This window comes from Mchenga conophoros, linkage group LG9 (assembly GCF_057382185.1).
Source record: "Mchenga conophoros isolate Kocher_MC1m ecotype Shallow Benthic linkage group LG9, M_conophoros_male_GT1.1, whole genome shotgun sequence".
NCBI lineage: Eukaryota > Metazoa > Chordata > Actinopteri > Cichliformes > Cichlidae > Mchenga > Mchenga conophoros.
In genome coordinates, this window is record NC_140534.1 from 14,728,859 (window position 1) to 14,851,393 (window position 122,535).

At 41.4% G+C, this 122,535-nt stretch overlaps 6 protein-coding genes and 1 long non-coding RNA gene across 8 annotated transcripts in view; 3 read left to right on the top strand and 4 right to left on the bottom strand.

Moving 5' to 3' along the window:
* Positions 1 to 5,899, top strand: part of LOC146567041 (uncharacterized) — an 8,172-nt gene extending 2,273 nt beyond the window's left edge. Inside the window, exons 2-4 of the mRNA XM_085285924.1 lie at positions 2,085 to 2,190; positions 3,810 to 4,406; positions 4,728 to 5,899. Coding sequence (XP_085142050.1) covers positions 2,173 to 2,190; positions 3,810 to 4,406; positions 4,728 to 5,300 — 1,188 coding nt within the window. The 5' untranslated portion in view covers positions 2,085 to 2,172 and the 3' untranslated portion in view covers positions 5,301 to 5,899. The remainder of the gene's footprint in view (positions 1 to 2,084; positions 2,191 to 3,809; positions 4,407 to 4,727) is intronic.
* Positions 5,900 to 24,698: 18,799 nt separating this feature from the next.
* Positions 24,699 to 39,455, bottom strand: LOC146567042 (uncharacterized). 2 transcript variants are annotated; one of them, XM_085286583.1, is made up of 4 exons: positions 39,361 to 39,455; positions 36,486 to 36,591; positions 26,153 to 26,917; positions 24,699 to 25,824 (listed from the first exon to the last, which is right to left on the bottom strand). In XM_085286583.1, the coding sequence occupies exons 2-4, from the start codon at positions 36,501 to 36,503 to the stop codon at positions 25,135 to 25,137; spliced, it is 1,473 nt and encodes a 490-aa protein (XP_085142709.1). In that variant the 5' UTR covers positions 36,504 to 36,591; positions 39,361 to 39,455; the 3' UTR covers positions 24,699 to 25,134. The 2 variants fall into 2 exon arrangements, with proteins under 2 accessions (XP_085142709.1, XP_085142708.1); XM_085286582.1 differs by having other exon boundaries at positions 24,699 to 25,827.
* Positions 39,456 to 45,835: 6,380 nt separating this feature from the next.
* On the bottom strand, positions 45,836 to 58,472 carry LOC146567043 (uncharacterized). The gene is made up of 4 exons (XM_085286596.1): positions 58,355 to 58,472; positions 49,911 to 50,016; positions 47,296 to 48,060; positions 45,836 to 46,970 (listed from the first exon to the last, which is right to left on the bottom strand). Exons 2-4 carry the CDS (start codon positions 49,926 to 49,928, stop codon positions 46,278 to 46,280), a joined length of 1,476 nt encoding a protein of 491 aa, XP_085142722.1. The 5' UTR covers positions 49,929 to 50,016; positions 58,355 to 58,472; the 3' UTR covers positions 45,836 to 46,277.
* Positions 55,350 to 57,196, top strand: LOC146567044 (E3 SUMO-protein ligase ZBED1-like). The gene is made up of 5 exons (XM_085285836.1): positions 55,350 to 55,421; positions 55,508 to 55,637; positions 55,763 to 55,893; positions 56,040 to 56,510; positions 57,137 to 57,196. The coding sequence occupies exons 1-5, from the start codon at positions 55,350 to 55,352 to the stop codon at positions 57,194 to 57,196; spliced, it is 864 nt and encodes a 287-aa protein (XP_085141962.1).
* A 19,515-nt stretch (positions 58,473 to 77,987) lies between the features above and the next one.
* Positions 77,988 to 112,053, bottom strand: LOC146567045 (uncharacterized). The gene is made up of 5 exons (XM_085286664.1): positions 111,977 to 112,053; positions 101,074 to 101,176; positions 96,565 to 97,161; positions 79,444 to 80,040; positions 77,988 to 79,118 (listed from the first exon to the last, which is right to left on the bottom strand). The coding sequence occupies exons 2-5, from the start codon at positions 101,089 to 101,091 to the stop codon at positions 78,546 to 78,548; spliced, it is 1,785 nt and encodes a 594-aa protein (XP_085142790.1). The 5' UTR covers positions 101,092 to 101,176; positions 111,977 to 112,053; the 3' UTR covers positions 77,988 to 78,545.
* A 3,100-nt stretch (positions 112,054 to 115,153) lies between these two features.
* LOC146567046 (uncharacterized) lies at positions 115,154 to 117,877 on the top strand. The gene is made up of 3 exons (XR_014893866.1): positions 115,154 to 117,119; positions 117,235 to 117,351; positions 117,575 to 117,877. It is a non-coding gene; the product is annotated as an uncharacterized LOC146567046 (long non-coding RNA).
* A 108-nt stretch (positions 117,878 to 117,985) lies between these two features.
* LOC146567047 (uncharacterized) lies at positions 117,986 to 121,286 on the bottom strand. Its single transcript, XM_085285837.1, has 2 exons — positions 121,265 to 121,286; positions 117,986 to 121,036 (listed from the first exon to the last, which is right to left on the bottom strand). Exons 1-2 carry the CDS (start codon positions 121,284 to 121,286, stop codon positions 118,989 to 118,991), a joined length of 2,070 nt encoding a protein of 689 aa, XP_085141963.1. The 3' UTR covers positions 117,986 to 118,988.
* Positions 121,287 to 122,535: the final 1,249 nt, after the last annotated feature.

Sequence of the window (122,535 nt, forward strand, 5' to 3'; positions counted from 1 at the left end):
AAGTTCTACAAGTTGTGCCCCCATCGCTTGTGTCCAGATCACACGCTGTGCTGCGCCGTCTTTTTCGCTGACATTTGTGTTTGCGCGTGCGCAGTGTGACAAACTGCGGTGACACCCTGGTCAGTTCTTCTTTCATTGACTGAAGGGTACCAACAATTTTGTCCACGTCTACAGCGCTACTCCCTCGGACCGAGAAACTCCTCTCTCTTGGGCCTGGGTGACGGTATTGCTCTTGAGCTCATGTAGAGCACACTGTCCTTGCTAGAGACAGATGAAGGCGGATTCCTCTTCACTCAAGTCTTCCTCCGACAGCTGGCTTTACCAATTCACTGTTGCTGGCTGCAAAGGGTTACTACTCACTTGCAGGAGCGGCCGCAACCACCGGCAATAAGGAAATGCTGCTCTTTAGAGAGGACTCATGCTCAGGGAGACGTTTTCTGGTCCACCCTCTCTCCCAGAAGAGCCCCGGGAACGCTTGTGTCATCTTTGCATACCTCCACAATTACATATTGTTTAGTCTTTAAAAAAAAATTGAGGTTTTCCATGTACCACCAGAGAGAGACTAAGTACTACTAGTGGTATGTGTACCACAGTTTGAGAACCACTGTTCTAAACCATGCTGTGAAACTCCTGGGGACCACCCCTTAAGGGTGAGATTAAAAGTATATGTGTATGACTGAGGGGCTGCCCCTCAGATCTGCTCTGGGAGAAACATAAGAATGTAGAAGAGGTGAAGGGATTGTGTTTTTAAAAAAACAAAACAAACAAATACGTTCGATAAAGTGCTTTCGGTTTGGTATGCATATGTATCGAACAATACAAAATCTTTTATTTGTTTTATCAACTTTTCTTTTAACGATGCTGTCTGTGTTGAGCGCTCAGTAGATCTGTGTTCGACTACCCCGCCTAGGCTGCACTGTCGAGTGCAGATCCACTGAGCGCAGCGCAAGCTAGCAAGACAGAAGCCAAGCTCGTTGCAATATGGCAACTGCCTCAACGCTACCCGAAATTGAACCTCCCCCACCTTCATTCAGATCTGGCGTTTGAAACTATCGTGATGTTCATGTGAAGCATGACCCTGATGGTAAGCGCGTCATGGACAAAAGTGAAACAGTATGTCCGATGTGCCACGCAATGCTCAATTGGTGGGAACTAGTGCGTTATCGCAGTTAGCTCGTTAACGTGTTGATGCCGTCCAGCCCCACACACGGGGCGATCCATGGTAACTCGTTAAGGGAGATTTGCAGCGTTATGGCGTTAACGTCATTTTAACGAGTTTAACGCTGACAGCGCTAGTGGGAACACAACGAATATGACTCCACATTTATGCCGACATCATCCTAGTGCAAAGACAAGTGGAAGCAGACAAAAACAACAAGCACACATGCCACAAACGTTACCAGAGTCATTTAGGCAGCCGTTAGCACATGATTCTCCTTATGGGGACCTGATATGTTTAATATGCTGCTGAGAGTATAGCCCAGAAGAAGCGTATAGAATAGCTTTTATTTTGGAAAGAGCCATTTCTCTGTAATAAACTCTCTTTTCCAAAGATGAGTGATTCCTCGATCAGATTTATTTATTTATTTTTGTTGTTTCATCAACATTAAATTTAAAAACTGTACTTTTGAGTTAAAATATATATTTATAATGTTAATAAATGACTAATTAAAAAGGCATGAACTTTTTTTTTTTTTTTTGTATCAAAAAAATATCGAACCATGACACCAAAGTATCGAACAGAACTGAACTGTGAATTTTGTGTATCGTTGCACCCCTAGTTGGAGGTAAAAGTGCTATAATGAAAAACATTTCAAGAAAATGTAAAATAAATGTATTCCAGGATAAAACACAGCTGTCTTTGTCTTGTGCAAATCGGTGTGTCGGCCCACTGGGCATTTGATTCTAATAACAGGCCTCAGTCTCTCCTGCTACTGGTCTGCATACTGCTAAATTTGGTATCCGTGCTCAAACCTTTTGTGTCTGTTTGCACACCTCGGGAAGCAAAAATTTGTTGAACATATGAGACACTTTGACTCTTCAGTGCAGTGTGGAGCCTAACAAAGATCTGTTTTGTGTCCCAGCTGATCAGCAGGAGGAGAAGAGTCTGACGGAGCAGCAGAGGAACATTTTCAGCTACTTGGACTCAGCTCAGCCACTACAGAGGAAACAATGAGCTCAACACAGAAGGTGACAGACAGAGCAGGGCGATATGACCAAAAATATTTATCACGTTATACATTTGAAAATTTGCGATAACAATATAGCTGACGATAAAATTGACACTAGACAAAATACTTTACAACTCCACGACTTTATCAGTGCAAAAAAACCCCATCAATGTATTTTCACTTAAACAAGCAGCTGTTTTTTATGTGCATTAAAGTTTATATAAAAATTTAACAGTGCAAATACAAATGCCTTGGAGCAAATGTCAGCCAATTTCCTCTGGAAAATCCTTTTGGTTAAACTCTCAGCAAGCAATTTGCATTTGCACTGTTAAATTTTTATATAACTTAAATGCACATAAAAAAACAGATGCTTGTTTAAGTGAAAATATATTGATGGGTGTTTTGCACTAATAAAGTTGTGGAGTTGTAAAGTATTTTGTCTCGCGTCAATTACATCGTCAGTTATATTGTTATCACAAATTTTCAAATGTATATCGTGATAAATATTTTTGGTCATATCGCCCTGCTCTACTTTCATGTGTTACTGTTTAGGCTTAAATTGGTTTGATGTTTGGTGCGTTTTCCTTAATGTAAAAACAACCCCTTAGGTTACAATCAGACATTTTTCTTGCATTTGATTTGATAAATGATGATCTTTTGATTGATAAACTAAAATGTTATGGATTTTCACCAGCTGCTTTGTGCTGGATGAATAGTTATTTGGACAGAAGATAGCAGAAGGTTTATTGTAATGGTTATTTCTCAGTTATGAACTGCGGTTTACCCCAAGGCAGCTGCCTCGCTCCACTTCTCTATTCAGTTTTCACTGACGAGCTGCAACATGTCTTGGGTTAATCTTGGGTATGCCAATGATTCTACCTTGTTTTATTCAGCCAGTGACAATTCTGAATTGATCAGCGTGTCACAACAAAATTTGCTGAATGTGTTGGACTGGATAAGTAAAAACAACATGATTTTAAATGTATTTAAATCCAAATCTATGTTAATTAGAAGCAGATTAGTCAACAGCCCACAACTGAGTCTTTCCATAGCCAGAACACGTCACCCAGATGAAACTACTCGGCGTTACCATAAATCACCACCTTTCATGGTCTCAGCACATCGATTGTTTTTAAGAAAATGGGACAAGGCATAGCTATGGCTATGAAATGCTCTTTCTGTATCACTTCTTCAATTATGAAAGATGTCATTAATGCACTAGTAATGTCTCATCTGAAGTATTGTTCAATCATTTTGTCAGCAGCTAATAAGACAAATATAGGATTTATTATCGCTGAATGGTTATGTATAAATCTAGAAAAAGTGTGTGTGTGTGTGTGTGTGTGTGTGTGTGTGTGTGTGTGTGTGTGTGTGTGTGTGTGTGTGTGCGCGTGCGCGTACAATCAGGCGGGATGGGCATGATTTTAGTGTTTGAACAGTCATGAATTATTTTTAACAGCAGGTTGGATGTAATGTGTTAGAACTACCGGCAGGTGGGGATAAGAGACCTTTAAGGTGTTTGGTGCCACACTCCACCTTCAGGTTTAAAACTAGTGTTAATGGAGGGAGTTTGAAGGTTGAGTTTGTTCCACGACTGCATTTCACTCACTGCCTCTGTTTGTATCTCTGTCACTGCAGGACCAACATGGAGCGAGAAGTCAGCGCTCTCAGGAGGCCGACAAACCTCAACCGAGAAAGAGAGAGAAAAAACACACCTGTGACGAGTGTGGGAAGGAGTTTACTTTAAAGGGTCATCTAAAACAGCATCAGGTCATCCACACTGGAGAGAGACCGTTCAACTGTGACTTGTGTGGAAAGTCTTTTTCCTGGAAGGTTGCTCTAAAAAACCACCAACTCATCCACAGTGGAGTTAAAGCGTACAGCTGTGATCAGTGTGGCAGAGCTTTTACTCAAAGTATCAGCTTACAGAGGCATCTAGTTACCCACTCTGGAATTAAGGCATACAGCTGTGACATCTGTGGAAAAACTTTCAGCCGGAGAGGGAACCGAAATATACACCTACGCATTCACACCAGACATGATGTGTACTGCTGTGAACAGTGTGGCAAAGAGTTTACAACAGACGCACAGTTAAAACAACACATGTTTACCCACACTGAGGGACGACCTTATAAATGTGACCTGTGTGAGAAGACTTTTAAAGCTCCACGTTACCTGAGAGAACACCAACAGATCCACACCAGAAAGAGACTCTACAAGTGCAGTTACTGTGAGGTATGTATTTATATTGTTATCTTGTCATTTTAGCCTGACTGTTTGGAACAACTCTGCTCATTAAACTGTGTTAGCATGTTAGCAATTCTACTGCATGGAAAAGCAGCTCTGATTATTCAGATTTTCATGTCAGTTATGATTTTAGTATTACTGTAGTATTATGGTGGTAGTATTGTAGTTATTGCAGCCCAGTAAACTGAGTGTGTTAACTGATACAGTAAAATGTAATTGGACGTCTGCAGAGATGCTCTTTATTTCAGGCGACGTTCAGGATAAAAATGTTGAAGGACTGACTTACACTGTCTTTGTGTCTTTGTTTAGAAGCAGAGCGACACAGATGGATCCAGTTCTCAACCCTGTCATCACTGTGGTGGTGGGAAAGACTTTCGTTGTGACCTTTGTGGAAAAACTTTCATTCAGCAACAGAACCTAAAAATACATCAACGTAGACACACTGGAGACAAACTGAAATACTGCAAAGAATGTGGGAGAAGCTTCACCACATCACATCACTTAAAACAACACGAACTGATTCACAGTGGGGTTAAAAAGCACCTCTGTGATCAGTGTGGGTCATCCTTCACCACTGCAGGTGAGCTTAATAGACACAAACGAGTCCACACAGGAGAGAAACCATACAAGTGCAGACACTGTGACAAAAGCTTCTCAGATTCATGTAGTCGTAACAATCATGAACGTACACACATGGAAGGAAACTACAGCTGTGACCAGTGTGACAAGAGCTTCAGGAATCTCAGTTCATACTCCGAACACAAACGATCCCACGTTACTAATAAACTGTTTCACTGTTACCAATGTGCCCAAACATTCACCTCATTGTCTGCTCTGTGCAAACATCAGCGCGATCACTCAGGGCTGAAATCACTCCCATAACTGGATCACAGTGAATCTGAAGAGACAGAAAGATCCTCTGGTTTCAGTGTCAGACTCAAAAAGCTTGAGATCAGGCTCCACAGAGTTCAGATAGAATCATTTAAACTTGTGTTGAACTGAACTGGTTGCTGGGCTGAACTTCTACATAATACAGATTTACATGGGATCTTATTTTCTGTCGTTTTACTGAGTCAGTTTTGTCCTTTTTTCTCTGTCCTGCTTTTGCTCGTCTGTAAATAATTGAAACTCAGTCAAATAGTTCATTGTTCTCCAGCAAAACGTTTTGGAAACTCATGTTTAACCTTTAAAACTCTGACATGTTTTAGCACACAAGGCTTCATCGGGGAGTTCACTCATGATTGGACCATGAGAATAAAGGTTTTCAGTTCTTTCAAAGAGAGTCTTGGAGGTGTTTGATGTTTCTGTTTTTTCTGAAACCACCTGAAAGAAAAGCTATTTTTCTTGCTTTGTGTAGTGTGGAAGTTTTTAATGTTTCTTCATCTGTGATGTTCTTCAATGTGTTGAGATGAAGATGGTACAAATAAACTGTCCTTTTAGCTTCAGCTCCTAATTTATTCATTATTTGTGGATGATCGGCTTTTCTCTCTTGTTTATTTATCGCGCTAAACAACAGCAGCACGTTTTAGCTTGATCAGCTGTTGTTAGAATTCATTTGATTTTAATTTCTAGTATCAGCTGATTTTTGCTGGAGCCACAGCTTTAAAAACGGCTGGTCCAAACCAGGAGATGTCCTTACTGAATCATCAGAGCTGAACTGGTGATCAAGAAACAGGTTTACCTTTTAGGTGACATGAATGAGTGGAAGGGAAGTTATGAACTGTTTCTGAGAGACGAATAACACCAAGCTCCTTTTCTGTGTAGCTGACAGCTGGTAACTGTGCAGGTGCGGATCTAGCAAAGCTTTTGCCAGGGGGCCAGGTGGGGCATTAACAGGGAAAGGGGGGCACAAAGATATACTTTTCTTTCTTACTCTCATATAAAATATTTAGCTTTTATTAAATAGTTATCTGAATCTTACAACCAAAGTTTTTATAATAATACACAAGATTGGCTGTAGACCATTATTAATCATTCAGAACACTGTGTAAAAATAAAAAGTGAATGCAAAAGTGCATAAATATTTATTTTACATGTTTGATGTGTGTGGCGGGGCGTGGTCTGCAGTGCTGCTGCAGGGGATGTGGACCTACGGGCGTAAAGTCTGTGCTCTCTCGGCTGTTTTTTGGGTGTGTGTTGGGCTGTTAGTTGAAAAGCTACAGCTGGCTGTGTGGGTACACCAACCATGTGTGAAAAGTGGTCCATAACTTAATGCTTCAAAGCGTGTTCATGCAAACATTGTCGGGTCTGCTGTGGTACAATGGGACTTCTGCTCATGAACCTCTGCGCACAGCGTCTGCAAATCAGGGCTGTACGAAGTCACCTCATCTTTACACAAAACTGTAAGCTGTTATCTGTGAGGCGTGAGCGGTGTTTGTTTTTATCATAGTTCATGGTGGAGAATGGCTGCTCTGCTGAGTTTTGCTCTCTGTAGCCGTATGAATGGCAAACTACACTGATTAATCCGTAAGGCCAGCAATGTTGTGGGGATGGAGCTGGACTCCCTCAAGGTGGTGTCGGAGAGGCGGATGCTGTCCAAGATAAAGACAATGTTGGATAACACCTCCCACCCACTCCATGACATGCTGGTCAGTCACAGGAGCTCGTTCAGTGAGAGACTGAGATTACCGAAAAGCACCACTGAACGACACAGGAAATCTTTCCTGCCTGTGGCCATCTCCCTGTACAACGCATCCACTTAACACACTGTTTGCTGCTACAACTACACGTGTTTCTTTTCCAACTATTTATTTATAAGTGACTTATGTATGTATGTATGTATATATATGTATATATTGTACTATTCTTATTTAGCGTATTGTCTGTCTTGTCTTGTCTTAATGTTGGTTTAAAATGGAGCACTGTAACAAAAATAATTTCCCCCAGGGATCAATAAAGTATTCTGATTCTGATTCTGATTAGCAGCGGCATAGGCACACTTAAAATTTCTTCTGAAATTTTCGCTTTCTAGTTTTTAGTTGTTCTGCTGCCTAAATACCACAGGGTGTAATTATGAAGTTATTGAGCTGCACATACTTTACGACCTGCTTAAGTTCGAGGTCACAGCGTCTGTAAGAATTGAACAGAAACATCTGTCATAAAAATCGCCCAAAGACAAACTCAAAGGATGCAACCTGTAACTTTCTCTTCCTTCATGTCAGCACCATCATCGATTATTTATATTAAATGCATATAGCAACAGTAACACTTTAGTTTGGATTTCATGATTTCTGTAACTGGAAAATATTTTGTTTAAAGACAGAAGTGACCGCATAGTTGCAAAATTAAAGTGAAATATTTAATAGTCTAATAACAGATTAAATGCTATGTTGAGGCTGTCGTTTCAGGAGGAGAGAAGCTGCAGAGAGGCGTGTAAGACTGCAAGTCTGCTTCCTGGTCCCAGCTCTGGATAGTCATATTTTAGGGGGTTTAATAAATGTGTCCATATTTCTAGAAATGAGAGCTGCTCCATCCAAAGTGGGATGGATGCCATCTCTCCTAACAAGACCAGGTTTCCTCCAGAAGATTTGCCAATCATCTATGAAGCCCACATCGTTTCTTGGACACCACTCAGACAGCCAGCAACTTAAGGAGAAGAGACAATACAGCGTGTTTCTCTGCTCCCGTTAAGCATGTCTGTTGTAGCCTGCGCTTTATAATTGTCTCTTTGATTATTCAAACGGTGTTTAAAATGTGACTCGTTTGTTATCCAAAAACATTTTATCTATGTTACTGATTTAAAATTATATGTATATATTTCAAGTTTCTTAGCTCAAACAGACTCTTGAGCATATTCATATAGCAAATCCACATAACCAGTCTGCACCAGTAAACACAGAAGTACATCAAATCTTGACTAAAATTCTTGTTTATCTAACTTCATGCACATTGCACGCACAAGAATCCAAATCTCTGTATCACAATGATTTCGTTAAAGACTTATTATTTTATGGGGGCAATATCACAATTTACCGTAGATCATTAATAGGGAACAAAAAAGAAGGATCACATCGGTAATGTTGCTGGGAGACAGAAGTCTTGACACGTGCTTATAATTTAAAACACAAAAAACTCAGTTACAGCTGGTAAGATTTATGATATATACCAGACTTTCACAGTCTGCATCTTTACAGGGTTTTCTGCTTTTGTTCACTCCTAGTGTGATTAAAAAACAACAAACACAGAGCCCACTAACTATTAGCCGCTTTCCCCCCCTAAACAGTTAGTTGACTGAGAGACATGCAAGCCATTATTGTGAACGCTGAAGGAGATGTGCTCCATAGTCAAACTTATATTTCCGTAAATTACATCCAATGTTCTGTTTAATTCCGGCATCCCTTTATGGTTTGATGGAAAATTGGTTAAACCATTGCTCAACTTATGTGTGAATGACAGCAGATAATTTTGATGAAACTGACCCCGTAAGTACATTGCAGCTGAGTCGAGGGCTCGTGGAAATAAGGTCAGGAGATGTCCGGTGTGACTGCGCGTGTGGTCTGTCCATTTGGGACGTCTGACAGACACATTAGTGCAACTCAGAGTGTGAGCAGCAACTCCTGTATACTAAACATAAGAAAAGTAATTTGTAGTGCTTCTTTTTTTAAACCGAGATTCCAGGTGTTATGGTACGGACTAATTCAATGGTTCATGCAGCACCCTCTGGTGGTTGTGTCGTGTGTGTTTGTTGTTGCAGCTTGGCAATAAACGAAGTCGCCATGTTAAGACAGAGCTGTCTCAGTCTCGTTAATGTTGCTGCTATCATAAACCGGGGATCTCCCAAAAGATGGTGTCAGAAGTATTCAGGAGAGAAGAAAAACGTCACGATAACGAAAGCTTTCTCACCGGAGAGAACCTGCCCTGCAAGTTTGCATTAACAGCCACAGTAAGAGCTAAGCTAACAAATTAGCAAACGCTAAATAGCATCTCGCGACTAGCAGCATGGCAGCTGCGCCGGCAGCCTTCCAAGTATCACCGCCACCGAAGTTCGACTTTTCAAACCAGAAGAGTGGCCGAAATGGATCTGACGCTTTGAGAGGTTCAGTATAGCATCCGGACTTGAGCTACAATTGGACGAAAACCAGGTTATCACTCTGATATATACAATGGGCGATGAAGCTGAAGACGTGATCACTTCGTTGAACCTGACCGAAGAGGAGGCGAGTACCACACTCTCAAAGACAAACTTGAGGCACACTTTGTAGTCAGAAGAAATGTTATCTTTGAACGTGCAAAGTTCAACCAAAGACAGCAAGAAGCAGGAGAGACTGCAGACGGGTTTATTACATCGCTATATGCCTTGGCTGAGCATTGTGGCTACGGGGCGCTGCACAGTGAAATGATAAGAGACAGACTCGTTGTTGGAATAAGAGACAAGAGGCTCTCGAAGCAACTGCAAATGGACGCGGAGCTCACGTTAGAAAAAGCAGTGATACGGATTCGCCAAAGTGAGCTTGTTAAGAAGCAGCAGGATCTTCTTAAAAACAACTTCAAGCAGGAAAATCCTTGTAATGTGGACGTCATTAAAGAAAAAGTAAAACACTACAAACCAAGAAAGACTGTGCCACAAAACGCAGAGAGGAATGTGAAAAGCCAATGCAGTCGATGTGGAAAGACACCCTTTCACAGCAAGAACCTGTGCCCAGCCAAAGAGGTACTCTGCAATCAGTGTAAAAAGAAAGGTCACTATGCAAGAGTGTGCAGGTCTGGGGCAGTGGGAGAAATACGTGCAGCAGGTGGTGACAGTGAAGAAAGGGAGGTAGCATTTTTGGGAACAGTAGCTTCAGAGAGAAATGAGGATGCGTGGTTGACTAAAATAAAAGTTAACAATGTGGACTGCTGGCTCAAAATTGACACAGGAGCGGACGTAACCGTCTTGCCTGAAAAGCACAAAAACCACAGCTGCAACCCACAGATCTGAAACTGTATGGGGCGGGAATGTCTCCACTAGCAGTTAGAGGGAAATTTACTGTTAACCTGAGCACTCCAAGAAAAACTACAGTACAGCCTGTGTATGAAGTAGCAGACCTGACGCAAGGGTTACTGTAATAGAGTGGATTGTTGCCCCCCAGTGGTAAAATACAGAAGTGCCTGTTACAGGGCTAGTTCTTGGTTGACCAATATATAACAACAAAAAAGGGTAGTTTCTGCACCGCTAAGAAACAACAAGTTAGTGTGTGATGTCCTGCTGTTCAATAAAGGCATCTATCCACGTCCTCCTGTCCTGATCCTTTTAAGAGCCTAATCCAGAATATCACAACTGGCGACGAGGATTCTAAAGATTTCCACAGCGTGACAGAGGCTGTAGAAGGGCTGTGTTCACATGTAAAGGAAAAGACAAACCAAGGCGTTTTCTTCACGGCTGCAGCGAAACAGCTTTTGGTGAGCTAACATGGCGATGCATGTGGGTCGTGTTGAAGAGTATAATGAATCGAAGGAAGATTTTGAGTCATATTTGGAGCGGTTGGAGCAATGGATGTTGGCAAATGATGTTTCCGATGAGAAGAAAGTGTGCACGTTTCTCTCTGTGATCGGAGCAGATACATACAGGCTGCTAAAGAATCTGGTGTCTCCGAGGGTACCGAGTACCATGGGATATGCAGCGCTGACTGGGGCGTTAAGTGCGCATTATAAGCCGACTCCAGTGGTGATAGCTGAGCGTTTTCGTTTTCAGAAACGTAACCAGAAAGAAGGGGAGGCAGTTTCTGACTATGTTGTCGCCCTGAGGCAGTTGTCAGCCACATGTGATTTTGGACAATATTTGGATGAGGCCCTGAGGGATCGTTTTGTTAGTGGGCTGCGTTCTGATGCTGTGCAGCGCAAGCTACTATCGGAAAAGGATCTTACATTTCCACGTGCATGTGAGATTGCCGTATCCATGGAACTCGCTTCGAAAAATACGATGGAGTTCTCAGGACGCCAGGACCCTCACCACGTAAATGCCTTGACAAATGCTCCACATTTTTTCAACAAAGGATGGAAAGGACAGAACAGGCAAGAGGGCAATAACAAGCCAAAGAACTGGAAGGGACCTAAAAAAGACACAGGAATGAAGCAACCATGTTATCGTTGTGGTGGAAAGCATTCAGCACGTGAGTGCAAATTTAAGAGTGAAAAGTGTCATGTTTGTGCAAAAATAGGACACATTGCACGTGCTTGCAGGAATAAAAAATTCAGTCAGCAAACTCAGTATTTGGAAACTGAGGATGAATGCTCAAGTAGGAATGATGAAGCTGAACTTTTTGGAGTTTATTCAATGTACTCCATCACCTCCAGTGAGAAGGGATACACAGTGGATGTTGCGCTTGGGAGCAAGAACACCACCATGCTGCTGGATACAGGATCAGCAGTGTCGGTAGTATCAGACAAGTATTATCAGATGCATCTCACTCATTTCCGTATAAAACCAGCCAGTGGGCTAAAGCTCAAGTCCTACTCAGGCCAACACATTGCTGTGCGTGGATATATTATGTTACCAGTACAGTATGGGACTCAAAACATCACCCTACCACTGATCGTTGTTCAGGGAGACAGACCAGCTCTGATTGGACGAAACTGGTTAAAGAAACTACAGCTGAACTGGAAACAGATTTTCACAGTACACAAGGTACTGGTGCAGAAAGAAGCAAAGCCAGGAGTACTAGAAGTGATTCAGCGCCATCAGGCAGTGTTTTCGGATGACCAAGGCTGCATAAAGGGATTTAAAGCTAGAATCCACACTAAACCAAACACCACACCAATTTTCTGTAAAGCTCGCCCAGTTCCTTATGCACTAAAAGAAGCTGTGGAAAAGGAGCTGGACAGATTGGAAAAGGTGAAGGTTATTTCAAAGGTTGAGAAAAGTGAGTGGGCATCCCCTATTGTTACTGTGCCAAAGGCAGACAAAACAATTAGGATATGTGGTGACTACAAAGTCAGTGTCAACCAGTGTGTTGAAGAGGAAAGATATCCACTTCCAAATACTGAAGATTTGTTTGCCACTTTAGCTGGAGGAACATCCTTCAGTAAACTTGACCTTTCTCATGCCTATCAGCAGCTACAGTTAGATGAAGAATCAGAGAAGTATCTGGTCATCAACACACACAAAGGTCTCTATAAGTACAATCGCCTCAGCTATGGTGTTTCCAGTGCTCCGGCTCTTTTCCAGTCTGTGATGGATCAAATCCTTCAGGGGATGGAGCATGTGACCTGCTTTTTGGATGACATCCTCATCACTGCTTCATCTGAAAGGGATCATTTGAAGAGGTTGGAGGAAGTACTCACACGTCTGGAGAAGCATGGTGTCAGAGTGAAGCTTTCCAAGTGCCACTTTCTTCAGAGCAGTGTGGAGTACCTGGGACATCGTATTGACAGGGATGGTCTGCATCCTTTAGAGGAAAAGGTAGCAGCCATAGCAAATGCACCAGAACCAACAAACGTCACTGAACTGAAGTCTTTTCTTGGTCTTCTAAATTACTACAGTCGATTTTTGGAAAATCCATCCACCATTCTTCAGCCTTTGCATAACCTGTTGAGAAAAGATGCTAAATGGATTTGGACCATGGAATGTGCAAAAGCATTCAGGGATGCAAAAAGTCTACTGCTGCAGAACAAAGTGTTGGTGCACTACAGCACAAATCTGCCATTGAAGTTAGCCTGTGATGCATCACCTTATGGATTGGGCGCAGTCATCTCTCATGTCATGGAAAATGGAGAGGAAAGGCCTGTGGCTTTCGCATCAAGAACATTAACTGAAGCTGAGCGAAAGTATGCCCAGATAGAAAAAGAGGCCCTTGCCATAATTTTTGGAGTAAAGAAATTCCATAAATATCTGTATGGAAGGAAATTCACCCTCATAACAGATCATAAGCCACTGCTGGCTATACTAGGGCCAAAGTCAGCTGTCCCAACACTCGCTGCACTAAGAATGCAACGCTGGGCTCTTATTCTAATGGCATACAACTATGACATTGAATATAGAAGATCAGCTGAACATGCTAATGCAGATGCATTGTCACGTCTACCTCGGAATACGCCAGAAAACATTGCCGAGGAGGGAAGTATCTTCTATTTCTCACATGTGGAAGAGCTACCAATAGTAGCTAAAGACATTGAGAGAGCAACCATGAAGGATCCAATCCTCAGCAAGGTCTGGAGCTACACCATGAATGGGTGGCCGAGTTATATGCAAGACGAATCACTTAAGCCTTACTTTACACGCAGGCACGAGCTGTCAGCAGAACAAGGATGTGTTCTTTGGGGACAACGGGTCATCATTCCACCGGTTTACCAACAGAAAGTGCTGGAAGACCTGCATCATGAACATCCAGGTAGCTGTCGTATGAAAGCACTCGCTCGCAGTTACCTGTGGTGGCCAGGCTGTGATGGTGATATACAAGAACTGGTTCAAAGCTGCTCAGTCTGTCAGGCTGTACAGAAGTCACCACCCGTTGCACCACTCCATCCGTGGAAGTGGCCTGAGAGAGTTTGGCAACGGATTCACATTGATTTCGCTGAAAAAGGCAAGCAGTACTTTTTAGTTGTCATTGACAGTCATTCAAAATGGTTGGAAGTGTTCCCTATGCCATCCATTACCTCACACAACACCATTGAGGTTTTGAGAGGTTTATTTGCTTCATATGGACTTCCAGAAGAGCTTGTTTCAGACAATGGACCTCAACTTGTGTCAAAGGAATTCAATCAGTTTCTGGAGTTAAATGGGATCAGACACACAGCTGTTCCTGCCTATCATCCTGCATCAAACGGGGCAGCAGAGAGGTCAGTACAAATCCTGAAACGATCCCTGATGAAAAATGTGCTGGAAGCAGATGGTAAGGCCACATTGCCACTCAGTCATCGTTTGGCAAACTTCCTTATCATGTATCGCAGTACACCGCACACTGTGACGGGTCGTACACCAGCAGAGTTGTTCCTGAAACGTCAGATCCGGACTCGCTTCAGCCTGCTGAAACCTGAACTAAGCAGACACATTGTCTGTCTGAGCAGAAGCGACACCATGATTACAAAACCCAACCTGTTCGTGTTTTTTCGGAGGGAGACGCTGTGCGTATCCGAAACTTCAGGGGGGGGGGAAACAAAATGGACTCAGGGAACGGTTCTGAAGAAAATGGGAAGTGTTACTTACCTGATACAAGAGGGACAGAGAACACGCACAATACATGTGGATCACCTGTTACCATGGAGACAGACTGTGGAGAAACCCCCAGTTATATTTTCACCGGTTTCAGAGGGACGGCCGGAAGTGAGTATGGACAGTGTTGTTCCAGAGATACCACCAAGTCCACCTGTGATTTTAACATCACACTCCTTACCTCCTGAACCACCTAAACAGACAACCGATGAACCACCAGTATCCAACCCAGAAACCACCCAAAGCCCATCTGTGGAACGCAGATACCCAGAGAGACGCAGAGTTCCCCCAAAGAGACTGAATCTTTGAAAATGTAGAGTTATGTTTTAGTTATTTACTGCCAGTTATTTTAGAAGTGAAGAGTTAATAATGGAAGTAATGGCTACATTTGTTCATTGTTCGTAAGGGCCACAGAATATTTCTTTTTGGTGGGGGCAGTGAAATACATTCTTTAAAGGGTTGCTTATTTCAATTACAAATCTAAAAGGGGAGGAATGTAATAGAGTGGATTGTTGCCCCCCAGTGGTAAAATACAGAAGTGCCTGTTACAGGGCTAGTTCTTGGTTGACCAATATATAACAACAAAAAAGGGTAGTTTCTGCACCGCTAAGAAACAACAAGTTAGTGTGTGATGTCCTGCTGTTCAATAAAGGCATCTATCCACGTCCTCCTGTCCTGATCCTTTTAAGAGCCTAATCCAGAATATCACAGTTACTTAGCCTCCAAGCAAGTGTAGCACTTGCGTTAGTGGCCAGAGTAGAAGCAGTGTCACTCACTTCGGTAGAGGCAGTAAAGCAGCAGTTTCCAAAACTATTCAGCGGGTTAGGCCGAATGGAGGGGGAATACAAAACTGAGCTTAAAGCATATGCTTAGCCATTTGCCCTGTCAACCCCAAGAAGGGTCCAGCTTCCCCTGTTGCCCAAAGTCAAAAGAGAGCTTCCTCGTATGGAAGACTTAGGGGTAATCTCCAGAGTAGAGCAGCCTACTGACTGGTGTGCAGGAATAGTTCCAGTACCTAAACCAAACAAAGATGAAGTGCGTGTGTGCGTGGACTTGACCAAACTGAAATATTCTGTGAAAAGAGAAAGACACATGTTGCCATCAGTTGAGTACACCCTAGGACAGCTAGAAGGCGCAAAGTTGTTCTCAAAACTCGAGGCTAACTCAGGATTTTGGCAAATACCTTTGTCCAAGCATTCAGCTCTCCTCACAACCTTTATCACACCATTCGGAAGGTACTGTTTCATTAGACTCTGTTTCGGCATATCCTCAGCACCTGAGCATTTTCAAAAACGAATGCCTCAGCTTTTGGAGGGGCTGGATGGAGTTGTCTGCCAAATGGATGACATTCTGGTTTATGCTGACACAGGCCCAGCACGACAAGAGACTGGTCGCAGTCCTTGAACAGGTCACAAAAGCTGGGGTGACATTGAAAAGTGAGAAATGTGAGTTTGCAAAGACCTCAATCAAGTTCCTCGGACAGATCATTGACACTACAGGAGTCAAAGCAGACCCAGAAAAAGTGAAAGCGGTCAGCAACATGGACGCACCCACCGATGTGGGTGGAGTGAGATGATTCCTGGGAATGGTTAACCATCTAGAAAAGTACCTTCCCCACTTAGCAGAGAAAACACAGCCATTGAGAGAACTACTCAGTACCAAAAACATGTGGTGTTGGAGTGAGGCTCAACAAACTGCGTTTGACAACATTAAGTCAGAACTGAGTAAACCACCGAACTTGGCACTCTACAACCCCAAAGCACAAACAACAGTATCAGCTGATGCATCCTCCTATGGACTAGGAGCGGTGCTACTTTAGGAACAAGAGGATGACACAACCAAGCCAGTGGCCTTCGCTTCAAGAGCATTAACCCCCACAGAACAAAGGTATGCTCAAATAGAGAAGGAAGCACTAGCCATAACCTGGGCATGCGAGCGAGTCTCTGATTTTCTTATAGGCATTGAGTTCCATGTTGAGACAGATCACAAGCCGTTAGTACCACTTTTGGGCTCCAAGAACTTAGACGAACTGCCACCACGAATACAAAGACTGAGAATGAGATTAATGAGGTACTCTTTCACCATCTCACATGTCCCGGGCAAACACATAGCAACTGCAGACGTGCTGTCCAGAGCACCAGAAAGGATGGTTTGTGACGAGACATTAAGAGACGAAATAGACCTGTATGCACATCAGGTGATTTCAGGTCTTCCTGCAACAGAGGAGAGACTACAACAAATAAGAGAGCAGCAAGACAAAGACGAAACACTAAAACAAATCAAACTCTACTGCAAGAACGGCTGGCCGGGCAAACTCAAGATACCAGGTCCATGTTTCCCATACCACCAGCATGCAGGAGACCTGACTGCTGAAAACGAACTTCTCCTAAAAGGTATGCATATAGTTATTCCAAAGATATTAGAAAAAGATATTTTGACATGACTGCACACAGGTCACCAGGGCATTGTAAAGTCCAGGGAACGAGGCAAGTAGTCGGTATGGTGGCCAGGACTGAACTCTCAACTACAACAGCTGGTAGCAGAATGTGAGACATGTGCAAAGGTGAGACCGCAACCCAGGGAAACACTCATGCCAACTGAGTTTCCTACATGGCCGTGGGAGTTAGTTGGTGCTGATCATTTTGAGTGCAGTAACAGCCAGTATTTGGTTGCAGTGGACTATTTCTCACGATACATAGAAATAGCTAAGCTGTCCTCTACCACATCAGCAGCAGTGATTGACCACTTAAAGTCCATATTCACACGCCACGGCATACCAACAGAGTTAAGGTCAGATAATGGCCCACAATTCTCCTCAGAACACTTCCAAAAGTTTGCTTCAGAGTGGGGCTTTGCCCACACCACTTCCAGTCCGAGATTCCCTCAGAGCAATGGTGAGGCTGAAAGAGCAGTGAGAACAGTAAAGAGCCTTCTACAGAAAGAAGGAGACCCATATCTCGCTCTCATGGCATATCGCGCCACACCACTTGCCAATGGACATAGCCCTGCAGAGCTTCTCATGGGGAGAAGTTCCCGTAGTTCCATCCTGCCTCAACCCAGGCTGCACAAACATCACTAAACTGAGAGAGAGAGAAGAAAAGGAGAGAGAAAAACAGTGGAAATGGTTCAACAACAGACACAGAGCACAAGACCTCACTGGACTACACCCAGGAGATCAAGTTTGGATCACGGACATGAAAACAAATGGGACTATATCAAGCAGAGCAGATACACCACGTTCTTACCTTGTGGAGACCCCGAGGGGGCTTCTACGTCGAAACAGGAGCCATCTCATCACACTAAAAGGGACCAAGACTGAACCAACTGAACAACCAGAGAACCAGAGAACAGCAGCAGCCCTGTTTCGAACCAGGTTCAGCAGTCTCTTATACCACCAAGTAACCAGACTACTGAAAGAAGATATCCTACAAGAGACAGAAACCCACCGAGGTACCTTAAGGACTTTGATTTAGGTAGAAGGTACTCACGAGCACCTGAGTGACCAGCCCGGGGCAGAATAATCCCCTCACTCAGTTGAAGGACTGGGTTGTCTACCCCACCTTCATAGTTAGAATAAGTTCACACAGTTAAATAAATAATAGTTATAAATAAAAGCAATAAAAGTTTGTTATAGATTTGAGTTAATGTAACAGCCTTGGAGTATCCAGCTATAAGTTAAGTTGCAGTAATTTCAGTATTGACATAAAAGTGGATTATTACAGAAAATATTATAGTTTATAATGTACTCAGAAGGGGGGATGTTATGGTAAGGACTAATTCAATGGTTCATGCAGCACCCTCTGGTGGTTGTGTCGTGTGTGTTTGTTGTTGCAGTTTGGCAATAAACAAAGTCGCCACGTTAAGACAGAGCTGTCTCAGTCTCGTTAATGTTGCTGCTATCATAAACCAGGGATCTACCAAAACACCAGGGATCATGCTTATATGGTTTTGTTTTATTCAAAAACAGGTTAGTTTAGCGATCGTGTAACTGTGTCCTTGACCTTTTTACCGGCTTGAGGAGTTGGTTCCCTGGTGCCGATATTTGGGATGGTTCAAACGCAGAGTCTCCAAAGGCAAACAAAAGGTTATTTTACACGTTATTTCTTAAATAGTATAAATGGGATGGGATGATGTTCGATAAAAGTAATAAACAATAAATGTAAATCTGTTTTTTTAACTTTTCAGACTCATTTACCCACTCCAGTGACATCGATAAAAAAAGATCATGGCTTTAAAGAGATTATGAACAAAATGCATTACATTTTGTTTTTTGCTACATTAACAACTTTTCCAACTCTGATTCTCTGCAGGACCAACACGGACACCAGTTTAGACTGAAATCCAGTTCCGACGGCACACGCAACATGTTCAAGCTTGCACGGAGGCATCTTTCTTTCAGCTTAACGAGTGAACCGTCAGCTCGTTCAAACACACGTTAAAGTCCGTTTGGCTCGACACCACCGAACAGAGACAGCAATATAACATAGCTAACATTAACAGTGCAGTGAATCCTGCTTGTGCCGTGATATTCAGGACTGCAAACCGAGCAGCATCACTGACTTTCAGCTTGTTGTGTTTGTGGATATATGACTGACTTTAATTATCCATAAAATCATCACATTCTGTGTAAGATTAAGGTCGACTATTGAACAGTGAATATTTTAAAGGCTTTAAAACCAAGTCAGTACAAACATCACTAATGTCACATAACTCTGCCGACATGTGGCCAACAGTAATGCTTTAATGTTCTTCATTATTAAACATTTGCAAATAAATAAGTGACATAATATTCAGTAAGGCAAGTTTATTTATATAGCACAATTCAACAATAAGGTCATTCAAAGTGCTTTACAGAGACATTAAAAAACAACAATAAAAAGCACGATTTAAAATTGATTAAAAAGAATTTAAGCTTAAAAGTGTGGATTTGGTGCTTTATTTAAATGCAGCTGAGAACAGGTGAGTCTTCAACCTGGATTTAAATAAACTGAGTGTTTCAGCTGATCTGAGGTTTCTGGGAGTTTGTTCCAGATATATGGAGCATAAAAGCTGAATGCAGCTTCTCCGTGTCTGGTTCTGACTCTGGGAACTGATAAAAAAAAAACGGATTCAGGTGACCTGAGGGATCTGGAAGGTTCATACTGGGTCAGGAGGTCACTGATGTATCTTGGTCCTAAACCATTCAGAGCTTTATAGACCAGCATCAGAACTTCAAAGTCTATTCTCTGACGGACAGGCAGCCAGAGTAAAGACCTCAGAGCTGGACTGGTGTGGTCCACTTGTTTGGTCTTAGTGAGGACTCGAGCAGCAGAGTTCTGAATGAGCTGCAGTTGTCTGACTGATTTTTTAGGTAGACCTGTAAAGATGCTGTTACAGTAATCAAGCCTACTAAAGATGAATGCATGGACTAGTTTTTCCAGGTCCTGTTGAGACATCATAACAGTACTTACTTTTAAACGTTTACTCTTTGGCCGCTCCGCTTCCAACGTTTTTTTCGGCAAAATTATCCACACCCACCGCCGCGCTATGCAATCTGGGATGTGTTGGGCCACGAAGTCTACACGACACATCTTTAGAATTCAGGGAAATGAAGGACACATTTGAGGGCCGCATTTCGAGCAGGCTTCGAATTGGAACAGCCTTTGTCACGTTGCTGTGACGTAATCGGCCTTAAAACGCGGCCTTTAAGGCTGCAGACCCTGAATTGGGATACAGCCCAGGAGTGACATGTTTAGCCACATGTTCTCCTTAAGTTGCTGGCTGTCTGAGTGGTGTCCAAGAAACGATGTGGGCTTCATAGATGATTGGCAAATCTTCTGGAGGAAACCTGGTCTTGTTAGGAGAGACGGCATCCATCCCACTTTGGATGGAGCAGCTCTCATTTCTAGAAATATGGACACATTTATTAAACCCCCTAAAATATGACTATCCAGAGCTGGGACCAGGAAGCAGAGTTGCAGTCTTACACGCCTCTCTGCAGCTTCTCTCCTCCTGAAACGACAGCTTCAACACATAATCTGTTATTAGACTATTAAATATTTCACTTTAATGTTGCAACTACACAGTCACTTCTGTCTTTAAACAAAATAATATTTTCCAATTACAGAAATCATGAAATCCAAACTAAAGTGTTACTGTTGCTATATGCATTTACTATAAATAATCGATGATGGTGCTGACATGAAGGAAGAGAAAGTTACAGGTTGCATCCTTTGAGTTTGTCTCCGTGCCTTTGGGCGATTTTTATGACAGATGTTTCTGTTCAATTCTGAAATCCATTTTTCAAACACAAACACTATTTTAAAGCTTTTAAAGATATTAATGATAATTATAATAACAGTAATAAAAACAAAAGCTCTCAGATCCATCAAACCAAGCAGCAGAGAGAACAACAAGTGAAGATAAAACTTTAACCTTGTAGACTTCATTATGTTCCAGCTGCTCTACAGACGCTGTAACCTCGAACTTAAGCAGGTCGTAAAGTATGTGCAGCTCAATAACTTCATAATTACACCCTGTGGTATTTAGGTAGCAGAACAACTAAGAATAACAACTACAAATAATGTTTTTAGGTTTCTGTTGTACTGCAAGGTTCTGTACAGGAGAAACAAACCAAGAGCAAATATTACATCTTATTTACACCCGAGCACGAAGAGCCTTCAAAATTTCCATCCATCCATTCGCTTATCCTTTTCAGGGTCGCGGGGGGCGCTGGAGCCTATCCCAGCTGTCATAGGGCGAAAGGCGGGGTACACCCTGGACAGGTCGCCAGTCTGTCGCAGGGCTAACACACAGGGACAGACAACCATTCACACTCACTCCTAGTGACAATTTGGATTAATCAATTAACCTATCCCCACAAGCTGCATGTCTTTGGACGGTGGGAGGAAGCCGGAGTACCCGGAGAGAACCCACGCAAACACAGGGAGAACATGCAAACTCCACACAGAAAGACCCCAGCCTGATGGTGGAATTGAACTCAGGACCTTTTTGCTGTGCGGCAACAGTGCTAACCACCGTGCCACCGTGCTGCCCGGCCTTCAAAATTTATCAAATTGAATCATCTTTGTTTAGATGCAAGAAGAATCATATAGAAATGAAAAAGTATAAATATAAATCCAGAGCAAAGATATCTTCTAAATCAGCGTTGCACATGTGCAGCTGCTGGGATTCACTTAAGCATTCGGCTCGTCGCTGTTGCAGATTTTTCTCTCGCTGTTCTGGCTCACAGCGCTGCAAGCACAAAAATAAATATCCCCAAAGGTGTGAAAGAGAGCTAATTAGTAAGAGTATTGTTACTCTCCCCAGGAGTAGTCCAGCAGTAGAAATCAGTCCAATAACAAGGTGTGTAACATCTAGCAGGGTGACAGAAAAACCCAGGGTAACTTCCAAGGACCTCAACGTCTCTCTCACATTGCGTTTTTTAAACATGTTTCCATTTGTCACTTCAGTCTTTACTCTGAAATACAGGAAGAGAAATCATGGCTGAAACAACTTCTCATGAAACCAGGGGTGTGGTCCAACAGTCAGTTTTGGTGAGGAAGGTTCCTAACTGAGAGAAGTGACCCAGAAGTATCTGTGTAGCAGCCACAATGAATCAAGATCATGAGCTTTATTAACTGATCAAAGTCTATTCTTTCATCTTCTGTATTATTCAGTTTGCATTGGTAATGCCCATTATTGTAATGCTTTGTTAAGATGAGCAAAACTTTATTTTACTTTGGGTTAGCTGGGATAAGTGATGGATGGAGGGAATTCTACTTCAGTCACAGAAATCCTAAACAGGAAGGAGGAGCAGAGTTACAGTGGATCACTATCCAGCAGGGAAACAAGATTTATTTCAATTTCTTGGCCATGAGTGAGATTTACTAAGTGGGCAAATTAGAGAGATGATACCGTTCCAGAGTGATCTATTAATAGTGCACCAATTTACATTCAGAGATGCATGCAGCCAGTTCATTTCAGTATTAAACGGCTTTCTACCAACAGCAGCACAAAAACAGCAGATTTGATCATGGAGACACTGAATCTGCTAAACTAATTAAAACATTGTAAGTTCAGGGCCCTATTTCAGGAAGCCGGTTTAGAGCAAACTCTGAGTAAGTATACCCTGAGTTAACAAAAACTCTGGGTTTTCGGTTTCACAAAGCGAGTTTAGATTAATCCTGAGTGAGTTACTATGACGACACACTTCGTGAAGCTAACCTGCCCCCTAGCAGGTTTACTTCAACTAACCCTGACCTTCTCCGCCTCTTTGTCGGAAACCTGACTGTAGGAAGTGTCAGACATGGCGTGCTCCTTCCTTGAAGAGCCAGTAGATGTTGAAGCCCAAATTCTCCGCAGAGCTCTCCGCTGGGAGAGAGTGATTAGAGCGCGTTTGGACATTTTATCATTTCCTGATGATTTTCTGTGTGAACGTTACCGTTTTTCAGCACAATCTATAATTTATTTGAATAACATCCTCAGGCCTAATATTGCTCATGTGACACATCGCGGACATCCTCTCAGTTCTGTAATATTATTTGTATTGCACTTTGGTTTTTTGCAAACGGGAGCTTTCTGTATAATATTGGTGATGCTGAGCACGTTTCCAAGGCTACCGTCTGTCGCGCAGTCAGGAATGTTACAGTTGCACTGAAACGTCTCCTGCACTCGTTTGTGGTGTTCCCCGGTCATAGACCCACAAGATTTATCAAAGAGGGATTCCACAAAATTGCAGGTATCAGGATGAACAAAACTTAATTCATGATGTGGTGATATTTGAACTACTACTTAAATTTTACATTTATTTTCACGGTTCCCAGGCGTGATTGGCTGTACAGATGGCACTCACATTCCAATCATTGCTCCTTCAGTAAATGAAGGGGACTATGTGAACAGGAAGTCTTTCCACAGCATTAATGTACAGGTACATAGTTCCCTGTAGCATTTCAAACTAACAAATTATTTCATTATAGTAATGGATGCTAATTTGTGTTCTCTGCACTGTGAAGATCATATGTGATGCTGCCAACATTATCACAAATGTGGAAGCCAAGTGGCCAGGCTCTGTGAGTGGTGGTGGTGGAGGACCCCCACCTGTTTTTCGGGCCTCCGCTTTTTTTCTAGTGGCCATAACGGGTCACATTTGAGCATACAGAGTAAGCAAATATGTACTTGTAATGTGCTCAGATAATTTCAATAAGTGCTTACAGAAAGAAAATTAATGTAGCCTCTAACTGCAATTGATTTACATCGGACAAACAGACCAAGCACTATGGTCACCTGTTCGGACTATATTTTTATATTTCATTTTTACTTGCTGCCAGGAACGTTTGGGGCCTGTTGGGTTGCACCTGCGCTCACATCACGTCACAAAATAAAATGTATAAAATAAAAAATGACATATAATAAAATAACGTGTTAAATGGGTGGAAATCCCTAGATCAATGTTTAAATTAACACTCACGCATTGACTCTGTCGGCTATGTTTTGCCATGCATGCTCCCTTTCTTTTGCAGCTGAGGCTGTGTTACTTTTTTTCTGCAAAATTTGCATGTTATCGGCATATGCTGCCATCAGAATTTCGGCCTCAAGCGCTGTAAAATACATTGACCGCGCCTTCTTTCCCTCCGTCTCCATGGTGACTCGCTTAATCTGTGCTCCAATAATCAGGGCTTTATGTATCCTCGTGCGCGCGCTTAACTTGGGGTTAAAGGAACTCCGCGTTGATTGAACTACTTGTTATCAGCCTTTCTGAAACCGAATATTCCGAGTTGGACAGTTCGGGGTTACTCAACCCTGAGTATCGTTTTTCACTCTGAGTTTTCTAAACCGGCTTCCTGAAATAGGGCCCAGGTCTTCAGTTTACATTTCTTTGTGAAAACAGCACAGCAAAGGAGACTCAGTGAAGTTTTGATATAAGGGATAAATCTTCTGACCAAACCTGCTGGGACTGTGTGAGGTCCTGAGGCTAAGAGTAAGGATTTATCCACAGGAGAGCTGCGTTCTTACAAACCATCCCACTGTGTAAACCTGACATCTGTGGAACAGCTGAGCTGTATGATGTGTACAAGGACACAAAACATTATTTACCATCAGATCCCGAGCCCTCCATGTGTTAATCAAGACACTGCTGCTGTGCTACATCCATAAATAATGAATAAATTAGGAGCTGAAGCTAAAAGGACAGTTTATTTGTACCATCTTCATGTCAACACATTCAAGAACATCACAGATGAAAGAAACATTAAAAACTTCCACACTACATAAAGGAAGAAACTATTTTTCTTGCTTTATGTAGAAAAACAGAAACATCAAACACCTCCAAGACTCTTTGAAAGAACTAAAAACCTTTATTCTCATGGTCCAATCATGAGTGAACTCCCCGATGAAGCCTTGTGTGCTAAAACATGTCAGAGTTTTAAAGGTTAAACATGAGTTTCCAAAACGTTTTGCTGGAGAACAATGAACTATTTGACCGAGTTTCAATTATTTACAGACGAGCAAAACCAGGACAGAGAAAAAAGGACAAAACTGACTCAGTAAAACGACAGAAAATAAGATCCCATGTAAATCTGTATTATGTAGAAGTTCAGCCCAGCAACCAGTTCAGTTCAACACAAGTTTAAATGATTCTATCTGAACTCTGTGGAGCCTGATCTCAAGCTTTTTGAGTCTGACACTGAAACCAGAGGATCTTTCTGTCTCTTCAGGTTCACTGTGATCCAGTGATGAGAGTGATTTCAGCCCTGAGTGATCACGCTGATGTTTGCACAGAGCAGACAATGAGGTGAATGTTTGGGCACATTGGTAACAGTGAAACAGTTTATTAGTAACGTGGGATCGTTTGTGTTCGGAGTATGAACTGAGATTCCTGAAGCTCTTGTCACACTGGTCACAGCTGTAGTTTCCTTCCATGTGTGTACGTTCATGCTTGTTACGACTATTTGAATGTGAGAAGCTTTTGTCACAGTGTCTGCACTTGTATGGTTTCTCTCCTGTGTGGACTCGTTTGTGTGATTTAAGCTCACATGCAGTGGTGAAGGATGACCCACACTGATCACAGAGGTGCTTTTTAACCCCACTGTGAATCAGTTCATGTTGTTTTAAGTGATGCGATGTGGGGAAGCCTCTCCCACATTCTTTGCAGTATTTCAGTTTGTCTCCAGTGTGTCTACGTTGATGTCTTTTTAGGGTCTTTTGCTGACTGAAAGTTTTTCCACAAAGGTCACAACGAAAGTCTTTCCCACCACCACGGTGATGACAGGGTTGAGAACTGGATCCATCTGTGTCGCTCTGCTTCTAAACAAAGACACAAAGACAGTGTAAGTCAGTCCTTCAACATTTTTATCCTGAACGTCGTCTGAAATAAAGAGCATCTCTGCAGACGTCCAATTACATTTGACTGTTTCAGTTAACACACTCAGTTTACTGGGCTGCAATAACTACAATACTACCACCATAATACTACAGTAATACTAAAATCATAACTGACATGAAAATCTGAATAATCACTCAGAGCTGCTTTTCCATGCAGTAGAATTGCTAACATGCTAACACAGTTTAATGAGCAGAGTTGTTCCAAACAGTCAGGCTAAAATGACAAGATAACAATATAAATACATACCTCACAGCAACTGCGCTTGTTGAGTCTCTTTCTGGTGTGGATCTGTTGGTGTTCTCTCAGGTGACGTGGAGCTTTAAAAGTCTTCTCACACAGGTCACATTTATAAGGTCTCTCCTCAGTGTGGGTAAACATGTGTTGTTTTAACTGTGTGTCTGTTATAAATTCTTTGCCACACTGTTCACAGCAGTACACAACATGTCTCGTGTGAATGCGTAGGTGTATATTTCGGTGCCCTCTCTGGCTGAAAGTTTTTCCACAGATGTCACAGCTGTATGCCTTAATTCCAGAGTGGGTAACTAGATGCCTCTGTAAGTTGCTACTGTGAGTAAAAGCTCTGCCACACTGATCACAGATGTACGCTTTAACTCCACTGTGGATGAGTTGGTGTTGTTTTAGGGAATCCTTCCAGGAAAAAGACTTTCCACACAAGTCACAGCTGAACGGTCTCTCTCCAGTGTGGATGACCTGATGATGTTTTAGGTCATCCTTCCCAGTAAAATCCTTCCCACACTCGTCACAGCTGTATGCCTTAATTCCAGAGTGGGTAAGTAGATGCCTCTGTAAGCTGCTACTGCGAGTAAAAGCTCTGCCACACTGATCACAGCTGTATGCTTTAACTCCACTGTGGATGACCAGATGACGTTTTAGTTCATTCTTCCTAGCAAAATCCTTCCCACACTCGTCACAGGTGTATGTTTTCTCTCTCTTTCTTCTGTGAGGTTTGTTGGCCTCCTGAGAGCGCTGACTTCTCGCTCCATGTTGGTCCTGCAGTGACAGAGATACAATACAAATACAATCACATAAAATATTATACAATTAAGTGGATTCAAAATATCCACATAATTGCAGGTTTTTAAACATATTACACACAAAGTCAACTACAACCCCTGAAATTGCCTTATTACTCGATGCTGAGAAGGCATTTGACCGGGTGGAGTGGGATTATCTGTTTTGTACTCTACATAAATTTGGATTTGGCCCTAATTTCATTTCATGGATTCAGTTACTTTACTCCTCACCTATGGCACGTGTTAGAACAAATTCGTTATTCTCTTCTTATTTCCCACTTCTCCGTGGTACAAGACAAGGTTGTCCCTTATCCCCTCTTCTTTTTGCATTATCAATTGAACCACTGGCGATTAAACTGCGAGCTGACAGTTGCATTAAGGGCATCTTCAGAGGTGACCAGGAGCACAAAATATCCTTATATGCTGACGACCTACTGCTGTATATGTCAGAGTCTTTATGCTCTCTTCCCCGTGCTCTTGCCATTTTTGAATGTTTTGGTAATATTTCAGGTTACAAGTTGAACCTGCATAAAAGTGAACTTCTCTTTGTCAACTCTATAGCCAGGAAGATTTCGTTTTCAGATTTTCAATTTAACGTTAAATCAAGGTATGTGACCTATCTGGGGGTTAAGGTTACCCACTCATACAAAGGTCTATATGAAAGAAACTTTGTCCCGCTGCTTAAGAATACTGAGACAGATCTTCAGAGATGGAACAATTTACCACTGTCATTAATTGGTCGCATCAATTCTATCAAAATGAACATACTACCCAAGTTCCTTTATTTATTTCAATGTATCCCATGCTACTTACCCAATAAGTATTTTATAACACTGAATAAGCATATCTCTGCATTTATTTGGAATGGCAAAAGTCCACGAATTCGTAAAGATTTCATGCAGAGGACTAGGCCAATGGGTGCTGCACACATTACTGAAGCACTTGGAACACAGGAACACCTATGCACGGCTCCTCTTTGTAGACTACAGCTCGGCTTTTAATACCATCCGGCCATACAAACTCCGTCCCAAACTCCACCAACTAGGACTTAACTCCTCTCTGTGCAACTGGATTGTGGACTTCCTCACTAACCGTAGACAGAGTGTCAGAGTGGGTAAGAACACCTCTTCCACCCTTGTGGTCAACACCGGTGCCCCTCAGGGGTGTGTTCTGAGCCCTCTGCTATACACTCTCTTCACCCATGACTGTATTTCCTCCTGCGCGTCCAATCTCATTGTTAAGTTTGCAGATGACACTACAGTGCTCGGACTTATATCCAACAATGATGAGACAAACTATAGGACAGAGGTGCAACAACTAGAGTCATGGTGCCACGACAATAACTTGGTCTTAAACACCAAAAAGACCAAGGAGATCATTGTAGATTTCCGGAAGAGGGGCCATAACAACCATCTGCCTCTCTTCATTGGCAGTGAGGCGGTGGAGAGGGTGAGCAGTTTTAAATTCTTGGGGGTAACTGTGACCGAGGACCTGTCCTGGGGCAACCATATCACCTCAGTTGTACGGAAGGCCCAACAGCGCCTCTACTACCTGAGGAGACTGCGGAGCGCACACATTCCCAGATCTCTGATGTTGAACTTCTACAACTGTGCCATCAGCAGCGTTCTGACGTATGGATTTCTAGTGTGGTTCCCCAGCTGCACCAAGGCCGATCAGCAAGCACTCCAGCGGGTGGTGAAAGAAGCTGGCAGAATTATTGGAACAAGTCTGCCAGAGATCAGTAATATCTTCCCCACTCGCTGTCTGAGGAGGGTGCACAGTATCCTGCGGGACCAACATCACCCTGCGCGCCACCTTTTCCATCTGCTGCCGTCAGGGAGAAGGTACAGGTCTATACAGGCCAGAACATCCAGACTGGCCAACAGCCTGTATCCACAGGCTGTGAGGCTCCTGAACTCTCTGCCCCCCTCTCACGGACAATAACCATATCCAACTTCTTAATAGCAATGAACTGGTCTGCATTGGTGCATCATATCTTTATTCTCTTCCCCCTCCTGCCCCCCCCCCCCTCTTTCTTAAATAGATAACTATCATATCTGATATCATATCTCACAGTACAATAATATTGAATGGGTTGCATTGTTGTATTTTGTCATGTTTCTCAGGTCTTTGTCTGAATTTCTACGAACATTATTGCTAAGGATTGTCTTATTGCATTGGAGTCACACTGGGTTAAATATGTACACTTGGGTTTTAAGGGGTATTTATTATTTTCTTCTTTTTTTTGGGTTGTATGGAAGCCCCAAACGCAATTTCATTGTTCTTGACAATGACAATAAATAAATAAATAAATAAAATAAATAAAGATTAGCCTTGCCAAACTTTCAGTCTTATAATTGGGCAGCAAATATTCGTAATATGCTGTACTGGATGAGTAATGTTACTACAGAGACTCCAGCTTGGCTCCAAATTGAGTCATCCAGTTGTGGCAAAATTTGCCTATCAGCTTTGTTGAGTTCAGCTCTCCCATTAGAACTCTACACCTATAAATGTAACCCTTTGTTGTATGACTCGCTCAGAATCTGGGTGCAATGTAGGAAAAGGTTGGGGTTACACTTAATGTCAATTAAAGCACCTATCTGCTCTAATCATATGTTCCCACCCTCCATGATGGATTCTGCCTTTAAAATATGGGAAAGTAATGGCCTTAGAAATATCAAAGACCTTTTTGTAGATGGGATTTTTGCCTCATTCACGCAGCTCCTGAAGCAGTTTAATGTTCCTCGGCAACATTTTTTTCGTTATCTACAAATTCGTCACTTTGTAAAGAGTCGATTTCCTTCATTTCCGGAACTACCTGAGGAAACTTCTTTGGATAAAATTATCAATATAAACGTTCATAAGAGAGGGGCGATTAAAGAAATCTATGCTATATTATCAGATCTTCAATCTCCTTCTCTCTTCATCCTTAAAGCACAGTGGGAGAAAGACCTTGGGATGACTATAACAGATGAACTCTGGCAATCTTTTCTCCGGAGGGTACACTCTTCTTCGATATGTGCCAGGCATGGGCTCCTGCAATTCAAGGTCCTACACCGATTACATATCTCCAAGGAAAAGTTAGCAAAGTTCTATCCAGGAGCTGACCCAAAGTGTAACAGATGTAAAGCAGAAACAGGTTCGCTCCTTCATACCTTTTGGACATGCCCCAATCTTCATAACTATTGGGTGTCTATATTTAACACTCTGTCAGAGATGTATAACGTTAAATATGATCCTTCTGCTCTAACAGCTATCTTTGGGGTGATACCTCAAGACATCACTTTGCCAAAACACTATTCGAATTCTATTGCCTTTGCTTCACTTATCGCAAGGCGCCTTATACTTTTAAAATGGAAGCAGGAAGCTCCTCCCACACATGAACAGTGGCTTGCAGAGCTCATGAGGTTTTTACATTTAGAAAAGATGAGATATACACTGGCAGGTTCAACCACCAAATTTCTTAAGGCATGGCAGCCATTCCTGATGTACATGGAAACATTTAAAATGACCACCCTATCATGACCGGATGCCATATCTCTATACCACTATCATAGTTAACTGTACACTGAATGTCCCTTATACATTTTATTTTTATATTTGTTTGTTGTTGTTTGTTTGTTTTTTGTTGTTTTGTAGGGGGTTCTTTGGTTTGTTTGTTTGTTTGTTTTCCTTCTCTATTTCTGTTATCTTTTGGGGTATTGTAAATACTGAACAGCAAACTACTGTATGTTCAATGTTTTGTTGTTAATATTCTGCTGTGACTGAAAATAAAATTTATTAAAAAAAATAAAAAATATCCACATAATTTGGCTCTTACATCCACAGTGAGGTTTCACAATTGTTAAAATATAAGCAATCAATAATAATAATAATAATAATATCAATAACATTGAGACACATTGCACAAATTTCAAAAACAAATCATCTCTTACAATATTTACAACAACTAAAAGTTCTGTAAATCGGCTTTTACGTGTTCATTGAAGTTTTGAATAGTTGGTAATAATTCTCTAATTTTATAAGGCAATTTATTCCACTTAAAAGTTGCTCTAAATGTAACAGTTTTACAAAAAGTTACTTTTAACTCGAGCATTTACTAAATTGCAGTTTGTTGAAAACTGTGTAATATGATTATGTATTTCATCTGGATACTGCAGCTGAGCAGAAATAAATGTGTGTTTAACAGAATTGCGTTCTTTATAAATACAAGTAAGCCATAGAATATTTTAGCCTGTACAGGAAGCCAAGAAAGTTGATTATGCATTTTATCGATATTAGTATAGCATGAACATCTTAATACTAATTTGGACGCCTTATTCTGGACTAACTGAAGTCTGTTAAGATCTGTCTTATTAGCTGCTGACCAAATGATTGAACAATACTCCAGATGAGACATTACTAGTGCATTAATGACATCTTTCATAACTGAAGAAGTGATACACAAAGAGCATTTCATAGCCATAGCTATGCCTTGTCCCATTTTCTTAATAATAGAGTCGATGTGCTGAGACCATGAAAGGTGGTGATTTATGGTAACTACTTATGAGCGCCTGCAATCGTTCTGGTGCTGTGACATGAAAACAAACGCTGACCCGAGACTCTGGCACACAGTTTTGCCTCTTTTGATCATTTTAATGTGCGATTAGTGTACGATCAGGGTGCCTTTCATGTAGGGCTGGGCTATATCATACCGTTCACAGCAATACCGGTATAAATCAAATCAAATCAAAATCAAATCACTTTTATTGTCACATCACATGTACATTGGTACATTGGTGTGACAATAAAAGTGATTTGATTTTGATTTGATATAATGTTGGGCAACGATGAGAAAATGAAATATTACAATAGAATATGGGTAAAACGCGCATGCGCAGTGCCTTTGTTTTCACACACACATGGAGGAAAAAGCATGGCGGTGACGGAGAATGAGAAGGGTGAAAGCGGATCGTTGAATGAAACAGATGAACCAGAATTGGTTTGTAAAAATGCTTCAACTTCAGTGGTGTGGAACTGGTTTAGCTTTCGTACATCAGATACACAACAAAGCACTATTTGTGGTAGAGCATGCTAGCAGGCCGTCGTTATTACCGTGTTTTTTGGAAAATACGGCACACTTAAAATCAATCCTTTGATTTTTCTGAAAATCGACGGTGCCCCTTATAATCCTGTGTGTCTTATGTAGGAATTGTTGTTTACCAAACTGTTGTTGGAAGAAGTTGCTGTTGGAGGCTGTTTTGGTACCATTCTTTATTCATGGCTGTGTTTTTGGGCAAAATTGTGAGTGAGCCCACTCCCTTGGATGAGAAGCAACCCCACACATGAATGGTCTCAGGATGCTTTGCTGTTGGCCTGACACAGGACTGATGGTAGCGCTCACCTTTTCTTCTCCAGACAAGACTTTTTCCAGATGCCCCAAACAATTGAAAAGAGGCTTCAGTGGAGAATATGACTTTGCCCCAGTCCTCAGCAGTCCATTCACCATACTTTCTGTGGGAGATCAATCTGCCCCTGATGTTTTTTTGGGGAGAGAAGGGGCTTCTTGCTGCCCCTCTTGACACCAGGCCGTCTTCCAAGAGTCTTCGCCTCACTGTGCGTGCAGATGCGCTCACACCTGCCTGCTGCCATTCCTGAGCACGCTCTGCACTCCGATCCTGCAGCTGAGCCCTCTTTAGGAGACGATCCTGGTGGTTGCTGGACTTTCTTGGATGTGCTGAAGCCTTCTTATCAAGAATTGAACCTCTTTCCTTGAAGTTCTTGATGATCCAATAAATTGTTGATTTAGATGCAATCTTAGTAGCCACAATATTCTTGCCTGTGAAGCCATTTTTATGCAACGCAATGATAGCTGCACGCGTTTCTTTACAGGTCACCATGGTTTACAATGGAAGAACAATGATTTCAAGCACCACCCTCCTTTTAACATGTCAGGTCTGCCATTCTAACCCAATCAGCCTGACATAGGCTGTATCCCAATTCAGGGTCTGCAGCCTTAAAGGCCGCATTATAAGGCCGATTACGTCACGGTAACGGCGAGGCTGTCCCAATTCAAAGGCTGCTCAAAATGATTTTTTTCATATCACAATATGTTTTTTTCATTTCAGGCGATAACGATATCTATCACGATATAAGCCAAATAACTATATTTGTAAGATTTAAATGTGCCGTTGCTCACAAGTAAAATGTGAAATAATCAGCAGCTTGTTTTTATTTTATATATTTATTTCCCATAATAAGTTCAACAGGGTAGATGTACTTAAGGAACATGAGACTTTTTCAGATAAATAAAGGCAAATATTGCAAACTACACAAAAGGCAGCCGCTAAAGAGTTTAAGTTTCAAAATAGAACAAACAAAACAGGCTACTAAATTGTCAATTCCACTTAGAAACAAAATATTAATTCTTAAAATAAATCTTAGTTTGTTTTACAGAAGAACAGACAAAACTGACTAACTTTTGTCAATATCAAATAAACTGAGAACTAAAAGGAAATTCTCAATCTCTCCTTGTTGTATAGCTTAGCTTTTCAAACAGTTTTAACAGTTACTTTAGTCTGACAAAAGCCGAATGACAAATTAGCGCTTCCAGTCAGAGACTGAGCATGCACTGGTTTATTGTATTTCCAGACTTGCTTTCAGTACAATTTACAGTGAACGCTACTCTGTTTTTGTCAGACTTGAAATAGCCGAAATACCTTCACACTACGGAACTTCTATGGCTTTTCCGTTCGACAATCTCTCCGGCATTGGAACCATCATCTGTTTTCTCTTCAGTCACGCTCTCGGTTGTTTTTTCTCTAGTCTGCACACTCATTTCCTCCATTACCCGGGCGGTACGGTGGCTGGCTGCTTCCCAAACAAATACACATGTGCGGCTTGGCACTTGTGCTGTACGTAACAAGTCACGTGACGTGACGCTGCGGCTGTGATTGGTTCGGCTCTGCACTACTTAATTTGGATTGGCTGTTCTTTTTTTTCTTCTTTTTTCCTTTTTTTAAGAGGACAAGAGCAGTGAGGTCTATCGCAATAGTTTAATTTTTCTATCGAGAAAAAGTTATATCGCAGTACATATCGTTATCGTTTTATCGCCCAGCTCTAGTTTAAAATAACTAACTGTCTGTCCTGAATCAGTCTTATTAGGTAATGTTCAAATAATTGTATCATTCCAGTGTTTTCAGTGTGGGAGAAAGTACTCAGGGCCTTCAAGTTACACACTATGAAAGGCAGAAACAAGTTTAATATTCAGAAACCTAAAGTCTGTATCAGCAGCAGAATGCAGCTAAAAATAAATGTTTGTTTCAGTTCTATGAAGCTTTGAGTATTTTGGATTAGTAGCACTGCTGTGTTTGTTGCATCATATTGCTGTAATTGTTTATATGCTTTATATATTCTGTGGTAAGTTGATCTATAGTGTTACATCATATTCTATAAGGATGTTATGTGTTTGTATACTTTCTGCCCAGTTTGACCCATTTAGCAGAAGTCAGCCTGTTTAACCCTTTAAGACCTACCATAGAACCAAGTCCGCCAGAGCTTATATTATATTTTTACATGCTGTGGAGCCATTTTTGGGAGCATTTCAAGTTGCTATACATCAATACAACCATTATAGCCCAGATTTTAATAATATGTATTCATTAAGTGCATAGTAACTACATAAATTGCAAAAAAGTGCAATAAACTACAAAAAAATTGAAAATCGTTTTTGATTTTTTAACATATATTTGTAGTTAGAGAAATTTAAGAGGCTTATCCCTCAAAACTGTAAATACAAAAAAGTTGCACAAAATAGTTTCCCACCACAGGAAATTTATTTTGAGTGTCTTCATAGTTTTATTTTTGAAATACACCAATTTTTATACACTGCAGGAAAAACGAAAATAAATATTATACTGCAAATTTGCAAAAAAGCAGCATATGCATCAAAATAAACTATTTCCAGCAGTGCAATATGAGTCCTAAGCATCCCAGAAACGACACAGAAAGTCATAAAGTCAAAGATAACTTTTAAAAAGAGCAGTATAGGCCCTGAGGCCCTGATCGCAAAAAAGACTACATTTCCGCGAAAATGACGTCACTTCCGGTTTCGGGCAGGTAATGGCGGAAATGCAAAAGTTCGCGCTGACGTCTATTCCAACGTAGGAAGTGTTATGAACAGCTGATCGGATCGGCAAAGCATGTTTCTGGAATATTATGTTTTTGTTCCTGCAAGCGCTTTTTATGCAGTTTTTGCAAAGCTTTATGTGGAAGGAAACCGTGACCGAGGACAAGCTGATGGCATAAGATGTAAGTACAACTCCTCCGGTTTCATATGCAAAAAAAATTTTTGCGCTAGCTTACGTGGTTGCAGTGCTACTGGGATTTAAAAATAGTTACGCATAACAGAGCGTTCCCGCTCCGATCGGCTCTAAAGGGTTATGGCTCTGATATCTATTCTGTATGACTTAAAGCAGTTATGACATGGTCTGATTTTCTCACCCAATAAAGGAATATTTAATATATCAGTCTACTCTTCATTCTATCAGACACAGTTATCACAGCTCGTACATTTGCTTTTTACACAGATATGTAAGCATTGAGCCAAATTTAGTAATGCCAACAAATTAAAGGAACAATATTTGTCTCTTATATATGATACATCTATATATACACTGTCAAAGATACTTGTCTTTGAGTGAAGTGATTAACATAATAACTATATTATTGGCCATATTATAGTTACGTTACCAAAGTGAGATGACTTTAGTCTCATGAACAACATTAGCTAATTGTTATTTACCAGCTAAACTTAAAATGACTGTTCAGTACAGAAATGAAGCCCAACAATCATGTCCAAGAACACCACTTTCCCATCATCTAGATGTTTATACCATATGTCATCTGTAACATGATTTAGAGCTGAGCTGGTAAAATGACCAGCTTGGTTCAGTGAAGAAAAATGTCTGATTGTAACCTGAGGGTTTTTTTTACATTAAGGAAAAGGCACCAAACATCAAACCTATTTAAGCCTAAACAGTAACACATGAAAGTAGAGCAGGGCGATATGACCAAAAATATTTATCACGATATACATTTGAAAATTTGTGATAACAATATAACTGACGATGTAATTGACGCGAGACAAAATACTTTACAACTCCACAACTTTATTAGTGCAAAACACCCATCAATATATTTTCACTTAAACAAGCAGCTGTTTTTTTTATGTGCATTAAAGTTATATAAAAATTTAACAGTGCAAATGCAAATTGCTTGCTGACAGTTTAACCAAAAGGATTTTCCAGAGGAAATTGGCTGACATTTGCTCCAAGGCATTTGTATTTTCACTGTTAAATTTTTATATAACTTTAATGCACATAAAAAAACAGCTGCTTGTTTAAGTGAAAATACATTGATGGGGTTTTTTTGCACTGATAAAGTCGTGGAGTTGTAAAGTATTTTGTCTAGTGTCAATTTTATCGTCAGCTATATTGTTATCGCAAATTTTCAAATGTATATCGTGATAAATATTTTTGGTCATATCGCCCTGCTCTGTCTGTCACCTTCTGTGTTGAGCTCATTGTTTTCTCTGTAGTGGCTGAGCTGAGTCCAAGTAGCTGAAAATGTTCCTCTGCTGCTCCGTCAGACTCTTCTCCTCCTGCTGATCAGCTGGGACACAAAACAGATCTTTGTTAGGCTCCACACTGCACTGAAGAGTCAAAGTGTCTCATATGTTCATCTGACAACAAAAACAACAAATTTTTGCTTCCCGAGGTGGGCAAACAGACACAAAAGGTTTGAGCACCGATACCAAATTTAGCAGTATGCAGACCAGTAGCAGGAGAGACTGAGGCCTGTTATTAGAATCAAATGCCCAGTGGGCCGACACACCGATTTGCAGCGTTAAGACAAAGACAGCTGTGTTTTATCCTGGAATACATTTATTTTACATTTTCTTGAAATGTTTTTCATTATAGCACTTTTACCTCCAACTAGGGGTGAAACGATACACAAAATTCACAGTTCAGTTCTGTTCGATACTTTGGTGTCACGGTTCGATATTTTTTCGATACAAAAAAAAAAATGTTCATGCCTTTTTAATTAGTCATTTATTAACATTATAAATATATATTTTAACTCAAAAGTACAGTTTTTAAATTTAATGTTGATGAAACAACAAAAATAAATAAATAAATCTGATTGAAGAATCACTCATCTTTGGAAAAGAGAGTTTATTACAGAGAAATGGCTCTTTCCAAAATAAAAGCTATTCTATACGCTTCTTCTGGGCTATACTCTCAGCAGCATATTAAACATATCAGGTCCCCATAAGGAGAATCATGTGCTAACGGCTGCCTAAATGACTCTGGTAACGTTTGTGGCATGTGTGCTTGTTGTTTTTGTCTGCTTCCACTTGTCTTTGCACTAGGATGATGTCGGCATAAATGTGTAGTCATATTCATTGTGTTCCCACTAGTGCTGTCAGCGTTAAACTCGTTAAAATGACGTTAACGCCATAACGCTGCAAATCTCCCTTAACGAGTTACCATGGATCGTGTGCGTGGGGCTGGACGGCATCAACATGTTAACGAGCTAACTGCGATAACGCACTAGTTCCCACCAATTGAGCATTGCGTGGCACATCGGACATACTGTTTTACTTCTGTCCATGACGCGCTTACCTTCAGGGTCATGCTTCACATGAACATCACGATAGTTTCAAACGCCAGATCTGAATGAAGGTGGGGGAGGTTCAATTTCGGGTAGCGTTGAGGCAGTTGCCATATTGCAACGAGCTTGGCTTCTGTCTTGCTAGCTTGCGCTGCGCTCAGTGGATCTGCACTCGACAGTGCAGCCTAGGCGGGGTAGTCGAACACAGATCTACTGAGCGCTCAACACAGACAGCATCGTTGGAAGAAAAGTTGATAAAACAAATAAAAGATTTTGTATTGTTCGATACATATGCATACCGAACCGAAAGCACTTTATCGAACGTATTTGTTTGTTTTGTTTTTTTAAAAACACACACTCCCTTCACCTCTTCTACATTCTTATGTTTCTCCCAGAGCAGATCTGAGGGGCAGCCCCTCAGTCATACACATATACTTTTAATCTCACCCTTAAGGGGTGGTCCCCAGGAGTTTCACAGCATGGTTTAGAACAGTGGTTCTCAAACTGTGGTACACATACCACTAGTAGTACTTAGTCTCTCTCTGGTGGTACACGGAAAATCTCAATTTTTTTTTTAAAGACTAAACAATATGTAATTGTGGAGGTATGCAAAGATGACACAAGCGTTCCCGGGGCTCTTCTGGGAGAGAGGGTGGACCAGAAAACGTCTCCCCGAGCATGAGTCCTCTATAAAGAGCAGCTTATTGCCAGTGGTTGCGGCCACTCCTGCAAGTGAGTAGTAACCCTTTGCAGCCAGCAACAGTGAATTGGTGAAGCCAGCTGTCGGAGGAAGACTTGAGTGAAGAGGAATCCGCCTTCATCTGTCTCTAGCAAGGACAGTGTGCTCTACATGAGCTCAAGAGCAATACCGTCACCCAGACCCGAGAGAGAGGGGTTTCTCGGTCCGAGGGAGTAGCGCCGTAGACGTGGACAAAATTGTTGGTACCCTTCAGTCAATGAAAGAAGAACTGACCAGGGTGTCACTGCAGTTTGTCACACTGCGCACGCGCAAACACAAATGTCAGCGAAAAAGACGGCACAGCACATGTGTGTGATCTGGACACAAGCGATGGGAGCACAACTTGTAGAACTTTGGAAAGCTCATTCGAGCCTTTTCGATGTGGCCTCACAAAATTATCACGACCACAACAACCGTGAAAATAGTTGGATCTACACTGCTGCTCAATCACAGCTGCCTGATCAATGTTTTTCATTAGCAATTTAGCAAAGTTGATGGTGGTGGTGTGTCTGTGTGAGTGAAAGACAGAGAGGGAGAGCGAGCGACAGAATTTCCGTTATAACCTTCATTTTATGGACGCACAGTGTGAGCACTCAGGTCGCATCAGAGCATCGGGCCGTATAGTGTGAGACCCTGCACCGTGACCTATGAACTTCTAACCCCTGCGAGTCAACGTACAGTTTGAGTAGGAGCTGAATCGCGCGACTGAAAAAAATCGCAGTGTCTGCCCAGCATTAGCCCACGTATACTACGCGATGCACGACGCACGATGAAGGCCAAAATCGGGCCGATCGCCAAAACGGTCGCACGACTCAAAAATCGGCTCAAAATGGGCCAAAAATCGCACAGTGTAAGCCCAGCATAAGCCCAGCATTACACACACCCAGCTGTGGTTTCCTGTTTTGCTACACTCTGGAGAGCCTCGCCTTTAACGGTCTTCTCTCACAGAGAGCAACAGAAAGCGTCCTTCAGAAAACTTCGATAAACTCAAGATTGACTGAACAGTTCAAAGTTACCTTGACACTTACCTTTAGATGTGAGAGGTAGTGATGTGTCGAAGCTTCGAAGCGTGTCGAGTAATCTCGGGGGAATTTTTGTGAAGCGCGTATCGAGGCTCGCTTTGATTACGTATGCAGTGACGTTCGAGGCCTCGTGGGCAGTCCGTACCACGTGACTGATTCAGGAACTGGCTCTCCGGTTCGCGCCAGATTCGAAATAAAATGGGCAGCAAAACACAGCTGATTCCCTCATCACGCTGTGTTGTGGAATTGGATTACCTACGTGCTACACAGTCACTTGAGCATTTCTTCTTCGATGGAACCAGCAAGGAAGAGATTTTTTTTTCTCTTCTAATAAAGTATGCACACAGTAATAAATATCACAACTGATAAGTACCATAATATAAATAAACAACACTACAGATCCTATAATGTCTTTTAGTTTATTAAAAAGTGGAGCGCCACACAGTTTGTGTCATTATCCAGATGTACATAAGCATGATTACACAGTTACTAGGGGTGGGTTTTGATTATCGATTAAAATCGATTCTAGCTTGGATAACGTGATATTGATTCATTAAAATCCTGAATCGATTTTTAATATAAATTTATTTTGCCCCAAACGCCAGAATCTCAGGTTAAACTTCACTAAATTTCAACAACCACCAAACAGCTAAAACAGTAAATGACAGCAGATACACGTAGGCTATTATGCATAAAGACGTAAACACAAAGCGCGGACCCGCCGACACATCAGAATCAGTGAGATGTGGCCTTTCTCACCCGACGGCACGGACACGGTTAGGGCCGAAATCCGACAGCTCGCTGGTTCTGATCTGTCGGCGGGCCTTGTGTTTTACGCCCTTTTTGCGCTGATTCTGAAGCTGTAGGTTTTACCTCTCCAAACAATATTGACTGAACCAGCAGCAAAAGAAGATCCAAACTACGCTTCACATAAACATAGCCATGAATTCCCTCTGACTTTTGCTATTTTGCTTCCACCACGATAAAATCACACGTCATGCACAGCTCGTGGTCTCTCTCTGTACTCCAAGAACAGTTTCCCGTCTAAAAATCAGTTTTCTGCATTATTCACTTGCTTGTTATGCACAAGTCTACCGTTGTTTACAGCGCTGTCGGTCGCTGTTTTTTTCCCTTTTACTTACTTCCAAAAAGAAAACCTAATTTCTGCTGTTCAGTAGGCTACTGAACAAATTTAAACTTTTTAAAATTATGCAAAATGCAAAACGCTTAGCCGTGTCTCTAAACCTCTGTAACTTTTCTCTGCTTCACTTCAGCAGCATCAGGTAATGTTCATATGTTGATTAATGGTTTTCTTTCGTTTTTGATCTACTGCAGAATATTTTTATAAAATCGTTTTTCTGTTTTAGCCTCAGCTACTTTGATACAAAGGCATCTGCTGTGATGCTTACACCTTTGATAAAGTCTCGCAAATCTCATCTTTCTTTTTATAGATATAAAAATATGGAAATGTACTGATCCGTGATCTGAATTATAACATTTCTGACTGTCTGAGGAAAAATTTACCCAGATCGGATTGAATCGATTCTAGAAATCAGTGACGATACCCAGCTCTAACAGTTACACAATCATACCAAAACTCTGTCCTGATAGGTTCCACTTTCTCTTTTGTATCAGACATACTGAGACAATATTCGGGATAAATAATCATGAAAACAATTTATTTATTCAGTTTAGCGGTTTACACGTCACATCATTATAATCACAGAGCTTGTTTCACTTGAATCGTCCACTTGATGGCGAAGTAGAGCAAATGAATCATCACAATGCTTCGAACCATGAGTCGACCAGTTGGATGAAAGCTTCAGTTCATCACGAGGCTTTATATCACCATCACTAGTATTTTGGTCCTAAACCATTCAGAGCTTTATAGACCAGCATCAGAACTTCAAAGTCTATCCTCTGACGGACAGGCAGCCAGAGTAAAGACCTCAGAGCTGGACTGGTGTGGTCCACTTTTTTGGTCTTAGTGAGGACTCGAGCAGCAGAGTTCTGAATGAGCTGCAGTTGTCTGACTGATTTTTTAGGTAGACCTGTAAAGATGCTGTTACAGTAATCAAGCCTACTAAAGATGAATGCATGGACTAGTTTTTCCAGGTCCTGTTGAGACATCATAACAGTACTTACTTTTAAACGTTTACTCTTTGGCCGCTCAGCTTCCACCGTTTTTTTCGGCAAAATTATCCACATCGACCGCCGCGCTATGCAATCTGGGATATGTTGGGCCACGAAGTCTACACCGACACATCTTTAAAATTCAGGGAAATGAAGGACACATTTGAGGGCCGCATTGAGGGCCGCATTTCGAGCAGCCTTTGAATTGGAACAGCCTTCGTCGCGTTGCTGTGACGTAATCGGCCTTAAAATGCGGCCTTTAAGGCTGCAGACCCTGAATTGGGATACAGACCAGGGGCCCGTTCTTCGTACGTCGCTCACTACATCCAAGATCAAATGACACATCCAAGACCAAACCATCGCGCTAACCGTGAGCTCGCTAATCCGGTTCCCCGAACACACCTGCTGTTGACGATTAGTACAGCTGGACGCAGTAATGTGACATCACTGGGTGTCGTAAAAGGGGCTACGCATCGATAGTGGAAACATTGATCGGCAACCCTCTGATTGGTCGGCGAAAATGTCGACGGAGCGCGCTCGGCTCGGTATTTTTCGGCAGCAGAGCAAGAACTCTTGATTGAGGGATTTCAGGAGTTTCAGAGTTTAATCAGAACGCAAGGGAACACTGCAAAGGCTGCAAAAGCAAGGAGAGAGGGCTGGCAGAAAGTTGCTGACAAATTAAACTCGTAAGTAATTTAATAATAACAATAATAATGGAGTGGATTTATATAGCGCTTTTCAAGGCACCCAAAGCGCTTTACAATGCCACTATTCAGTCACTCTCACATTCACACACTGGTGGAAGCAGCTACAGTTGTAGCCACAGCTGCTCTGGGGCAGACTGACAGAAGCCAGGCTGCCATATCGCGCCATCGGCCCCTCTGGCCAACACCAGTAGGCGGTAGGGTAGATTTATTATATTACACTATATTATCCAATATTATATTACATTATATTATAATATGTTATATTATATCCCCTTTCACATTAGAGCCACAACAGGACCCACTAGAACATGGGAAGAGGTAAAAGTGAAATATAAGAATATTCTACAGAATGGTAATATTTATCACTTATATTGCTTTTCGTTTCTTGGAAAGAGACCCTGGAATAATCTGTTTGTTCATAACAGCAACCAAGAAAAGGGCAGAGCAAAAAAAAGACAGGTGGTGGTCCTGCACCCCCTCGTCAACAAGTTGGTTAAGTAAATAATACCCTCACGGGAATATCGATATCTCTCAATGAGCACACTGTCGCGCTGAGCTGAAGGATCCTGTCTATCCCGCAATATACGCTGAATTCTGAGGACTCTCCTTATCAATCTTGCACCTTCCGCAATGGGTGGCTCGCGTATACGGACAGGACATGGCTGCGACAGGCTTCCCAAATCCACCTTCGCTTTTATAGCCGTGGTCTCTCATCTTGATTACACGAAGTAATTTGCAATTGCTACTCTGAAATATGAATTACATCTGTAATAATCACATACATGTAATAGAATGTTAATAGTACATTTCCCTTTTTTAGGAAATGACCTGTATGTATCTGTGTGAAATCAATAAATGGATCAAGTGCTGCATTGTCTTTAGTTACATTGATGTTATTTATTTATGGTGAAACAGTGGTGGAATATCGCTGTTGCTTTCGTATAAATGAAGCGGACATACCTGCATGGCCGCGATCTAATCCTGTTTACATAAAGTAAGCCTGCTCCCGAGCAGGTTTACGCTTACGGCCCTGCTGCTATGACAGCAAGTCCCGGATGAGCTTCGGGGAACCGAACGATCCAAGATCACGTGAAATCGTCAACAATCAAATCCAGCTAGCCTACTTAGCGAGGTACGAAGAACGGGCCCCAGGAGTGACATGCTTAGCCACATGTTCTCCTTAAGTTGCTGGCTGGCTGAGTGGTGTCCAAGAAACGATGTGGGCTTCATAGATAATTGGCAAACCTTCTGGAGGAAACCTGGTCTTGTTAGGAGAGACGGCATCCATCCCACTTTGGATGGAGCAGCTCTCATTTCTAGAAATATGGACACATTTATTAAACCCCCTAAAATATGACTATCCAGAGCTGGGACCAGGAAGCAGAGTTGCAGTCTTACACGCCTCTCTGCAGCTTCTCTCCTCCTGAAACGACAGCTTCAACACAGCATTTAAGCTGTTGTTAGACTATTAAATATTTCACTCTAATGTTGCAACTACACAGTCACTTCTGTCTTTAAACAAAATATTTTCCAGTTACAGAAATCATGAAATCCAAACTAAAGTGTTACTGTTGCTATATGCATTTACTATAAATAATCGATGATGGTGCTGACATGAAGGAAGAGAAAGTTACAGGTTGCATCCTTTGAGTTTGTCTCTGTGCCTTTGGGCGATTTTTATGACAGATGTTTCTGTTCAATTCTTAAATCAACTTTTCAAAACACAAACACTATTTTAAAGCTTTTAAAGATATTAATGATAATTATAATAACAGTAATAAAAACAAAAGCTCTCAGATCCATCAAACCAAGCAGCAGAGAGAACAACAAGTGAAGATAAAACTTTAACCTTGTAGACTTCATTATGTTCCAGCTGCTCTACAGACGCTGTGACCTCGAACTTAAGCAGGTCGTAAAGTATGTGCAGCTCAATAACTTCATAATTACACCCTGTGTAATTATGAAGTTATGAATTATGAAGAGCAAATATATCCTCTAAATCAGCGTCGCACAGCTGCTGGGATTCACTTAAGCATTCGGCTCGTCGCTGTTGCAGGTTTTTCTCTCGCTGTTCTGGCTCACAGCGCTGCAAGCACAAAAATAAATATCCCCAAAGGTGTGAAAGGGAGCTAATTAGTAAGAGTATTGTTACTCTCCCCAGGAGTAGTCCAGCAGTAGAAATCAGTCCAATAACAAGGTGTGTAACATCTAGCAGGGTGACAGAAAAACCCAGGGTAACTTCCAAGGACCTCAACGTCTCTCTCACATTGCGTTTTTTAAACATGTTTCCATTTGTCACTTCAGTCTTTACTCTGAAATACAGGAAGAGAAATCATGGCTGAAACAACTTCTCATGAAACCAGGGGTGTGGTCCAACAGTCAGTTTTGGTGAGGAAGGCTCCTAACTGAGAGAAGTGACCCAGAAGTATCTGTGTAGCAGCCACAATGAATCAAGATCATGAGCTTTATTAACTGATCAAAGTCTATTCTTTCATCTTCTGTATTATTCAGTTTGCATTGGTAATGCCCATTATTGTAATGCTTTTTTAGTTCAGTTCAGTTCAGTTCATTTTTATTTCAAACATTTGCCTTCACAATCATTACAAAATATCATTCCATTATTTGTTTGAAAAGGAGTAGGCTGAAGTATTTACTTATTTGTCCCTACCCCCTCAAGTTTTACCTCTCATTCATTTAATTTTTTTTGTCTTAAATTAAACAAACAACATATGAAACATATGAAGTAAAACAAAACATAACATACATAAATCAAAACAAGAAATTAGCAAGCCCCACCACAGTATAGTTTCTTTCATATGAAAAATACAAAATGTGTATATTTGCAGATACACAAGTTATGGAAAAACAACAAACCAAAACAAAACAAAATAACAAAAAAGAACCGCAACACCATTACCAGCAACATTACCGTCCTGGGTTAACCCCGTTTTCTTCATTCTTATACTTATTTAAAATTAGGTTTTTATATTTTACTTTAAACTGTTTTATGTTTTGACTGACTTTTATTTCTTCTGTTAGACTGTTCCATAATTTAACTCCTGCAACTGAGATAGACATAGTTCTTAAAGTTGTTCTAGCACTTTGTATTCTTAAATTCCATTTCCCTCTTAAGTTATACCCACCTTCTCTTTCTATGAACAATTTACAGATTTCTTTGGGAAGCAATTTATTTCTTACTTTATACATTATCTGCGCTGTTTTAAGCTTCACCAAGTCTTGGAATTTGATAGCTTGCATTTTGACAAAGAGTGCATTTGTATGGTCCCTGTACCCCACATTATTCATTAATCTAATGGCCCTTTTCTGTATTATAGTTATTGTTTGTATGTTACTTTTTTAAGATGAGCAAAACTTTATTTTACTTTGGGTTAGATGGGATGAGTGATGGATGGAGGGAATTTTACTTCAGTCACAGAAATCCTAAATAGGAAGGAGGAGCAGAGTTACAGTGGATCACTATCCAGCAGGGAAACAAGATTTATTTCAATTTCTTGGGCAAAGAGTGAGATTTACGCAGTGGGCAAATTAGGGAGATGACACCATCAGACCCCGAGCCCTCCATGTGTTAATCAAGAAACTGCTGCTGTGCTACATCCATAAATAATGAATAAATTAGGAGCTGAAGCTAAAAGGACAGTTTATTTGTACCATCTTCATGTCAACACATTCAAGAACATCACAGATGAAAGAAACATTAAAAACTTCCACACTACATAAAGCAAGAAAAATAGTTTTTCTTTCAGGTGATTTCAGAAAAAACAAAACATCAAAAACCTCCAAGACTCTCTTTGAAAGAACTAAAAACCTTTATTCTCATGGTCCAATCATGAGTGAACTCCCCGATGAAGCCTTGTGTGCTAAAACATGTCAGAGTTTAAAGGTTAAACATGAGTTTCCAAAACGTTTTGCTGGAGAACAATGAACTATTTGACTGAGTTTCAATTATTTACAGACGAGCAAAACCAGGACAGAGAAAAAAGGACAAAACTGACTCAGTAAAACAACAGAAAATAAGATCCCATGTAAATCTGTATTATGTAGAAGTTCAGCCCAGCAACCAGTTCAGTTCAACACAAGTTTAAATGATTCTATCTGAACTCTGTGGAGCCTGATCTCAAGCTTTTTGAGTCTGACACTGAAACCAGAGGATCTTTCTGTCTCTTCAGATTCACTGTGATCCAGTGATGGGAGTGATTTCAGCCCTGAGTGATCACGCTGATGTTTGCACAGAGCAGATAATTTAGTGAATGTTTGGGCACATTGGTAACAGTGAAACAGTTTATTAGTAACGTGGGATCGTTTGTGTTCGGAGTATGAACTGAGATTCCTGAAGCTCTTGTCACACTGGTCACAGCTGTAGTTTCCTTCCATGTGTGTACGTTCATGATTGTTACGACCATTTGACTGTGAGAAGCTTTTGTCACAGTGTCTGCACTTGTATGGTTTCTCTCCTGTGTGGACTCGTTTGTGTCTTTTAAGCTCCCTTGCAGTGGTGAAGGATGACCCACACTGATCACAGAGGTGCTTTTTAACCCCACTGTGAATCAGTTCATGTTTTTTTAACTCACTTGGTGTGGTGAAGCTTCTCCCACATTCTTTGCAGTATTGCAGTTTGTCTCCAGTGTGTCTACGTTGATGTGTTTTTAGGTTCTTTTGCTGACTGAAAGTTTTTCCACAAAGGTCACAACGAAAGTCTTTCCCACCACCACAGTGATGACAGGGTTGAGAACTGGATCCATCTGTGTCGCTCTGCTTCTAAACAAAGACACAAAGACAGTGTAAGTCAGTCCTTCAACATTTTTATCCTGAACGTCGCCTGAAATAAAGAGCATCTCTGCAGACGTCCAATTACATTTGACTGTTTCAGTTAACACACTCAGTTTACTGGGCTGCAATAACTACAATACTACCACCATAATACTACAGTAATACTAAAATCATAACTGACATGAAAATCTGAATAATCACTCAGAGCTGCTTTTCCATGCAGTAGAATTGCTAACATGCTAACACAGTTTAATGAGCAGAGTTGTTCCAAACAGTCAGGCTAAAATGACAAGATAACAATATAAATACATACCTCACAGTAACTGCACTTGTAGAGTCTCTTTCTGGTGTGGATCTGTTGGTGTAGTCTCAGGTAATGTGGAGCTTTAAAAGTCTTCTCACACAGGTCACATTTATAAGGTCGTCCCTCAGTGTGGATAAACATGTGTCGTTTTAACTGTGTGTCTGTAGCAAAGTATTTGCCACACTGTTCACAGCAGTACACATCATGTCTGGTGTGAATGCGTAGGTGTCTATTTAGGAACCCTCTCTGGCTGAAAGTTTTTCCACAGATGTCACAGCTGTATGCCTTAATTCCAGAGTGGGTAACTAGATGCCTCTGTAAGCTGCTACTGCAATTAAAAGCTCTGCCACACTGATCACAGCTGTACGCTTTAACTCCACTGTGGATGAGTTGGTGTCTTTTTAGGTAACGCTTCAAGGAAAAAGACTTTCCACACAACTCACAGCTGAACAGTCTCCCTCCAGTGTGAATGACCTGATGCTGTTTTAGTTTATCCTTCCTAGCAAACTCCTTCCCACACTCGTCACAGCTGTATGGCTTAATTCCAGAGTGGGTAAGTAGATGCTTCTGTAAGTTCCAACTGTGAGTAAAAGCTCTGCCACACTGATCACAGCTGAACGGTCTCTCTCCAGTGTGGATGACCTGATGACGTTTTAGATTAGCCTTCAAAGTAAAATCCTTCCCACACTCGTCACAGGTGTGTTTTTTCTCTCTCTTTCTTCTGTGAGGTTTGTCGGCCTCCTGAGAGCGCTGACTTCTCGCTCCATGTTGGTCCTGCAGTGACAGAGATACAAACAGAGGCAGTGAGTGAAATGCAGTCGTGGAACAAACTCAACCTTCAAACTCCCTCCATTAACACTAGTTTTAAACCTGAAGGTGGAGTGTGGCACCAAACACCTTAAAGGTCTCTTATCCCCACCTGCTGGTAGTTCTAACACATTACATCCAACCTGCTGTTAAAAATAATTCATGACTGTTTAAACACTAAAATCATGCCCATCCCTCGTGATTGTACACACACACACACACACACACACACACACACACACACACACACACACACACACACACACACACACAATCACATAAACAGACGCAAACTTTTATATTATTTTATAATTTATTTTATAGTGTTGTTTCCTATTACATATTTCTATAATTTGTATAGATTTATACATAATTATTCAGCGATAATAAATCTTATGTTTGTTTATTCAAAAAGAACCCCATTAGCTTCCATGTTGCTCGTCTTCCGTCAAATACAATCACATAAAATATTATACAATAAAGTGGATTCAAAATATCAACATGATTTGGCTCTTACATCCACAGTGAAGTTTCACAATTGTTAAAATATAAGCAATCAATAATAATAATAATATCAATAACATTGAGGCACATTACACAAATTTCAAAAACAAACCATCTCTTACAATATTTACAACAACTAAAAGCTCTTTAAATCAGCTTTTAAATGTTCATTGAAGTTTTGAATAGTTTGAATAATTCTCTAATTTTATAAGGCAATTTATTCCACTTAAAAGTTGCTCTAAATGTAACAGTTTTACAAAAAGTTACTTTTAACTCGAGCATTTACTAAATTGCAGTTTGTTGAAAACTGTGTAATATCATTATGTATTTCATCTGGATACTGCAGCTGAGCAGAAATAAATGTGGTGTGTTTAAGAGAATTGCTTTCTTTATAAATACAAGTAAGCCATAGAATATTTTAGTCTGTACAGGAAGCCAAGAAAGTTGATTATGCATTTTATCAATATTATTATAGCATGAACATCTTAATACTAATCTGGACGCCTTATTCTGGACTAACTGAAGTCTGTTAAGATCTGTCTTATTAGCTGCTGACCAAATGATTGAACAATACTCCAGATGAGACATTACTAGTGCATTAATGACATCTTTCATAACTGAAGAAGTGATACACAAAGAGCATTTCATAGCCATAGCTATGCCTTGTCCCATTTTCTTAATAACAGAGTCGATGTGCTGAGACCATGAAAGGTGGTGATTTATGGTAACTTCTTATGAGCACCTGCAATCGTTCTGGTGCTGTGACATAAAAACAAACGCTGACCCGAGACTCTGGCACACAGTTTTGCCTCTTTTGCTCATTTTAATGTGTGATTAGTGCACAATCAGGGTGCCTTTCATGTAGGGCTGGGCTATATCATACCGTTGACGGTAATACCGGTATAATGTTGGGCAACGATAAGAAAATGAAATATCACGATAGAATATGGGTAAAACGCGCATGCGCAGTGCTTTTGTTTTCATACGCACATGGAGGAAAAAACATGGCGGTGACGGAGAATTAGAAGGGTGAAAGCGGATCGTTGAATGAAACAGATGAACCAGAATTGGTTTGTAAAAATGCTGCAACTTCAGTGGTGTGGAACTGGTTTAGCTTTCGTACGTCAGATACACAACAAACTCTATTTGTGGTAGGACATGCTAGCAGGCCGTCGTTATTACCGTGTTTTTTGTGGAGTTGTAAAGTATTTTGTCTAGTGTCAATTATATCATCTGCTACATCGTTATCGCAAATTTTCAAACGTATATCGTGATAAATATTTTTGGTCATATCGCCCTGCTCTGTCTGTCACCTTCTGTGTTGAGCTCATTGTTTTCTCTGTAGTGGCTGAGCTGAGTCCAAGTAGCTGAAAATGTTCCTCTGCTGCTCCGTCAGACTCTTCTCCTCCTGCTGATCAGCTGGGACACAAAACAGATCTTTGTTAGGCTCCACACTGCACTGAAGAGTCAAAGGGTCTCATATGTTCATCTGACAAGTAAAAGAACACATTTGTTTCCCGAGGTGGGAAACTTATTGGAAACAAACACAAAAGGCTTGAGCACTGATACCTGGCATTGCTGGCATTGCATCTTTCAATGCCAGCAATGGCAGGTATCAGTGCTCAAGCAAAGACAACTAACCTCCACCACTATTTTTTCATACGGGCAACCGCCCGTATCAAAAACCGCTACTGTGTGTGTCACAAGTTAATCTGGCTGTAGGCTATGGTACTTGGCCAGAGGTTGCGCTGGTTGACTTGACTCCATTTGAGTGCACAAAAAGTAAATTGCACGCTTTAGTTGTGAAGCGAAATTTAAAATCGCCCGTATCAAAAACCGCTACTGCCTATACTACTGTGCTTTGATGTCGCTCGTAAAGGTGAAACGTTTGAGAACCACTGCTACAGAACAATGGAGATTTCCGTTATATGGTAAAGCCTGCAACTCACGTGATGCCCAGAATTGTACAATCCGATTGTTAAGTGATGACGGGACGAATCCTACTTCCGGGCCTAAAGTAGTCTGCGTTTAATATGGCTTTTGTGTTGTTAACATGTTTAATTAGATTAGATTAGATTAGATAGAACTTTATTAATCCCTCGGGTGGGTTCCTCTGGGACATTCGATTTCCAAAAAAGCACAGCACCGACAGAAGTTACAGAGTTACAGAATATTATATATATACACACACACACACACACACACACACACACACACACACACATATATAAATACAGAGACAATATAAATAAAATATACGAAGGTATACGAATATACGAATGTTATGTATTTTCTTCTATTTGATCTCAAAAAGCTCCTAAAACATTCAGTGATCACTGTTGACCTCCCTCGGCTTTTATTACCGCTAATCATTTATTTAAGCTCAGTTTTTAAAACCTTAGGATGTAACTACAGCCCAGCCCATACAGCAGTATATGAATGACTAACCTCGTATTGTGGATGGATTAGGGCTGGGCGATATATCGAGTTTTTAAAAAATATCGATATATTTTCATACGAGATATAAGATGTGACAATATTGTTTATATCGATATAGTCTATGTTATGTTATAATTATACTTGTGGAGCCGCAGGTTTGCCTCTCTTTCGTCCACTTTTGTCTCTACGCAATGTTACTCTGCCTCGCCTCTCATTCACTGAACACAACTCCGCCTCCCTCATTGCTTCACCTGCAGGCAATGACAAGATGAAAGCGGAAAATCTCCGTTAGCGAGTTACCGTGCGTGGGGCTGGACGGCGTCAACGTGTTAGCGAGCTAACCGCGCTAGCGAGCTAACCGCGCTAACGACATGCAGCCCGGAGGGGCTGCACGGCCTAAAATCCTTTCATTTTCTCAAAAATCGTCAGTGCGCCTTATGTATGAATTCTGGTTGTGCTTACTGACCGCGAACCGATTTTATGTGGTACACAGCGCTCAGCAATCTGTCAAAAAATGTTTTAATATGACTTTGCTAAGCTACGGAGCTGCACCGCTTGATGGATTGTCGGAGGATTACGGCTACCGGGGAGGAGCCTCGCGGAGTGATACGTACTGTGTGTGTATAAGGACCACAAATGGCACCTGTTCAGAGACGTGGTGCAGCTGTGAAATCTGTCTCTTTGTTATTACGCTCAGCGTCTATTAGTTTACATTTTGACTGCACAATTGTGAGTTTTTTGTTATGCACAAAAACAACATTGTTTTCTTTTATTTATGGACCATGATTATTTAATAAATGCTGATAATTTATTTTTAAGTAATTTCTTCATGTACATCTACGCTGTATGTAAATAAAAGTGCCCGTGTGACATCTGGGACACAGTGTGACTAAGAACTCTCTTTTTGTTCTCAACTTATGGCTTTAAAAAAAATATCAAGATATATATCTTATATCGCCATCCAGCTAAAAAATATCGAGATATGAATTTTGGGTCATATCGCCCAGCCCTAGGATGGATTATCTCAGTTGTTCTCCTGGCTGAAGTTTGGTCGTTTTACAGCATCCTGCCATGCGATTACATTTGTTCCTGACCACCGAGTACACTCACATTAACTTTTATCGAGTGGAAAAAAAGTTAGCTTGTTTATATTATGCTAACATGGCTGTGTTGCTAGCGGTCACGTAGCACATCATTATATACCAGCTAGCCAAACTTCAGTAACCCTACAAACGTCACTGCTGTTAATTTTCCTGTCTTCATTTATGCTGGAAGTGATAACAGAGTTGTACGTTTTAATTTGTTTCCAAAACCCCGCAGTCAGGACATACTGGATTTAGATAGAAGCTAGCGAGCTAACTCCCTGCTAACTTCTAACTAGTGATGTGACGTTCTGTATCGAGGCTTTGAAGCGTGTGTCGAGTAATGGAGGAGGCGTTTCCGCGAAGCGCGTTGTCACTACCCGATCCGTAATAAACACTAGAGAATCAAAAAACCTAAAAGACAAAATTGATGGCATGTCCAAAACACTAAATCATTGGTTGACGAGAGATATTACAATTTTTGGACACAATCTATTATCCAAATCAGAGGGCGTCTCAAAGATGGTTTATCCAGCATACTCACTATACATTACCCTATACCCTAACTCTATAATCTATCAATTCATTTGGCGCAATAAAACACATTACATTAAAAAATCACAACTTGTCAAAGATTACGCTAAAGGTGGTATAAAGTCAATTGATTTTCAATCAATGGTTGGAGTATTTAAAATAAACTGGATAAAAGCCTTCCTCTTGAAACCTGACTCCATATGGTTCCATATCCCAAAAAATATTTTCAAAAAGATGGGAGGGTTGGATTTTCTCCTGAAATGTGATTTTGATATATTGAAGTTGCCTGTGAAACTGTCAGAATATCATAAGCAGGTCTTGTCTTATTGGAAGATGGTGTTTGCCCATAACTTTTCACCACATTGCTCCACCTTGTGGAATAACAGAACAATTACAATTAATAAGAAGTCATTGTTTATTAAAGAGTGGTTTGAAAAAAACATAATCTTTATAACAGACTTACTTGATGAAAGGGGTCAGTTTCTCTCAGTGGGTGTTTTTAATGCTAAGTTTAACATTCAGTGTTCCCTTAGAGAATATGACAAGGTTTGTAAGGCAATCCCCTTACCTCTGTTGAGTTTGATTCAAGGTTATTTGTATTACTCTAAGGCACAAATTAGTCTACCTTCTTTACATCTAAACCAGATTCCTTTGACGGATAAAAACTGTAATAATAAAACCATGAACAAGATATTTAAAAACAAATTATTTCACGACTTTAACAGTAACACAAAACTAAAAGGGAGTAATGTTAAAATAACGAACAAATATACGCACTTTTTAAAATGGCCTATCCCCCCCAAAGTCAAAGAAATGCAATTTAAAATAATTAATGGATATTACCCAGCAGCTGAAATGCTTAAAAAAAGGTTTGGGTTTGAGGTAGAGCCATGTGGATTTTGTTCACAAAATGCGGAAAGTATTGATCATTTGTTTTTTTCCTGCTCAGTAACAACTGACTTCTGGCAAGATCTAGTAGACTGGTTGAGTATAAGAATAGATGGGATGACCCCACTGACTCTAACACAAGTTTTATTTAATAATGGTGATCCATCTAAGGAACTGTCCATGCTACACAAGGTGGTGATAATTATGGGCAAATACCACATACACAAATGCAAATGGCAAAGTAAAAGACCTTCCCTAACTGTATTGAAAATTGAATTAAAATCTTTTTTGTCATCTTTAGAATTACTGAGGGATTCATGTAAAGAGGCTGCTTTGATATGCGACAATGGGACTCAATCTCTATCCTTTTAATGATTGTGTTTTTGGTGTACTAAGTAAGCCACATGTATGTTAAAGTGTTCGCAGAAAGGAAACTGTTATATGTCATAAAAATGGCCTTCATATATTTATGTATATGTATATATGTGTTTTGTTTTTGTTTTGTTTTTTTTGTTTTTGTTTTGGTTTTTTTTCGTTTGGTTTCTTATTCAACCTTTTCGAGATGTTGTTGCACAAATGTTGTCTCCCAACGAGAGATTGTAATATGTGCATAAATTTAATTAAAGTATTAAAAAACAAAAAATAAAATAAAAATAAAATAAAAATAAAATAAAAAAAGAGAAAAAAACAACAACAAAAAAAACTACCCGATCCGTACCGGAAACCCGATCGGTACCCCGCATGCGCGTAAGGTTTCTACTTCCGGTCGTAGCGTTTTACGATAGTTATGGGTCAGAGTATCTGTTAAGATGTTAAGAATAACAAGTATATCTTAAAATGTTTGCAATAATGAAGCATTTCAGTACAATGTAGACAAAAACGAAAAATAAAAAGAAAGTTACGGATCAGGACTCCCCGATCCTTACTGCGCGTGTGTAAAGTCTGACCGTACAAATCGGGTCAACCCGATCCGTACCGCGCATGTGCAGATGTTTTCTTCTTCTTCTGTTCGTTTAATGGCAGTTTACTCCCCAGTGTACGAGGATACCGCCACCTGCTGACGGAGCGAATAAACCCTATTATAAACTGAATTATCGTCATTACAAACGTGTGTTAAATCTGATTTAGCGATAGTCGAGTGTGTTTATGCTTGTCTGTGAGGAGAGGATTGTTGGAATAGTGATGATGATGTGCGCTATCACTGTCAATTGTCAGTAAACACTTAATCTGGCTGATGAATCTACACGTGAGATATTACAAAGTCTGCATTATTAACTCTGTAATTAGGCGCCATTCTTCTTATTTTACGGCGCTGTTGCTCAATCGGGGGACACTCTCTGTTGAGGAGAAAAGCATGAATTTCTTTGTATACGAATTATCCATTGTTTAAATGTCCCGGGCAGTCGAAAAGGAGGCAGAGCTGTTGAGAAATGCTATGAGCTAACTGGGCGCTAACCGTATCATTCAAATATATTGAATGTCGCAATGTTGGCAAAGAGAGGAAGTGACGTAAGATTTGCGCATGCGGGGTACCGATCGGGTTTCCGGTACGGATCGGGTAGTGACAGGCGTATCGAGGCTTGCTTCATTTATGGAAGGAGCTGAAAATGATGACGTCCGAAGCCTCGCTGCCCGGCTGTACCACGTGACTGGTTCAGGAAGCGGCTCGAACTTTGCCGCGAGCTATGACAGCGATATAAACCCCTCAGACCCCATTCAAAATGTGGGCGTTTGATGGAGAGTTGCGGTTAGTGAGAGTTAGAGACAGTTTAGAGGTTTAGGAGAGTGAGGAGAGAAAGTCAGGAGAGAATGGAGCCAGCTACAAAGAGAAGGATGTCCTCCCCTGTGTGGGAACATTTTGAGCTTATATCTCCCAACAAGGTATGTAAATTTCCACAGAAGATGTATTTTCATAATACTGATGGTGCAATAAAAAATATGTTAAGCTGTCTGTACTTTTGTACAAGGTGAAGTGTTTGCTATGTGCCAGGGAGCTGGGATATAACAACAACACCTCATCCATGCTTAGGCACTACAGAGCTTTGCATGAGAATAAGGGGGACACCGATTGTGGAGCAAGACCAGGTGAGCCATCAAATCCAATGATAATATAGCATGCAGTAATGTTACTAAATGATATAACAATATTATACAACTGTTATAAGTTACGTGTGTGATATTTATATTTGTGCTTTGTTTTTATTGTCTTTCCTCAGGAGAACAATCTCAAATAGATGAAGACCTGGTCAGCATGGTGATTGAGGACTCCCAGCCATTTAGCATTGTGGAGGACAAAGGATTCAAAAGATTTGTTAAGTCATTAAATCCTAGCTATGTTCTCCCCACTAAAAAGGTCATAAAAGCAGTGAAGATTTCGTTTCTACAGAGTTAAATGTGAACAGGCAGGACTGAGGCTCAAAGCCTCAGTGTGTAGCTACACTACACACTGCTTCACAGCCACGTCGTACTTTAGAACAAAATGTTTTTACTTTCCTTTAGGCCCTGAAAGTCATGGTGGAGGCCAGGTACCAGGAGATGAAGGAGAAAGCTAAGGCCAGCGTTGAGAAGGCAGCAGCTGTGAGTCTGACATCAGATTTGTGGACCTCCATCAACACAGAGGCCTATCTTGCAGTCACCTGCCATTTTGCTGATGAGTCCAGCACATTAAACACCGTTGTTTTAGGAGTGCAATATTTTCCTAATGCACACACTGCAGAAAACATTGCACAGGTGAAAGGCTCACTCATGGCAGAATGGGCAATTACTGACAAAGTCACATGCCTAGTAACAGATGGGGCTGCCAATATGGGGGCTTGTGCAAGGGAGCTAAGACTTAAACATGCCATATGCATAGCTCACACCCTGAACTTAGTGGTGAAGAAGGCCCTTGACCAGACCCCTGAGCTCTCTGACATCCGAGCCAAGTCCAGGAAGATCATGGGATATTTCAGGAGCAGTACCTCTGCAAAGGTAAGTTCTTAAGTGGCCTATGTCATCTGAGGAATTTGGTATAATTTCAGCGTGTCTGGTTGTCCTAGCACCATTTAACGATGCAACCACTGAGCTCTCTCAGGAAAAAAGGGTGTCTGGGTCAAAGGTCATACCTTTGCTCACTATGCTGGATCATTGCCTCAATGAACAAATGGAAAAACCACCATCCATTGGATCTTCCCTGGCTCAGAAGCTTAGGATGCTATTGAGAGAGAAGCTAGATAAAATACAGACCATGAGCATTATGTTCCTTGCGACACTGCTGGACCCAAGGTTCAGAAAACTCGGGTTTCTCAGCCCTGCAAGAGCTAGCGAAGCAGAATGTGCTTCTGTAATGATGGCCTCCACCACCTCTTCCTCCACACCACCACCACAGCCATCAACGTCACAATCTGTTGAGGCTGTTTCCCACGGTACCATTGTTATTGCATTTTAGTTGCATTTATAGAAACTGAATGTTGGGTTTTCCACTGTATCTATTATTGTATGATCTACTGTACAATATAATGCGCCTTGAGGCGACTGTTGTTATTTGGCACTATAGACATAACATTGAATTGAAAATTGAATTGGTAGTATCTCATAAGACTCTCCTTCTTGTTTAGGTAACAACCTGCGGCGTCGCCTGGATGAGAGTGTCAGGCAGACACAGACACAAAATGTGACAGCAGACGCAAATATTGAGGTCCAACGGTACATGATGGAGCCAAATATTGGAAGGCTGGAGGACCCCCTTAAATACTGGGAGAGACAGAAATATGTCTACCCTCACTTATATAAGTTAACACTGACATACCTGTGTACCCCTGCCTCATCTGTGCCCTGTGAGCGAGTGTTTTCAAAGGCAGGGGAAATATTGTCCAGAAAAAGAAATCCCCTACGACCTGCCACAGTGGAGAAACTGTTGTTTTTAAATAAAAACCAATGATGTGTCCCCTAAACACTAATCACTGTCCTTGCCTCAATGTTACAAAAGCACAACCACTGTCCACACCTCACCTCACAGCATATGATCATTTCCATTTTAGGCATTTCCAAATAATCATTTTCCATACTGCCAGCATAAATATACACAGTATACTGCCATCACTACAATATAGATGTTTTACACACTCCTTTTGTTGTTGACATTTACAGGCTGTGTGCAAAATGCCACACTCTTCAAATTCATGCCAACTAATATTTTTACATCCAGTAGGTGTCCTGCTAGAGCAAATGAAGCTTCAAGAAACTTCGCGTTGGGGTGAACCAATTGGATGAAAAGCTTCAGTGCTTCATGAGGCTTCATCTGCCCATCACTACTTCTAACTCCGTTAAATGTCATAAATTCCGTTTTCATGGATGCCTGGATGTTAAACTCAATTGTTACACCTGGTAGAGCAGAACGCTGATCATTTTATTAAAGATGAAAGACTTTAGACAGTTTTTCAACTCTCAGTAATGCCACAGTGATCGTTTGATACATGGACCTGCAGCGGAGTTTAGGTCCAGACACGGCTAGTGACGTCAGACTGAAAAACCGGATACTGATGCTCGAGAGCGCGCGTGTGATGCAAGTATGTGTAGAGTGTTGAGCGCGTGATCAGTGTTGAGAAAAACAACTCACGAAACTTGACCTTTCTTTACTCGTGGCTCACTTGCACTTCTAATATATTCGTTTGCACACTTACACACACCCAGCTGTGGTTTCCTGTTTTGCTACACTCTGGAGAGCCTCGTCTTTAACGGTCTCCTCTCACAGAGAGCAACAGAAAACTTCATTCAGAAAACTTCGAAAAACTCGAGATTGACTGAACTCAGTTCAAAGTTACCTTGACACTTACCTTTAGATGTGAGAGGTAGCGATGGTCCGCTTGAAGCTGACGCTCCGGTGCGTGTGTGAAAAAGATCAACACTAGTGATGTGCGAATCACTCAGGACTCGCTCACCCCCTCCCTCGTGGCGCACAGCTTCTTCTTCTTCTTGGTTGGCAACCAATGTTAAGGCGCATTACCGCCCCCTGGCTCACAGCGCAGTGGACATTTAGATGAGAAAATATATATTTGACACACTTAAGGAAAATACTAATAAAATACAAATAAACAAAATAAATGTTTATTAAGCAATTTTGATAAGAAATTGCTTAATTTTAGAAATGTTTTTGCTCTTTGTTCTCTATAAAATAGTTGGGGTTTTTTTGGTTTTTTTAATCATTCATCTTAGCAGTGGGATTTACATGAAAAGGGAAACAAATTAAGTTTGAGTGAAAATGTAAAATTTTTGCACTCTCTGGTCAACTGACTCAGTGAATCAAATGACTCAACACATCCGATTCACTTTGATGAGTGACTCATTAACACTCGATTCAGTAAAAAGAATCAAATTTAGCATCACTAATCAACACGCTGCTTCAGAAGCACCGTGTGCAGGCTTGATTCGTTTGGCTAGAGTCACGTGTTTAGTGACGTCTGAAGCTTCATTTAGAACGTACTTTTTTACTGAACTTTATTGAAACACAATAAGTATACAACATACAAACAGATGAAGTTTACGAAAGAACAGAACATGAACATACAAATCAGGGGTAAATAAATTATCATATGAGTACACGAAAAAATCAGCATATATAAATATTGTTCTGTGAGCCTTTTTGTTGGTTGAGTCTGATATTGATTGTATGTACTATTCCATATCCTTATAAAAAGGCAGAAATATGGTGTTTTATTAATAAACTTACATTTATGGATAAAAAATTTAGCTAAAAGTATGAAAAAATTTATTATAAAAAACATTTATCATTCTTCCTGGAGAACTTAAAGAAAAAGAATAGAACATTTTCCCATCATTAAGAAAACTCCCTTAAAATATGGACAATAACAAAACTGTTAAATTCCTTCCAGAATCTCTGTGTAGAGGAACAGTACCAAAAAGGATGTGTCACAGTTTCTGGATGATGCCCACAGAAAGTGCAATTAGTATTTATGTCTCTTTTCAATTTTACATATAGTGACTGGCAGGGTAACATTTATGAAGAATTTTACATGAGATTTCCTTCACCTTGTTTACAATTAGATATTTATGGGATCATCCAGTCTGTCTTCCAGGTGATATCTGGAACATGTCGGTTCCAGTAAGATATTATATATATGGGAGAGACACGATATCTTCTTGGAATAAACTACGTATTGTCTTATTGCTGTTACCAAGTTCCTGTGAAAAGCAGATTTTTCCCACTGCTGACTCAGCTGGATCAGGGAGAGTGACAGAGGTAGATATTGAACTGTCAGTGTTTTTATATAACATTAAAGTACCTGAGGGTATGGCACCAAGCACCATGGAGAATTCCCAAACGCTGCTTGGAAAATTATATAGTGTAAGGGATTCATTGTAAGTAAGTCGTACTCCCCCTTTATTAACCAGCTGAGCCACCAATAGGATCCCATTTTGGATCCAGGTTTCCAGGAAAAGTGATAATAAAAGAAATAAAATATCTCTGTTGTTATGGTTTTTCCATATAAAATTAAAGAGCATGCGGTCAATGTCTTTACTAATCTTCTTATCCAGATGTAAGGAGAGAGCAGCATATGCCAGTTGGAATATCCCTTCAGCTTTAATAATTAACACTCTACCTTTCAGAGATAAATTCCTTTGCAGCCACTGGTTGAACTTTTTTCATGTTTTTTGTATAATCGGAGTGAAGTTTGACGAGCATCTTGACTTTTGGTCTTTGGATATTAACAGTCCTGGGTATGTGACTTCTTGTTTAACAAGATGGCGCCGGTGAGGTCGGCTGCCGTCACGACTGCTCCGACCACCTTTTCTTTGTCTTTGTTTTTTAAGTTAGTTTTCAGCGTTTCTAAATCGGCAAAATCATCACCATTGGATACATTAGGTATGACAGAGACACTCTTGTTTCTATTGGTATAACAATGTACTCACAATTCGAAGTTTTTGACTCCGGATCCGAGCTGGCCGAGTGAGATCTTGAGGGAGAACAAAGGACGGCCTCGAGGGAAACGAGCCGGCGTCAGGAACAGGCTGAGAGCTCGTGCACACCGCACACCTCTGCCTAGCATCCTGCTCGCCAACGTCCAGTCACTGGAGAACAAGCTTGATGACCTCGGGGCCAGGATAGAGAGACATTTGGGACTGCAATCTCCTCTGCTTCATCGAGACATGGCTGAAGCCAGCCGGCCAAGTTCTTCTCGGTTCACTGCATGGACAGGACACGGGACTCGGGGAAGTCAAGGGGAGGCGGCGTGTGTTTAATGGTGAACAACAATTGGTGCAACAGTGCAAACGCTGTTCCTCTCACACGCTCCTGCACACCAAATCTGGAACTACTGTCCATCATGTGTCGTACTTTTTATCTACCTCGAGAATTTACATCTGTCATTATAAGTCCCGTTTATATTCCACCACAAGCGGACACGGTCACCGCCTTATGCGAGCTGCATGAGGCATTCACACAGCACCAGACACAACACCGGGACGCTGCGCTTATTGTGACGGGGGACTTTAATAGCGCCAACCTCAAACGCGCAGCGCCGAACTTTTATCAACACATCACCTGCCCCACCAGAGGTGAAATGACACTGGACCACTGCTACACTACGGTCAAGGACGGCTAAAAGGCACAATCCCGCCCTCCGTTTGGCAAATCCGATCACGCCGCCATCTTCCTCATGCCAAAATACAAACAAAGGCTGAAACAGGAAGTTCCGGTTCAGAGGAAGGTCGCGCGCTGGACGGATCAATTGGTGGCCGCGTTACAGGACGCACTCGATGACGCAGACTGGGGCATGTTCAGAAACAGCTCCGACGATGACGTCAACGTGTTTACGGAAGCGGTTGTGGGATTCATCGGGAAACTAGCGGATGATACCGTGGAGACAAAGACTATCACAACGTTTCCCAACCAGAAGCCGTGGGTGGATAAAACCATCCGCGACGCTCTGAGATCCCGCATCGCTGCCTACAACACGGGACTCACGACGGGGGACATGGACCCGTACAAAGCCGCGTCATATAACGTGCGGAAGGCGGTGAAAGAGGCGAAGCAGCGCTACGGGAGGAAACTAGAGTCACAACTCCAACAGAGTGACTCTAGGAGCCTGTGGCAGGGACTAAGGACAATAACGGATTATAAAGCACCAACAACCGGTATGACGAACGCGGCCGTGACTGCAGCTAAGGACTCCAACGATGCTAGTGCTAGCGGCGCTAATAACTGCAGACAGGAAGATACTGCCAGCACCGGAAACGTGCTCGTCATCTCCGAGCATGAAGTAAGGAGAGCCTTCAAGAGAGTGAACACCAGGAAAGCAGCAGGACCAGACGGCATCCCAGGTCGTATCCTCAGAGACTGCACATACCAGCTAGCTCCTGTGTTCACTGAGATATTCAACATCTCTTTATCTCAGTCGGTGATCCCCACATGCTTCAAAGAGTCCATCGTTGTTCCTGTCCCGAAGAAACCCCACCCTGCTTCTCTCAATGACTATCGCCCTGTAGCCCTCACCTCAGTAGTGATGAAGTGCTTTGAACGCCTGGTCAGAGACTTCATCATTTCTTCACTACCAGACACACTGGACCCACTACAGTTTGCTTACCGTCCAAATCGTTCCACAGACGATGCCATCTCTCATCTCCTCCACACATCACTCACTCACTTGGACACTAGAAGGGGGAATTATGTTAAAATGCTCTTCATAGACTACAGCTCTGCATTTAACACCATAATTCCCTCCACACTCACCACCAAGCTGGAGCATCTGGGACTCAGCTCATCTATGTGTCTGTGGATCTCCAACTTCCTAACTGGCAGACCACAGGCAGTAAGGATGGGCGGACATGTCTCAGCCTCCACCACTCTCAGCACTGGAGCCCCCCAGGGGTGTGTTCTGAGCCCCCTGCTGTACTCTTTGTACACATATGACTGTGTGGCCACTACCAGCTCCACCGCCATCATCAAGTTTGCTGACGACACCGTCGTGGTGGGCCTGATCTCTGATAACAACGAGACGGCCTACCTGAAGGAGATTAGGACTCTGGAGAACTGGTGCCAGAGGAACAACCTCCTTCTAAACGTCAGTAAGACAAAGGAGCTGATAGTGGACTTCAGCACTAAGCAGGAGAGGAACTACCAGACCCCCGTCATCAACGAGTGCCCAGTGGAGAGAGTGGACAGCTTCAAATACCTCGGAGTTCACATCACACAGGACCTGTCATGGTCCTGTCACATCAACACCGTGGTGAAAAAGGCCCGACAGCGTCTCTACCACCTCAGACGCTTGAGAGGCTTCCAACTGCCCTCCAAGGTGCTCGGGAACTTTTACTCCTGCACCATAGAGAGCATCCTGGCGGGAAACATCTTAACCTGGTTCGGGAACAGCACCATGCAGGACAGACGAGCTCTACAGAGGGTTGTGCGGTCAGCTGAGCGCACCATCCGCTCCGAGCTCCCTGACCTGCACTCAATCTACAGCAGGCGGTGCTGGACCAAGGCCAGGAAGATCGTGAAGGACCTCAGCCAACCCAACAACAGACTGTTCTCTCTGCTGAGGTCAGGAAAGTGATTCCGCTCCCTGAAGACCAACACAGAGAGACTGAGGAGGAGCTTCTTCCCGCAGGTGATACGGTCTCTCAATCACACCACCACACAGTACTGACCTACACATGGTTCTTACACACACTGGACATTCTGGACATTGTTTTCACTTCATCACTTAAATCACTTTAAGCATATTTGCACTGCACAAGACACTAAATAATGTGGTTTGCACAACACTGGTCATTATATTCTTCATTTCCAGTTAATACTTGTACAGCTGCTGTTATTGTGTATATGATATTTATATTTCTTCATACATTCTTATATATTTCTATACTGTGTATTGTGTATTTTGTTGTACAGTTAGGCTACGTTCACACTGCAGGCGAAAGCGCATCAAATCCGATTTTTTTGACCCTATGCGACCCATATCGATCATGCTATGACAGTGTGAACGCCACAAATCCGATATTTTCAAATCCGATCTGGGTCACTTTCGTATGTGGTACTGAATCCGATACATATCAGATGTTTTAGAAAGCGACTGCTGTGTGAACGATCAAGTCGCATTAAATCCGTCTTTTACGTCACCGACAAGAGACAGATGCCAATTATCACCTCCAGAAAGGCGCCCGAGAAGACATCGCGAACGCTTCCTGTCCACCCAGTGTAGATGTCAGTGAAACTATTGGGAAGACGACGTGAACATTTTATTTATACTGTATAATCTGCAGATTCTGACAGAAATCTGCATAGCCTTTGAAGCACCGCTCCTCTCTAAAACAGCAATAAGGATCATTATTAGGCCATATGTAAATAACAAAATAACTTAAAGCAAAAATTGGGAAACGTAAAGTCTGAAGTCTTTATATTAATGGCCATCAGTCAAACAATACTGTTTGCTCTGGGTCTAAACAGAGCGCGTTGTGTGTGACGCCTTCTTTTGCGCATGCGGGCCGCTTTGAGGGTTCACACTAGAGCGCGTTTGCTGTCGCATTTTAGTTGTAGTGTGAACGAGCAGACAAAAAAATCAGATTTGATCAAAAAATCGGAATTGAGCATTAAGACCTGCAGTGTGAATGTAGCCTTATTTTATTTTCAACTTTAATTTATATATTTTATCTTATTCCTTCCTAGTTAAATTTACCCTTTTTAATTTTCATATTTATTTCCTATCTTATTCATGGCCTTTTCTTTTTTTTCTTTAGGTCACGAGCAGTTGTCTAAGCATTTCACTGCATATCGTACTGTGTATGACTGTGTACGTGACAAATAAAATTTTTATTTGAATTTGAACAGAAATGTTACAGATAGCATTTGCAGTGCAGTCTTTTATTGCTAGTAATTCATATTTTTTTAGATTTAGACATAAACCAGATGCCTCAGAGAAATCACTAATAACACTACGGGCTGGACGGATTTGATTTGCATTCTTCAAGAAGAGTGTGGTGTCATCAGGTAGCTGGCTGATGACAGCAAGCTCCTTATCAGCTATGGTGATTCCTTGTATAACAGGGGTTGTGGATAGGCGTAGCTTTGGGTCACGTGGCGTCGGTAGTAATAGTGATTGCTATATCACCTGTTCACGGCCCGAGGGAAATTTTGTGAATGAGTGGGTGATGGGGGAAGTCGACTTTTGCTGACCGCTCAAGCTCAGAATGTTTTTGATCACTGTTTTTCTACGGATTTTAAGGATTTGATAACAAATAAAGGAGTTTTAACCTGGAACTTTGACTTACGTTTTAAACAGCGGGCGCGTCAACATTATTCCCCTATTCAGCTGCTCGGCGACTCAAAGGCTTGACAGTCGCCAATCAGTCGTCAATATTTGTCAGCAAAATGTGCGACGGCAATGGAGCCTCCTGCAATCAGCACTGAATAAACGCCGATGCGAGCTCACACACCGCTGCCACTACACCCATAAAATCGGCTAGTCTGACAGATAAGGAGAAGACGACGGTGGTATGTAAACGGTGTTTTTGTGCTCCGTGTTGTCTGTTTAAACACAGTTTGGATTCTGACCATATGAAGATGTTTTTGTGAAACGCCCACCGCTACGTTTGCTGTTGGATTTGGTGTGTGTGTGTGCTTTGATTCGAAGCATCATGTCGAGGTGTGTGACCTGCAGAAGGTTTCATGGAGCTGCAGGCCAGCAGCAGATGGCTGAATTGCCTGAAAGCAGAGTGACCCCTGAGAAACCCCCATTTAGCTTTGTTGGAGTAGACTATTTTGGTCCATTTGAAGTGAAGCGTGGGAGAAGTCTTGTAAAGCGGTATGGTGTTATTTTTACTTGTTTGGTATTTAGAGCAGTACATATTGAGGTTGCCTCATCTCTTGACACTGACTCTTTCATTAACGCCTTACGACGTTTCATCACTAGATGAGGTCAGGTACAAGAACTGCGCTCAGACAACGGGACTAACTTTGTGGGCGCAGAGCGCGAGCTGAGACGAGCTATGGAACAGTGGAATCAGGAAAAGATCTCTGATGCTGTGTCTTTGAAGGGAGTGAAATGGATCTTTAATCCTCCAACTGGATCGCATCATGGCGGAGCATGGGAGCGGTTGATTCGTTCTGTCAGAAAGGTCCTTAATTCCACTCTCCAAACACAGCATTTGGACGAGGAAGGGCTCCAAACTGCTCTTTGTGAAGTGGAGTCAATCCTCAACAGTAGACCCATTACGCTGGAATCCACCGATCCAAATGATTTGGAAGCCTTAACACCAAACCATCTCCTTCTTCTCAACTCCAACCCGTCTTTACCACCTGGCCTGTTCCGGAGGGACGATCTCTACGCACGTAAACGATGGAGGCAAGTTCAATATATATCTGACCGGTTTTGGAAAAGATGGACTAAAGAGTACTTGCCACAACTTCAGCAACACCAGAAATGGGGAAGGATTAAACGCAACTTTGTTCCTGGAGATGTGGTCCTTATAGTGGATGATTCTGCACCTCGTGGTTCCTGGATCATTGGGAGAGTCACCGGAGATGCACCAGATGAAAAGGGGCTTGTGCGTCAGGTCTGGATTAAGACCCCAACCAGCCATGTGTGCAGACCTGTCACAAAGATATGCCTTCTTCAGGAGGCCTCTGACCCATGACGATGACATTTTTGACACAGTGTGACATAACTGAATTGAATTGACTTTAATGTTATGAGATGTACATCACAGACTGACTATATTTAGGCTAAGTGCTGGTAACCTCTGGCCTATGACTGACTCATGTGCAAACAGAAGAAAAGAAGAGAAGAAATGAGAAAATAACTTTGGTGGACTTTTGAGTATGTTATGTTGTCTCACTGGGTGTCTGTGATGTGATGAAGTGTGTCTGTGATGTGATGAAGTGTGTCTGTGATGTGATGAAGTGTGTGTCGTGAGTTATGGTGTTGGATGTGTAATTATTACTGTAAAAATGAATAATTAGGGGCCGGAATGTTGTGGATAGGCGTAGCTTTGGGTCACGCGGTGTCAGTAATAGTAATAGTGATTGCTATATCACCTGTTCACGGCCCGAGGGAATTTTTGTGAATGAGTGGATGATGGGGGAAGTCAACTTTTGCTGACCGCTCAAGCTTAGAATGTTTTTGATCACTGTTTTTCTACGGATTTTAAGGATTTGATAACAAATAAAGGAGTTTTAACCTGGAACTTTGACTTACGTTTTAAACAGTGGGCGCATCAACATTATTCCCCTATTCAGCTGCTCGGCGACTCAAAGGCTTGACAGTCGCCAAAAACAGGTTTTGAAGCTTTATAGAAAAATGTCAAAATTTTTTCAAAGAGTGGAAAATAAATTGATGTTCAATTGTATCAAAAGCCTTTTAAAAATCCAGGAAGAGAATGAAGCTATTGTCAGATATCAAATCATAGTAATCAAGTAGATCTAAAACCAGTCTAATGTTATTAGAAATGTGTCTATTTCTCATAAAGCCTGATTGTGTCTCATCGATAATTGTGTCCAAAAACTCTTTAATTCTGTTAGCAAGTACTAAAACCATAATCTCATAGTCATTATTGAGCAGACAGATCGGTCTCCAATTATCAATAAGAAGTAAGTCTTTGTTTGGCTTTGAAATAAGTGTTATGAGACCCTGAGTAAGAGTAGGAGGGAGGGTGTTATTCTCTATACTTTCTATGAAAACCTGCAGTAAGAACGGAGCCAGGAGATTAGAAAATGATTTATAAAACTCTGCAGTTAAACCATCTGTGCCAGGAGATTTGTTGGCCTTAAGTGCAGAAATAGAATTACAAACTTCCTCCACAGTCAGAGGGCTGTCACAGAGACTTCTATCTTCCACAACAATAGTTTTTAGGTTTTTAATATTATTGAGAAACAGTGTTGAGACATCCTCATTATATTTTGAGTTGTACAGTTTAGTATAGAATTTGGAACAAAACTTTGAAATTTCTCTAGGATTGTCAGAGACAGTGCCATTAATATTTAGTTGGTTTTGGATCTGTATTTTTCAAGCCTGAAAAAGCAGAATTTTGTTCGCCCTCCTCCAGCCACCTCTTCCTGGATCTTACAAAAGCACCCCCAGCCTTGTGTCGATATAAACTGACCAATTTATTTTGAAGGTCTAGTAAAGTTAATTTATCTTCCTCTGAGATTTCTTCTGGGGATTTCTGGTAATAACGCACATGGAAAAGATATATATAAATCTTATAAAGTTTGTATCTGTCTTGTGTGAAACTTGTATGAAAAGCATACAATAGTGAAAACAGATACAAGATCCATAGAAAAATTATATAAATGAAACATGTATGTTTTGGATACTTACAAAAACAATATATGAAAGTGGCCACTTTCATGAGTAAATCATATAAGCCTTATATGATTCACTATATGAAGTAGGCCACATCTTATGCAAGTCTTTTGAATTTGCATGCTTCAAATTTAAAAAGTTCCCAATTGGTACAAAAAGACTTCTCTGTGTTAGCTTTATTCCAATAATGAGCCATTAATTTATTAATCTGCATGTTAACCATTTTATCTTTTAGTAAGGAGTTATTTCACTTCCAATGAGAATTTATAAGGTATATTATCCAGTGTGAGCATTTGGATGTTAATGTAAATTGCTCTATGATCAGTGAGGGGGTGGTGAGTATATTAACAGTAATATTATCTCTTGGGTCTGGGTTCTGTTTCCCCCTCTGGGGGCGAGGGTACCTGGACCCGGGGTATAGAGTATGTTTGGGGAGTGTGATTGTGTGTACATGTCCATTTATGTCAGTCCTTACGTTGGGTGAGTGCTGAGTGTTTGTATATGTGTGCAGGAGGGTGGGAACGCATGTTTGTGTCTGTGTGTGCCTGTTTGTCTGTGTCTATATGTCAGGTCGGGTCTTAGAATCCACCTCTCTGGGAACTCCCAGGCCCTCCAAGGCCTATCTCCCCTCACCACACTCCCTGACGGTGACTGATGCCCTCAGGGGTCGGTGCATTGGTGGTTCTTGGTGTCCGGGGCTGGGCACTCAGGTATGTACCGGCTCACTCCCGGTGGCTACCTGGCGGGGCCTGGCGCCTGTTTCTCGGTCAGGCCTCCTCTGGGGTGCGGGGGGCCCTCGGGCCTCCGGCCTCTGGGCCTGCGGCTCGGTTCACTCTGGCACAGCTGGCTGCCGGCAGAGCCGGCGGGCATGCCGGTGCAGCCCCCTCTAGCTTCTGCTCGGTGGCTACTGGGTGACGCCTCGTCTGGGGATCCTCAGCCCTTCCCATGAGGGTGGCACGGATGCCCCTCCGGTGGTCCTCCTTGGGCTCTCGCACTCTGGGGCCTCTGGATGTCTGGGGCCTGGATCTCCTCCATGCCTGCTTCATGCCCTGGGGGACAGGGCTATGGCTCGCTACATCCTCTTGCAGACCATTACATGTGGAAACCATTTGAATACAAGCGCGCTGATCCACACAGGTGTGCACACGGGTGTTCACTGCTCTTAGACTTAAATTACACCTTTCTTGGCTGCTACTTCAAAGCACATTATGCGCTGTCTGTCCTGCGTGCTGCACAACAACATTGAATTTTTAGTATTTACTGCTGTTTACAGATTAATGCGATGGTGTTATGTTTAGTATGTTGCTTTGGTTTTTTTTTTTTTTTTTCTTGTTTTCTATTCTTCTCCTCTCAACAGGTGATCCAGGAGATTTTTTTTCTCCCCCCCTTTCTCACTGTCCCTCTCCCCTTCTGTTTTTCTTTTCCTTCCTCTTTCTCTCTCCCTTTCCTATCCCTCACTCATGTCTGTCCCGTCTGTAACATCTGAAAATAAAATATAATAAATAATAAAAACAAAGGTCGATCAAATGGACCAATACGGCAATGCCACGATGATCCATTTGGCAAAGTAAATCCATTGGGTATCCTTGTTGGTCTTCAGACAACAATTCTGATGGCTAAAGAACCAAATGGGACAGGCAAAAAAAACCAAAAAACCAAAAAACAGTAATATTATCTTTATCAATGCAGTAAGAAACAAGCCAGAAATCAATACATGATTGCCTGGATCCTGTCTTATTGCTCCAGGTAAAAAGTCTATCATCTGGAAATTTTTCTCTCCAAATAATCATGACATAAAATTTTGCCATGAAATTTTTTAAGTTTGCACTGTATGAAGATTGCTGCCCTGGAGACCATCTATCTACTGCATTATCTAAAGAGATGTTAAAGTCTCCACCAATTAAGAGGATTGAATTTGGGTATTTGGAGAGACAGAAATTAATTCTTTCTTCTAAGGAGTCAAGTAATTTATCATTTTCAGTTTTATTATTGTAACCATATATATTTACTGTAATGAAAGTACTGTTACTGTGTCTAATTATTGAACAAAGGTAGTGATTGTCCTAGGTGTTGGGAAGGTTCCTTTTAAAATGTATTCCATTACAGAATACAGAATACATGCCCCAAAATGTATTCTGTAACGTATTCCGTTGCATTACTCAATGACAGTAACGTATTCTGAATACTTTGGATTACTTAATATATTATCATGCTTTCACAACTACATGAATGTGCTATTGCTGTGATTTATTACTGTTTCTCAAGGTCCGAACCATAGTAAAGGGACCTCTGGCTAATACGTCGGGTTCGTGTCGGGTTCGTGTCGGGTTGGTAGCTGAAAACTAGCTTTACTTTGTTGTCTGGATCAACTTTGCTTGCAAGGGACAGAGAGAGGCGTTGAAAGGCTGCTCCAACGGAACTTATTGTTTCGGAGGAAAACACGAACACGGTGTACAGTCGAGTCTTAATAGCTTACTTACAACTGGGCTCGTCAGGCACTCTTCTTGGCTGCAGTGGTTATTATTATATTTACATGCTTCCAGCTCCCGTTTTTGCTCGATGACAGCTCGTACTTTTCCACTCGCCTTTTTCTCCCTCCCTCGCTCACAGACACATAACGGGTATGGCAGTCCATTCTCCCTGCAGCACGGACTACACTGCCCATGATGCTACATTCTTCAGAGCAGTAGCATTCTATTAGCTTAGCACAACAACAACAACAAAAAGGCGCTCTCTCACCCAGGAAACATGCAGAGAGAGAGCGTCACCCTGTAACCATGGCAACCGTAACGCTGCCGCCTGGAACAACAGAACGTAGCTGTCAAACAAAACCCAAACAGTCCTGACCTGCGACAATATGAAACAGGAAAGTAATCCATTTATTTCAACAAAGTAACTGTATTCTAAATACCACCTTTTTAAACTGTAACTGTAACGGAATACAGTTACTCATATTTTGTATTTTAAATACGTATAGGCGGTACATGTATTCCATTACTCCCCAACAATGATTGTCCTGCAGCTAGGGGGATGTTTTGGCTGCTTTCCATACAGCATCCCTGTAGACGTGGGAGGTGAACTGCACAATGATGCCTCTGGGTCTGGTGCTATTTTGGCGCTTGGCTCCAAGTCGGTGTCGATGGCATCAGGCAGCCTGTGATTTTGTTCTGCCAGAACAGATCGGCATATCTCTATCACCTTTCCCCTTACGCCCTCTTTCTCAGTCTCCTTGACTCCATGTAGTCTGAGATTCCAACTCCTGGAATATCTTTCCAGCTCAGATATTCTCTGATGGCCGTTGTCCACCCGGCCTTCCTCTTTAGTGACTTTTTTTTCCAGGTCGCGAACTTTCCCCTTCATGTCTTTCATTTCCGCGCACACGAGACCAATCGTCTTTTTGAGACCCTCAATCTTTATCGTATTATCTCTCACCATGCTCTCGATGTTATCAGACCTGGTGTTTATTAGTGCCGATAAACTGGAAATTATCTGGTTTACATCAACTGGGTCAGAGCTGCGTTCGTACATCACCTTCTTCAGAGCTGGTGATTTAAGAGGTTAAGAGGGAGAGGTGGGAACTCATTCATTTCCTCTTTGGCTAACGTGAGTGTTACTGCAGTAGCTGCGTAGTTATGGTGGCTATCCATTAGCACGTTGCTGGGCGTAGCATTCTCCTTGTTAGCATTCTCAGGCGTTGTCTTAGACTTGGAACTGTCCAGACCCCTTTTTGCTTCTTTCTGATTTGGCATTTTTCTGCTTCTTTCCTTATGATTGTTGTATCTTCCCTTGTTTAGTGAATTGTTAGTGTTAGCAGCATAAATTTGAGGTTTTACCATTGCTCACAAATTTTCTGTGCAGAAATCGGTAGAGAGCATCTATTCACTCCACCATCTTGGCACAACGCCCCATTTAGAACGTACCTGATTCAGTGGTTTATAAGCAGCTAACGGCATTACTTTTTTCAGTAACGAGTAATATAACTAATTACTATTTCTATCGTTACAACGCCGTTACCGTTACTAACAAGAAAATGCGGTGCGGTCACGTTACTGTTTTTCAACAAACAGACGGTTGAAGCTGTGTTCATCTTACTGCATCTGATATCTGTGATTCCTGTGGTGGTGAAAGAGAGAAGGTGACATGAAAGGAAAAAGAAGAAGCACCATTAGACAGATATACACAGTGTCTTTTTATTACCTATATTATAATCCTCACACTTTTGCTAGAAAGTCACTGTTGGTTTAACTCTGGTTATAATGTAAGTACAACTGATATATTTGTTGCACTGTCTGCTGTCTTCTTGACCAGATTACCTATAAAAAATACATTTATAATGTCAACAAGATTGTTTTTGAACTGGATAAATAAAGGATATATAAAAGTCACTGCCAACAACTGATTGCAGCTTCTACCTTGTTACAGGAATGTTGCTGGTGGCTCAAAGTGACTTGATATCATTAATGAGGAATACATTTGACACATGTTTCACGTATTATAGACCAACAAGTTATTTATAACAGGTTAAATACAAGCAATCTGTTTATTCTGAGTATGTATTGTGTTATGATTTGCCATTTGTTAGGTTTCTGTTCTGTTCCGATCTCTCCCAGGTGTGTTGCCCTCCTGTCTCTCATTTCCTAATTACCTGGTGTGTGTATTTATACTGAGTGTCTGCCTGTGCTCCTCGTCCCGTTGTCTGTGTTTCTCCGTGAGTCTTCTGTGCTACTCAACATCTGCTCTGTATTTTTCCATGTCTCTCTGCCCAGCATTCTTCATCTGCCCCCTCTGTACATCTCCCGCTGTCCTTGTGTTTTTCAGGTTTGTTTGTTAGTTTTTCCCAGTTTAGGGTTATGTTCAGTTCTGCCCCCACCTTTGTTATTTTCGCTGTAAATAAATCTCCATTCGCATCTCCACTGCCATCTGCATCTTGGGTCCACCACATGACTGCTGCCCCAGCCGTGACACTCCTGCTTGCATATATCTGAAAACATCTTAGTGGTGTGGCAGCCACGATTGAGCCAGCCCTGCAAACCCTGTGGATGGACGATGCAGTGGACAGTGGGAGGAAGCATCCTAAAGCTCTCTTTGCAGACTGTGTGATTCTCCACTCGCACACCAGAAAAGACAAACCGCAGGTCTCAGTTGCAGCACCCCATCCATGTCTGATCTTGCTCAGGCAGATTCAGCAACACTGTCAGAGATTTCCTGTAATCTATTACAGTTGTTCAAAAAACGGTCCAGGAACAGGTTGATCCTGTGTGAACAACTGTAAATATTGTTTTTCCATCTTTACATACTGTGTATTTGAAATATTCTTATTTAATTGTTATTGTTATTTACTTTATTGCTATCAAATAAATATCCATGTAATATTCTTCCAAGTTAGCGTTACGTTCATACATGTTAAAAATGCCTGTAAATCAAATTGAATTCAGTGACAATTACTTTGTTTGAATCAATTTATTAATAACATAAAACCTTTTAACTAATGCAACACATATAACAATGTAACAAATATATTCAAATAAATAAATTTCTCAATACATAACTCATTTGGGAACTAATCTTTCTAGAAGTGAAAACAGTCTGTCCATCCTCTCCCTGCTCTCCTCTCCTCAGCCTCGTTTAGTACCAGGCCACAGGAGTTAAGGCTTCAGTATGAAATTTATGTATTTCAGGCTTTTTATCATTAACTCGGTTTCCCCGGGTCTTTTCCCGTGTTGTAGTCGTTACCATAGCGACCAGAGAGCATTAAGCGGCAGAGAGGAGGATTTTACTCTCAATGTTGGCGCATTTTCAGGAGGACGCTGCTAATAAAGTTACACAATTAAACAGTGTGTTTACGTTTATTATTATAATTACAAAATACCACAGTTTTTGTCTTGGTTGGATCATTTTATGTGGTTGTATTTATCCGCGATACCTTAAAGGCCGGTCCGTGTCCGACATAAACCGGTCTGTGGCGCACAAAAGGTTGGGGACCGCTGCTGTACAGCATGAGGGTTAATAGGACCGTACTCATATGAATATGATGTGTAAATTGATTTATTCTTCTTGATTCATTCTCAATCATCCAGGAAAGTAAATCTCCAAAAAGTTGATTCTGTTCATCTGGACGTAGCGTTTTGTGGGAGAAACGTTTCGTCACTCATCCAAGTGACTTCTTCAGTCTCAGCTGACTGCAGGTTTCCCCAATCTTATAAACAGAAACCAGCCCACTGAAGGAAAAATGGGCTGGGAGGTTCCTTAATCTTAATTATGCAAATTCTCATGACCATTGATCAACCACTGACCAAAACCCACTGATCAATGAATACTGATCAATGTCCATGAGTACCATTCACAGAGAGTTGGGGAATGGCTGCAATCACAGCATTGTAAGATGGCGAAAGATGTACCCTTAGGCCCCCTCCTCGATTCAGAGATGGTCTTTCCCTGTTCACGTAAATGGCCTCCTTGACTCCGCCCTCAAACCAGCGTTCCTCCCTGTCCAGGATGTGTACATCCTCATCATTGAAAGAGTGTCCACTGGCCTGTAGGTGTAAATAGACTGCAGAGTCCCGGCCTGACGAGGCCGCTCTTCTGTGTTGTGCCATCTGCTTCACCAGAGGTTGTTTGGTTTCCCCGATGTATAAATCCTGGCAATCCTCCTGGCACTTAACAGCGTACACTATGTTACTCTGTGTCGAGGGACCCGATCCTTAGGGTGGACCAATTTTTGGCACAGCGTCTTTTGAGGTTTAAAAGCCACAGAGACCCGGTGTTTAGAAATATGCGTCTCAACTGCTCTATACTCCTGCCACATATGGGATCACTACAGGTTTTCGCTTAGGCAGCGGTTGTCCTTCTCTCCTGGATCGGCCGGAGCTTTCTTTAGGTGCCTTTCCAGCTTTGACAAAAGTGCAGCTGGGATAACCACATTTACTCAGGGCCTTCTTGATGTGCTGTTCATCTGCCTCCCTGGCCGCTGTGTCAGTGGGGATGGTGTTCGCTCTGTGTTGTAGCGTCCTGATGACACCCAGTTTGTGCTCCAGTGGATGATGAGAGTCAAACCTTAGATACTGATCCGTATGTGTAGGTTTACGATACACGTCAGCTTTTAGATGTCCCCCATTACTGATGGAAATCTCACAGTCTAAGAAGGCTAACCTGCCACTTTTCATATCCTCCCTGGTGAATTTGATGTGTCGGTCCACCAAGTAAATGTGATCTGTGAATTGTGGTACGTCCTGAGAGTTGATTTAAATCATGGTTTACTTTGTTCGCCACAACATATCACCAATTCAAATATAATTTGATATATGAAATATTGAATAATGAATAATGAATGATGCTCATAGTCAGTAAAAGGTAAACTGGGTGCATTTTTTGGACAGAGATTCACTTTTAAAGTGTATGTATAATATAATACAGACATACATGAAAAAAATACACTCCAAAAATAGAAGAGTGTACAAAATATTATTACAAAAATTTGAAAAATTGAGACACCTTGGCCTATGGTACAATGTATACAATGTATTAAAAGATCTTTACTGCAGATACTACTATGGCCCTGCAGATTTTTTCTTTTCTTTTAACCTATGTCGCCTCACCTTGAGGTTGGTAAACCTGTCTATCACATTTTGGTGGTCAAGTCTCTCAAGCATCTCTTTCTCAGATGACATCACAGCCAGGTGCTGGAGTCTGCTTTGACCCATGGTCCTTCTCAGCCAGGTATGGAGCTGACGCAAGAGACTAAATGACCTCTCACAGCTACAGCTGCTAACTGGGTTTGTTAGGGCAACCTGAATAACAGTTTTCAGTGTGGGGAAGATCGGATTATCCAGAAGACTGTACAATGTTAACATATCTGGAATGACACCAGCCTCACTCTTGAGCTTCAAAAAGTTTTTGGCAAAGTTTTTTCCTCTGACTGAATTTCAATATAGTAATGCAGTGCCAGGGCTGACAACCCAGTTTGTTTTGCAGATTCTGTATAACAGCTTTAATATAGGGAGAACATAACTTCCAGATTGTAAAATTAGTTTTTTTTTTTTCTTTTTCTGTTTTGCCTGTTAGTATTCCCCGTCTGTTTTCTTACCTGGTTCTTCCTGACCTTGTACTTTCTCCTCAGGTTCCCCTCTTTCCTCTCTCCCTCTTTGGACTGACAGTCATACACAAATAGATTGTATTCAATCAGATAAAAAAAAAAAAAATACTATTAAGAGTACTAAGAAAAACGTCCTCTCTCAATGTACTTTCAACCAAAAGACAAATAACCAAACCACATGTACGTACATCTAATAAAGGATATAAATATTGAAACACTGATCCAACATTATCCTTTATTAAGGGATAATTTGACCTTACACCTTTACCTAAATGTAGCTTCTTTTTTTGAATAAACTTCCTCATATCCATTATGAACCAGGCTGTCTCTCTGCACACACGCACACGCGCACGCACGCACGCGCACACACACAAAACAGGAGTTATAAGGTTAATGGGAATCCAGTCAGTTAGCTAGTTAGTACCTTGGGTTAAATATCAGCACATGCAATATGACAAAATAACCAGTTTCTCTCATTACATTTCAAACAGGACAGTGGTACAGCAGCAGGCTACGGACAATGTTACGTTTTAGATTTTAAACAGGCTATAAATTTTAATACAGAGCAGGATGGATTGTAGGGTAGCAACACAGATGTAAAACAATGTATTAGTTTTTTAAGCCGTTCACCGAGTCCACGTCAAGATGCCATTCATTTAAGAGTTTATTAATTTTTGGAATTTAAATTGTGCTAACTTCAATGCAGTACCATTAAAAATAAAACATATTAGAACTCATTTTTGTTGGACACAAGAACAACTTAAGCATATTTTTCGGGAGCTGAACTAGGGCTTACAAGTTTGTTGTGCGTGTTGTAAATCCAGAGCAAAGATATCCTCTAAATCAGCGTAGCACATGTGCAGCTGCTGGGATTCACTTAAGCATTCGGCTCGTTGCTGTTGCAGATTTTTCTCTCGCTGTTCTGGCTCACAGCGCTGCAAGCACAAAAATAAATATCCCCAAAGGTGTGAAAGGGAGCTAATTAGTAAGAGTATTGTTACTCTCCCCAGGAGTAGTCCAGCAGTAGAAATCAGTCCAATAACAAGGTGTGTAACATCTAGCAGGGTGACAGAAAAACCCAGGGTAACTTCTAAGGACCTCAACGTCTCTCTCACATTGTGTTTTTTAAACATGTTTCCATTTGTCACTTCAGTCTTTACTCTGAAATACAGGAAGAGAAATCATGGCTGAAACAACTTCTCATGAAACCAGGGGTGTGGTCCAACAGTCAGTTTTGGTGAGGAAGGTTCCTAACTGAGAGAAGTGACCCAGAAGTATCTGTGTAGCAGCCACAATGAATCAAGATCATGAGCTTTATTAACTGATCAAAGTCTATTCTTTTATCTTCTGTATTATTCAGTTTGCATTGGTAATGCCCATTATTGTAATGCTTTGTTAAGATGAGCAAAACTTTCTTTTACTTTGGGTTAGCTGGGATAACTGATGGATGGAGGGAATTTTACTTCAGCCACAGAAATCCTAAACAGGAAGGAGGAGCAGAGTTACAGTGGATCACTATCCAGCAGGGAAACAAGATTTATTTCAATTTCTTGGCCATGAGTGAGATTTACTAAGTGGGCAAATTAGTGAGATGATACCGTTCCAGAGTGATCTATTAATAGTGCACCAATTTACATTCAGAGATGCATGCAGCCAGTTCATTTCAGCATTAACCGGCTTTCTACCAACAGCAGCACATGGAGACACTGAATCTGCTAAACTAATTAAAACATTGTAAGTTCAGGTCTTCAGTTTACGTTTCTTTGTGAAAACAACACAGCAAAGGAGACTCAGTGACGTTTTGGTATAAGGGATAAATCTTCTGACCAAACCTGCTGGGACTGTGTGAGGTCCTGAGGCTAAGAGTAAGGATTTATCCACAGGAGAGCTGCGTTCTTACAAACCATCCCACTGTGTAAACCTGACATCTGTGGAACAGCTGAGCTGTATGATGTGTACAAGGACACAAAACATTATTTACCATCAGATCCCGAGCCCTCCATGTGTTAATCAAGAAACTGCTGCTGTGCTACATCCATAAATAATGAATAAATTAGGAGCTGAAGCTAAAAGGACAGTTTATTTGTACCATCTTCATGTCAACACATTCAAGAACATCACAGATGAAAGAAACATTAAAAACTTCCACACTACATAAAGCAAGAAAAATAGTTTCTTCCTTTCTGTAGAAAAAACAGAAACATCAAACACCTCCAAGACTCTCTTTGAAAGAACTAAAAACCTTTATTCTCATGGTCCAATCATGAGTGAACTCCCCGATGAAGCCTTGTGTGCTAAAACATGTCAGAGTTTAAAGGTTAAACATGAGTTTCCAAAACGTTTTGCTGGAGAACAATGAACTATTTGACTGAGTTTCAATTATTTACAGACGAGCAAAACCAGGACAGAGAAAAAAGGACAAAACTGACTCAGTAAAACGACAGAAAATAAGATCCCATGTAAATCTGTATTATGTAGAAGTTCAGCCCAGCAACCAGTTCAGTTCAACACAAGTTTAAATGATTCTATCTGAACTCTGTGGAGCCTGATCTCAAGCTTTTTGAGTCTGACACTGAAACCAGAGGATCTTTCTGTCTCTGCAGATTCACTGTGATCCAGTTATGGGAGTGATTTCAGCCCTGAGTGATCACGCTGATGTTTGCACAGAGCAGACAATGAGGTGAATGTTTGGGCACATTGGTAACAGTGAAACAGTTTATTAGTAACGTGGGATCGTTTGTGTTCGGAGTATGATCTGAGATTCCTGAAGCTCTTGTCACACTGGTCACAGCTGTAGTTTCCTTCCATGTGTGTACGTTCATGCCTGTTACGATTACATGAATCTGAGAAGCTTTTGTCACAGTGTCTGCACTTGTATGGTTTCTCTCCTGTGTGGACACGTTTGTGTGTTTTAAGCTCACCTGCAGTGGTGAAGGATGACCCACACTGATCACAGAGGTGCTTTTTAACCCCACTGTGAATCAGTTCATGTCGTTTTAAGTGATGTGATGTGGTGAAGCTTCTCCCACATTCTTTGCAGTATTTCAGTTTGTCTCCAGTGTGTCTACGTTGATGTCTTTTGAGGGTGTCTCGTCGACTGAAAGTTTTTCCACAGAGGTCACAACGAAAGTCTTTCCCACCACCACAGTGATGACAGGGTTGAGAACTGGATCCATCTGTGTCGCTCTGCTTCTAAACAAAGACACAAAGACAGTGTAAGTCAGTCCTTCAACATTTTTATCCTGAACGTCGCCTGAAATAAAGAGCATCTCTGCAGACGTCCAATTACATTTGACTGTTTCAGTTAACACACTCAGTTTACTGGGCTGCAATAACTACAATACTACCACCATAATACTACAGTAATACTAAAATCATAACTGACATGAAAATCTGAATAATCACTCAGAGCTGCTTTTCCATGCAGTAGAATTGCTAACATGCTAACACAGTTTAATGAGCAGAGTTGTTCCAAACAGTCAGGCTAAAATGACAAGATAACAATATAAATACATACCTCACAGTAACTGCACTTGTTGAGTCTCTTTCTGGTGTGGATCTGTTGGTGTCGTCTCAGGTAATGTGGAGATTTAAAAGTCTTCTCACACAGGTCACATTTATAAGGTCGTCCCTCAGTGTGGGTAAACATGTGTTGTTGTAACTGTGTGTCTGTAGCAAAGTATTTGCCACACTGTTCACAGCAGTACACATCATGTCTGGTGTGAATGCGTATGTGTGTATTTCGGTTCCCTATCTGGCTGAAAGTTTTTCCACAGATGTCACAGCTGTATGCCTTAATTCCAGAGTGGGTAACTAGATGATTCTGTAAGCTGCTACTGTGAGTAAAAGCTCTGCCACACTGATCACAGCTGTACGCTTTAACTCCACTGTGGATGAGTTGGTGTGTTTTTAGGGAACGCTTCAAGGAAAAAGACTTTCCACACAAGTCACAGCTGAACGGTCTCTCTCCAGTGTGGATGACCTGATGCTGTTTTAGATGACCCTTCAAAGTAAAACCCTTCCCACACTCGTCACAGGTGTGTTTTTTCTCTCCCTTTCTTCTGTGAGGTTTGTCGGCCTCCTGAGAGCGCTGACTTCTCGCTCCATGTTGGTCCTGCAGTGACAGAGATACAAACAGAGGCAGTGAGTGAAATGCAGTCGTGGAACAAACTCAACCTTCAAACTCCCTCCATTAACACTAGTTTTAAACCTGAAGGTGGAGTGTGGCACCAAACACCTTAAAGGTCTCTTATCCCCACCTGCTGGTAGTTCTAACACATTACATCCAACCTGCTGTTAAAAATAATTCGTTCCTCTCAGTTCCCATCTAGACCTTCTTATCATGACTTTGATAACCTTCTATTGCCTCCGCCCTCATTACAGGGCCTGATCTCCTGTTTGTATGGGAGAATATGTTCCTTTGGCAACTCTTCAATCTCGGCTATTAAATTGGCATGGGAGCAGGATCTGGGGTGTGTGATTCAGGATGACTCTTGGGATAAAATTCTTTACCGGGTCCATGGCTCCTCATTCTGTGCCAAACATGGGCTGATTCAATGTAAGATTCTGCACCGTGTACATTGGACTAAGGCCAGACTAGCTCAAATATACCCCAATCTTAGCCCTGACTGCGACCGTTGTCATCAAACACCTGCCTCTTTAATGCATATGTTTTGGTCATGTTCATCCCTCAAACAATACTGGATTAATATTTTCTTGATTTTATCTAAGATCATCCAGCTAACCCTCCAACCTGTGCCCTTAACTGCTTTGTTTGGGGTTCTTCCTGATTCAGTTGCCTTGCCGACGCCTCAAGCGGATCTGGTCGCATTTCTCACCTTATTGGCAAGACGCAGAATATTGCTATGTTGGAAGTCCCCTTCTGCCCCATCCTGGGAAATCTGGATCAGAGACGTTCTGCATTTTAGCAAACTCGAAAAGATTAAATTCACCCTGCGCGGGTCTACGGCCAAATTTTTTAAGACCTGGCAACCCTTTTTTGATCATGTTCAGACTTTGCGGTCTCGCAATGCTCCCAATTAGCCAGCTCAGACTCTATCATATTTTATTTTTTCTTATCTTATGTTCAAGTAAGAGGCCTAAGTTTAAGTATATGGATTCTATTGTGCCTGCGTTCTATGATATTTATTTAACTACTTTATACATATTTCTTTTCTCTAACAGAATTGATTTATCCCTATAACTAAGTTGACCATTTATCATGTGTGGGGTTTTTTTTTTGGTTTTTTTTTTTTTTTGTTTGTGCGTTTTGGTTTTTATGTGTCTGTGTGGAGGTGGGGGTTTTGGATACTCTCCACATCTCCCTTGTACACTCAGGAACTGTTGTCTTGTACCCTAGGGTTTGTTACTAGTATTATTAGATTGGATTTTTTCCTTTTTCTGTTTGTATACCCACTGGTACTGCTATAATTATGAGGTGGGAGTGTATGTCTTATATTGCTTTATGTTCTTTAAAAAGAAAACGGCATATTGTTCAATTTGTCTTTTGTAAAAGTCGATGCAAAAACTTTAATAAAAATATCAGGCTGGAAAAAAAAAATAAATAAAAATAAATAAATAAATAAATAAATAAATAAATAATAATAATAATAATAATAATGATAATTCGTGACTGTTCAAACACTAAAATCATGCCCATCCCTCCTGATTGTGTACACACACACACACACACACACACACACACACTTGTTGTTTCTAATGCATATTTCTATAGTTTGTATAGATTTATACATAATTATTCAGTGATAATAAATCCTATGTTTGTTTATTTGTTTATTCAAAAAGAACCCCATTAGCTTCCATGTTGCTCGTCTCACGTCAAATACTCACATAAAATATTATACAATAAAGTGGATTCAAGATATCCACATAATTTGGCTCTTACATCCACAGTGAGGTTTCACAATTGTTAAAACATAAGCAATCAATAATAATAATAATAATAATAATAATAATAATAATAATAATAATAATAATAATATCAATAACATTGAGACACATTGCACAAATTTCAAAAACAAACCATCTCTTACAATATTTACAACTAAAAGTTCTGTAAATCAGCTTTTAAATGTTCATTGAAGTTTTGAATAGTTGCTAATTCTCTAATTTTATAAGACAATTTATTCCACTTCAAAATTGCTCTAAATATAACAGTTTTACAAAAAGTTACTTTTAACTCGAGCATTTACTAAATTGCAGTTTGTTGAAAACTGTAATATGATTATGTATTTCATCTGGATACTGCAGCTGAGCAGAAATAAATGTGGTGTGTTTAAGAGAATTGCTTTCTTTATAAATACAAGTAAGCCATAGAATATTTTAGCCTGGAAGCCAAGAAAGTTCATTATGCATTTTATCAATATTAGTGTAGTATGAACATCTTTTTCTTTTTTTTTGGCCTGTCCCGTTTGGCTCTTTTGCCATCAGAATTATTGTCTAAAGGCAAAGAAAGATGCCCAACGGATTTACTTTACCAAATTGACCATCCCAGCCTTGCCGTAATGGTCCATTTGATTCACCTTTTATTGTTTATTTTATTTTCACTTACTGAATATGGGACAGACTTGACTGGAGGAAAGAAGGGGAGAAAGAAAGAGGGAAAGAGAAACAGCTGAGAAGAGGGACGGGGGAGAAGGGCAAAAAACAAAAACCAACAGAATGGGCAGAAAAAGAAGAAAAAATGCATATATCAATCACCTGGATCACCTGTTGAGAAAGAAAAAAGAAAACAAGCAGAAGAGAACAAGAGTAATAGAAAAAAACAACATCACAATGATATATGGGAATATGACAGTAAATACTAAATATTAAACATTATTGTGCAGCACATAAGATCAACAGAACACAGTGTGGTTTGAGGTAGGAGCCAAAAAGGGTGTAGTTTGTGGGTGTGATCACCCGTGTGTACACCTGTGAGCATGGACGCGCTTGTTTTTTTTAAAAGGTTCCTTCATGTAATGATCTGCTAGAGGGGGGGGGGGGGGGGGGGGGGCACAGCCCCGTCCTCCAGGGCATGAAGCAGGTATGGAGGAGATCAAAACTCCAGACATCCAGAGGCCCCCAGAACACAAGAGACCAAGGAAGACCAACAGAGGGGCAGCCGCGCCACTGTCCCAGAAAGAGCTGAGGAGAGTCCCAGATGAGGGCTCGCTCAGCAGCCGCGGAGCAGAAGCCAGGGGGGTTGCAGTGACGTGCCCGTGAGCTCCGCCGGCAGCCAGCCGTGCCTGAGTGACCGAGCACCAGGCCGAGAGGCCGGGGGCACCCCACCTCCGAAGTGGCCCGAGCGAGCCCCAGGCTCCAAGCCCCGATAAGCGGCCGCCAAGGAGTGAGCTGGTGTGTACCTGGACGCCCATCCCCGGACACAAAGAACCACCAACGCACCGACACCTGAGGGAGTCCGCCACTGGCAGGGGAAGTGGTGGTAGGGGGAGATAGGCCTCCAAACCTTGGAGGGCCTGAGATGTCCCCAGAGAGGTGGCGCCTGACACCCAACCTGACATATAGACACAGACATACAGGCACACACAGACACAAACATCCATTCCCACCCTCATGCTCTCATATGCACTTACTCCACACTCAACCAACGTGGAGACAGACATAAAGAGACGCTGTACACACGATCACACTCCCCAAGCGTACTCTACGAACCGGGTCTAGGTACCCTTGCCCCTGGAGGGGGGAACTGCACCCAGACCCAGGTGGTGTTACCCTTTTGCCTGCGGTGGGGAGAGGCAGACCGCCCCGACTCCGCAGCAGCAGGGAGGCCCCATACTCCAGACCCCAGTTGGACGGCCAACTCCTCCTTCTAGCCCCCCCGCTCCAGCAGGCCGCAGAGAATGGGGGTGAGAGAAGACTCCAAAACCTCCCTCCACCCGCTCATTGTAGTGTTGATGCATGTGTGTTCTAAGGTGCATTTAAAACCCAGGAGGGCATGGAGCTACCTGCCAGAGAGCAGCAGGTAAGCGCATAGTCCCTCCTGCTAGCCCTCAATGTCTACGTGTATTTAAAATTGAGAGGTGGGCAACGACGCCAGGGGTGAGGTGTACACCCTGATGGTAATTTGGAATCCGTGTAGCGTGCCCACCCCCAAGATCCTATATGTATGTGTAATGAGAGTGTGAGTAATGTGAATGTCTAAGTTGTGGGATAAAATTGAGGCAGAGGCAGCCAGAAGGGGACAGAGGGGGGGGGGGGGGGGGGGGGGTAGGCCCTGCATGTGTGGGTGGTTGTGGTGGAGCGGGAAGAGGGAGGCAGCTGGAGATGGGGAGGGAAGGAAGGGAGGGGCAAGTGACCCCGCTGACCCCAGTAGGCACCCCCATACGGTAATACCGGTATAATGATGGGAAACAATAAGAAATTCAAATATTACGATAGAATATGGGTAAAACACGCTTGCGCAGTGCTTTTGTTTTCACACACACATGGAGGAAAAAGCATGGCGGTGACGGAGAATGAGAAGGGTGAAAGCGGATCGTTGAATGAAACAGATGAACCAGAATTGGTTTGTAAAAATGCTTCAACTTCAGTGGTGTGGAACTGGTTTAGCTTTCGTCCTTCAGATACACAACAAAGCACTATTTGTGGTAGAGCATGCTAGCAGGCCGTCGTTATTACCGTGTTTTTTGGAAAATACGGCACACTTAAAATCAATCCTTTGATTTTTCTGAAAATCGACGGTGCCCCTTATAATCCTGTGTGTCTTATGTAGGAATTGTTGTTTACCAAACTGTTGTTGGAAGAAGTTGCTGTTGGAGGCTGTTTTGGTACCATTCTTTATTCATGGCTGTGTTTTGGGGCAAAATTGTGAGTGAGCCCACTCCCTTGGATGAGAAGCAACCCCACACATGAATGGTCTCAGGATGCTTTGCTGTTGGCCTGACACAGGACGGATGGTAGCGCTCACCTTTTCTTCTCCAGACAAGACTTTTTCCAGATGCCCCAAACAATCGGAAACAGGCTTCATCCGAGAATATGACTTTGCCCCAGTCCTCAGCAGTCCATTCACCATACTTTCTGTGGAAGATCAATCTGCCCCTGATGTTTTTTTGGGGGGAGAGAAGGGGCTTCTTGCTGCCCCTCTTGACACCAGGCCATCTTCCAAAAGTCTTCGCCTCACTGTGCGTGCAGATGCGCTCACACCTGCCTGCTGCCATTCCTGAGCAAGCTCCGCACTGGTGACACTCTGATCCCGCAGCTGAATCGTGTTTAGGAGACGATCCTGGTGCTTGCAGGACTTTCTTGGATGTGCTGAAGCCTTCTTATCAAGAATTGAACCTCTTTCCTTGAAGTTCTTGATGATCCTATAAATTGTTGATTTAGATGCAATCTTAGTAGCCACAATATTCTTGCCTGTGAAGCCATTTTTATGCAACGCAATGATAGCTGCACGCGTTTCTTTGCAGGTCACCATGGTTTACAATGGAAGAACAATAATTTCAAGCACCACCCTCCTTTTAACATGTCAGGTCTGCCATTCTAACCCAATCAGCCTGACATAGGCTGTATCCCAATTCAGGGTCTGCAGCCTTAAAGGCCGCATTATAAGGCCGATTGCGTCACAGCGACAGTGAGGCTGTCCCAATTCAAAGGCTGCTCGAAATGCAGCCTCAAATGCGTCCTTGATTTCCCTGAATTTTAAGGATGGGTCGGTGTAAACTTCATGCCCCAACATATACCAGACTTCATAGCGCGGCGGTGGATGTGGATAATTTTGCCGAAAAAACTGCGAGTAAACTTTTAAAAGTGAGTACTGAATATTATTTCACTTATTTATGTGCAAATGTTGAATAATGAAGAACATTAAAACATTACTGTTGGCCACATGTTGGCAAAGTTATGTGACATTAGTGATGTTTGTACTAACTTGGTTTTAAAGCCTTTACTTTAAAATATTCACTGTTCAATAGTCGACCTTAATCTTACAGAGAATGTGATGATTTTGTGGATAATTAAAGTCAGTCATATATCCACAAACACAACAAGCTGAAAGTCAGTGATGCTGCTCGGTTTGCAGTCCTGAATATCACGGCACAAGCAGGATTCACTGCACTGTTAATGTTAGCTATGTTATATTGCTGCCTCTGTTCGGTGGTGTCGAGCCAAACGCACTTTAACGTGTGTTTGAACGAGCTGACGGTTCACTCGTTAAGCTGAAAAAAAGATCCTTTAATCACAGGAGTCACACACGTGTCCACTGCACCATCTGGGAACTCTTCTTGTGTAGCACTCGTAATAACACAAACACTAAATCCTGCTTCTCTGGTGCTGTTTTGTAGCAGTGTATACACCTGAGACTGTCACCTGTCTGTCTGTCCTGCACTCTCTCTCTTTCTCTCTGATTGTGGAATAAAAGTATGAACATGTGTTTATAAGTTACACTTGTGTTTGAATCCTGCAGCTTATCACACATTTGATTTCCATGTGTGACAACTGCAAGTGTCCAGAGTGAGGACAGACTGAGGGACCCACTGCTGCACATCATCTGTGAGGCTTTGCACCCCTGATGATCCACCAAGACAAACTCAGCAATGTGTGAGGAAGAGGAGGAGGAAGAGCCAGCAGCAGCTGACAGATGGAGAGAATAGACAGACTGTTCCCTGTTTGTGAAGGACTGCTAGGAAAGTTTAAAATAACTAACTGTCTGTTCTGAATCAGTCTTATTAGGTAATGTTCAAATAATTTTATCATTCCAGTGTTTTCAGTGTGGGAGAAAGTACTCAGGGCCTTCAAGTTACACACTATGAAAGGCAGCAACAAGTTTAATGTTCAGAAACCTAAAGTATGTATCAGCAGCAGAATGGACCTAAAAATAAATGTTTGTTTCAGTTCTATGAAGCTTTGAGTATTTTGGATCAGTAGCACTGCTGTGTTTGTTGCATCATATTGCTGTAATTGTTTATATGCTTTATATGTTCTGAGGTAAGTTGATCTATAGTGTTACATCATATTCTATAAGGATGTTATGTGTTTGTATACTTTCTGCCCAGTTTGACCCATTTAACAGAAGTCAGCCTGTTTAAGGCTCTGATATCTATTCTGTATGACTTAAAGCAGTGATGACATGGTCTGATTTTCTCACCCAATAAAGGAATATTCAATATCAGTCTACTCTTCATTTTATCAGACACAGTTATCACAGCTCGTACATTTGCTTTTTACACATATATGTAAGCATTGAGCCAAATTTAGTAATGCCAACAAATTAAAGGAACAATATTTGTCTCTTATATATGATACATCTATATATACACTGTCAAAGATACTTGTCTTTGAGTGAAGTGATTAATACAATAACTATATTATTGGCCATATTATAGTTACGTTACCAAAGTGAGATGACTTTAGTCTCATGAACAACATTAGCTAATTGTTATTTACCAGCTAAACTTAAAATGACTGTTCAGTACAGAAATGAAGCCCAACAATCATGTCCAAGAACACCACTTTCCCATCATCTAGATGTTTATACCATAAATTATCTGTCATATGATTAGAGCTGAGCTGGTAAAATGACCAGCTTGGTTCAGTGAAGAAAAATGTCTGATTGTAACCTGAGGGGTTTTTTTACATTAAGAAAAAGGCACCAAACATCAAACACATTTGAGCCTAAACAGTAACACATGAAAGTAGAGCAGGGCGATATGACCAAAAATATTTATCACGATATATATTTGAAAATTTGTGATAACAATATAACTGACGATATAATTGAGGCGAGACAAAATACTTTACAAATCCACAACTTTATTAAAAATCCCATCAATGTAATTTCACTTAAACAAGCAGCTGTTTTTATGTGTATTAAAGTTATATAAATTTTTAACAGTGCAAATGCAAATTGCTTGCTGACAGTTTAACCAAAAGGATTTTCCAGAGGAAATTGGCTGACATTTGCTCCAAGGCATTTGTATTTTCACTGTTAAATTTTTATATAACTTTAATGCACATAAAAAACAGCTGCTTGTTTAAGTGAAAATACATTGATGGGGTTTTTTTGCACTAATAAAGTTGTGCAGTTGTAAAGTATTTTGTCTAGTGTCAATTTTATCATCAGCTATATTGTTATCGCAAATTTTCAAATGTATATCGTGATAAATATTTTTGGTCATATCGCCCTGCTCTGTCTGTCACCTTCTGTGTTGAGCTCATTGTTTTCTCTGTAGTGGCTGAGCTGAGTCCAAGTAGCTGAAAATGTTCCTCTGCTGCTCCGTCAGACTCTTCTCCTGCTGATCAGCTGGGACACAAAACAGATCTTTGTTAGGCTCCACACTGCACTGAAGAGTCAAAGTGTCTCATATGTTCAACAAATTTTTGCTTCCCGAGGTGGGCAAACAGACACAAAAGGTTTGAGCACCGATACCAAATTTAGCAGTATGCAGACCAGTAGCAGGAGAGACTGAGGCCTGTTATTAGAATCAAATGCCCAGTGGGCCGACACACCGATTTGCAGCGTTAACACAAAGACAGCTGTGTTTTATCCTGGAATACATTTATTTTACATTTTCTTGAAATGTTTTTCATTGTAGCACTTTTACCTCCAACTAGGGGTGCAACGATACACAAAATTCACAGTTCAGTTCTGTTCGATACTTTGGTGTCACGGTTCGATATTTTTTCGATACAAAAAAGAAAAATGTTCATGCCTTTTTAATTAGTCATTTATTAACATTATAAATATATATTTTAACTCAAAAGTACAGTTTTTAAATTTAATGTTGATGAAACAACAAAAATAAATAAATAAATAAATCTGATTGAGGAATCGCTCATCTTTGGAAAAGAGAGTTTATTACAGAGAAATGGCTCTTTCCAAAATAAAAGCTATACTATACGCTTCTTCTGGGCTATACTCTCAGCAGCATATTAAACATATCAGGTCCCCATAAGGAGAATCATGTGCTAACGGCTGCCTAAATGACTCTGGTAATGTTTGTGGCATGTGTGCTTGTTGTTTTTGTCTGCTTCCACTTGTCTTTGCACTAGGATGATGTCGGCGTAAATGTGTAGTCATATTCATTGTGTTCCCACTAGTGCTGTCAGCGTTAAACTCGTTAAAATGACGTTAACGCCATAACGCTGCAAATCTCCCTTAACGAGTTACCATGGATCGTGTGCGTGGGGCTGGACGGCATCAACATGTTAACGAGCTAACTGCGATAACGCACTAGTTCCCACCAATTGAGCATTGCGTGGCACATCGGACATACTGTTTTACTTCTGTCCATGACGCGCTTACCATCAGGGTCATGCTTCACATGAACATCACGATAGTTTCAAACGCCAGATCTGAATGAAGGTGGGGGAGGTTCAATTTCGGGTAGCGTTGAGGCAGTTGCCATATTGCAACGAGCTTGGCTTCTGTCTTGCTAGCTTGCGCTGCGCTCAGTGGATCTGCACTCGACAGTGCAGCCTAGGCGGGGTAGTCGAACACAGATCTACTGAGCGCTCAACACAGACAGCATCGTTGGAAGAAAAGTTGATAAAACAAATAAAAGATTTTGTATTGTTCGATACATATGCATACCGAACCGAAAGCACTTTATCGAACGTATTTGTTTGTTTTGTTTTTTTAAAAACACACTCCCTTCACCTCTTCTACATTCTTATGTTTCTCCCAGAGCAGATCTGAGGGGCAGCCCCTCAGTCATACACATATACTTTTAATCTCACCCTTAAGGGGTGGTCCCCAGGAGTTTCACAGCATGGTTTAGAACAGTGGTTCTCAAACTGTGGTACACATACCACTAGTAGTACTTAGTCTCTCTCTGGTGGTACACGGAAAATCTCAATTTTTTTTTTAAAGACTAAACAATATGTAATTGTGGAGGTATGCAAAGATGACACAAGCGTTCCTGGGGCTCTTCTGGGAGAGAGGGTGGACCAGAAAACGTCTCCCCGAGCATGAGTCCTCTATAAAGAGCAGCTTATTGCCAGTGGTTGCGGCCACTCCTGCAAGTGAGTAGTAACCCTTTGCAGCCAGCAACAGTGAATTGGTGAAGCCAGCTGTCGGAGGAAGACTTGAGTGAAGAGGAATCCGCCTTCATCTGTCTCTAGCAAGGACAGTGTGCTCTACATGAGCTCAAGAGCAATACCGTCACCCAGACCCGAGAGAGAGGGGTTTCTCGGTCCGAGGGAGTAGCGCCGTAGACGTGGACAAAATTGTTGGTACCCTTCAGTCAATGAAAGAAGAACTGACCAGGGTGTCACCGCAGTTTGTCACACTGCGCACGCGCAAACACAAATGTCAGCGAAAAAGACGGCGCAGCACATGTGTGATCTGGACACAAGCGATGGGGGCACAACTTGTAGAACTTTGGAAAGCTCATTCGAGCCTTTTCGATGTGGCCTCACAAAATTATCACGACCACAACAACCGTGAAAATAGTTGGATCTACACTGCTGCTCAATCACAGCTGCCTGATCAATGTTTTTCATTAGCAATTTAGCAAAGTTGATGGTGGTGGTGTGTCTGTGTGAGTGAAAGACAGAGAGAGAGAGCGAGCGACAGAATTTCCGTTATAACCTTCATTTTATGGACGCACAGTGTGAGCACTCAGGTCGCATCAGAGCATCGGGCCGTATAGTGTGAGACCCTGCACCGTGACCTATGAACTTCTAACCCCTGCGAGTCAACGTACAGTTTGAGTAGGAGCTGAATCGCGCGACTGAAAAAAATCGCAGTGTCTGCCCAGCATTAGCCCACGTATACTACGCGATGCACGACGCACGATGAAGGCCAAAATCGGGCCGATCGCCAAAACGGTCGCACGACTCAAAAATCGGCTCAAAATGGGCCAAAAATCGCACAGTGTAAGCCCAGCATAAGCCCAGCATTACACACACCCAGCTGTGGTTTCCTGTTTTGCTACACTCTGGAGAGCCTCGCCTTTAACGGTCTTCTCTCACAGAGAGCAACAGAAAGCGTCCTTCAGAAAACTTCGATAAACTCAAGATTGACTGAACAGTTCAAAGTTACCTTGACACTTACCTTTAGATGTGAGAGGTAGTGATGTGTCGAAGCTTCGAAGCGTGTCGAGTAATCTCGGGGGAATTTTTGTGAAGCGCGTATCGAGGCTCGCTTTGATTACGTATGCAGTGACGTTCAAGGCCTCGTGGGCAGTCCGTACCACGTGACTGATTCAGGAACTGGCTCGCCGGTTCGCGCCAGATTCGAAATAAAATGGGCAGCAAAACACAGCTGATTCCCTCATCACGCTGTGTTGTGGAATTGGATTACCTACGTGCTACACAGTTACTTGAGCATTTCTTCTTCGATGGAACCAGCAAGGAAGAGATTTTTTTTCTCTTCTAATAAAGTATGCACACAGTAATAAATATCACAACTGATAAGTACCATAATATAAATAAACAACACTACAGATCCTATAATGTCTTTTAGTTTATTAAAAAGTGGAGCGCCACACAGTTTGTGTCATTATCCAGATGTACATAAGCATGATTACACAGTTACTAGGGGTGGGTTTTGATTATCGATTAAAATCGATTCTAGCTTGGATAACGTGATATTGATTCATTAAAATCCTGAATCGATTTTTAATATAAATTTATTTTGCCCCAAACGCCAGAATCTCAGGTTAAACCTCACTAAATTTCAACAACCACCAAACAGCTAAAACAGTAAATGACAGCAGATACACGTAGGCTATTATGCACAAAGACGTAAACACAAAGCGCGGTCCCGCCGACACATCAGAATCAGTGAGATGTGGCCTTTCTCACCCGACGGCACGGACACGGTTAGGGCCGAAATCCGACAGCTCGCTGGTTCTGATCTGTCGGCGGGCCTTGTGTTTTACGCCCTTTTTGCGCTGATTCTGAAGCTGTAGGTTTTACCTCTCCAAACAATATTGACTGAACCAGCAGCAAAAGAAGATCCAAACTACGCTTCACATAAACATAGCCATGAATTCCCTCTGACTTTTGCTATTTTGCTTCCACCACGATAAAATCACACGTCATGCACAGCTCGTGGTCTCTCTCTGTACTCCAAGAACAGTTTCCCGTCTAAAAATCAGTTTTCTGCATTATTCGCTTGCTTGTTATGCACAAGTCTACCGTTGTTTACAGCGCTGTCGGTCGCTGTTTTTTTCCCTTTTACTTACTTCCAAAAAGAAAACCTAATTTCTGCTGTTCAGTAGGCTACTGAACAAATGTAAACTTTTTAAAATTATGCAAAATGCAAAACGCTTAGCCGTGTCTCTAAACCTCTGTAACTTTTCTCTGCTTCACTTCAGCAGCATCAGGTAATGTTCATATGTTGATTAATGGTTTTCTTTCGTTTTTGATCTACTGCAGAATATTTTTATAAAATCGTTTTTCTGTTTTAGCCTCAGCTACTTTGATACAAAGGCATCTGCTGTGATGCTTACACCTTTGATAAAGTCTCGCAAATCTCATCTTTCTTTTTATAGATATAAAAATATGGAAATGTACTGATCCGTGATCTGAATTATAACATTTCTGACTGTCTGAGGAAAAATTTACCCAGATCGGATCGAATCGATTCTAGAAATCAGTGACGATACCCAGCTCTAACAGTTACACAATCATACCAAAACTCTGTCCTGATAGGTTCCACTTTCTCTTTTGTATCAGACATACTGAGACAATATTCGGGATAAATAATCATGAAAACAATTTATTTATTCAGTTTAGCGGTTTACACGTCACATCATTATAATCACAGAGCTTGTTTCACTTGAATCGTCCACTTGATGGCGAAGTAGAGCAAATGAATCATCACAATGCTTCGAACCATGAGTCGACCAGTTGGATGGAAAGCTTCAGTTCATCACGAGGCTTTATATCACCATCACTAGTATTTTGGTCCTAAACCATTCAGAGCTTTATAGACCAGCATCAGAACTTCAAAGTCTATCCTCTGACGGACAGGCAGCCAGAGTGAAGACCTCAGAGCTGGACTGGTGTGGTCCACTTTTTTGGTCTTAGTGAGGACTCGAGCAGCAGAGTTCTGAATGAGCTGCAGTTGTCTGACTGATTTTTTAGGTAGACCTGTAAAGATGCTGTTACAGTAATCAAGCCTACTAAAGATGAATGCATGGACTAGTTTTTCCAGGTCCTGTTGAGACATCATAACAGTACTTACTTTTAAAAGTTTACTCTTTGGCCGCTCCGCTTCCACCGTTTTTTTCGGCAAAATTATCCACATCCACCGCCGCGCTATGCAATCTGGGATATGTTGGGCCACGAAGTCTACACCGACACATCCTTAAAATTCGGGGAAATGAAGGAAACATTTGAGGGCCGCATTTCGAGCAGCCTTTGGGATACAGCCCAGGAGTGACATGTTTAGCCACATGTTCTCCTTAAGTTGCTGGCTGTCTGAGTGGTGTCCAAGAAACGATGTGGGCTTCATAGATAATTGGCAAATCTTCTGGAGGAAACCTGGTCTTGTTAGGAGAGACGGCATCCATCCCACTTTGGATGGAGCAGCTCTCATTTCTAGAAATATGGACACATTTATTAAACCCCCTAAAATATGACTATCCAGAGCTGGGACCAGGAAGCAGAGTTGCAGTCTTACACGCCTCTCTGCAGCTTCTCTCCTCCTGAAACGACAGCTTCAACACATAATCTGTTATTAGACTATTAAATATTTCACTTTAATGTTGTAACTACGCACTCACTTCTGTCTTTAAACAAAATAATATTTTCCAATTACAGAAATTATGAAATCCAAACTAAAGTGTTACTGTTGCTATATGCATTTACTATAAATAATCGATGATGGTGCTGACATGAAGGAAGAGAAAGTTACAGGTTGCATCCTTTGAGTTTGTCTCTGTGCCTTTGGGCGATTTTTATGACAGATGTTTCTGTTCAATTCTTAAATCAACTTTTTCAAACACAAACACTATTTTAAAGCTTTTAAAGAGTAAAATATTAATGATAATTATAATAACAGTAATAAAAACAAAAGCTCTCAGATCCATCAAACCAAGCAGCAGAGAGAACAACAAGTGAAGATAAAACTTTAACCTTGTAGACTTCATTATGTTCCAGCTGCTCTACAGACGCTGTGACCTCGAACTTAAGCAGGTCGTAAAGTATATGCAGCTCAATAACTTCATAATTACACCCTGTGGTATTTAGGCAGCAGAACAACTAAGAATAACAACTACAAATAATGTTTTTAGGTTTCTGTTGTACTGCAAGGTTCTGTACAGGAGAAACAAACCAAGAGCAAATATTACGTCGCATTTAATTTAGAAATCAGTCCAATGACAAGGTGTGTAACATCTAGCAGGGTGACAGAAAAACCCAGGGTAACTTCTAAGGACCTCAACGTCTCTCTCACATTGCGTTTTTTAAACATGTTTCCATTTGTCACTTCAGTCTTTACTCTGAAATACAGGAAGAGAAATCGTGACTGAAACAATTTCTCATGAAACCAGGGGTGTGGTCCAACAGTCAGTTTTGGTGAGGAAGGTTCCTAACTGAGAGAAGTGACCCAGAAGTATCTGTGTAGCAGCCACAATGAATCAAGATCATGAGCTTTATTAACTGATCAAAGTCTCTTCTTTCATCTTCTGTATTATTCAGTTTGCATTGGTAATGCCCATTATTGTAATGCTTTTTTAAGATGAGCAAAACTTTCTTTTACTTTGGGTTAGCTGGGATAAGTGATGGATGGAGGGAATTTTACTTCAGCCACAGAAATCCTAAACAGGAAGGAGGAGCAGAGTTACAGTGGATCACTATCCAGCAGGGAAACAAGATTTATTTCAATTTCTTGGCCATGAGTGAGATTTACTAAGTGGGCAAATTAGGGTGACGATACCGTTCAAGAGTGATCTATTAATAGTGCACCAATTTACATTCAGAGATGCACGCAGCCAGTTCAACCAGTGACGTTTTGGTATAAGGGATAAATCTTCTGACCGAACCTGCTGGGACTGTGTGAGGTCCTGAGGCTAAGAGTAAGGATTTATCCACAGGAGAGCTGCGTTCTTACAAACCATCCCACTGTGTAAACCTGACATCTGTGGAACAGCTGAGCTGTATGATGTGTACAAGGACACAAAACATTATTTACCATCAGATCCCGAGCCCTCCATGTGTTAATCAAGAAACTGCTGCTGTGCTACATCCATAAATAATGAATAAATTAGGAGCTAAAGCTAAAAGGACAGTTTATTTGTACCATCTTCATGTCAACACATTCAAGAACATCACAGATGAAAGAAACATTAAAAACTTCCACACTACATAAAGCAAGAAAAATAGTTTCTTCCTTTCTGTAGAAAAACAGAAACATCAAACACCTCCAAGACTCTCTTTGAAAGAACTAAAAACCTTTATTCTCATGGTCCAATCATGAGTGAACTCCCCGATGAAGCCTTGTGTGCTAAAACATGTCAGAGTTTTAAAGGTTAAACATGAGTTTCCAAAACGTTTTGCTGGAGAACAATGAACTATTTGACTGAGTTTCAATTATTTATAGACGAGCAAAACCAGGACAGAGAAAAAAGGACAAAACTGACTCAGTAAAACGACAGAAAATAAGATCCCATGTAAATCTGTATTATGTAGAAGTTCAGCCCAGCAACCAGTTCAGTTCAACACAAGTTTAAATGATTCTATCTGAACTCTGTGGAGCCTGATCTCAAGCTTTTTGAGTCTGACACTGAAACCAGAGGATCTTTCTGTCTCTTCAGATTCACTGTGATCCAGTTATGGGAGTGATTTCAGCCCTGAGTGATCACGCTGATGTTTGCACAGAGCAGACAATGAGGTGAATGTTTGGGCACATTGGTAACAGTGAAACAGTTTATTAGTAACGTGGGATCGTTTGTGTTCGGAGTATGAACTGAGATTCCTGAAGCTCTTGTCACACTGGTCACAGCTGTAGTTTCCTTCCATGTGTGTACGTTCATGCCTGTTACGATGACCTGAATCTGAGAAGCTTCTGTCACAGTGTCTGCACTTGTATGGTTTCTCTCCTGTGTGGACTCGTTTGTGTCTTTTAAGCTTATTTGTAGTGGTGAAGGATGACCCACACTGATCACAGAGGTGCTTTTTAACCCCACTGTGAATCAGTTCATGCCGTTTTAAGTCACCTGATGTGGGGAAGCTTCTCCCACATTCTTTGCAGTATTTCAGTTTGTCTCCAGTGTGTCTACGTTGATGTCTTTTTAGGGTCTTTTGCTGAATGAAAGTTTTTCCACAGAGGTCACAACGAAAGTCTTTCCCACCACCACGGTGATGACAGGGTTGAGAACTGGATCCATCTGTGTCGCTCTGCTTCTAAACAAAGACACAAAGACAGTGTAAGTCAGTCCTTCAACACTTTTATCCTGAACGTCGCCTGAAATAAAGAGCATCTCTGCAGACGTCCAATTACATTTGACTGTTTCAGTTAACACACTCAGTTTACTGGGCTGCAATAACTACAATACTACCACCATAATACTACAGTAATACTAAAATCATAACTGACATGAAAATCTGAATAATCACTCAGAGCTGCTTTTCCATGCAGTAGAATTGCTAACATGCTAACACAGTTTAATGAGCAGAGTTGTTCCAAACAGTCAGGCTAAAATGACAAGATAACAATATAAATACATACCTCACAGTAACTGCACTTGTAGAGTCTCTTTCTGGTGTGGATCTGTTGGTGTTCTCTCAGGTAACGTGGAGCTTTAAAAGTCTTCTCACACAGGTCACATTTATAAGGTCTCTCATCCGTGTGGCTAAACATGTGTTGTTGTAACTGTGTGTAAGTTACAAACTGTTTTCCACACTGTTCACAGCTGTACACATCATGTCTGGTGTGAATGCTTAGGTGTGTATTTCGGTGCCCTCTCTGGCTGAAAGTTTTTCCACAGATGTCACAGCTGTATGCCTTAATTCCAGAGTGGGTAACTAGATGGCTCTGTAAGTTGCTACTGCGAGTAAAAGCTCTGCCACACTGATCACAGCTGTACGCTTTAACTCCACTGTGGATGAGTTGGTGTTGTTTTAGAGCAACCTTCCAGGAAAAAGACTTTCCACACAAGTCACAGCTGAACGGTCTCTCTCCAGTGTGGATGACCTGATGCTGTTTTAGATTAGCCTTCTCAGTAAAACCCTTCCCACACTCGTCACAGGTGTGTTTTTTCTCTCCCTTTCTTCTGTGAGGTTTGTCGGCCTCCTGAGAGCGCTGACTTCTCGCTCCATGTTGGTCCTGCAGTGACAGAGATACAAACAGAGGCAGTGAGTGAAATGCAGTCGTGGAACAAACTCAACCTTCAAACTCCCTCCATTAACACTAGTTTTAAACCTGAAGGTGGAGTGTGGCACCAAACACCTTAAAGGTCTCTTATCCCCACCTGCTGGTAGTTCTAACACATTACATCCAACCTGCTGTTAAAAATAATTCATGACTGTTCAAACACTAAAATCATGCCCATCCCTCGTGATTGCACGCACACATGCACACACACTTTTATATTATTTTATAATTTATATTATAGTGTAGTTTCCTATTACATATTTCTTTAATTTTTATAGATTTATACATAATTATTCAGTGATATTAAATCGTATTTTTGTTTATTTAAAAAGAACCCCATTAGCTTCCACAACAGATGTTGCTCATCTTCCGTCAAATACTATCACATAAAATATTATACAATAAAGTGGATTCAAGATATCCACATGATTTGGCTCTTACATCCACAATGAGGTTTCACAATTGTTAAAATATAAGCAATCAATAATAACAATATAATAATAATATCAATAACATTCAGGCACATTACACAAATTTCAAAAACAAATCATCTCTTACAATATTTACAACAACTAAAAGCTCTGTGAATCGGCTTTTAAGTATGGAAGCCCGTTTCCGCCACTAAATAAAAACAAAACAGCTAGTATCCATAAGTTGAAATTTTGAGAAATATAACTCGAAACTTCGAGTTAGCTCTGCCAATCAAAAATATAGGTGAATGAGGTCGCTTTCTTGTTACCCGGAAGCACATGGCAGAGGAACGTGCACTCAAAAACGGATCCCAACAAATTGGCGCTTTCGCGAGTACGTTTGCTGATAGTAACACCATGTGATTCAGCTAATAACACAGGGATTTCATCATTTGTGAAGCCAGGCTGAAAACACTCAGCAATCTGTGCATTCACGACTGGATGTAAGCTTAGTTGTAGCATTTGTAGCTGAGGGCTTCAGCTTCCGGGTAACGAGGAAATGACGTCATTCACATATATTACTGATTGGCAGCGCTAACTCGAAATTTCGAGTTAATAACTCAAAATTTTGAGAAAAGTAACTTGAAATTTTGAGTTATGGATCCTTTTTTTTTTTTTCCATAGTTAAGTGTTCATTGAAGCTTTGAATAGTTTGAATAATTCTCTAATTTTATAAGGCAATTTATTCCACTTAAAAGTTGCTCTAAATGTAACAGTTTTACAAAAAGTTACTTTTAACTCGAGCATTTACTAAATTGCAGTTTGTTGAAAACTGTGTAATATGATTATGTATTTCATCTGGATACTGCAGCTGAGCAGAAATAAATGTGGTGTGTTTAAGAGAATTGCTTTCTTTATAAATACAAGTAAGCCATAGAATATTTTAGTCTGTACAGGAAGCCAAGAAAGTTGATAATACATTTTATCAATATTATTATAGTATGAACATCTTAACACTAATCTGGACGCTTTATTCTGGACTAACTGAAGTCTGTTAAGATCTGTCTTATTAGCTGCTGACCAAATGATTGAACAATACTCCAGATGAGACATTACTAGTGCATTAATGACATCTTTCATAATTGAAGTGATACAGAAAGAGCATTTCATAGCCATAGCTATGCCTTGTCCCATTTTCTTAAAAACAATTGATGTGCTGAGACCATGAAAGGTGGTGATTTATGGTAACGCCGAGTAGTTTCATCTGGGTGACGTGTTCTAACACTGGCTATGGAAAGACTCAGTTGTGGGCTGTTGACTAATCTGCTTCTAATTAACAGATTTGGATTTAGATACATTTAAAATCATGTTGTTTTTACTTATCCAGTCAAACACATTCAGCAAATTTTGTTGTGACACGTTGGTCAATTCAGAGTTGTCACTGGCTGAATAAAACATGGTGGAATCATTGGCATACCCAAGATTAAGCCAAGACATATTGCAGATCATCAGTGAAAACTGAATAGAGAAGTGGAGCGAGCCAGCTGCCTTGGGGTAAACCGCAGTTCATAACTGAGAAATAACCATTGTTAGATTTGTATTGTTGATTGTCATTTATGCTTAGAAATATTTAACCATATATGCTTAGAGGTGTATAATCATTTGTAGATTGAAAGAATGTCTCATCCTAGGAGGTCTGTAACAGCTCTGTGTAGCATGAAGGGGGAGTGCGTTCACTCCCTCTACAGAGTGTTCCGGCGTAGATCACACCTCCTAGGAGAGGTCATATCTTTTCTTATTGATTTATGGTATAGCAAGCACACGTATATCTGTTTAAGTATAAGAGCCTTTTGTTCAGATGGACCGCTAGACTCCTGGCACCAGCTTTGGGGAGTCTTCACAGGGTCACATCTGGATCTCACACACACACACACACACACACACACACATACACACACACACACATACACCCACATACACAGGCAAGGTACTCTTTGTGTGTATGTAGACGTCATATGTTAATGAACCGATGCATATTCATGTAACCTCAATAAAAGAACAGTGGTACGGGAGAGCGGGCGAGAGCAACTGGGGTCAAGCGAAGGAACGGCGTTTGTCCGGTCTCTCCCGTGCACGAGTACCATGAAGAACTTTGCCTACTTGTGTCTTGCTTTGCAGTGTAATTATATTGTCCTCAACGTTCCAGCGGATAGGTTCAAGCTACAAACCTATCAACCATTACAATAAACCTTCTGCTATCTTCTGTCCAAATAATTTTTTTCCAGCACAAAGCAGCTGGTGAAAATCCATAACATTTTAGTTTATCAATCAAAAGATCAAAATTTATCAAATCAAATGCAAGAAAAATGTCTGATTGTAACCTAAGGGGTTTTTTTTACATTAAGGAAAAGGCACCAAACATCAAACCAATTTAAGCCTAAACAGTAACACATGAAAGTAGAGCAGGGCGATATAACCAAAAATATTTATCACGATATACATTTGAAAATTTGCGATAACAATATAACTGACGATATAATTGAGGCGAGACAAAATACTTTACAACTCCACAACTTTATTAGTGCAAAAAAATCCATCAATATATTTTCACTTAAACAAGCAGCTGTTTTTTATGTGTATTAAAGTTATATAAAAATGTAACAGTGCAAATGCAAATTGCTTGCTGAGAGTTTAACCAAAAGGATTTTCCAGAGGAAATTGGCTGACATTTGCATTTGCACTGTTAAATTTTAATACACATAAAAAAAAAAAAAAAGCTGCTTGTTTACGGGCTCAAAATGTGGTCATAAATATTTTGTACTTGTAAAAAAGATTTGTGCGTGCGTAAAAAAGATTTGTGTGCGGACTTAGAAAAAAAACCCCTGCAAGTTACAAGTGCGGATTTTGACCCTATTTTTCTTCCTTTCATCTGATTGGTCAATCACAAATGTAACAATCCAATCAGAGAACAGATGGGTTTGGCTGTCGGAGGGGCGCTTTTTTTGAACTGCAGGTCTTTGAAGGGAATAAATGCCCTTTTACATGCCAACCCAGCGTTTTCCTTCATCACCACGAAAGAAATCTGATTGACCAATCAGATGAAAGGAAGAAAAATAGGGTCAAAATCCGCATTTGTAACTTGCAGGGGTTTTTTTTCTAAGTCCGCACACAAATCTTTTTTACGCACACACAAATCTTTTTTACGCACACACAAATTCTTTTTACACATACAAATCTTTTTTACAAGTACAAAATATTTATGACCACATTTTGAGCCCATAGTTCTTTAAGTGCAAATACATTGATGGGGTTTTTTTTTGCACTAATAAAGTTGTGGAGTTGTAAAGTATTTTGTCTTGCATCAATTATATCATCAGTTATATTGTTATCGCAAATTTTCAAATGTATATCGTGATAAATATTTTTGGTCATATCGCCCAGCTCTGTCTGTCACCTTCTGTGTTGAGCTCATTGTTTCCTCTGTAGTGGCTGAGCTGAGTCCAAGTAGCTGAAAATGTTCCTCTGCTGCTCCGTCAGACTCTTCTCCTGCTGATCAGCTGGGACACAAAACAGATCTTTGTTAGGCTCCACACTGCACTGAAGAGTCAAAGTGTCTCATATGTTCATCTGACAAAAAAACAAATTTTTGCTTCCCGAGGTGGGCAAACAGACACAAAAGGTTTGAGCACCGATACCAAATTTAGCAGTATGCAGACCAGTAGCAGGAGAGACTGAGGCCTGTTATTGGAATCAAATGCCCAGTGAGCCGACACAACGATTTGCAGCGTTAAGACAAAGACAGCTGAGTTTTATCCTGGAATACATTTATTTTACATTTTCTTGAAATGTTTTTCATTGTAGCACTTTTACCTCACACTAGGAGTGCAACGATACACAAAATTCACAGTTCAGTCGGTTCGATACTTTGGTGTCACGGTTCAATATTTTTTTAGAGACAAAAATTTTCATGCCTTTTTAATTTGTCATTTATTAAAATTATAAATATATATTTTAACTCAAAAGTACAGTTTTTAAATTTAATGTTGATGAAACAACAAAAATAAATAAATAAATAAATCTGATTGAGGAATCACTCATCTTTGGAAAAGAGAGTTTATTACAGAGAAATGGCTCTTTCCAAAGTAAAAGCTATACTATACTCTTCTTCTGGCTATATTCTCAGCAGCATATTAAACATATCAGGTCCCTATAAGGAGAATCATGTGCTAACAGCTGTCTAAATCAGTCTGTAAAGTTTGTGGCATGCGTGCTTGTTGTTTTTGTCTGCTTCCACTTGTCTTTGCACTAGGATGATGTCGGCATAAATGTGCAGTCATATTCGTTGTGTTCCCACTAGTGCTGTCAGCGTTAATCTCGTTAAAATGACGTTAACGCCACAAATCTCCCTTAACGAGTTACCATGGATCGCCCCGTGTGTGGGGCTGGACGGCGTCAACACATTAACAAGCTAACTGCGCTAACACACTAGTTCCCACCAATTGAGCATTGCGTGGCACAGCCGACATACTGTTTTACTTTTGTCCATGACGCGCTTACCATCAGGGTCATGCTTCACATGAAAATCAAGACAGTTCCAAACACCAGATCTGAATGAGGGTGGGGGAGCTTCAATTTCGGGTAGCATTGAGGCAGTTGCCATGTTGCAACGAGCTTAGCTTCTGTCTTGCTAGCTTGCGCTACGCTCAGTGGATCTGCACTCGACAGTGCAGCCTAGGCGTAGTAGTCGAACGCAGATGCACTGAGCGCTCAACACTAGGGATGGGTATCGTTTAGGTTTTATCCGATACCGGTGCCAAACCGGTACTTTTGAAACCGTGCCGGTGCTTAAACGGTGCTCAAACCGGTGCTTAAAGAATGGAGAACACAAAATTGGTCCAAAAACCTCATGTTCAGCTGTTTTTTGTAAAAAGATAACAATTTTAGCCTTTTCTACAGCTATGAGGCATATATGGTATCACTCTTGGCTGGAAGCAGTGCTTAAACAATGAAGGAAAAAAAACAAAAAAACAAAAAACAAAAAAAAAAACAAACACACAAACTTTGTCCAAAAACCTCTCATGTTTAACTGTTTTCCACTTTTTCTTTGGTCATTTTAGCCTTTTTGGCCAGGGTGAAGGGAGTATCTGCCATCAAACAAGAAGACAGCCGCATGTAGCTATGATGATGTTTGCTAGTTCACCTTACATGCATTAATGTAATAACGTGGTTAGCCTACTCAACGTGAATTACACACGAACAACATTAAGCTACTCATGCTGAGAAGAACGGCTGCTGCTGCTGCCATCATCTCGAAATATATATATTCTTCCGTGTAAGATGGTGCCGGTGTGCATGGCTCGCCGTCCACGGTTGTCGGATCCACTTTTGCTCTGCGTGTTTCTATTGTTTTCGTCACTTTTATTGAACAACGCTGACTCTCTATTGACCTACGATCGTGAAGCTCTGTTAAATATTCGATTTGCCACAGAGAATTTGGGAAGGACTAACGCTGATGGACAGGACTTTTTTCTACCTCTGCTACTATCTGGAGTACCGCATCACCTGGATTACACCCCTACCACATCTCATAAGAGGAAGCGCTTTAAATGTCGGGGAAAACGTAGCGGGCTACTCGTGAAACTGAAATCATATTTGGCTCTTTCATCTGGCAGTAACAGATTAGTTTCCGAATGCACTCTGACTGAATTCAGACCTTTGCACTGGCGTTTTGTCTCCTGTCGCTTCCTGGAACCTATTGGCACCTGGCTGGTACCTGTTGTCGGCTTGGCTGAAGAGATTCAGCATTCCCGCCTTCTCTTACCTCATCTTCGCTGCGGTGGAGCGAATTCGCGGAATCTTCGGCAACTGAAACAGGTTCCCTGGATGGCTGTCACCGGTCTGACGGACCCTACCAGGTTTGCCCTTGTAATGAAGTTGATTTACCGTTGTTTTTTTGTCATTGATATTTGATCTATTTGTAGTCGACCAGGTGACAACAACAACGTCGAGAAAACATCTATTTATAGTTGACCATCATTCGGCGCTGGCCACCATCAAAAAGCCATCGATCTGTAGTTGAGCGTTAAATTGCATTGCAACTGAGCGCGTATAAAGTACCGGAGAAAGTAGATTTATTGTTCTTTTGTTATCAATGACTTTTGGTCTAGTGCACCAGCTTTAAAAAATCGTGTCGACATGCAATTTATGTATAGTTGACCGGGAAATTAAAGCAGCGATCACTTGGACTATTCTGCAGCACCCCTATCACATTGGTACATCCCTCCAGGTAACCATTGTCTTGTACAGTAGAGGAGGACATTAGATTTACTCTCAGCGGAATTGACCGGAGAAGGCATCAGTTCATGTACTGCACTGGCCTGCACCACGATTAGTATAAGGTAAGAATGAATGAATTTTTTTCTATTCGTTATTTCCACGGTTGCATTTGAATAACAGCAAAAAAAAGAAAGAAAAAAAAGGAAAAAAAAACTCGTTAATGTACAGTTTCGGACAAAATGTGGGAGCCTGAAACTGTGTCTACTTTCATCTTACAATCTGGCAACAAATAAATTGCACTGCAAACAAAGTCTATCAACAAAGAAAACATTTTCGTTTCATACTTTGCTGTTATAATCCCTTACAAAGCTAGCTTTAACGCGTCGAGGATTCCTTTGTTCTTGCCATCGCCTCGGCGCTTGACCCAGACTTTCGCTCTGTAGTTGCTTTTTAGCATAGTACTACAAAAAAATTAAATCTGTGATATATAATTGATAAACGTAAAGGTAACTGTATAAATGTGTTCAATGACTTTGTTACTTTTAATGATTGGAGAGCACCCGCTTCAATTCGCACTCAATTCAAACTTTACGTTGCACGCTCACCTAACTTGTGTTTGCACCTTTTGTCCACACGTAAACTGCGTTTTCGTTAACTGAAAACTGAGATTTTTAAAGAAGTGTTAAGGTTCAAATATTGATGAAGGAGAGTACAAACAACCATGGTCCAGAAGATCTTGGTCAAAACAATTGATTTTAATGAATACACGCGTGGGAAGACCAGTGCCTGTTCGCAGACAGGAACGGTTCTCCGACTTAATCAAAGCATACACAGATTTTTATAGCATCAGGGTTTGAATTAATGACGCCCCTTCATACGTCACAGACAGAATATATACATACGTCAAATCAAAAGCACAATGACTTTTAACACGGTTTAAAAGAACGTTGTCTTCTATCTCGTCTGGAACACGAGCCCCACATCCTGCCAGACGCTGTTCCTCTTTCTTGCAGAGACAACAAGAAACTGTTCCTCTTTCCAGAGACAAACATGACCAACTTCTCACCTATAAATGAGTCTAACTAATGTGTGTGCGTATATGTGTATGTCACCTCTTGCCTACTAACGCTCACTAACTGTATGTGTGTCTCGCCCTTAAATGCTCTCTCATCTCACCCGTTGCACTTCTGACCTTTCACCAGAACAGAGGCTCATCCTTATGTGTAACTAGACTTGTAGTCAAGACCGCCTAATCCGAGACCAAGACAAGACCAAGACCAGAGGGTATCGAGACCAAGACAAGACCAAGACCAGGGGGGTATCGAGACCAAGACAAGACCAAGACCAGAGGGTATCGAGACCAAGACAAGACCAAGAACAAGTTGAGACGAGACCAAGACCGAGACCGAGTCAAGACGAGACCAAGACCAAGACCGAGACCGAGACAAAAAAAGTCTTTAAACTGCAGCCAGATGCTATTCTATGCAGGACACCTTAAACTAGTTTTTTTAATTAAGCAGCAAGGCAGAACAAAGTCGGGCCTGTATCAAGACACAGGGACTAAACCCCAATTCAACCAGACCCAGAACTGATCCGGAATTAAAACAGGACTACAACAGTTCAAAATCAGGGCCCTATTTCAGGAAGCCGGTTTAGAAAACTCAGAGTGAAAAACGATACTCAGGGTTGAGTAACCCCGAACTGTCCAACTCGGAATATTCGGTTTCAGAAAGGCTGATAACAATTAGTTCAATCAACGCGGAGTTGCTTTAACCTCGAGTTAAGCGCGCGCACGAGGATACATAAAGCCCTGATTAGTGGAGCACAGATTAAGCGAGTCACCATGGAGACGGAGGGAAAGAAGGCGCGGTCAACGTACCTTACAGCGCTTGAGGCCGAAATTCTGATGGCAGCATATGCCGATAACATGCAAATTTTGCAGGAAAAAAGTAACACAGCCTCAGCTGCAAAACAAAGGGAGCATGCATGGCAAAACATAGCTGACAGAGTCAATGCGTGAGTGTTAATTTAAACATTGATCTAGGGATTTCCACCCATTTAACACGTTATTTTATTATATTTTATTTTATTTTTTATCTCATACATTTTATTTTGTGATGTGATGTGAGCGCAGGTGCAACCCAACAGGCCCCAAACGTGCCTGGCAGCAAGTAAAAATGAAATATAAAAATATAGTCCAAACAGGTAAGGTGTAATTGTATTATGAGCCATAGTGCTTGGTCTGTTTGTCCGATGTAAATCAATTGCAGTTAGAGGCTACATTAATTTTCTTTCTGTAAGCACTTATTGAAATTATCTGAGCACATTACAAGTACATATTTGATTACTCTGTATGCTCAAATGTGACCCGTTATAGCCAACAGAAAAAAAGCAGAGGCCCGAAAAACAGGTGGGGGTCCTCCACCACCACCACTCACAGAGGCTGAGCAGTTGGCTTCCACATTTGTGATAATGGGAACACCACAAACAAGTACAGGAGACGTTTCAGTGCAACTGTAACATTCCTGACTGCCCGACAGACGGTAGCCTTGGAAACGTGCTCAGCATCACCAATATTATACAGAAAGCTCCCGTTTGCAAAAAACCGAAGTGCGATACAAATAATATGTACAGAACTGAGAGAATGTCCGCGATGTGTCACATGAGCAATATTAGGCCTGAGGATGTTATTCAAATGAATTATAGATTGTGCTGAGAAACGGTGACGTTCACACAGAAAATCATCAGGAAATGATAAAATGTCCAAACGCGCTCTGATCACTCTCTCCCAGCGGAGAGCTCTGCGGAGAATTTGGGCTTCAACATCTACTGGCTCTTCAAGGAAGGAGCACGCCATGTCTGACACTTCCTACAGTCAGGTTTCCGACACAGAGGCGGAGAACGTCAGGGTTAGTTGAAGTAAACCTGCTAGGGGGCAAGTTAGCTTCACGGAGTGTGTCGTCATAGTAACTCACTCAGGATTAATCTAAACTCGCTTTGTGAAACCGAAAACCCAGAGTTTTCGTTAACTCAGGGTATACTTACTCAGAGTTTGCACTAAACCGGCTTCCTGAAATAGGGCCCAGGACTACTGAGGACTTAACCAAGACAGAACCAGAATCAGAACTAGATGATAGTAGCACTAAAAATCATCATAGACCTGCACTACACTTATTTTTTAATTCTACCAAAGTACAATATTTAGATTGAGAAAAGTTTATATAATTATTTAGCCTTGTTGTGCAAACAAGCTGCATAACTTAATAAATATAGAATTTGAAAAGTAACAAATGGTATCTAAAAAGAAACACTAGGTACTAGATACATGTTCTGATGAGTTTTGGCAAACAACCATTTGACTAACATGTGTGTCTCACCTGCTCTTGTTCCATCTCTGTTCTGTCGTCATTCTCTCTCTCCCTCTCTGCTCCTCTCTCTCCCTCTCTGTTCCTCTCTCTCCCTCTCTGTTCCTCTCTCTCCCTCTCTGCTCCTCTCTCTCCCTCTCTGCTCCTCTCTCTCCCTCTTTGTGCTGACAAGCCAAACACCAACATCATCAAATATACAGTTGAAACCACATATTTATGTACTCTTCAGATAAAAACACAAACACTTTTTTAATTGTAACATCAAATCAGACTAAATGTTTATTTTTTTAGATTGATAAATATAAAAAACATATTTGTTAACTTTAAGAGTAAAGAGAGAAACTATCTGTATTTCTTAATTGCAAATGGCACCAAATTGTATTCAAAATTGAGCCACACTTATGGAGCTCCACAGTTCTTTTCCTGGTGTTTTGGTTGACATCTCTTGATTTTCCCATGTCACAGAAACAGGCTCTGTGTTTTGCCTTATATGCATCCACAGCTGTGCCACCAATTTACTCACATGGACTCTACTAACCTATCAGAAGCTTCTTCAGCTCAGAATCGAATCGTCTGGAGTTTTCTTATTAATTAACAATAAACTTAGTGTATATGTACTCCTAAATTTCATGAAAGTGATTAAAATAGACAGCTCCCTCTTTTTATTCTGACATTTAACTAATTCAAAAGATATTTCAACATTTATTTATCTAAAACAAAAGTTTACTCTAAATTGATGTTTAACAGCAAAAAAAGTTTTTATGTTTTCTCCATAAAGTGTATGTAAATATCTGGTTTCAACTGTGAATATACTGCTGTGTATTGAAATTCCTCTTGTTTTGCATAGATATACTGAACAACATCCAAAGCACAATATATAAAATAACATCTACCTGAGTTTTTTCTTTGAAAGAAGCTCCTTATGTCCATTGTTGTGTTCATCAGTACACAATTGAAACCGATTTAGAGAGTTTGTTTAGCCGTGGAGGGAAACAACTGAAAATATGAAATGTAAGCTAAGACTCTCTAAAAAATCAGCATTGCTGTTCGGCTTTTTATTTATCCATTTGTTGATTCACTCGAAGAGCAAGTAACGCAACCAAGTGATCAGTTTGATATCAATCTTTTGTGATACACCGTCATATTTACATTATTAGTTCAGTACGAATGATTTGCTTTGGTACCTGGTCAAACTTAAGCTCTCCTCTGTCTGCAGCAAACTCGCAGGCAGCAGCTTCTCCCCCCTCGCTCACATGGGTGCTGTGCTCAGTCGCCTAGTGCCTGAGCTCGGATCATACCAAAATTAGGGGGAATTTACGACGGTGCGCTCTGTGCTTCGTGTGTTGTTTTTGTTTTATACAGTTGTCAGTCAGGCATCTAACTAAAAAAATTACACTCCAAAAGACCCCATGCTTCTGAAAAAATGACACGGGCTTAAGCCCAGTAAGCCACCCCCCCCACTCCGCTGATGGTTGACTCCAAATCTTCCGAACACTATGTCGATTTGAGAACGCAAGACCGAAACAGCGAGACCAAGACCAAGACAAAAGTCCGTCGAGACCAAGACGAGACCAAGACCACGTAAAAGTGGTCTCGAGACATCCAACTCTATGTGTAACAACCTAACTGAAACTATATGTACTATATTGAATAAATGTTCTAATCAAGAACCTCTACTAAAAGCTTAATAAAAGAATATAAAAGTATACCAGACAATTTGAATAACCTAGTAATTCAAATAGCCTCGTCTAACCAGCTCCTCAGAATAACTTGTTTCATTTCTGCAAAGCCTGCAACTTCCTGTCAGCCTGCAACTTAGTCTTTCTGAAAGACACACACACTGTTTAAACATCTGAATGCAATATCAATACTGTAAATTATATTATTAATGCAATGGTAATGATGATGATTATTTAACAATAGTAGTAAAATAATTTCCCTGATCTCCACAGAAGCCTGCTAGGGTGGATATTTTCGAAAACTCCGTTTTAGCATTTACGTGTGGACGAGGAAAACGGAGAAAACGCAGCGTCAAAGGTGTGCGCCTATTTTGACGTCACACTGTGCGCCACGTTTTTGTCTTGGTGCCATGAATTCCTACAATGGCAGACTTAGACAAAATACTGTTAATTTTACTATCTTCAGTGTTTAAATGCTTACATATGCACACGCAGTTACTGTCCCTTCACACATAGGACTCGGTTCAGCTTCTATGAGCCGTCTTTGTATCTAGTTTTCCCTCCTTATTGACATTGTGCCCTATTTTTCCTCTTTTTTTCAGATCTGATTTGGTAACTACCATCCACTTAACAAAAATTAACTTTTTCTAAACAGCCCTCACCACTCCGCAGTCTTCCCCCCAGCCCACTGACAGCGAGCATCATAATGCCCCGCCCAGCTTCCGGCACCTTTCGCCACTCTGGCAGAACACACAAAATGACACAGCTTTGCGATCTCCCCAGCATGCAGAGTCTGATGTCGAGGACTTCCCTATAGATGGTATGCTTTTCAAATTGTTTTAAAGCTGAATCACAATGTCATTGTGCTCTTATCTTCAAAGCACAAATTTATACTCCTGAATGTCATCTTGTTGTGATTTTTTTCTGTAGAGTCCAGAGACTCTGTGAGGCCACTATTACAAGGCAAGTTTGAAAATCTTGGAATTTCAGATTTTACATGGTATAAATGGTAAATGGCCTGTATTTGTACAGCGCTTTAACTAGTCCCTAAGGACCCCAAAGCGCTTTACACATTCAGTCATCCACCCATTCACACACAATTCACACACTGGTGATGGCAGCTACATATACAAATATCAAATATATGTGACAGGCAAAAACTAGCAAACACTTTTAGCAGTTAGAACAACTTATACTTGAATGCAGAATGTTACACCATCATTTATGGATATATTAGTTTTTCGCCTCTCACTGCTTAAGCCATTAATCTTTCTAGAATTGTTCTTTGAAACAGATGCGACCTCACAAAAGATGTTAACTATGCTGTCAGACCGGACCAGAGCAGTTAATGAACTCCGTGAGGAGGTCAGAGCCATCCGCCATCCCTGCTGCAATGAATCGGTAGATGCTGGGGTACTGCCTCTGGATTTGCCCTTGCACAACATTGAGGAGCTAAACAATGCAGAGGCAGCTCTTAGATCACAAGAGGCAAATAAGGCAATGGTAAGTATATAAAGGTTATGTACACTTTGTAACTATAAAGTGTAATAGCTGTCAGATGTGATTTAAATACATAACGACGGCATGTTGATTATACACACAAGCACTTGCATACACATTTAAGACACGAGACACGCTAATTACATCTCTTAAAATGTGTCTATAGGGGAGACGCTTTGCCTTGATTGGAGGGACCACACTGGAGGTGCGAGTCCGCTGTGTAATGGCTTATGCCATTACAAACAAGCCTCGGTACTCAACTGGGCAGGGAAAAAAACCAAGGACCAGACAAAGCAAAAAAGGGCATTTAAAGATACCAAACATGCATCTGCACAGCGCTGTAAGTTTTACCGTTTATTGTAGTTTTATGAGCCTAAAGTGAACAATAAAGGGATCAATTGATCTGCTGGGTGTGTTTCACATTTCCTGTCCAGTTTTTGTTATATTACTTTGTCTTTCTTAATAACAAGACTTTCATGTCCGGTTAATCTGGAGATGGAGTCTTTGGTCTTCAGCTTGTTTAGTCCTCAGGTTGTAGTTTGTACAGCCCGAAGACCCCCATGTTTATTTTGTTTTAAAGGATACACGACACACCATGCTAAGACTTATCACTTTTTCCGCTCATAGCTCTTTGGGAATCAAATGCGGCAGTTTGCAGATTTACGCCTGGTAACTTTCATGTTTATCAGCCTAGGAGTTTACATACTTTCTCCCCGCTGAAGACAGTTAACAAGAGCTTATTCATGTGCTCTAATTCACTTTTTTTGTTTGTGTGTGTATTTTTGTCCTAGATGGCCTGACGCAGCAGTTAGGGGCAAACTCTATGTCCGAGTTTGTCTTTGCACAAGCAGTCCAAAAATGGCTCCGATACGCCCCAGATCGTATGGGTGGCGCAGGACGCACATCATCCATCCGCATCCTGGAGTAAAAATTACAAACTTATGTGAAACTACTGAAAAAAAGAAAAAAGCCGGTCCTGCTATGGGCTGAACCGTTTTTTACTGATGGAGGGGGGGGGGGGACGCTATGCAATATATTCAGTTTTAACATTTATATTCACAGCTGACTGTAACTACGCTCAAACTGTTAATGCTATCTTATTTTAATAAACAACAGTTTCATATGCAAAACTGGGGTGGCACTTGGGGTGGCAAGGGATCATTTTAGGGTGGCACTTGCCACCCTTCTAGATCCGCTCCCACAATGCATTGCGGCGTGACGTCAGCTTCAAAGCCCTATACCGATGCTTGAGAGCGCGCGTGTGATGCAAGTATGTGTAGAGTGTTGAGCGCGTGATCAGTGGTGAGAAAAACAAATCACGAAACGTGACCTTTCTTTACTCGTGGCTCACTTGCACTTCTAATCTGTTCGTTTGCACACTTACACACACACAGCTGTGGTCTCCTGTTTTGCTACACTCTGGAGAGCCTCGCCTTTAACGGTCTCCTCTCACAGAGAGCAACAGAAAACTTCATTCAGAAAACTTCGAAAAACTCGAGATTGACTGAACTCAGTTCAAAGTTACCTTGACACTTACCTTTAGATGTGAGAGGTAGCGATGGTCCGCTTGAAGCTGACGCTCCGGTGCGTGTGTGAAAAAGATCAACACGCTGCTTCAGAAGCACTTTGTCGAGGCTTGATTCGTTTGGCCAGAGTCACGTGATTAGTGACGTCTGAAGCGTCATTTAGAACGTACTTTTTTACTGAACTTTATTGAAACACAATAAGTATACAACATACAAATAGATGAAGTTTAAGAAAGAACAGAACATGAACATACAAAACCAGGGGTAAAAAAAATAATTATATGAGTACGTGAGTCTCTTTTAAATGTTACCATATAGTGACTGGCTGGGTAACATTTATGAAGAATTTTATATGAGATTTCCTTCACCTTGTTTACAATTAGATATTTATGGGATCATCCAGACGGTCTTCCAGGTGATATCTGGAACATGTTGGTTCCAGTAAGATATTATATATATGGGAGAGACACGATATCTTCTTGGAATAAACTACGTATTCTCTTATTGCTGTTACCAAGTTCCTGTGAAAAGCAGATTTTTCCCACTGCTGACTCAGCTGGATCAGGGAGAGTGACAGAGGTAGATATTGAACTGTCAGTGTTTTTATATAACATTAAAGTACCTGAGGGTATGGCACCAAGCACCATTGAGAATTCCCAAACACTGATGGGAAAATTATATAGTGTAAGGAATTCATTGTAAGTAAGTCGTACTCCCTCTTTATTAACCAGCTGAGCCATCAATAGGATCCCATTTTGGACCCAAGTTTCCAGGAAAAGTGATTTGTTTTGAAATAAAATATCTCTGTTGTTCCAGATGAGTTATATGTGTGGTGAGAAGTTGTGTTTATAAATGAGGGTCCACGCTAAGAGGACCTGCTTATGGTTTTTCCATATAAAATTAAAGAGCATGCGGTCGATGTCTTTACTAATTTTCACGACAGCGTGTACCAGTTCCCACGAATATCCAACAACCTCGCACAGCCATTGAAGTGGAGTGGACCAACATTCCACAGGCCACAATTGACAATCTGATAGACTCCATGCGACGATGTGTTGCACTGCATGAGGCAAATGGTGGTCACACCAGATACTGACCGGTTCTGGGTCCCCAGACCCCCAATAGCGCAAAAAACTGCACATTCCAGGGTGGCCTTTTGTTGTGGGCAGTCTGAGGTACACCTGTGCACTACTCATGATGTCAGATCAGCATCCTGATGTGGCACACCTGTGAGGTGGGATGGATTATCTCAATATGGCAGATGTGCCCACTACCACACATTTGGACTGATTTGTGACCACTGTTTGGGAGGGATGGTTATATTGTGTATCTGGAATGAATTTTAGGTCTCTACGTCCATCCCATGGGGAATGGGAGCAGTAACAAAGGTGTTGCGTTTATATTTTTGTTGAGTGTAGATCCAAAACCAGTCTAATGTTATTAGAAATGTGTCTGTTTCTCATAAAGCCTGATTGTGTCTCATCGATAATTGTATCCAAGAACTCTTTAATTCTGTTAGCAAGTACTAAAACCATAATCTCATAGTCATTATTGAGCAGACAGACGGGTCTCCAATTATCAATAAGAAGTAAGTCTTTGTTTGGCTTTGGAATAAGTGTTATGAGACCCTGAGTAAGAGTAGGAGGGAGGGTGTTATTCTCTATACTTTCTATGAAAACCTGCAGTAAGAACGCAGCCAGGAGATTAGAAAATGATGTATAAAACTCTGCAGTTAAACCATCTGTGCCAGGAGATTTGTTGGCCTTAAGTGCAGAAATAGAATTACAAACTTCCTCCACAGTCAGAGGGCTGTCACAGAGACTTCTATCTTCCACAACAATAGTTTTTAGGTTTTTAATATTATTGAGAAACAGTGTTGAGACATCCTCATCATAGTTTGAGTTGTACAGTTTAGTATAGAATTTGGCACAGAAATGTGAAATTTCTCTAGGATTGTCAGAGACAGTGCCATTAATATTTAGTTGGTTTTGGATCTGTATTTGTCAAGCCTGAAAAAGCAGAATTTTGTTCTCCCTCCTCCAGCCACCTCTTCCTGGATCTTACAAAAGCACCCTCAGCCTTGCATCGATATATATTAGCGTATTGTCTGTCTTGTTTTAATATTGGTTTAAAATGGAGCACTGTAACAAAAAATAATTTCCCCCAGGGATCAATAAAGTATTCTGATTCTGATTCTGATTCTGATATAAACCGTCCAATTTATTTTGAAGGTCTAGTAAAGTTAATTTATCTTCCTCTGAGATTTCTTCTGGGGATTTCTGGTAATAAGAGGCAGTTTTGCTGATCACTTCTTCCTCTTCAGCTTTCCTTGATTTAATAATTTGACTCCCATATCTTCTCAAGAATTTGCATGCTTCAAATTTAAAAAGTTCCCAATTGGTACAAAAGGACTTCTCTCTGTTAGCTTTATTCCATAATGAGCCATTAATTTATTAATCTGCATTCTAACCATTTTATCTTTTAGTAAGGAGTTATTCATTATTTCTTCTAAGGAGTCAAGTAATTTATCATTTTCAGATTTATTATTGTAACCATATATATTTGCTGTAATGAAAGTACTGTTATTGTGTCTAATTATTGAACAAAGGTAGTGTCTAGTAGTAGCGACTGCTGTCTCCAGGTAGAAACAGCAGTGATACACCTGCTGCTGTCAGACCTGCAGGTATCAGGCTGTGATGTTTTCCTTTATAGTGGACAGAAATATTTGGAGTGGCACAAATAATTTGTGTGGCATCTTATTGAATGCAGAACAGCTGATTGTTCTGTAAATTGTTTGAAATGGTTATAAAAAAGGGGTAAAAGGTAAATGGCTGCAAAAACTTTGTTGTTTGCAAAACTTTTGCATATGATTTTAAAATTGTCAATTAATATTTGCATGTAAAATTATGAAATGTGATTCATTAAACATGTTTGTGGTGGTTACAGTAAAATATATAACTTTTTCTACTCGGATTTTATGTTTTTGTCTGATTTTAGATCAATTGTGTCAGTACAGTATGTCAAAATGAGAACATGACTGTAAATTCAGACACTTGAGGTTGTGCTGAAAAGAATGATGCCAAACAAGGCAAAGTAAATCGTTTGTAAAGGTGAAATATGGAGGTAAAATCAAAAGTAGTTAAAATTGGCCAATTATCTCCTGGAGCCCAGAGGGTTAAACGTTTTTTTTTTTTTTTAAGTAACGCTATAGTTAGTTTTCAAGTAATTAATTACTTTTAGAATCCTGTAACTCAGTTACTAACTAAGTGACTTATTTGAAGAAGTATCTAGTAACTATAATTAATTACTTTTTCAAAATAACTTGCCAACACTGTTTATAAGGAAGTGAATCATTCGCAGGATTTGTGGAGCGTTCTGATGGTGAGAGATAGCAAACCACAGATCGTTCTATTGAGAGATATGGAGCCAGAGAGGCAGAGGAGAGGTTCTGTCGTGTGGGAGTATTTTCAGTAGATTTTGGTCAGTTTTGGTTGGGTTTGCCAGTTTTGTGTTCTTGTTATTTGTTTTTTTGTGTTTATTTTATCTAAAAATGTAAAAACCTTAAATTGTCAAAAATCTGCTTTTCATAATATAAATATCATGATATAACTTTAGAAAGACTTCCATTTGACTGTTTACATTTAATGTAATAAAAAAATATTTTTAAAGTAATCTTAAATGTTATTCTACAAATGTGCAGCAATTTAATGTGTTTATTCTTTTTAGCTGATAGTCTGTGGAACCCAGGACGACCAGATACCTGCATCTCTACCAGTTTCGGTGCACTCCAGCCTTCTTTTTACAGCACAGTGTTAACTTTATGACCTTTCACAGCACCTCTGGAATCTGGATGGCCGACACCTGACAATCAGGATGAACCGTGTGTTTGGCTGATGTTTGTTTTTCTTTAAGAGTGTTTGTAAAGCACAGCACAGACAGACATGCGAATCGATCAAACTTTTCTACAAAACGTTATACCAGTCCGGGTCAGGAAGGGCGATATAGCACGGACCCGTCAGATGACTACGCCGGATGGAAACATAACCGGAAGCGTCCCAGGGACTTTCCCTTTGACCTTCATCCTGGAACCGACCTTTGACACTTGGATGTTGGCTTAATTTTTACCCAAAGAGAAGTTTGACCCTAACAAAAAAACACGATACTGTGATACTTTGATGTTTTTTTCAAATAATTTGGAGCGAGATTTATGTGACTGTTCATCTAAAATCCAGCAGAGAGTGAAAATACAAGAACTGCTGCAATCCTCTGCATTAATGATCTCTGTTTCTCTCTTTCTGTGTGTGCATGTGTGTGTGTGCATGTGTGTGTGTGTGCATGTGTGTGTGTGCGTGCGTGCGTGCGTGTGTGCGTGTGTGCTCACAGAGGGGAGGTCACAACAGGAGTTCCCTGAGTTGACACGTATGAAGCATAAAGTCAGTTTGGAGCAGTTGGTAAACACAGAAGTACATCCAATCTTGACTAAATTTCTTGTTTATCTACTTCATGCACATTGCACGCACAAGAATCCAAATCTCTGTATCACAATGATTTCATTAAAGCCTTATTATTTTATGGGGGCAATATCACATATTACCGTAGATCATTAATAGGGAACAAAAAAGAAGGATCACATCGGCAATGTTGCTGCGAGACAGAAGTCTTGACACGTACTTATAACTTAAACCACAAAAAACTCAGTTACAGCTGGTAAGATTTGTGGTATATACCAGACTATCACAGTCTGCATCTTTACAGGGTTGTTTTCTGCTTTTGTTCACTCCTAGTGTGATTAAAAAACAACAAACACAGAGCCCACTAACTATTAGCCGCTTTCCCCCCTAAACAGTCAGTTGACTGAGAGAAATGCAATCCATTATTGTGAACGCTGAAGGAGATGTGCTCCAAGGTCAAACTTATATTTCCTTAACTTACATCCTATGTTCTGTTTAATTCCGGCATCCCTTCATGGCTTGATGGAAAAAATTGGTTAAACCATTGCTCAACTTATGTCTGAATGATGGCAGATAATTCTGATGAAACTGACCCCGTAAGAACTTTGCAGCTGAGTCGAGGGCTCGTGGAAATAAGGTCAGGAAGTGTCCGGCGTGACTGCGCGTGCGGGCGTCTGACAGACACACTAGTGCAACTCAGAGTGTGAGCAGCAACTCCTGTATACTAAACATAAGAAAAGTAATTTGTAGTGCTTCTCTTTTTTTAAACCGAGATTCCAGGGATCATGCTTATATGGTTTTCTTTTATTCAAAAACAGGTTAGTTTAGCGATCGTGTAACTGTGTCCTTGACCTTTTTACCGGCTTGAGAAGTTGGTTCCCTGGTGCAGATATCTGGGATGGTTCAAACGCCGAGTCTCCAAATGCAAACAAAAGGTTATTTTACACGTTATTTCTTAAATGTGTATAAATGGGATGATGACGATAAAAGTAATAAACAATAAATGTAAATCTGTTTTTTTAACTTTGCAGACTCATTTACCCACTCCAGTGACAGCGATAAAAAAAAAGATCATGACTTTAAAGAGATTATGAACAAAATGCATTACATTTTGTTTTTTGCTACATTAACAACTTTTCCAACTCTGATTCTCTGCAGGACCAACACGGACACCAGTTTAGACTGAAATCCAGTTCCGACGGCACACGCAACATGTTCAAGCTTGCACGGAGGCATCTTTCTTTCAGCTTAACGAGTGAACCGTCAGCTCGTTCAAACACACGTTAAAGTCCGTTTGGCTCGACACCACCGAACAGAGGCAGCAATATAACATAGCTAACATTAACAGTGCAGTGAATCCTGCTTGTGCCGTGATATTCAGGACTGCAAACCGAGCAGCATCACTGACTTTCAGCTTGTTGTGTTTGTGGATATATGACTGACTTTAATTATCCATAAAATCATCACATTCTGTGTAAGATTAAGGTCGACTATTGAACAGCGAATATTTTAAAGGCTTTAAAACCAAGTCAGTACAAACATCACTAATGTCACATAACTTTGCCGACATGTGGCCAACAGTAATGCTTTAATGTTCTTCATTATTAAACATTTGCACATAAATAAGTGACATAGTATTCAGTAAGGCGAGTTTATTTATATAGCACAATTCAACAACAAGGTCATTCAAAGTGCTTTACAGAGACATTAAAAAACAAAAATAAAAAGCATGATTTAAAATTGATTAAAAAGAATTTAAGCTTAAAAGTGTGGATTTGGTGCTTTATTCTATAAAGACACATCTCCTGGATGCACTGGTACGCATCTTCAGTGATGTATCCTAGGGTCATCAGGTGTTTCGGGTCTCTCTCTTTTGGCCACAGCTTGTATGATGTTGGAGACATCCTCATCAAACTTCTGCCACTCGCTCTGGCTGCTGGCTGGGGGCCACTTAATCCGCTGTTGTGGAACTACACTGCTTGGATTGGAAGAGTCCTGTGCATGGAGGGACTGGGCTCTGTGGGGTGCCTCCTGGCCGGGCTCCTCCTGCGTCTCACCAGGTTCAGGACCTGTGCGTTGCACCTCACTCTCCCGCTCCAAACATTTCATTCTAGCCTGATGGACATTTAGGCCACGCTGGTTCTTGCACAGCTTGCCGCAGATACATGTCTTACTCGTAGTCCTTTCCATTGCATTAGTCGTTAACCTTAAGTCCGTCCGATTGGAGACCTCATCCTCCCCCCCTCTCGGGGTCTCCTGGGGGTATCTTTCTTTAGGGCTTTCCATAGCTTTTTGGGTGCTTTCTCGCGAAAACTGCAGACCGGGATGCTAGCCCACCCTGCCCCTGGAGCCGTCTTTCCGAGCTGTCATCTGTCTCTCCAGTCGTCACCAAACTTTCTTGGTTGTCACCTAGACTCTTCCTAGGCGTCACTGGCTCAGCCAGAGTTTAACTATAAAGACACATCTCCTGGATGCACTGGTACGCATCTTCAGTGATGTATCCTAGGGTCATCAGGTGTTTCGGGTCTCACAACATCATACACCCTCGCCCAGGCGACCCAGCCGGGGGTGATCAGGCCCCGACTTGCGTACCAGTAGCTACCCACGGATCAGCCCTCTTAATCCACAGCCACCTTGTGGCTTTCTCTGCCGCTTCACTCACAGCCTGGATGGCCCTCTTCTTGGCTGCCCCAGCCACGCCCAGCCGGCCTAGGACTTTGCAGAGTGATCGTCCTGCAAAGCCCCTACAACCCACTTCTATGGGCTCATAGAAAGTCTTCCAGCCCCTTCCCCTGCACTCTTGCACTAGTTCCTGGTACTTTCCTCGTTTCCTTTCATTAGCCTCCTCAATCCGCTCTTCCCAGGGCACTGTGAGTTCCAGCATGATCAGCTGTTTTGAGGCCTCAGAAATAATTATCAAGTCTGGCCGGAGTGATGTTTTTGCAATGTTCTGAGGGAACTTTAGTTGTTTACCCAGGTCAGCCTGTAGCTGCCAATCAGAGGCTGTGTTGAGAAGGCCAGTTGTCAAATGTGGGCGCACCTGGGGTTTCTCTCCAGCCTTAATAAAAGAGATTGCCTTCCTCGGAGCATGATGATGCTTGCTGGTGCTGATTGCTGAGGCAATCTTTTCAGCAACTACTCTGAGCACCTGGTCGTGCCGCCAACGATACCGACCATCGGCCAGGGCCCTTGGGCAGCTGCTAAGGAAGTGTTCTAGGGTCCCTCTTCCAGAGCACAGGGGACAGGCAGGTGTCTCGCGCTTTCCCCACAGATGGAGGTTTGCTGGGCTTGGCAGAGTGTCGTATACTGCCTGCACTAGGAATCGGATCCGGTGGAAGTCTGCCTGCATGATGTTTGCCCAGGTGACCTTGCGCTGCAAGGTGCCCTCCCACCTTGTCCATGCTCCCTGCCGCTCAAGGCCTACAGCTCTGCTTACTCGCTCCTCCTCCACACCTGCTCGGACCTCTTCCTGGAGTAGCTGGTGTCTCTCCTTTCCCTGTGCCCTGCTGACCTGGGCCTTTGGGACGTACCCCAAGCCTGCTCCCCCTGTTGCTAAGACCCCCATTAGTGTTTTCTGCCTTAGGCGTGACTCCGCCACCTCAACTGCCTTCTCAGCCTTCCACTTTCTTCCTGTCCTTACCTCAATGCCTGCTGATGCCACCTTGCAGTCTTTAGAATCTCTGTACTGTAGGGCTTCTCGTGTGCGAGCCACCTTGAACTCTTCTGTGAGACCACTGAAGGGTAACTGCACGCTGTTGCTTGTCCCATACAAGGCAGCGCTGGTGAGACTGCGGGGAAGTCCCAGCCACTTACGAAGAAAGCCACTGATCTTTCTTTCAAGGGATTCCACAGTAGTTATTGGAACTGTATAGACAAGCAAGGGCCACAGGATTCGGGGCAGGATGGAATGCTGGTAGATCCAGGCTTTAAATCTTCCAGGCAAGCCGGACTTATCCACCTTAATAAGCCACGCTCCCAGCTCCTCATTTGCCTTCTGAATAGCAGTAGAGTCTTTCAGGCTGGAGTCAAAGCGTTTCCCCAAGCTCTTAACTGGTTGTTCCGTTATGGATGGAATAATGGTTCCTGAAATTGAGAACCGGAACTTGTCCGTCACCTTGCCCTTCTTCAGTACCATCGATCTTGACTTGGAAGGTTTAAAACTCATCCTTGCCCATGAGATGAGTCTCTCAAGACCTTGCAAGATCCACCTACACCCGGGAACTGATGATGTTGTAATGGTGAGGTCATCCATATAGGCTCTGATAGGGGGCTGACGAACATCTGACCTTGTTAACGGCCCTCTGCACTCCACCTCCGCAGCCTTTACCACCATGTTCATTGCCAGGGCAAAGAGCGTAACTGAGATGGTACAGCCTGTTATTATACCTTTTTGGAGTCGGTGCCAGTCTGAAGTAACTGCCCTAGAAGTGACCCTAAGCCTGAAATTGGCGTAATAGTCCAGGATTAGGTCCTTGATCTTGCTGGGGACATGGTGGAGGTGCAAAGCATGCTCAACCAGTTTGTGTGGGATCGACCCATACGCATTAGTTAGGTCCAGCCACAATACAGCTAGGTCGCCTCTCTTCTCATGTGCTTCTCTTATAAGGTGTGTAACTACACCTTATAAGAGGTGTAGTTCAAATGCAATTCAAATGCAATTCAAAATGTAATTCAAATGCAGCTGAGAACAGGTGAGTCTTCAACCTGGATTTAAATAAACTGAGTGTTTCAGCTGATCTGAGGTTTCTGGGAGTTTGTTCCAGATATATGGAGCATAAAATCTGAATGCAGCTTCTCCGTGTCTGGTTCTGACTCTGGGAACTGATAAAAAAAACGGATTCAGGTGACCTGAGGGATCTGGAAGGTTCATACTGGGTCAGGAGGTCACTGATGTATCTTGGTCCTAAACCATTCAGAGCTTTATAGACCAGCATCAGAACTTCAAAGTCTATCCTCTGACGGACAGGCAGCCAGAGTAAAGACCTCAGAGCTGGACTGATGTGGTCCACTTGTTTGGTCTTAGTGAGGACTCGAGCAGCAGAGTTCTGAATGAGCTGCAGTTGTCTGACTGATTTTTTTAGGTAGACCTGTAAAGATGCTGTTACAATAATCAAGCCTACTAAAGATGAATGCATGGACTAGTTTTTCCAGGTCCTGTTGAGACATCATAACAGTACTTACTTTTAAACGTTTACACTTTGGCTGCTCCGCTTCCACCGTTTTTTTCGGCAAAATTATCCACACCCACCGCCGCGCTATGCAATCTGGGATATGTTGGGCCACGAAGTCTACACCGACACATCCTTAGAATTCAGGGAAATGAAGGATACATTTGAGGGCTGCATTTCGAGCAGCCTTCGAATTGGGACAGCCTTCGTCGCGTTGCTGTGACGTAATCGGCCTTAAAACGCGGCCTTTAAGGCTGCAGACCCTGAATTGGGATACAGACCAGGAGTGACATGTTTAGCCACATGTTCTCCTTAAGTTGCTGGCTGTCTGAGTGGTGTCCAAGAAACGATGTGGGCTTCATAGATAATTGGCAAATCTTCTGGAGGAAACCTGGTCTTGTTAGGAGAGACGGCATCCATCCCACTTTGGATGGAGCAGCTCTCATTTCTAGAAATATGGACACATTTATTAAACCCCCTAAAATATGACTATCCAGAGCTGGGACCAGGAAGCAGAGTTGCAGTCTTACACGCCTCTCTGCAGCTTCTCTCCTCCTGAAACGACAGCTTCAACACATAATCTGTTATTAGACTATTAAATATTTCACTTTAATGTTGCAACTACGCACTCACTTCTGTCTTTAAACAAAATAATATTTTCCAGTTACAGAAATTATGAAATCCAAACTAAAGTGTTACTGTTGCTATATGCATTTACTATAAATAATCGATGATGGTGCTGACATGAAGGAAGAGAAAGTTACAGGTTGCATCCTTTGAGTTTGTCTCTGTGCCTTTGGGCGATTTTTATGACAGATGTTTCTGTTCAATTCTTAAATCAACTTTTCAAAACACAAACACTATTTTAAAGCTTTTAAAGAGTAAAATATTAATGATAATTATAATAACAGTAATAAAAACAAAAGCTCTCAGATCCATCAAACCAAGCAG

Excerpts from the sequence above, each read along its gene's own strand:
- LOC146567042 (XM_085286582.1), bottom strand. Across the intron at positions 25,828-26,152 it reads ACAAGCGCAGTTGCTGTGAG|AAGCAGAGCGACACAGATGG; the intron begins GTATGTATTTAT and ends GTCTTTGTTTAG.
- LOC146567043 (XM_085286596.1), bottom strand. Across the intron at positions 46,971-47,295 it reads ACAAGTGCAGTTACTGTGAG|AAGCAGAGCGACACAGATGG; the intron begins GTATGTATTTAT and ends GTCTTTGTTTAG.
- LOC146567044 (XM_085285836.1), top strand. The coding sequence starts at position 55,350 with ATGGAGCCAGCTACAAAGAGAAGGATGTCCTCCCCTGTGTGGGAACAT. Across the intron at positions 55,422-55,507 it reads AGCTTATATCTCCCAACAAG|GTGAAGTGTTTGCTATGTGC; the intron begins GTATGTAAATTT and ends CTTTTGTACAAG. Across the intron at positions 56,511-57,136 it reads GGAGCAGTACCTCTGCAAAG|GTAACAACCTGCGGCGTCGC; the intron begins GTAAGTTCTTAA and ends CTTCTTGTTTAG.
- LOC146567045 (XM_085286664.1), bottom strand. Across the intron at positions 80,041-96,564 it reads ACAAGTGCAGTTACTGTGAG|GACCAACATGGAGCGAGAAG; the intron begins GTATGTATTTAT and ends CTGTCACTGCAG. Across the intron at positions 79,119-79,443 it reads ACAAGTGCAGTTACTGTGAG|AAGCAGAGCGACACAGATGG; the intron begins GTATGTATTTAT and ends GTCTTTGTTTAG.
- LOC146567047 (XM_085285837.1), bottom strand. The coding sequence starts at position 121,286 with ATGAACCTTCCAGATCCCTCAG. Across the intron at positions 121,037-121,264 it reads GAACCTTCCAGATCCCTCAG|GTGTAGTTACACACCTTATA; the intron begins GTCACCTGAATC and ends ACCTCTTATAAG.